General features: G+C 39.2%; 13 protein-coding genes across 19 annotated transcripts; 5 read left to right on the forward strand and 8 right to left on the reverse strand.

Moving 5' to 3' along the window:
• Positions 1-10,243: 10,243 nt before the first annotated feature.
• On the reverse strand, positions 10,244-10,822 carry LOC121749278 (protein BIG GRAIN 1-like D). The gene has a single exon (XM_042143865.1). It carries the CDS (start codon positions 10,820-10,822, stop codon positions 10,244-10,246), a length of 579 nt encoding a protein of 192 aa, XP_041999799.1.
• Positions 10,823-11,873: 1,051 nt separating this feature from the next.
• LOC121747357 (omega-amidase, chloroplastic-like) lies at positions 11,874-13,598 on the reverse strand. Its single transcript, XM_042141394.1, has 5 exons — positions 13,427-13,598; positions 13,212-13,287; positions 12,804-13,015; positions 12,544-12,637; positions 11,874-12,155 (listed from the first exon to the last, which is right to left on the reverse strand). The coding sequence occupies exons 3-5, from the start codon at positions 12,972-12,974 to the stop codon at positions 12,007-12,009; spliced, it is 414 nt and encodes a 137-aa protein (XP_041997328.1). The 5' UTR covers positions 12,975-13,015; positions 13,212-13,287; positions 13,427-13,598; the 3' UTR covers positions 11,874-12,006.
• A 4,096-nt stretch (positions 13,599-17,694) lies between these two features.
• Positions 17,695-21,340, reverse strand: LOC121747754 (protein Brevis radix-like 4). 2 transcript variants are annotated; one of them, XM_042141852.1, is made up of 4 exons: positions 20,870-21,340; positions 20,442-20,795; positions 18,006-18,434; positions 17,695-17,904 (listed from the first exon to the last, which is right to left on the reverse strand). In XM_042141852.1, the coding sequence occupies exons 1-4, from the start codon at positions 20,911-20,913 to the stop codon at positions 17,826-17,828; spliced, it is 906 nt and encodes a 301-aa protein (XP_041997786.1). In that variant the 5' UTR covers positions 20,914-21,340; the 3' UTR covers positions 17,695-17,825. The 2 variants fall into 2 exon arrangements, with proteins under 2 accessions (XP_041997786.1, XP_041997785.1); XM_042141851.1 differs by having other exon boundaries at positions 20,442-20,779; positions 20,870-21,337.
• Positions 21,341-23,635: 2,295 nt separating this feature from the next.
• Positions 23,636-29,120, forward strand: LOC121746540 (alpha/beta hydrolase domain-containing protein WAV2-like). The gene is made up of 8 exons (XM_042140422.1): positions 23,636-24,129; positions 25,335-25,370; positions 25,516-25,594; positions 25,872-25,926; positions 26,135-26,251; positions 26,955-27,119; positions 28,094-28,331; positions 28,829-29,120. The coding sequence occupies exons 1-8, from the start codon at positions 23,892-23,894 to the stop codon at positions 28,831-28,833; spliced, it is 933 nt and encodes a 310-aa protein (XP_041996356.1). The 5' UTR covers positions 23,636-23,891; the 3' UTR covers positions 28,834-29,120.
• A 1,861-nt stretch (positions 29,121-30,981) lies between these two features.
• On the forward strand, positions 30,982-35,638 carry LOC121746687 (PHD finger protein ALFIN-LIKE 3-like). Its single transcript, XM_042140601.1, has 5 exons — positions 30,982-31,246; positions 31,439-31,471; positions 32,194-32,422; positions 33,105-33,195; positions 35,166-35,638. The coding sequence occupies exons 1-5, from the start codon at positions 31,150-31,152 to the stop codon at positions 35,460-35,462; spliced, it is 747 nt and encodes a 248-aa protein (XP_041996535.1). The 5' UTR covers positions 30,982-31,149; the 3' UTR covers positions 35,463-35,638.
• Positions 35,639-36,786: 1,148 nt separating this feature from the next.
• LOC121748787 (protein PLASTID MOVEMENT IMPAIRED 1-RELATED 1-like) lies at positions 36,787-40,990 on the reverse strand. The gene is made up of 3 exons (XM_042143308.1): positions 40,856-40,990; positions 38,293-40,528; positions 36,787-38,184 (listed from the first exon to the last, which is right to left on the reverse strand). Exons 2-3 carry the CDS (start codon positions 40,512-40,514, stop codon positions 37,023-37,025), a joined length of 3,384 nt encoding a protein of 1,127 aa, XP_041999242.1. The 5' UTR covers positions 40,515-40,528; positions 40,856-40,990; the 3' UTR covers positions 36,787-37,022.
• An 11,080-nt stretch (positions 40,991-52,070) lies between these two features.
• LOC121747363 (replication protein A 32 kDa subunit A-like) lies at positions 52,071-54,815 on the forward strand. 2 transcript variants are annotated; one of them, XM_042141399.1, is made up of 10 exons: positions 52,071-52,262; positions 52,488-52,598; positions 52,685-52,782; positions 52,920-52,961; positions 53,053-53,130; positions 53,450-53,528; positions 53,652-53,744; positions 53,833-53,918; positions 54,458-54,526; positions 54,600-54,815. In XM_042141399.1, the coding sequence occupies exons 1-10, from the start codon at positions 52,161-52,163 to the stop codon at positions 54,682-54,684; spliced, it is 843 nt and encodes a 280-aa protein (XP_041997333.1). In that variant the 5' UTR covers positions 52,071-52,160; the 3' UTR covers positions 54,685-54,815. The 2 variants fall into 2 exon arrangements, with proteins under 2 accessions (XP_041997333.1, XP_041997334.1); XM_042141400.1 differs by having other exon boundaries at positions 53,655-53,744.
• A 6,741-nt stretch (positions 54,816-61,556) lies between these two features.
• LOC121748511 (glycerophosphocholine acyltransferase 1-like) lies at positions 61,557-64,299 on the forward strand. 5 transcript variants are annotated; one of them, XM_042142917.1, is made up of 6 exons: positions 61,557-61,932; positions 62,107-62,226; positions 62,516-62,573; positions 62,916-63,011; positions 63,563-63,783; positions 63,865-64,299. In XM_042142917.1, the coding sequence occupies exons 1-4, from the start codon at positions 61,843-61,845 to the stop codon at positions 62,963-62,965; spliced, it is 318 nt and encodes a 105-aa protein (XP_041998851.1). In that variant the 5' UTR covers positions 61,557-61,842; the 3' UTR covers positions 62,966-63,011; positions 63,563-63,783; positions 63,865-64,299. The 5 variants fall into 5 exon arrangements, with proteins under 5 accessions (XP_041998851.1, XP_041998848.1, XP_041998849.1 ...); XM_042142914.1 differs by having other exon boundaries at positions 61,558-61,932; positions 63,133-63,783; XM_042142915.1 differs by having other exon boundaries at positions 61,558-61,932; positions 63,546-63,783.
• A 464-nt stretch (positions 64,300-64,763) lies between these two features.
• Positions 64,764-80,925, reverse strand: LOC121749834 (myosin-17-like). Its single transcript, XM_042144488.1, has 39 exons — positions 80,489-80,925; positions 76,188-76,316; positions 74,825-74,968; positions 74,577-74,722; positions 74,320-74,476; positions 74,148-74,206; positions 73,841-74,000; positions 73,580-73,729; positions 73,326-73,462; positions 73,067-73,213; positions 72,861-72,962; positions 72,729-72,786; positions 72,530-72,631; positions 72,313-72,350; positions 72,009-72,135; positions 71,735-71,905; positions 70,820-70,951; positions 70,584-70,693; positions 70,397-70,457; positions 70,052-70,229; positions 69,413-69,618; positions 69,197-69,316; positions 69,014-69,112; positions 68,717-68,938; positions 68,361-68,500; positions 68,134-68,251; positions 68,011-68,061; positions 67,838-67,918; positions 67,550-67,720; positions 67,241-67,396; positions 66,937-67,143; positions 66,559-66,696; positions 66,399-66,469; positions 66,187-66,286; positions 66,053-66,109; positions 65,897-65,953; positions 65,716-65,796; positions 65,540-65,622; positions 64,764-65,340 (listed from the first exon to the last, which is right to left on the reverse strand). The coding sequence occupies exons 1-39, from the start codon at positions 80,489-80,491 to the stop codon at positions 65,226-65,228; spliced, it is 4,584 nt and encodes a 1,527-aa protein (XP_042000422.1). The 5' UTR covers positions 80,492-80,925; the 3' UTR covers positions 64,764-65,225.
• A 3,982-nt stretch (positions 80,926-84,907) lies between these two features.
• On the reverse strand, positions 84,908-85,339 carry LOC121749279 (protein RETICULATA-RELATED 3, chloroplastic-like). The gene has a single exon (XM_042143866.1). The coding sequence runs from the start codon at positions 85,337-85,339 to the stop codon at positions 84,908-84,910; it is 432 nt and encodes a 143-aa protein (XP_041999800.1).
• Positions 85,340-96,834: 11,495 nt separating this feature from the next.
• On the forward strand, positions 96,835-100,543 carry LOC121747033 (mitogen-activated protein kinase kinase 2-like). The gene is made up of 8 exons (XM_042141013.1): positions 96,835-97,121; positions 97,209-97,293; positions 97,658-97,792; positions 98,678-98,902; positions 98,986-99,168; positions 99,376-99,596; positions 100,071-100,116; positions 100,196-100,543. Exons 1-8 carry the CDS (start codon positions 97,051-97,053, stop codon positions 100,283-100,285), a joined length of 1,056 nt encoding a protein of 351 aa, XP_041996947.1. The 5' UTR covers positions 96,835-97,050; the 3' UTR covers positions 100,286-100,543.
• Positions 100,544-100,753: 210 nt separating this feature from the next.
• LOC121746671 (protein phosphatase 2C 50-like) lies at positions 100,754-103,995 on the reverse strand. The gene is made up of 5 exons (XM_042140587.1): positions 103,647-103,995; positions 102,196-103,079; positions 101,766-102,110; positions 101,558-101,663; positions 100,754-101,295 (listed from the first exon to the last, which is right to left on the reverse strand). Exons 2-5 carry the CDS (start codon positions 102,991-102,993, stop codon positions 100,961-100,963), a joined length of 1,584 nt encoding a protein of 527 aa, XP_041996521.1. The 5' UTR covers positions 102,994-103,079; positions 103,647-103,995; the 3' UTR covers positions 100,754-100,960.
• A 7,215-nt stretch (positions 103,996-111,210) lies between these two features.
• On the reverse strand, positions 111,211-112,809 carry LOC121746654 (protein ANTAGONIST OF LIKE HETEROCHROMATIN PROTEIN 1-like). Its single transcript, XM_042140566.1, has one exon. It carries the CDS (start codon positions 112,716-112,718, stop codon positions 111,300-111,302), a length of 1,419 nt encoding a protein of 472 aa, XP_041996500.1. The 5' UTR covers positions 112,719-112,809; the 3' UTR covers positions 111,211-111,299.
• Positions 112,810-141,993: the final 29,184 nt, after the last annotated feature.

Below are 141,993 nucleotides of genomic sequence, written 5' to 3' on the forward strand. Positions count from 1 at the left end.
TTTTCGTACTCGCCTTTATTCCTGTTGTATTTTACTATCTGCTCGGTATAGCTGCCGAACTAATATAGCTGCTTTGTACCCAAGGAGATGGAGATACTTCACTGGAAACGGCTGTACTCTTCGGCTTTGGACGAAGCTGAGAGAAGAGCTATAGCCGATCAGACGAAGAATGACGAGCTTCTGGCTCGTTTAGTGAAGCTGGAGGCCGATATCAAGGACTTAGAGTCCGATAAGAAAGATCTGGAGGCCGAGCTGAATACGGCCATTGCTGAGAGGACTGCGTATGAGGATTACATCCGTGTGCGCGGGGGAATGACCATATCAGTTCAGGAACGAGTTGACGAACTGTGGGAGGAGTATAATGTACTCCGGAGGAACAATGCGCTGGAGAGCTCGGCTTGCCAACAAGTCGTGAAATCATTGCGGCGCTGGGCTTCTCGGTACGACATTGTTCTTGCCCGGCGTCCCTCAATTGAGAGATTCCTCCGGCATATCGCGCCAACAGATGCTCGCACTCCAGATCAAACCTCTGGTTCCCTTGTTCAAAATCCTACTCCCAGCCAACAACGAACTCCGGAACAGCCGGAAACGTCAAGACGAGAACGGGCTCAGGAGCAACCGGAATCGTCAAGACGGGGACGGACTGAAATTCGCCGAGGAGTTGTGACTATGAGCGAGCAAGATCAGCAGATGCTTATTGCAGAGACTCTTCATCACCGAGGTGTTAGGACTTCTCGGGCTCGGGGAAGAGGCGTTGGGTCGAGGATAGCATCTCGTCGACCTGCTTATTCTTCATCTGCTCGGAACAACCGAACTCGGCTTCCAGAGGATTTTGCAGATAGGTGGCTTAACTTCAGCAACCCTGGACAGTAGAATAGTCCTTTGTAATAGCGTAACGCCATTTTGTAGGGTAGCGGAGTTGTATGCTGAACAAGATTTGATAAATGAAATTTTGTTTTCGCTTCTAACACTGTATTTACAGCTTAGCGAAAAAATTTCATCGTACTTGTCCTCGGTCTTATGAAGTAAATTTCTTTGACCGGACTTGGTCCTTGGTCTGATGAAATAAACATCTTTGGCCGGACTCGTCTTTGGTCTGATGAAATAAACATCTTCGACCGGACTCGTCTTTGGTCTGATGAAATAAACATCTTTGACCGGACTTGGTTTGTGTTCTAATTTGGCGATTTTTGTCGCCGGGATCGAACTTTCCCTTGTCCTAATTCGGCGAGTTTTATCGCGTGGATCGGACTTTCCCAGTTAACCGAAGTGGTCTTATGCAGTAAACCTCTTTGACTAGACATGGTCGTCCCCGGTCTTATGAGGTAAACTTCTTTGACCGAACTTGGTCGTCCTAATTCGGCGAGGTTTATCGCGTGGATCGGACTTTCCCTAATTGCAGTTCGTTTCAGACGAAGTGCTTATTAAGCTGAATTGCGGTCTTGTATCCTCCTTGGAAGCTTGGACTCACAATCGTTGGCTTATTGCAGTTCGTTTCAGACGGACTGCTTGTTAAGCTGAATTGTGGTCTTATATCCTCCTTAGAAGCTTGGACTCACAATAGTCTTTAATAATCGATCTAAAAAGGGGATCAGTCTTTAAAGAACGATATACCTTGGTACCATTTGTAAGAGACGACAAGCACATAGAGACAAAACACATAGGGAAAAAATGAAAAAGACGAAGGAAAAAAACTTTAAACCTTTTTTTTTTTTTTTAAAACGACAAGTAAAAGGTACAAGTAAAAAACAAACAAATAAAAACACATACCCCTATGACCGAACTAGACACGAGACGGACTGACCGGACTTTGTCTCTTACAAGTGGAACTTCTTGAGGTTGGAGACGTGCCATGTTCGGGGTACTTGTTCTCCTGACATGTGAGTCAATTTATAAGACCCTTTGCCGAGGACTTCGGACACCCGATATGGACCCTCCCATGTGGGTTCGAGTTTGCCCAGCTTTTCTGCTCGGCTTACTTCGTTGTTTCTCAAGACGAGATCTCCCACTTGAAATTGAAGCTTTTTCACCCTTTGGTTATAATACCGGGCTACTTGCTCCTTATACTTGGAGGCTTTTATGCACGCCAATTCTCTTCTTTCTTCGGCGAGATCTAGTTCTGCTCTCAGTCCGTCGTCATTCATTTCTGAGGAGAAATTTAGGGTTCGGGGACTGGGTACGCCGATCTCCACCGGAATTACGGCTTCAGTGCCGTACACCAGGCTATACGGAGTTTCACCGTTGGAGGTTTTGGGTGTAGTTCGGTAGGACCATAGGACTTGAGGGAGATTTTCTACCCATTGTCCTTTGGCTTGTTCTAACCGAGCTTTTAACCCTTTCACCAGAATCCGGTTCGTTACTTCCGTTTGTCCGTTTGCTTGGGGATGGGAGACCGAAGTGAACCGCTGTTGTATGTTCAGCTCTTGGCACCAATTCTTGAACGTCTTGTCGGTGAACTGAGTCCCATTATCCGAGATGAGGATGTGGGGTATGCCAAATCGGCACACTATGTTCTTCCAGACGAAGTCCAATGCCTTTGAGCTCGTTATCGTAGCTAATGGTTCAGCCTCCACCCACTTCGTGAAGTAGTCCACGGCAACGATAAGGAATTTCATTTGCCGAGGAGCTTGAGGAAGTGGTCCCACTATGTCTATGCCCCATTGCATGAAAGGCCAAGGGCTTTGCATAGTGTATAGATCGGTCTGCGGCATCCTTGGGACATTTGCATGAATTTGGCACTTCGTACACTTCTTGACGAGCTGCACTGCCTCTTGTACCATGGTTGGCCAATAATATCCCCATCTCAGAACTTTTTTAGCTAAAGCTCTGGCTCCGATGTGGCTACCGCACGATCCTTCATGAACTTCTCTGAGGATGTAGTCCGTCTCTTCTGGTCCTACGCACCGCAATAACGGCTGGAGGTAAGACTTTCTAAAGAGGACTCCTTCATGAAGTTCGTACCGAAGAGCTCGGCACGTGATCTTCCGAGCTTCTCTCTTATCCTCGGGCAATTGTCCTTGATCCAGATACTGCAAGATCGGCGTCATCCAGTTCGGCGAGCTGGATACAGAATGTACCTCGGCTTCATCAATGCTTCGATGCATTAATTCTTCCGCCTTTGAGCTCGGATCTGAGGCCAACTTACTTAAGGTATCTGCTCGGCTATTTTCCGCTCTGGGAATGCGGATTATCCGAAAATAGGAGAAACTTCGGCTGATGCTTTGCGCTTTGTCCAAATACTTCTTCATTCTCTCGTCACGGGCTTCACTTGTACCCAACATGTGATTTACTATGACTTGTGAATCACAATGGACTTTGAGAGATTTGACGAGTAGACTTTGCGCTAACTGGAGTCCGGCCAGGAGGGCTTCGTACTCGGCTTCATTATTAGTAGTGGGGAATAGGAAACGAAGTGAGTAGGTTACCTCGCGTCCGTCGGGAGCGACAAGTAAAATACCAGCTCCACTTCCCATCTTGTTTGAAGCTCCATCTACGAATCCGCTCCAGCAGTCCGGCGGCTCTACTTCGGATTCCAAGGGTTGTGCTAGTTCGGCATTGGCAGAATTCTTCTGTTCGGCAATAATAGGAATTGCTTGATCGAACTTCGCTTCTGCAAGAAAATCTGCCAAGGCTTGTCCCTTGATGGCTTTCCGAGGTAGATATTCAATTGTGTGCTCTCCCAACTCTATAGCCCACTTGGCGATTCTGCCCGATGCTTCTGGCTTGGTCAAAACTTGCCGAAGAGGTAGATCGGTTAAGACGCATACCTTGTGAGCATAGAAGTATGGCCGCAGTCTCCTTGCTGCATTTACTAACGCCAGAGCAATTTTTTCCAGAGGTTGATACCTTGTTTCTGGACCTCTTAATGCTCGGCTTGTAAAGTAGATGGGAAACTGCTTTAGGCCTTCTTCTCGTACAAGCACCGCGCTGATGGTTTGATCCGATGCCGCTAAGTATAAGAATAGTACTTCGGCTTCGGCTGGAGCAGAGAGAATAGGAAGCTCGGCTAGATAACTTTTGAGCTCGTCAAAGGCCTTTTTCTGCTCGGCTCCCCACTCGAACTTTGGTGCCTTTTTCAACACCTTGAAGAACGGCAGTTGCTTTTCGGCTGCTTGGGAAAGGAATCGACTCAGTGCGGCTAGACATCCGGTTAGCCTTTGCACGTCATGTATGGACTTCGGCATTGCCATGTTCTGAACGACTTGAACTTTTGAGGGGTTTGCCTTGAGTCCGTCTTTTGAAACCCAACAACCCAGAAACTTTCCCGAATCTACCAAAAAGGTACACTTTTGGGGATTAAGTTTGAGGTTGGCTTTCTTGAGCACGTTGAGAGTGGACTTGAGGTTGTGCTCGTACTCCGAGGTGCTTTTGCTCTTGACGACTATATCGTCAACATATACTTCGACTTCCTTTCCAATCAGGTGCCGAAAAAGCTTGTCTACCATCCTTTGATAAGTGGCTCCGGCATTCTTTAAACCGAATGGCATCTTTTTATAAGCGAAAATGCCGAAATCAGTAATGAAGGCCGTTTTTGAAGCGTCAATCTCATCCATTAAAACCTGATGGTATCCTTTGTATAGATCAAGAAAACAAAAAATTTCAAAGCCTATCAGAGCTTCTACTTTTTTATCTATGTTCGGAAGGGGATAGCAATCTTTGGGACAGTGCTTATTTAGATCGGTGAAATCTATGCACATCCGCCATCCTCCTTCCTTTTTCTTGATCATGACAGGATTGGCCACCCACGAAGGATACTTCACTTCGAATAACACATCCGCCTTCAATAATTGACGGACTTCGTCATGGATGACTTGACTTCGTTCTGCCGCAAAGAGTCTTTGCTTCTGTTTTATCGGCCGGACCGAAGGATCAATATTTAAACGATGAGTGATTACCTCGGGGGGCACTCCGGTCATGTCCAACGGAGACCATGCAAAGACGTCTTTGTACTCCTTGAGGAGCTGGATGGTTTTTTCCCGAAGTAGAGGCGTTCCCGCGAAGCCGATCTTAACCGTTCTGGATGGATCGTCTTCGTACAGCTGAACTGTCATCGAGTTCGGCTCCGGTATGACTTCGGTCATCGCCTCTGACTCCGGCTGCTGTGATTGCTATGCTTGGTGGTGCCGATCTGACTGCTCGGCACTTCTAAGCGCAATTTGCAGGCATTCCTTTGCTCTTTTTTGGTCACCTCGGATGACCGCTATCCCTCCTTTAGTAGGGATCTTGATGGTGAGGTGATAGGTGGAGCAAACGGCCCGAACTGTGTTGAGCCAGTCTCTTCCCAGGATGACGTTGTACGGGGACCGAGCTTTTACCACGAAAAACTCAATCATCGTACTGGAGCTAGTAGGCGCTTTCCCCACCGTGATCGGAAGGCTGATAATACCTTCAGGGCGGGTGTCCTCCTGGGCGAAGCTCTTCAGGGGAAGCGGAGCCGGGCTGAGCCGAGCTGGGTCCACTTCTAGTTTGTCGAAGCACTCTTTAAAAAGAATGCTGACTGACGCTCCTGTATCCACAAACACCCTGTGGATCAGTTTGTTTGCCACTCCGGCTTGGATGACAATGGCGTCTTGGTGAGGAGAGATGGCCGGGACGGGATCAGCATCCGAGAACGTAATCACTTCGTCCTGCTTCAGCCTTTTATGCGTTGGCTCCTCTCGATTGGAGCCCCTGCGCTCTGACTTCAGGGACGACTTGGTCTTCCCGGCAGGGAGAGCGTCAATAGTCAGGATTACTCCATCATATTGCGGCTCGTCATCGTCTTCGGGATCCGGCTGCCTTTTCGGATCCTGAGGAGCGCAGTTCGCACCTCTCTGCTTCTTATTCTTCTTTGACTGCTTGCTTTGGTATTTTTTCAATGTCCCTGCCCTCACAAGAACATCGATACCTGCAGCCAAGTTTCTGCACTCCTCGGTATCGTGACCGTGGTCTTGATGGTAGGAGCAGTAGTTATCCTGGGGTCGGCGCGCGGCAGATTTCGTCATCCGCTTTGGCTTTTCGAACAGGTCGGAGTGTAGTTCGAAAATTTCCGCTCTCGGCTTGTTCAGCGGTACGAACTGAGCGGGCGGCTTCTCGGGATTGAGACGGGGTCCCAATCTGTCTTGCACCGGAGTCCTTTGAATCCTTTCAAAAGGAGTTCGGCGAGGATGTCCCTGATCGCCAAAAGGAGTTCGGCGAGGATGTCCCTGATCGCTATGATCGGGCTTCCTCCTGTCTCCTCGGGACGATGAGCTGTCTAACGACCGTTTGCGACGGTCTGCCTCATCGGCCCGGGAGTACTGGTCCGCAATGTCCCACATTTCCTGAGCTGTCTGCGGACCGCACTCAACGAGCTTCCTGTAGAGAGCTCCGGGCAGGATTCCATTTTGGAATGCCGAGATGACAAGCAGATCGTTGAGATCGTCTACTTGCAGGCATTCCTTGTGGAATCTTGTCATAAAGTCGCTGATTTTTTCGTCGCGACCTTGACGAATGGAAAGCAGCTGAGCCGAAGTGATTCGGGCTTCCGCTTTCTGAAAGAACCTCCTGTGGAAGGCATCCATTAGATCTCGGTAAGATCTGATGCTGCCCTGGGGGAGGCTATCGAACCACCTTCTCGCGTTCCCGATGAGCAGCTCGGGAAACAGCTTGCACATGTGGACCTCGTTGAGACCCTGGTTCGCCATGTTATACTGATAGCGCCCCAAGAAATCGTGAGGGTCCACGAGCCCGTCGTAAGTCATCGACGGAGTTCGGTAGTTCTGCGGTAGGGGAGTTCGGGTGATGTCGTCCGAGAACGGAGTCTTCAGTGCTCCGTACACGGCGAATCCGATATCTCGTCGGTATGGAGGAGATTGAGTTCTCCTGTGATTCCGGTACCGAGGAAGAGCAGGAATATGTCGGGGTTGAGGATTCTTCTTCCTGGAAGACACGGCACTACTGCGGTAGTGACTTTCATGTCTGGATGAGGAAGGAGAATCCTCCGCTTTCGTCTTCGGCTCTTGGCTCTTTTGCAGGAAGGCTAAGAACTCATCCTGCTTCTCAGCCAAGAACAGCTTGACAGCCTCATTCAAATCAGGCTGCTGGGAAGACTCAGTGGGACGATTTTTGGAGCGGCCTGTTCCTTCGCCATGAGAACTGGTGGTGGATTTATCCCTAGGCTGTTTTCCAGACCTATGGGATGGATTGGCTTCCTCCTGGTTCTCACGGGCAGGAATACGGGTACTCTGCGATCTGGTATGCATTTTTTGGGTGGAAAAAAATGGATCAAAAATTCGCTTTATCACAAATTTTGTTCTCTGCTTCCCACAGACGGCGCCAGTGATGGATCCGCGAATTTTTGATGTTAGCAAATGCTGGTAGAGAATGAAAATACAGACACAAAGAATTTACGTGGTTCGATTTACTGAAGTAAATCTACGTCCACGGGAAAAAGGGAGGGCAAGATTGTATTGCTTGATCTGTTTTCTACAGCTTACAAATACAAACTTGCTATTTGCTATATGGTGTTTTATCTCTAGAGAGCTTAACCCCCTCATATCAGATCTAAGTTCCATTTATATCTTGGACTAAGATCGTGGCTTGCATCACCACCCTAAGTCGTGGATGTCGTGTAGGTCATGGCCTAAGATCGTGGATGTAGCGTAGGTCATGGCCTACGATCGTGGCCTGAGTTGACACCACGTGGTAGTGGGTGTGTTGGACATCCTGTATGGGTCCACTAACTCCTTGTTCGGTCGAATACTGAGACCGAACTGCTTTGGTTGCCGATCTGAGAGTAGAGCTTGATGCCGACCTGAGAGCAGAGCTTGATTGGTTGGCTTTTACCGAGCTGTAGGCTGAGGCCGAACTCTTTGGTAATGCCGAACTCATACTCCTGCTTTGGTTGCCGATCTGAGAGTAGAGCTTGATGCCGACCTGAGAGCAGAGCTTGATAGGTTGGCTTTTACCGAGCTGTAGGCTGAGGCCGAACTCTTTGGTAATGCCGAACTCATACTCTTCCTTGGGCTTTGGGCTGATGGGCCGTCATTGCTGTTGGGCTTGTTTAGTACGCACCCCATCAACTACTATATCTATATTTTATCAACCCAATTTTCTCAATTTACTAGTATATACCCCATACACAAGTCTACTATTTGTTGGGTCTATTTTTCTCAATCTTGAATAACTTTTTTGTAGTGACCATAAAATGCCTATGGGTTATTATCGAGTGATGCTTGGAGACTGAAAATTGTAATATTTGTGCCTTGATCTTTGTTCTTTATGAAAGCAAAATATCACACATACTCCACTGAGATATGGGATTAAAATGAAAGGTAGTATTTGTGTATAAATTTTTTTTGCTTTTATTAAATTCTGGTTTTGTAAGTTTCAAGATTAACCTATAATAATGATTTGGTCTGACTTTGCAATAATAAAAAAGTATTTGATTTAGTATTATATGTTGTTCAGTGCCTAAATTTGAGATCTGTTGGCTACAAACCCGTGGGATGGGTTTGTATCCAACAAAGTCGTTTAATAGTATATCACGTAATATGTTAACGTCGAAATCTTGATTGATTGTAAATATGAACAAATCAATAGTTTTATGGCAAATCAGAACAAATCAATAATTTTATTCGGAAATAAGAATAAATTAATAATTTGAAAATTTATTAGGAGATTTTAAAGCTGATATATGAAAGAGAATTTGATGAAAGTTTAGAAATTGATAAATAGATTACCCTGTAAAAATTCAAACATGAATCTAGAAAATGTAGTAGGAGGATTCAAATAAAATTATTGGCATCAAGTTTGAAACAGAGAATCAACTGTTACCCCACATTTTGTTGATGGAAAAAAGTTGTATTGCATGTGCCTAAAATGCCCATATTTCTACTAGGGAGATTCCTTAATGGGTTGGGTACACCCACTACCCATCTACTTATATTTCATGAAAATATCATTTTTATTTTGGTATGGGTATGTCACGTAAATTCTTTAATTTGGCCTTCTCGCTAACAGACAAATCTTCCAGCTATCAAAATATTCATCATTTTTTAAACCTCAACTGCATCATTAAATTTAAGTTTCACTTTATAAGCAATAATTGGTGTTGATTTTGTGGGCTTTTTCTTCTTATTTTTGTTGGGGAAATGGAAAATGGTGGAAAGCAAATCCAAGGTTGATGCAAAGATTGCTTTGTTTTTTAAACATGTCATTATTTATATAGTTTTTCAAAAAGCCTACGAAATAGCATCTTCATTAGTCACTATGATTATGCCTTGGTGGTTCATTGTGTGTTTGAACTCGTGTGCTTCTTCAATGATTTGTCCAATATAATAAAAAAATGTTATTGTTTGATGTGTAATTTATAGAGTGGATCGAGCATTTGTATATATTACTATCTGTTAGCTTATGAATTCAGTAACCATATAAACAAAATAAAAGGCCACATGGTTTTCAATAAATATGAAACTAATGTGAGTACCATGCTATAGAGATTGCACAAAATATATTGACTAATTTCAAGAAACTCATCAATTTTGTAATTAAATTGATCTAGTAACACAATAAAAATCTCTATACATACACATACACATACATTGATACATATAAAGGGCCATGATATATGCATAACTAAATTAAACATGATGGTGTGACAGGTGTCAAATTAATAAATTGATAGTATTAATTTTCGTATTCAATCGTGTGAATGAAACTGTTACAAATCCATAGTATTCAATATGTGTGAGCTGCTTTTCTTTGATAACATAGTCCCCTGCTACAATTGATTTTCTTGCAGACAACATCATATAAAGTCAATTTCTTTACAAGACTTGTGTGCTCTCTCTTCTAAACCTCTCAGTTGAAAAATGTGAAATAAAATCCATCACTCAGTTGTTATTTCCCACATTTAACGAAATTAATCACTTCCCTACTTTACAATAAATTAAAACACACCATGCTCACGTTGAAGAAAAAGCAGTAGCACATGATCATATTTTCTTGAATTCAAAGACAAAAATAATCACCCATCATTATACTTGTCCTTTTCCACTTTTATAGTATTATTTGATTTTAAATATATCACACACAATAACATACTACTACTACTTACTACACTTTTTCATGGGCATAAAAAATAATCAAGCAAAGAATGAATTCAATGGTAGCATGAGCCATGACATGACCTAATGAAGTTGTGGATAATTCATTGTAAGATCAAATTCCAAACAAAAATCCTTATTGCTAAAGAAAGCACTATTACATGGAAAAGTACTAGTTAGCATCCAATGCTGTGAAGACTGGTAGTCTCAAACACCGGCAAGTCATCGATGTTTTCGAGCTCGAACAAATCCGAGCTACCACAGCTCATATCATCCTCGGTACTCTCATAGCAATCGATGTTCTTCTTGATAAAATGGCTTCCAATCTTGGGCTTGTCCTGGTCGAGGAACCTAACCGACTTGGCGGGCCTCGACGAGGCGTTCTTGGTGAGGCAAGACCGCGACGTCGTTGTGGCTGCGTCCTTCATCGATCTGGACTTCCTCATGGAGGAGGAGGAGGAGGTCCATTCTTCGTCGTCGTCGTCAAGGCAGTGCCTTGATGATTTAAAGTTGCGGGGGCTGAAAATGGAGTTGAAGAAGTTGGAGATTTTTTTTCCGGCTGGTGAAATGGGCTTCTTGGGTTTGGGCTTGTTGATGGATGTTGTTGAGGCGGAGGAGGATTCGGTGGTGGAGTGGGATTGCATCCATTTCTCGATGTCGTCCTCTGCTTTGGTGGCGGTGGTGCGGCGGTGGTAGATGGCGTCGAGGAGGGAGGAGGAGAAGGAAGGGCCTTTGGGGTGGGTATAGATAGGCATGATGCATGTACAAATTGGAAAGGGAGTGTGTATTAATTTGAGAGGGATGGGGGAAAAGCCAAATGCTACGGCTTGGGTGATAATGGCTCGTACAAAATGCTTGTTATTACCTTTTGAAATGCTACTCTTTGTGGGGTTTCATTTCAAGGGAAGGGACAGACACACGCTTTTAACGCTAGCTACCTATACATTAAGTCGGGTCTATTCTACGGGAACTGCGTTTCTTATTCGAATCCTTTTGTGGTTCTCGTTGGAAGACCGGCAACGTCGCGCGGTAGCCGATGGACACACCAGATCACCAATGATAATATTTTCATAAAAATATTTTATATGTATAAATTGTTACGTACATTTAATCAAATTTTATATCAATATAATCTTTACAATTATAGTAACAAAAAATATTACTCTCTCCGTCCCAACTTATTTGTCACTCTTTTCCATTTCGGTAAGTCTCAACTTCATTGTCACACTTTATTTTTACCATAAATAATAAGTAAGTCTCACATTCCACTAACTCATTTCACTCACATTTTATTAATAAACCAATATAAACAAGTGGGTCACACATTCCACTAACTTTTCCGACCAACTTTTCTTAAAAACTCGTGTCCACTCCAAGAGTGACAATTAAGTTGGGACGGGGGAGTAGTATTTTTTTTAATTAACCATACAAGGTAAATTAAATTTTGTAAAGTAGTGATAGATATATATAGATCAAAAGATTATTTCCAGAATCGACAAAGCTGATAAGTGGATGGTGAGTTAGACCCACCTTAGAAGAGAACATATCCCATAATATTCAATATTTCAATTTTTTTCGACAAAATAAATGATGAGTTGATTAAACGTGTCGCGTTTCGATTCCCAAACGCAATGGAAAAGAGAGGCTGACTGGGTTTCCATGTGCATTGCAGAGACATCATGCTCCAAAAGCACTTGGCCCTATTTAGTACTCCCTCCGTTTCTTGTTAATAGAGATATTTTTTTTCAATTAGGTGCTTCAAGCCCATGAGAATAACAATGGTATTTTCAATTATTTTGAACCGTCTAAGTAGAACAAAAAAGACTAGATGATAGGTTAATCTACAGCATTAATTTGATAGATGAATAAGCGTTTTATCTTAAGCAGATCATAATGGAGACAACTTCTAGCAAATAGAAATAATAAGATTTCGTAAGAATCAGGTGGACCTCACAAATGTGAAGAAGCATCGGAAACTTGAAATGATGACCTCATAGTTACAAGGCACTGTACCTCTGGAAGCATATATTGCTGCTAGCTCTTGGAACTGAATGTCATAGCATATGCCTATACCAATACGTCCAACATCTACATAAACGAGACACTGGTTATACAAGCAAGATACTAACGTATGTGTTTCATACTGCAGATGCTGGAGTATACAACGTAATGTATAAACCTAAGTAAAGCAAAATCATATTGGACAACCAATCAAGTCAAAGTATCAAACTGTTCATTACTAATGAGCATTCAGATTTTCATCAAAGACATGGATATGCTCACATAATAAGGAGAACGACATCCCTATATATACATATAAACTTCCAAAGACACAAACAAAAACTGAAAGAATAAAATGAAAATCTTTAAAAGCACTATGTTCTTTACATGCTTCCAAGAACATTTATGGATTTTGAATTACATAATGGTATCATGAAGTTATTTAATTATTGTAGATTGAGAAGCTCTACAAAACCTGTGTCAATAACGGTGGGAGTCTCCCCTGCTATAAGAGTCTCTGATTCTTTGAAGGTCATTTTGCCAGAAATGTCAATGTCAAACACATGAATCTGTAAACAACGAGAGGACCATCAATCACCATTCACCCACCACACAAGGCTTTCCAACAATTTCAATGAGAAGTTGAGAGATCCCAATAATTTCAGTAAATTGCTTAAGGCTTTTGATCAAATGATTATGTGTTTCTGGAATTTACTAAGAAGAAAGGAGATGTACCTTCCTGTGCTTAGCTATAAGCTTTCCATCTGTATCAAAGACACAGCAAGTGTTATACAATCTGTCACCACTTCGTTCGGGAATGGAACCACCAACTATCGTGACCTTTAGGCTACGAGAAAGTTCAGATAGCATTGCAGTTGAAGGCGATGCATCACCACCGGTGCGCATACTGGAAAACTATCATTGGAATATGGACTATTCCATATTTCCTGACACCAAACGCAAGCAATGAAAAAAGAATTAGCATTTCAAGTCAATACTTGCTAGAAACCTGTTATCTACATAATTACTGAACTAATATCATAGTCACCAAACTCAGTTAAAGGTAAAGGTAATAGGAACTAGAATTGGTTGAAAACTAATTATGTGAAAGCAACAAAAATAATTGTAAGGTAGTAAATTTACAGGTGAGCACCCTTTGCTGCAGCATCCTCAATGACTTGACGAGCATGAGCAACGTTTTTTTCCTTATCACTAGTAACTGCTATAAGAAGGAAAATAATGTCAATTCATCCAATTAATAACTTTATACAGTATATGTATACAGCTAAGAACAAGGGCCACATTTGGGCAAAACTTGAGCAAATCATATAAATTGAAATTGAATGAAGATAAGTTGCCTTAGTAACGGGAGGAGTTGGCGACGGAATTGCAGTGGGAACTCTTGCTTCCTCTGCTGAGGCCATTACGGTGGTTGTAGCCGATGAAATTGGACAGATGGAATCAGTGAAAAACCACATCTAGCTATTCTGCAGAGCAATAAGTAACAGAAGAGTAGAGAGTGGAACTGGATCCTCTACGTGCTGTGCCACCCAAACGACGCCGCACCATGTGTTTACGTAGGTGTTTTTACTCTTTTGAATTTTTTTATATTTTGGTTTATGAGGGTATCCACAGTGGTGATAGCCCAGCAATAGCCCAGCCATAGCCCAGCCACAAACTCCTCCTGCCACATCATCAATACTAAAAATTCTCCTGCCACATCAGAAATAGCCCAGCCATAGCCTAGCCATATCATAAATAGCTCAACCACATCAATAGCCACATCACTAATAACACAATATACGGAATTTAATTTACGAGACATATACGGGAAACATTAATAATACTATTTTAATTTTAAAAAAATACAATAAATTAAAAAAGTACAATAAATTTAAAAAAGTACTAAAATTTTAAAAAAGTACATTAATAATAAAAATTACATTAAAAAAAGTACATTTTACAAAATTACATAAATAAAAAAAACTAACTCCGAGCAGTCCTCCGCGCCCATAACTCTTCAATTAAATCCTTTTGGAGTCGAATATGAGCTTCCGTTTGGCGCATGTCGGCATGTGCTTGGAGGAGGCCGGCTTCATCGTGAGGTACCCCACTCCGTGCGTTGGGGACGGCCACGCTGTGGCTTGGACCGGCTTGTCGCAGTGCCACATGTGGAGGTACTCGTCCCACATGTCTGCCGCGCCTCCGTAAGCCAATTGCCGGATTGCCGCAGTGCACTTTTGAATTGGTGTGTGGCCGGGTTTGCCAGCAGCATCGTGCCTGAAGCGGAAATACAGATATCGCTGCTCCAAGGCGTTAACAATACGCATAAACATGGCTCTGCTCATCCTAAAACGTCGCCTGAAAATGTTGGCGTTGAACCGCGGCTCCTCTGCGAAGTAGTCTTCGTATAGGCGCTGATGTGCAGCTACGTGATCACGATCAATCGCTTGTCGGCGATGGACAACTGGCCGAGGTCTAGGTACCGCCGGCTGCAAGGCTCTTTGCATCCATTGGTCTATCCCGCGGTTGGTATATGTCTCAAACGCTTCGGCCATTCGACGTTCGTACTCCTCAGCGTCCCCCCCACTACCTCCACTACCATCACCCGCGTTACTCATTTCTCGGTGTTGATCTTGTATAGAAATTAAGATAGAGAGAGTACTCGTTAATACAAGTGGTGCGAATGAAAATGAAGTGCAAATCGCGTATATATAGTGTCTCAAAAATTTTAAAAAAAAAACAAAAAAACCGCTGGGCGATCCCGACGCTGCAATGGCGACGAGCGGATCGCCCAGCGCATCGCCCGTCGACCGCCTAGCGCTAGGCGATTTTTAATTCCGAAAAACCGCTCGGCGGTTTTCGGAAGCTGCAATGGTTCGCCTAGCGCCGGCGCTCGGCTAGGCGGTGCGCTAAGCGCCATTGTGGATAGCCTGAATGATTTTATTAATATATTCTAGTTGGCAATAGTTGGTGATTCTTCATAAATAAAATTAATTATTAACGGTAGCCAGTTGAATACCATCTCCGGCTCACAAGAATATGCATTCTTTCTTTTTTAGTCCGTCTCATAAGAATATGTACTTTCTAATTTCACATTTTTTTTTCTCTCTAATGAGGTGAGACTCATTTTTCACTAACAATACGTTAATTATTTATTTTCTCTATATCTCTCTTACTTTACCAGTTGTACATTAAAACTCGTACTCAACCAATAGTGCATATTCTTATGGGATAGAGGGAGTACGGTACAAAAAGTACCAACTGTGGGGGAAAAACACAGCACCTTGTGCTGTGCTGTTAAACGACACAGTTTCGTAGCATTTGTTTTATCAATATTCATTGATATTTTCAATTTTTAATTAAATGCATTTTCCTTCTTTTTATCATTGTACATGTGACGTGTTTTGCTATACAGCCTCCATAAAATAAAATATAGTCTTAATTCTATGAATTGGAAGCATAATTTATTGAAGTGTCTTTTATTTTGCACTTTCCAAAAAAAATTTATTTTTCTTCTACAACTCTTTTTTGTAAAAGAAATATATATAGTCTAGTTGAAATATACAAAAATACTATACATAAATTTGAAATTTAATGTAGTACAAATAAACGTAGCCTTATAGGATTATACTATGTATGGGATTCAATCTACTACATTTCTTACATATACCATGAACTTAAATTGGTCAATTCATAGAATTATTAGCAACAAATGAACAAATCTGCCACTCTATTAGCATTTTACACCACTTTATCTGTAACAAAAGAATATAAACCCGCTCCATAGTACTATTATTAACATAATAACATGTATAACCAAAAAAGAGTTGTAAAAAAAGTTTTTTAGGAAACCTAATTTGCAATCATTTTTTGGTAATTAAATTTTTAACTAGCTGTTTAACAACTCCTTTTTAATAGAGAATAGAAGCTAGTTTAATAATGCTATAATTCAAAATATATATATATATATAATAATAATATATAAATATTTATTTCAACAAATAGTTCAATAAATTGACCAATTTAAATTCATGGTTAAAAAATATATGTAAGAAATAAAAGATTTGATCCCTTACAATCCTATATTTGTACCTAATTTCAAATTTTAGTTATATTTCAGCTAAACTATAGTATTTCTTTTACAAAAAAGAGCTGTAAAAGAAAAATAAAAAAAATTGAAACATGCAAAATAAAGAAACTTCAATAAATTATGCTTCCAATTCACATAACCTCTATATTTTACCTTATGGAGGCAGTATAGCAAAAACACGTGTCACATGTGCAATGAAAAAAAAATGAAAATGCCTTTAATTAAAAACTGAATATGTCAATGAATATTGATCAAACAAATGCTACGAAACTATGTCGTTTAACAGCACAGCACAAGGTGTTGTGTTTTCCCCCACAGTAGGGGATCCTCCCCCGTAGAGAGTGTGTTTGAATTTGGTTTAGCTCGAAAGAATCAATTAAAATAACAAAAATGATGCAATTTCAATTAAAATATGGCATGTTGTATATCTTCATATTCAGTCTCAAGTCAAGTTAAATTAATCTATTTAATTATTCCCCTCTTATATTAATAATCATCTATTGAATCTTGTATAAACATATACTACCAATCAAACTCATCGTCGATCATCCTTTATGCTAATGTCGTATGAGTCGCACGGCTATGCTTGCTTGTCACTTCACTGTATCTATCGCCTATGTCACATGGATCGCGCGCAGGGTGCTCTCAACTTCTTCCAAAATTCAATTAAACTCATTGAACTTATTAACGTATTAAATTATTAGAAATTATTCAAAATACACAAATTAATCATCTTAATCAATCAAAATAAGATAAAATAAACCTCAAATATCATGTACATTCTAAGTCTATCATTATGTAATCAATGAAAAAAAATTAGAAGCATTTTCAAATTGAATTGATATTTTCATCACCTCAAGTTTTGTAAAAAAAAGTTCAAGTAATTTCTTCTCCTTCGATAAAATTTGCTAAGCCACGATTCATTCATTTTATTTTGTTTATTTTACCTCTCTTATTCTTTCAGTAGAGTGAACTTCATAATTAGTCTATGAAAAATGAGTTATACACATTTTAGGTCTCTAAAAAATTAAAAAGTCATGTTGCAAAAATGTAGAAAATGAAAAATCACGTAAGAGGTGCCTCAACGGACCATTTTGCCATTGAGCCCCATAAAAGACTTAAAAGTCGTTTACCTAATATTATTAGTATTAGTTTTTTCACATACTCGTACCTCAGGCATATAATAGCTGCTGCAAAATTCTCCAAAGCTGGAACATTCAAGCACTACCTTTGTGTGACATATACTTACCATTCATATTAAAAATAAGAGAATATGATTTTTAATGTGAGATGAACAAAAATAGCAAAAATTGAAAATAATTAAAAAAAATTGGTAGTGGGACATGAAATGTTATAAAAAACAAAATACAACAAAGCATACCGATTCTTTCTAAAAAAAACCTTTAGGAATATAAATTCAAAATATTTCACACATCAGATAACTGTGTAACGGAAGAACTGAAATCCAGTAATTATATAGTACTACTGGTATAACTAATTTAATAGGAAGACAACTATTTACTTTCACCTTAATTTAGTGATGCACAGAAAATATCCATACATGTTAATTACCGTAGTATTCCATAGTTCCATATCAAACACAAGGTTCTTTTCATGTATATATATATATATATATATATAGCCACTTCTTTATCTCCAATGAATCATAAGTACTGCTCGTGTATTCTTGCTCTATTCTGCTCCCACCACACTCTAGCATGCGTCTCTCCGAATTTCTCCCGGCTGTAAACATTTTCCAAGTCCAAAATCAAGACCTAGTTTAGATACATATATATTTCATTCTTGCAAATTATTTAGACGAAGCAGATAATAATCAAACCGACCTGAACCGAACACGTCTGAGCTCTCGTCTACCATGAGGCAGAGCTCTGATGGTAATATACACGCCGGGCTCATCCTCTTCGACCCACTCCCTCTCCATATTGGCAGCATTGCTGATCGACATCTCTCCAGATCGATCAGCGTCGCTAGCCCTCATCGAGGAAGCTTCTATTTTAGCAGTGCCACTAACTGAGTGTTGCTCGAGTGAATCCGAGGAGGAGGAGGCCACGGCCCCTACTCCATTGGGGCACTCGCGGCCCGCAGGCGGCGTCACCGGGCTATGTTCGACAGATTCTATCTTTGAGGCCATGTCGTCTCCTGGGAGAGGAAACGCTTGCCGATTTAGCCTCTGCACGTTGTATAGCTCCGTCACCTTTTCGCAATTCTCCGTCCACCACCTTTGTGCTTGCCATTTGTTGAACATTTCTCGGCTATAGATTGTTAAAGGTTAATATTATTCCGAATTCTACTCATGATGCTGCAAATATGTATTGTGAAAGATTGATTGAGAAATTAAATGAGAGTGAATAATAGTCCAAATACTGTATAAAAACACTTTTGAAATTACAACTATGTCAAATACTAGATATGGATTTGATTCCAAGATTTGCCAACTTTAAAACGGGCAATTCAGTAGTCAAAAGCCTAGTTAAATGCATTATTCCAGCTAACAAACTTTAACCATAATTAATGGAGGCAATTGTTATTATGACAAGCCACTAAGTTGGACCTACCTAGATTGTTAACAAGTATTGCAGAGTATTGGACGACTGAATACCTAACATGGGACTTCATCACCTTAAAAATACTAGGACTTATTCGACTTATGGTGGAAAATAATTGGATGGACACAAAATGCCACCATATGAGGAAACAAATAAAATGATTAAATCTTGTCACGGGGAAATATCACAAGTCACGGCCCATTCATATATACTACCAAACCTCCTGTTCAAATGCATGTTTTCATCATAAACATAAACAGGGGATAAACATAATAAGGTGCTCCTGTATTTTCACACTATCTGTGGAGGTCAGTTTTCTCTTAATTTGACCATTAATCTTTCTACGACACAACACAAACCGTATTTGGAGGTGTGTACTGCATAAACTCTGCAGATGGTATATAAGAATTATAAGATCTCACCAAGCAAGTAATCTTATAGTACCTTAAGATTGAAATAGCTAATAGCAACATCAAATGCTGAACTCAACAACCAAATTTTGCCTTTTGGAACTGTGTCAAAGGGGGGTCCAGTTACCACTCTCATCTTGGAATTTCTATGATGATGGGATTAATTATTACTTCCAAATGTATGTAATGATGTTTCAACATCAAGGGGGGTCGACTAAATGTGAAAAGATTCAGTTTGTTTTCCAGCACCACCACCACCAAACTTTTATTCTAACACTACAGGACATTCTTCTAAAGAGCATACTAAAGTACCCTTTTTGAATGGTCTTAGCAAACATGATTCATCATCTGAAGCTTCTAATTAAATATTTAGGGATAAAACTACAGTTTCATATCCATAATTCACTTTGTTTTGAACAAAAATATTCCAAACTATACACAATTGTAGTGGAATACCTGAATTATTGATATTTTAACATTAATGTGAACATCATTGCATAATATCAACATCATGGCTTTGATGCTAGCTCATGTTTAATATTTTTGCTTTAAAATTCACTTGAGCAATCTCTGACAAACCATGCAATATTTTCTAGGATAGAAACTGAACTTTGAGACTTTTTTGATATTTTGTCAATTTGTGATAGTTCGGATATTTAAACATTACTACTACTATTATATACAGTTTGAGACTTTTTTTCCTATAGCTAGTCATAAAGCAGTGTACTCCCATGGGTCCTCTGCTTGAATCGGGGCAATAGAGCAATTTAGTCAATACCTAAAAACTATTGCTAATGATTTCAAATTATTGTCTCAATAATGCCAAATAACAAAGTGTCCCGTTCTCAATTTAAGCTCCTATGACTAATTTATCCCTTCTAAAAAATACTACACTATGATTAATCTATAATATATCCTATTTTAACAATTCATACGGAAATTAGGTTGAAAGGTAAAAGTTGATTTCATATTATCTAACCTAAAGTAGCATTCTAAATTTAATCGTACGACGCTTAATCTTTCATAGATGGAGACTTTTCACTCGATAATTTTCTATTTTCTCAAAAGAAACAAAAACATGCATATTTATACGAATCATGTAGTTGGTCCACCTAAGTAAATCATGTAAGTGGGCGTCAAATTGATACATGGACTAGGCATATATATTTAATAGTACTAAATGAAAACAAACAGAAACAGAAGAAATCGCATTTATTCATTAAAAAGCATGCAAAACACAATAATTAAATCTCCCCAACCAATCAAAACCCCACCAACGCGGCGTAAAATTACCCAAGGGTACCTGAATTTAATCTGCTTAAGATCATTTCCTCCACGTGGCAGGGACAGGAACGTAATTAGCACACCGGGTTCGACTTGAGCCACCCACTCCTTCCGCTCGCTCTCTTCCACGAACACGACCGGGTCGACTCGGCGCCCGCTCGCCGACGCCGGCGTCCCCTCGCCGCTGGAGATCCCCTTCAGCCGCGCCTCCAGCTGCCTCCTCCCCGCCCTCCGATACGACCAGCGGAACCTCTCCGAGTCGGACTCGCCGTTCCGCCGCTGGTGCGGCGCCGTTTGAGCGGCGCATGGCGCGCACTGGCGGTACGCGCCGGACGCCTTCAGCGCCATGTCCTTGATCTGCGGATCATCGCATCTGATTGCTAATTAAATCGAAAATTTGAGGGAGTGAAAATGTAAATTGAAGTTGAGCGGTTGGAATTGGATTACCTGAGAGGAGAGGCTTCTGATGGATTGTTTGGTCGGAGTAGCATTGGAGTTGTATTTTTCCGGCGGGGTAAGATCGACGGCCGACGACGCGTCCTTGCTGGATTGCTTGGAACGTGCAATGCATGTAAGCATATTTCTGTGTGTAAACTAAAAATACTTACAATGTTCTGCACTTAATTAAGTGAAAAATGAAAAAAAGGAGGAGGTAAAGTGAGAGAATTAATGAACTAGGACCTTGAAATCAAATGGAAAATGAGAGTTTAGAAGGTGAAGTGGAATGGGGCGGTGATCAGAGCGTATTAATGGCAATTGCGCCACCACACGGATTCCTGTTCATATTAATTGTATATGTCTATACACTATAGCACAAAACAGGACTAGAATAATGTCTATAACAATAAATATTATTTTTCTTGTTTTTACGTAAATAGAAATATTTTTTGAGTTGGTGGTGCAAAAACTGGAAAATATTAAAATACTAATTATGTCCATAAAAAAATTTCTTGTTTTTTTCATTTTAAATTAAAGTTTTTCTCTTTACAGTAAGTTTTTCCCTCTATTTTTTACTAATTATGCTTTAACCAATTTTTATATCATTTATTTTTTTAATTTAATTATTTTTATATTTAAATACTTGTAGTAATTTATTAAGACTATTTTTTATTAACAAAGGTGGCAAAAAGTTAGTGTACACAGGGTAGTGAAAAAAGGGTGAACTTGAAATTTGTTGCTATAACTTAGAGTATTGCTTTTGAATAAAGGCATAAAGCCTCCTAGGAGTATTTAACTAGCTTCAAAATTTTCACATGGGTGATTTTTTTTGAATTTTTTGACTTTTCAAAGTTAAGCATCCACAGTGGTGCGGATGTCTCAGCGGACATCCCGACGAACTTCCTAAAAACACCTTCTGCCACGTCATAAGGACCTTCTACTGCACTGTCACATCATAAGGACATCTCACTGCATAATTGTGGACATCCCCAAGGACATCCCGGCGGACATCCACAAAAAAAATAAAAAATTAGGACATCAGCCGGGACGTCCGTTGTGGCACCGCAATGGGGGATGTCCCGACGGACGTCCCGAAAAGCCGCGGATGTGCGGTGTCCACAGCCGACGTCCTCGTCCGCGTCCGCCCCTCCCTCGCCTAATGGCGGACGTCCCGCGCGGATGTCCGGCGGGACATCCTCCATTGTGGATGCTCTTAGAATAAGAAACTTGGCTTTCTTTATGAGATTCGAGTTAGAGTGGGTGACCAATTAATCAATTATTGAGGACTTATTTATCATACATGTAAGGGGTTGTTTTGGCAGCAACCAGATTCTCAAATCCTCTTCGTTTTATTTTTAATTTACTTTACATCATTCTATTAGTGTTTTTTATACTACTCCATTTAAATTATAAGGATTCTCACTCCGTATTCTCCGACTTATAAAATTGTAAAGGTACTGACTCCAAATTTATAGTATATAGTTTTTATTTTCCAAGAATTATAGATATCATGGTTATTGTGTGAGTTCGTTGATTTATTTTAAATCAACATAAATCATTCGAATAGAAAACTTATCGTATTTTGAATATGTTAGAATAGTCAATCTGAGCCATGATGTGACCATTGTTATAGAATAGGAAGCAGTAAACTATAATGACTCATTAATGGTTACCTTAATCAACTGTATAAGTTATTTTGACCTTAATTAAAACTATAGATTATAGGTGAGTACAACTTTATAGGTCCAACTCGCTATCTAGTCCTCGTAGTTCGGCTTGAAATAATTGGTCATTGTCTTCAATTCTAGCTAGTCTACTTGTTATATCAATAAAAATGACTGGTACTTAAAGAGATTTTTTTTCATATTTATAAAATAAAAGCACAAAATAAGGAAGGAAATGAAAATTTTGTGATGTAGGGTGAATATTCAAGTAGTCGGTTAATGGTTAATCGGCAATTGATCGAGTAAAACGGGTATTAACTAATCGATAGTCAAATTTTTTTTGCTTTCAATTCGATTCCAATTATATTTAAGAAAAAAATTGATTAACAATTACAACTGATAATCGAGCTGATAATAATAAACGACAAATCATGTCATAAAAAGCGTCATTGGTAGACCCATGGTTATGAAAGATATTTCAGCCGATACCTTATAGGAGTAAGTTATCGATAATGTAATAAGCACAATGGATTCAATAAGTTCGTGCAATGTTGGTCAATATGTACAAAAAAAGCGTTATCAAAAGACAAGTCGATAATGAGTGACAACTGATGACAAATACTTATAGAAAAACTTTTTTGACCAATTTGAGAAGATAAATTTAAATTTAAGTGATTCGTAATTCTTTTGTTTATTTCGATTTTGTTGTTTTTATAATTTAAACTATGGAGTACGATTTTAGGATTTAATTTTTAAATTTTTAATAATTTAATTTTTAAATTTTTAATAATTTAATTTTATGAATTTTAATTGAATAATGTTTGAAATTTAATCATTAAATATATTTCAATCGAAACAAATATGAAAATGGATAATTTTAAAAGTATTTCTAGTAAAAGATAATGCTACTTAATTTCTTCTATACGATCCATCGCTGATCGTATCTCTGTCCCATAATTCATAACCCTATGTAGGATTTTTTTTTTCGTTTTAATTTTCTAGGTCTAATATTTGAACCCTAATAACAATAATCAAAGTATAAAATGGAGAGTAAAAGTTTTTAAAACTTGATTACCAAAGCCACCATCCATTTTCTTAAACGATGTCGTTTAGATTACTTTGCTGAACCCAGAAATGCTAAAACGCAAGGGAAACTAGAAACTAGAAACTAGAAAATCCCCCATTTCGATCTCTCTAAAATCTAAATCTCTCAACACGCAAACATCAACCAGCAAAATTCAATTCCCTCTGCACATCGATCGACGATCCATGCTCCGGAATCAGACACACCCACGAAACCACTCAATCTTATTTACAAAGATAAAGTAGAGAGAGAGAGATCGAGGGGGAAGGGCGTGCGTCAATCCATGGTGTCGTTCGTGAGCGCGTTGCTCTATGGAGTTGGCGGAATCGTGGTGGCCGGCATGGCATTGCTCGTGGCTTTCCAGGAGAAGCTCGTCTACGTACCCGTGCTGCCTGGTCTCACTAAGTCCTACCCCATCACCCCTGCCCGTCTCCGCCTCTTATACGAGGATGTCTGGCTCACTTCATCAGACGGCGTCCGTCTCCACGCTTGGTTCATCAAGCTCTCCTCCGATTGTAAAGGTTTGTGTCTTTTTATTAGGTTATGTGTATGCTTTACTGTTTTAACGGTTGTTTGGAGTCGCGATTGTAGTCTAATCGCAATGAATCTTTTTTTCTTCTTCTGATAATTTGGCACTTGATTTTTAGGGTTTTGTGGTAGTGTGTAGACGAAGCTTCCAAAATTCTTTTTTTTTGGTTAGTGTGGTGGGGTGATGTGTAATTAAGATGCTTCCCACTGATTTTTATGAAAAGTAGTGGCTTGGAGTTGGAAACATGGATCCGAGGCTAATTATGATAAAATAAGAGAACTTTGGCAGGAATTAGGAAAATGATGCTGTAGAACTGCTACAAAAACTGTACAGTAGCTAGAATATTATGGAAATATTTTTTGTTATCATTTGAGAATCTCAAATTGAGATAAATGTTTGCAATGTGGGAAGATTAGTAAACTTATGGTTAAGTTTTCTTGAAAGCGTAAATATGGAACTATGGATAACATATTAGAGTATGGGTGATTACCATTCATTGTTTCATTATAGGGGCTGGTCAACTTCTTTGACATGTAGGTTTTATTTTCATTTGAACATAGTGGTAATTTGGTCTCAGTGCAAATATGTTAGGGGTGTGTTTGATACATAGGAAAAGTCAAGAAAAACCTTGATTTATGGGTTTATCAAATGTTTGATACATAAGAAAAGCCATTATGTTAGGGGTGTGTTTGATACATAAGAAAAGCCATTATGTTAGGGGTTTATCAAATGTTTGATACATAAGAAAAGCCATTTTTAAAACTTCGCTTCTCTATCTGACCTTTTCTCAGTTTACGTATCAAACGGATCATTATAAGTACTGCTAAACTGTGAGCAACGTATCAGCGGCATCTCTAACTAAACAAATACTTGCTTTCTCTTTGTGTCCTATAGTACCACATGTTTGGAAAACTATGGACATCATAAAACTGTATGTACATCTATCTGTTTCCCTCTGTATTCACACAAAGTAAAATAATAAAAAGGACCAAAGGAGAGCATATATTTGATGGTGCAATTATTGCTAAGAAGAGTGTGAGTCTTGAAGGAGATGCATCAATTATTAAATTACTACTCCACTCTTCTGAGCCTCCTTATTTCTGGCCTTCTATTTTATCATTTACATTTGTTTCTGAAACATAAGTTATTATTGATTGGACTGACTAACACTAAGACATGTTTTCATGACTTTTTCAGGTCCAACTATTCTTTTTTTCCAGGAAAATGCTGGCAGTATCTTTTTCGTTGTTCTTTTTGTGGGTGGCTATTGGTTATATAACAATGTCTGATGTGTAGAGGACTAGAGGTAGCTCCCAGTGTTTCCTATTTGGGAAGGAACTTGTGTATATTATGTTGGGCCTTGACTAGTTAATTACAGATATTGCTCACCGCCTTGAAATGGTTCGGATTATGTTACAGCAATTGCAATGCAATGTTTTCATGCTTTCATACAGAGGGTGAGCAGCTTTTCTATATCGCAGATTGAAACCAGAGTTTATTGTCCTTTTTATGTGTGTATTTGTATCTACTTGCATCTTTTTCGAGCTCCTGACTATTAAATACATGTATTCTGTATCATCTTCTTCTGATAATACTTCATCCTCGTCTAGTTCACCTCTTTCTTTTCCATTTCTGCCCTTTTTCCCATCCTAGTTTGATGGTATGCTTGGTACACTTAGCCTGTGCTTAGTTATCTAAACGAATTAGCTCATTTTTCTGCCTCGAAATTTTCAGTTATGGGGCTAGTGATGGGTTCCCTTCACAACAAGGTATCACTAAGGATGCTCAGGTTTGCCTTCTTGCTCCCGATCTTCTATATAAAAGTGTATTGCAGCCAATTCTCTAAGCTTTTAAATAGAGAAGGAGGATTATTGTATTCCTGCAGTGTCTTTTTGTGTATATACATGTATATTTTTAATTCTGTTATTTCATGTGGTGAGGTGTGGGAAGGATTGGATGCAACTTATGCTAATTCATGCCGTTTTCCAACTAAACAGGCTGCTTTGAACCATCTGGTTGAAAGAGTAGATATTGACACTTCCAGAATTGTTGTCTTTGGAAGGTCTCTTGGGGGAGCTGTTGGAACTGTGCTAGTTAGAAACAATCCAGACAAGGTAATATCATCCATTCATCCCTGCAGGCTGAGAACCACACTTCTTTTATATATCTTACCTTTTCTCTTCTCTCCCCCATGAGTTATTTACTTTAGCAAGGGAAAACCTTTATTTAATACAGTACCATTTTGTGCACAAACTTCTACTTTCAGAATTCAGATCAACAGATGTATCGAAGCGACAATTTTGTTTTTCCAACTAATGTCCAAAATAATATAGTACAGCTTTTGAAATAGACATAAGCTAATGTGAATGCGTAAGAGGGATATAGACATAATACAGCATGCCCCATTTTCTTGTTAATTTGCATTTACTCGCCATTTCCTAGTTTGTTCTGAATTTTCTGATGTATCATTGTAGAACCATGACCTACGTGACTCTGACACTCTAGTGTTACTATGTAGTATGTAGCAATGTTAGATTTAATGCGAGTAACAAAATTATGTGGTTATTGTTTCCCTTCGCTGACTTTCCCTTTAGGCCTAGCTGTTTTTTTTTGCCACGTCACCTTACAATGACATTGTAGACACTTGGTAAATATTTTAGGGCGACTGGTTGCTAAAATCTTCATCAAACTTTGATATCCATATAACTCTTGCGATTTAGCATTCTTCTTTTCGTTTTTTGTGTTTTGGCAATATGATGTAGTCTTTCATTCTTTGCTTGCCCCGCTCTGATATTATTTTTAACTGAAACATCACAGGTAGCTGCACTGATACTAGAAAATACTTTCACATCCATTTTGGACATGGCTGGAGTTCTCTTACCATTTCTGAAGTGGTTTATTGGAAAAGGTGGCTCCAAGGGTCCTAAAGTTCTTAATTTTCTTGTTCGTTCTCCCTGGAGCACTGTTGATGTTATTGGAGAGGTGAGCCTAAATGTTGTTGGAGTCTATTATTTGTTCTACTTGTGTGGGTGTCTTGCCAATGCCAAAATACTGGCAATCAGCTCCATGTGGCTTAAAGCTCAAAGGCTTAGTTTTTATGTTAGAATATGAGTCTTTAATAAATTCAATTGCTACCGAATGAATCAAAGATAAGTGATCAATTTTATACTTCGTGTTGTAACCAGCTGCTAGCATAATTATGAGAATGTAAAGTAACTAACTATTAGTATATAAATCTTTTCATTTCTTTGTTCACGTGTGGAAAGTCATGATTCCTATAATTCTATTTCAAACTGTCACATAGGGTGTACTGTCTTAGATGTATTGATAAGTATTACTTAACTTGTGCTTACTTTCATTTTATTTATCTATCTTTTTATTTTTTCTGTTTTGAATTACGACCTTAAGTTTTACTTTCAAATCAATCACTTCTGCGAAAGGTATTTTTAGTTGGCAGAAAGCTAGCATGACAAAGTAGTTAGTGGCTATTGCCATCCTAGCCTCCATTTCTTGGTTGGTCACTCTTCTGCTAATTTTTATTTTTGCCACTCTTATTTTCGTATTTACTGGTTGAAATAATAAGAAAAATGACAGATAAAGTGCAAATGACTTGAGTGTTAAGTTCTCATCCAAGAAAAGTATACTGAGCAGGATGCACGCCAGCTCTCTGGTAATTAAACTATACTACATTTTTTGAAAGGGATTAATCTATAATTAAATGCTAGTTGACAAATCAAAATGAAAATTATCAGAGAGGTAAGTGACTAGATTGAAAGTAGATGAAGGTAAGTATCAACAGCCGCTTGTGATATGTAATTATCCAGGTTTGATCTTGTCAAACATTCCTTTCCAGTAGTTATTTGCCATTATTTAATTTTGCCTCTTGTGCGAGAGAAATTATGTGTTCTAACTATGATAAAATTGTTCACTAACATATTATGTTTTTAACTGCACAGGTCAAACAACCAATCCTCCTCCTTTCTGGACTACAAGATGAAATGGTTCCCCCCGCTCACATGGAGATGCTATATGCTAAAGCAGCTGCCCGGAATCAGCAGTGTTCATTTGTAGAATTCCCTACGGGAATGCATATGGATACATGGTTGGCTGGTGGTGATCGATATTGGAGAACAATTCAGGAGTTCTTGGAAAAAACAGTGCCAGAAAAGAAGGATAGTGGCTCCTCTAAAGTGGGTAAGTTTTGGATTTATTTTGCCTCTGGATACCTGTCTGCTGCACTATACCCTCTATAGCTAGAATTAACTTCAACTTACCACATTAGGCTGGGATCCTGTTTGCTGCACTATACCCTTTATAGCTAGAATTAACTTCAACTTACCACATTACGTTTCCCAAACTTCACGCTGAGGCACCGTCTTTAGAGTAAGAATGACAACACATCTAGCAAATAAATTGCTAGTGTGGATACGAAGCCCTTTTTCATTATCCACCCGAATTTCTGTCATCAATCTTTAATTTTGGCACTTTAACTCCACCTTTAACCAGAAGAAGATCCAACTATGCTGTTCCCTCCAATTCTGCTTATGACTTTGATTCTTAACGTGTAGCTCTCTTTTTCTCAAGTGTATAATTCTTAGTATTTTATATCTCTTGTAGAGTTGGGTTTTTCTGACCAATTGTTGCCTCGTATTTTTTGTTATATTATCGTTTTTTTTTTCTGTTTCTTTCAGATTAATGCAAGGGTTTATGGTGGGATGTGGAGTTTTGTCCTGGGACTGGGGAGTGAACAGCTGTGCCCATTTATAAGTTACATTAAGCAAAAGCACTGTGGTTGAAGATGGCTGCTACTATTGGTGAGGCACAAATTTTGCAAGACAGTTTGGACGCTTTTTGGTGTATATGAGATGAACGTGGTTATAGTGCACCATTTCCTAATAAGAATAATTGTACTTGTATGAACAAGGAATTGGAGAAAATATTCTGATATTATTGCTAATTGGAATTGGCGACTTCTATTGTCAACTTGTTTGGACCTAATCGTAGTGCATCAATATATTCATTTGTTTAGAGAAAAAAAAAACTTAAATTCGGTGTTTGTTGTATTACTATTATCTTTGGAGCATTTGTTAGAGCATCTGCAACGGTGAGTGGACACCTGTCCGTCCGTGCCAGCGGCGCTGCACCGCCTGCTCGCCGCTGCGCTCTTGCCGCTGCTCGATGCATCGAGCACGTCCGTGCCAGCGAGCAGCTGACGTGACGCGTTCTGATTGACCAACGGCATTTCCGTTGGAAATTTATTTTTTTAAAATAAAAATAATACCAAAAATTAAATTAAAAAAATAATTCAGATTCTTAAAAATATGGCTGTTTTTTTTCCTGTTTTTCTGAAATTTTTTTGATTTTTTTTTAATTTTTTATTCCCAAAATCATTTATAAATACACACATTTATCATCCATTTTTAACATCAAATCATCTCTCATTCATCTCTCATTCATATTTTTTCATATAACTTATCTACATCTTCCTCTCTCACTCAAACCCTCTCAAATGGATTTCATCAATTTCATTGCGGAAGCGGAGCGCGAAGAAGAAGAAGAATACTATGAACAATATCGTGCCGCCTATGAAGCCTATGTCACCGCGAATACCCCCGCCCCTCCTCCTCGACCAACTAGATCAACTCGAAACAAGGAACACAATGCGCGATACCCGAGCCCACATTGAGCTACAAGAAGACCTAATCAAACACATTTGGGCGAAATTCGACCACGAGTAGTGGTTTTTTTAATTTTATGAATTTAATTATGTACTTTTTAATTTTTAGGATTTTAATTATGTACTTTTTAATTTTTAGGATTTTAATTATGTAATTTTTAATTTTTTTGTAATTTGTAATAGTATTCTGGATATTTTTAATGCATTTTAATTTTGTGGAAATGTTTTTATTTAAATTGAATAATAGAATGGGTCCAGAGCCTTTGTCCTAGCGGCAAGGAGCTTAGACATTATTGCATGAGGTGCCGAGTTCGAGCCCTCTTGACCATCAGTTGTAATTTCCTCCTATCTATAGTATAGGAGTTTATTTGTAATTTCCTCATTTATATAGGAGTTAAATTTTTTTTAAAAAAATAAAAATTGAACAATAGAATGGTGGGACTCTTGAGATTGTCCTTGCGGAAGAGCACGGATGTGAGTGTTGTGCTCTTGCTTAAGAGGAGGGGGAGTAAAAGTGGGTCCGGGCCCACATCCGTGCTCGTTGGCAAGAGCACGGATGAGGATGCTCTTAGTTAGGACATGCCGGTGCGCGTATTTATAGTTAGAGCTATCAAACTATGGGGTTGAATCATGACATATAATCCCCCATCCTATTTTAAATGGGGTATTTCTAGCGGTGAGATTTTATTTAGTGTTGTTTTGTGAGTTAAGCGGAGAAAATAAAGTAAGAGAGAAAAAGTAAAGATAGTGATCTTTCTATTTTTAAAAATCTGGCATTTAAAGTGAGACATTCCAAAAAAGAAAATAGTTCACTTAAAATAGGATGGAAGGAGTACTACAAGATGGCTTATTGTGTGCATAAATTGTTTTATGGTTTTATTAATAGTATTTCCATATTAACGTTTGTGGAAATGGTTATGTAACAAAATGTTATTAATATTGTACTAGTTGAAAAAACTGAGATGGAATTGACGAGATGAAAAATTGAGATACAATCATAGAATTGATAAATGTTACTGAGATAATTGAGTCGCATTCATTTTCAGGACATTTTAAAGCTCATTTTCTATTTTTTTTTAAAATAAGACTGTTTTATAGTACACAATACACTAAATAAAAGTTGAATAATTTCATAATTGAAAATTAATGGAGTTTAAATTTGGGAAAAGTGCGAATTGGCGTGAGGTTGATAGAGTGGATTTCAATTTTGGTGCCAAATCAGTACAGATAATGTCTCCCTCTCTTTTCTATTTAAAACCATAACCGACTCTTCTCTCTCTCTCTCCTTCAACCCTCCAATTCTTCAAACCATAACTAACAAACACTTCAGCTGTGATGGACGGATTTGGGCCCGACAATTATCGCACGGTGTGGGAGGTTTTTGGAGATTACAATGGTAGACGCATGGCCTTGATCAAAGCTCTCACCATTGGTAACTCTCTCTCTCCATCCTTTCTTTTTTTGATAAAAAAAGTTCACTATAATGCTCGTGTAATTTGATTTTCTTTATTCTTCTTGGAGTTAGGGTTCCTGTTTCTTGATTGTTGTGCATTCTGCTAAATTTGTTTTTATTTCTTTTTCTTCCTCCGTTTATTTATCTATCTATTCATTTTCTCTTTTTCAGATGCTAAGGAATTCATCCGACAGTGTGATCCTGGTGAGTTAGGTTAAAGTTTGTTTTAGTTTATCTATTTGCTTGATTTTTCGATCAGTTATATTACTCTTTAGAAAATTTTGGCACTTGTTCATATAAGAAAATTTTGGCATGTGTTATTTGATACTACTAAAGTCGCTTTATAGTATCATTATGGAGTTATCTGTTGCAATTTTGGGGTTCTTTGATTCTTGCAATTTTGGGGTTCTTTAATTGTATAGTATACTATACTATATACTTCAGCAGCATATAAATTAAACGTACTGATATTCCTGCTGACTGCTGCGGACTTAATCTTAGGATTCTTACATAGGAACGTGCAACTTGTTGACGAGGTATCTTTGATGTCCTATACCCGTTGTTGATGCTACGCCAAATTGTTTTCATATATCTATATATGGTGTGGGGTGGAACTTTTATGAATATGCTTTGTCTGCTCATGGATATCATATGTATACAGTATTACCCTTTGTATTGTTGTGTGGCAGTCATGCATGAAGATCTGACCATTAAATTTCTAGGCAACCCAAGAAGCAAAGTTGTTAGTGCAATTTTTTTCTTATATCCACTGCTATACATTTATCACCAACTTATATATGGGTCTTAGTCTGTAGTGAAGGATATTACTGTTTATTGCTATAATCAGCCGCTATTTAATCATTCGATAAACGAAAATTCTACCCATTAATGACGCTGCTTTTGTCAAATTAACGGACATTTTGCAGATAAGGCAAATCTGTGTCTTTTTGGATTACCCAATGGGCAATGGAAAATAGATCTGCCTCCTGAGAAGGTGCCTCCAGACCTTCCAGAACCTGCTTTAGGTATAAACTTTGCCAGAGATGGAATGCAAGAAAAGGACTGGTTAGCTTATGTTGCCATCCACAGTGATGCATGGCTACTTTCTCTTGCCTCCTACTTTGGTGCCAGATGTTATTTTGATAAAACTGACAGGTAGTGATTTTGTAAATTGTGAAGTTATTTGAATATTCATTCGCTTTAACTTTTTTTTATTTACTGTAAATCACTCCCTTATTCGTTTCCTTAAAATTCCATCTTATTGATCCCTGTTGGGGGTGGGGGATCTAAAGAAGGCTGAGAATTATAGAATTATAATGTTCTATTCTATTTGGAGTGATATCTAAAGAACAACTACATATAGTTTTGATTTATCGATGTAGATCAGGTGATCTCCCTTCCATATTGTGCAAAATTAAGATATAATTGTCCCAAATCCTTTGTTAATGTGTGCTTACTTTCTATCTAGTCTTTTGCTAATCTCCCATGTATTCAAGCATGATAATGCTAACCTTAAGTTAGCACTTTATAGTTGCCTATATGTTTCGAATAAGCTTTCCAACCCCGTGAGAAAAAGTAATAAGAATGCCATCAGACTTATGGTCCTAGTATTTTATGCTGAAGTTTCATTACCTAAACAAAGTTTTGGCTTGGTTGCCAACCCCTTTAATTTATTGTTCCTTACTAATAAAGATGAGCATATTGCAGTATAAAGTTAGTACTATTGTATCTTCTGGGATCTAACCCGCTAAATTTAGGTAAAGGCCATTTATACCTTTACTTAATTTCTTTGAACCTGCGATTACTGCTAGCTTCATTCTGTTTGTGTTGGATGCAGGAAATGTCTATTCGATATGATAAATGATCTCCCAACCGTTTTAGAAGTTGTGATACAATATGCAAAACATAAGCAGCAAGCAATATCACTGGTAAATGAAATCATCATATCTTTTTCTATTTATATCTTGGGTAATCATCATATCTTTTTCTATTGATATCTTGGGTCTTGCATCACTAAAACACTAATCCTATTCTATTATTTTGGAAGACATAAGTTATGAGTACATTTATACGAGTTTTAAAAATAAGGCTTTTGTGTTACACTCTGCTCATTCATAATGGGCTATATTTTGTCCAGTATAAAAAAATGTGAGCTATAAGCTATCAAAGAGATCTTCCACTTGCCTTGTGACCAAAGATATATTTTTCACATGATTATAACTGTCCATTCTTGTCTTCACTTTATTTTGGGAAATCATTATGTTACTTCCTCCTCCGTCCCATAAATTTTGTCACACTTTGACCGGACATGGGTTTTAGGAAATGTAATGGAAAGTGAGTTGAAAGAGTTAGTGGAATGTGGGTCCTATTTTTATATATTAGTTTTATACTAATAAAAATGTGAGTGGGAATGAGTTAGTGGAATATGGGTAAATGAAATGTGATCAATTTTGTGGGATGGACAGAAATGGAAAAATGTGACAAACTGGGAGTATTAAGGTAGAAGTAGTGATGAATAAAGCTCACCTCTTTTGTCACCCTTCCTCCTGGTCCTTCTAGTAGGCAGAATTTGAAGTTCTTTACCCAGTTTGGTCCCTCATCCTAAATATTGAAGTTACCATGTCCGGGAAGTTTAAACTGTAGCCTGATGGTTGTAATATACATACTAATAAACATATCATTTCATGATCTAACCAGCTAAATTACATAACCTATAGGTTTGAGGCTGAGCTATATCTCTGAATAAATATTTGAATTTATATAGCACATTGTTATGCACTTGAACCAAAACATGAGATAACATGCATCATCAGTGGGCATGAGTTCTAGTGTCATAACTCATCTCACTAAAATGTCTGCAAATTTTATCAATTAGTCTTGCTTTCAATCTGCTAAGGCAGGACCAAGCTGTTTGCTTTACATGCTGTTCTGGCTGGTTGATGTTAAAAAACAATTGATTTTCTATTGAGGTAACAAAAGAAAATCTGGAAATTTGATGATGCTATGATGGCTAATAGTTTAAGAATTGATGTTTCATGATGACTTTGTTTAGTTATTGGATATTGTTAGCATGTTTCTTTTTTTCAAAGGAAAGAAAGAATATCCCCTTGTTTTACATGATGGTTATGATGAGTTTGCTGTGCCCATGTTCATCTATAAGTTTGTACACAACACTCTCTGACTACAGAATCCAAAACTAGCGTGCATCCATTAGTTGAATTAAGACGCATCATAGTCACTGGACGATTTGCATGTTCTATAGAAGTTCTGCACTCTAACATGGATGAGGAAAAAAAACGAAGAAAACCATGAATTTTCCGTACGTAACATATTCACTGTGCCAAATGTAACATCTTTGTGAGGGTGAGATGTGATGCTGCTGACACTAAAACTATTACTCTCTGTGTGACTCCATCTATGAATAATAGTTCCATTTTTTTCATTTAGTCCCTGTCTATTTACGGAAACTTTCTAACTGTTTATTACCCTAGTATATCTACTGACTATGGAAACTTTCTAACGCTACTTCAACCACCAGCTCTTTCTCTCTAATAGTTTACCAATTGTGCATTAAAACTCGTGTCGTCCACTTTGGGGACTATTTTACATGGACGGAGGGTATTAAATTAAAGCTTAGGAGTTATTTCACTAATCATTAGGTAGTCGTTTTGGGATTTGACTGTGTTGTATTAATGACTTCATATACTGGCAGGTGGGTGATACAATGTATCAACAGTACATCCATGTTATGAATCTTGTGGTTATTTTCATGATCAATTCATTTTCCAAACTTCATGGATCCTCTTTTATTCATACAACTTCAGTCGCTGTGCTTTATTTCCTCTTCTGAAGCTATAAAAGTGATTTTTTTTTTTACTTTCTTTTCTGTAATTTACAGGAGAGAATGTCAGGGCACCAACCAAATGATGAGGCCAAGTATGAGGGATCGAATGAAGAGGACGAGGGATCGGATGAAGAGGATGAGGGATCGGACGAAGAGGATGAAGACGGATATGAGGAAACCACCTTGTGCGGATCATGTGGTGAATATTACACCTCCGATGAATTCTGGATTACCTGTGACCTATGCCAGATATGGTTCCATGGGAGGTGCGTCAATATCACATTTGCTGAGGCGGAGCACATTACTCAGTTCAAATGTCCAACCTGTACAGACAAGAGAGCCCGGCCTTGACGCCCGTCTTCCAATGCTAGTATAATTGGTCTTGGTTGTGTATGGGTTTAGCTTTTACCGTTCATTGCATAGCTTACTTTTAATAATCCTCTCTTAGCTACATATTTCAGTTAACCAGTAACATCTACAGTTGGAGATGTTATGCAGAAATTGAGAGAGATTCTACATTTGTTTTCTGCACATGTCTTCTAGAATCATAGTACTATATATATATGCTTTCACATTAACAGCCACAAAAAGGAAGGATGCAGAAATAGACATCCGAGACATGAAAATTGGGATATAAGCGAACGCATCATGTTCAAGAGAGAACGGAGATGAAGAGGTTAGAGGCAGCCTTACAAGGAGACGCAACTAAATCTGTTTGTTTTGACATGTTCCAACTAGGAATGGCAATTCTTCGGAATTCAGTGGCATCTAATTAAAGGGGAAAAAAGTAAAGTGGTACAATTTTAAACTCAAACCAACAGTTCTCTTCTCTTTTTGACATAGAGTCGCATGGGGTTTATACAGCTGTTCTCTTCTCTTTCAACAATTTTATGTTTCCAACTATATGACTGGTTGTACTTACAGTGACAAGCTGACAACTCATAAGGAAAATTGTTAGGAGTAAAAGGCTGTCGCTCGTCTAAATCAAGCACGAGAGGTGCTCGATCTTATAAACTCACTCACACAATCTGCTTGAATAAAATGCACCAAGGGATTACCCAACAAATCTGGAATGAAACTCTCGAATAATTATGAAGAAGGATTACATAACATGAATGGAAAGAAAAGAAAACAAAAATATAAATCCTCCGCAGAGGCCTACGGCACGCACAGCTACTGCCGTCCTAAACTGATCTCACTTCCAAGATGATTTCTCTCTCCTAAGAATCTCAATATTTATAGACGATTAATGCAGCTAAACAAATCAAATAACAAGCTTAACAAGATTGCCTATATCTTCTCCCATATCTTCTCTTGAACAAACTAACCAATCAGCTAGATTTGTGGAGCTATCCTGCTGGCACTCACTTGGCTAGACTATCCGTATCAAAAATCCAGGTAACTTACAAGAGAGGAGAGATGAGAAGAACTCAATTATGACGTTGAGCCAAAAAATGGAACTGCACAACTTGCCTGTTCAGATAATTAAAAGAGGCATGCATACAGCTAGAGAGTGTTGGCTGTTGAGCAGTTCACCAGTTCCACATAATTGCAGAGTTCCAGAATATATGAAAGAGGCACTGCATTCTCCATGGCACCTTAAAATTGAATCTTATGTTATGGTGTAAATGGCCTTTACAGCAATGCTAATCAATGTGTTACACTAAGTCAGGAATTTCGAAATGAGACGTTTAAGCCCGTCTCGATTTTGGCTATTTCATGTATTCACAGGATAATTTTTACACTGCCTTGTTCATAATAAATAAAACAAGTTAAGTTAAATGCAAACTTGGATAAACTAACCACACTACCACAGTCTAACCTACTTTTCCATATTAGTATCACGTGCACGATACATTTTAGCTAAAATCTATCTAAACATGTGAAAGATACTGCACCTTTATCTGAATGCTAGCGCAGTCTGATAGTCTCGTTGGGAAGTATAACATTAGGATTGCGAATATGTGGATTGAGTGCAGCAAGGTCCTTCCACTTTGCACCTGTTCCATGGACACGAGAAGAGATGCTCCATAGTGTATCTCCAGGCTGCACTGTTGTAGTAGATGAGGAAGAAGCAGGGCTTGAATTCTTTACAACAGCCTTTGACTTCATTAGTGGATGCTTGTTCTTCTTCCCCATTCCGTTTCCAAGCAACCAACGGGACCCAGACTGTTGTTGATTTTGGGAACCCCATAACTTCTTTTTACCCTGTTCCATTTTCAAACCTGCAACATGCACCTCGTTGATTTTATATTGAGGAATCAGCTCTTCTTCACGATTTATGCTTTCTGTTTGCGTTCCAGTAATGTTCTCATTTGTCGCAGTCCTCGACTCCTTTTCCTCTTCACTAGAGTTCCTTGCTAGAGGAACTGTTCTATAGATTTTAGGCCTCGGTGGGACAAACACTCTCTCCACTTGTATAAGAGCGAGCATTGGATTTCCCACAGGCTCATAGTTCCGCAACGGATCATGCAGCTGTACCATCAGTGCAACAGTGAAAATATTGCCCAACAAACCATACTTCCTACCTCTGCCTCGTCTCTTCTCCCCCTTTGATTTTCCACGAAACAAATCCAAAGAAGTAGCACGATGAGCTGCTAGCAATCTAGAGGTCCGCTCGGTGACAAGATCATCATCATCAATTTCACCAGAATCAAGTTTCATCCATTCATCAAGTGTAAGAGAAAGACTCATCAATCCGTCAACATTGTCACATTTGTCTTTAATATCCAGCAATTGCAATCCACCAGCCCCATCAAGTCCTATGGTTCCACTGATATCAACGCTCTTTCCCTTCAGGGCTGAAAGTTCACCAAAAGATTGTGTGCTAATATTTGAAGGCGCATCCTCATCTGTCATACCAGATTGTACTCTCAAGCCCTCAATAGAAAGAGCTTCAATCTTATCCATTGCAGATGGAGCGAGATCCTCTAAAGACACGTACTCTGTATCAGCACCCAGCAATGTAGAACCACACTTGCCTAACCCTTGGCCAGAGGATGTTCCTTCACCCCTCTTTTCCCCATTACATATATTTTGCATAATTTCAAATTCATCTTTAGATAAACCTTGCCTGTAACAGGAATGCATGTATCAATTAAACTATAAAGGAATCAAAACTTCTCAGGAAAACGAAATCACAAAAATGGCATATACTAATGCACATGCAGTAACTACAGACCTCTCCAAACCGGGTGCAGCTTCCCATGCTATTTGTTGAATTGTCTTGCCAGTTATATCTTCCAAAGGCATCAATTTGTTTGCTTGCATGGATAGCTTCTCAATTCCCATAGCAGCCAGACCCTGAAGTATGTCCATTACGCCAGACCCCATTTCTGCAGGGACAACCACTGGACTAGATGCCTGCATTATTAAGCTCCCTCCACCTTTTGCATTCCTGAAAAGGGCGGGATTCATTGAGCGCAAAAACCCTCCATTTTTAGTTTGCAGAAAGGGACCCAAACCTTCTGAAACAAGCTGCTGATCAAGATCCTTTGGAGGTAAGCCAACTGGGTTACGAAACCCATCAGATTTACTAGATGGAGAATGTTGAAATGCCTTCTCATTCATGCCCCAGTCACGCATTAAAGCTTCAGTTTCCAAATCCTCTAACCTTGAGGCTCTTCTACTGGATACATTTGACTCCATCTGAGATGTCTCCCGGAAATCTTCCAGTATTGATGACTGATAGAAGTCATTAGACATAGCTTCCCAGACAGACCCTGTTGGAACATCACTGACACTCTCCATTGGATCATCCTCAATATCAAAGTTGAGTATACCCCCATTGGCAAGAGCATCCCTCTCAAATTCCCTTAGAAGGCGTTCTCTTGGTGAGTCAGGCTCACTTGTAGAGCTCAAAAATGGACTGGACTCTACATTCAGCATTTTTAAGAAATCATTGGCTACTGAGTCAGTAATATCATCCATGTTAGGTGGTTTCTCCTTTAAGAAACTGTCTTCAAATGGAGCTTCACTTTCATCCTCCTGAGAATCTAGTTCCTCATTCATTAAATCCGAAGCGTAACTCAGTGCCATCTCCAGTTCTTTCATTAGTGATTCTTTGGACAGCACAGCATTCTCTTTCTTTGAAGAACTGCATGTTCTTATTGACTGCTCGTGCTTTCGGTAAACAGTGTCATTGGCGGAGGGATGAAGGATATCCTCCTTATTGAGGGTTACCTCCACAATGCCATCAGTTTCCGTAACCTCTCCAGAAGCCAGAACAACTTTACAAAGATCCTCTTCTGATCTCATGTGCTCCCTAGTGAACTCTTCTATCCCCTTCTCTGTGACAGCAAACTCACCAGTTTCCCACTGAGTTTCAGTATTTTTCTCATCAGCATCAGGAGGTTTAAATGAATTCACTTTACAGGAGTGAAGATGTGATGGAAATGGATCTGTGTCTAACTTATTTTCAACTGAAGCATTTGGCATCTCTTCATCCAGTTTCTGATAAAGTTCATTGACTGATTGATACAGTTCTGAAGTTGGCATCGGCAAGATTTCATGAAGCTCCTTTATATCTTCTTCAGACTGCTTTAAGGTATCCAGAGTAGCAGGAAGACTCCCCACTCTACGAAGGATTAGATCATTCTTGAGATGAGACTGATCCACAAAAGATTCTGTCATCGCCCTATTCTCTCGTAGGTTCAGGATGCCAGGAGTATTGTTTTTGCTTGAAGGTGCCCTATTATTTCCTACTACAATGTAGCCAAAACTGACATTCATTGTTGCACCTCCTGCTTTACCTGATAGCCTGAAACTAGTCGCCCACTTCCCTGAGCTCTTTTCATCTTCCAATTCCTCTAATGTTAGAGGTAGCAATCTTGTCAAATCTATATGACGCTTCCCCAAATCAAGCTCAGGGGCATTGTAAACAGAAGCATACAACAAGTAATTTTTTGCCTCATACTTGGCCAAATTCTTAGTAGTGCCCCTGGAAACATTTACAGAACAAGAATGAATAAGCTCCTCCTCAAAATTAGCTACCCCTTCATGAACTATATTCGGGGATGTCATCAGCTCACCATCCTGCCTCTTCCAATGCACAACGAGACAAACATCATCAAATAGGCTTGGTAGACCCTCAATCGAATGGACTAGGAGTGAGAAATGACAACTGAACCTTCGGTTTCGACCAGAGGTCCATGCCTTTAGGCCTTTCCAACTCCAAATTGAAGGCTTCTTTTCTTTCTCCTTAGCTTTCTCCGCCTTGATTTTATGCTCGGGCATAGGCGATTCTCTAACAGCCTCCGATCTATAAGCATCCGACGAGCTAGAAAGCCTATGCTGTTGTCTATCCGCAAACAAGGCTTTGCTTATGAGTTCAAGGTCATTTGCGAATCTTCCAGTTTGTGAAACCTCATCAATTTTCTTTCTGCCATCTGCTTTCGACAACATTGTCTCCTCACAACCTGAAATTAAGAAGGCGATTTTGAAGATTATGAACCTATTTTCAACACTGACATAAATCCATGATTGCATCCGCAATACAATCCGTTGAAAAAATAGGATAAAACATGAGAAAAAATCAAAATTCCCTAATTCAGATCGAAAAATGTATGTTGAGTAAGGAAATATATTAATGAAGTCGAGCGCATGAATTAATTCATAGGTTTCATTTCATCGTCAACGGATAAACGCATAAGTTACGAAAAGCATATCCCTCAACTTATTCCGCTTTTCACTACCAAAAAACATGAAGAGCGAAAGCAAATCAGAAGAGAATTGAGGAATCTTACCTCTTGCAGCTGAAGAAATTTGGGAGCCAAATCCAGCGCTCTCTCTCTCTCTCTCTCTCTCTCTCCCCTCTCTATTTTGGCGTGAGCATGCTCGATTCAAAGTTGAAATTATACGACAGCTTAGTGATTTTTCAAATTAAATATAAATATATCAAAATTATATTTATGGAATAATCCAACTAGAAAATATTATGATAAACGATTGGTGCTTCGTAGGTAGATAACAGTATGATTTTTAAGTTTAGTTAATAGTACTATTAAATATCTTACTAATTTAAATTTATTCATTGACAAAATTATTCATTTTCTGTCAATTACTGCCAATTAGTAGTACTATATTATTTTGAAATTGGAACAAAGAAAAGTTATATACTACTCCCTCCGTCCCAATTTAATTGTCACTCTTTTTCATTTCGGGTTCATCCTAACTTAATTGTCACACTTCATTTTTACTATAAAAATAGTAAATACGTCACACATTCCACTAACCCACTCCACTCACATTTTATTATAAAATCAATATAAAAACGTGGGTCATATGCCACTAACTTTTCCAACAAACTTTTCTTTACATATCTTAAAATCCGTGTTCACTCCAAGAATGACAATTAAGTTGGGACGAAGAGAGTACTATATTATTTTGAAATTAGAACAAAGAAAAGTTATTTTCCATTTATCAATATCATAGTGTGAGAAACATCACTCAAATATGGGGATTTTTTGAAAATCAAGTTCAAATTTCGTACCATAAACTATCATTGCTCTATTTGAAGTGATGGAGAATACATAATTTAATCACTCAAAAAAAAGAGTATACATAATTAAAAAAAATATATAATTAAGCCACAAATGAAATTAATAGGAGTAAGAAATAAAGCGCAAATTTTTATCGTGTGGATAAGTGGTAGGAGTATTAATAATTGAAGTAGGTAGGAATTGACTGTCAGCTTAGGATGACCAAGCTATTCTATTAGTGGTGGGTTAATAATAATGTTACACATATTATTAATTTCTAACAATCATAATATAGACAAATTATGCAACGCATGTCATGCTTTTGAATAACAGGCAATATAAAAGTATCCATTTTTGTCAGATATGGCCAGCCATATAAATACATAAATAAAATGTTGTAGATAATTTTTTTAATTTTATACATTAAGTGTATTATTTTTTGGTTTCAAACAAAATGCTTTGGATACAAATTAATTATTTTTTATTAAATTTAGCGGTCAAATATTTTTTTTTATCAAATTAATGATGTATTTATGAATCTAATTAGCTAGATTAACCTATCTAATTCAATATTAAAATTTATAAAAATTCTTTAAGAAAAATATTAAAAATCATAAAATATTTTTTTACATATAATAAAAATATTTAAAAAATTATCTAGAATAAAAATAAAATTGAATTGAAATTTATAAAATATTCACAAATGTAATTTTTATTATAGGTAAAAAAAATATACTAGGTAAGATATTTTATCAATTTTAATTTAATTTAATTTTTATAAAATATTTCATAAATTATACTCCCTCCGTCCCGGACTACTTGCACTTATTTCCTTTCTGGGCGTCCCAAGTTATTTGCACTATTTCCATTTTTAGTAAAAATTTTCACCTACAGCCGTAATATTTGACTTTGCTATACACTCATTCCTTAATCTCCGTGCCAAAAATGAAACGTGCGAGTAGTGCGGGACGGAGGGAGTAATTTTTACTATTGACTAATGTTATTTTTGCAATCAAAATGTCACCCACAAGTGTATGGGGTATAATAGGTTTTGGTTTTCTTAAACTAAAAGCAAAGAGTAAACACTCAACTAAAGACAATTAACTAAGTAAAGCAAGTAAAATATGGTTTTCACACAAATTGGGAAAGGATATGGAAATGGATCCGTTAGAATGGATCAAGGATGTCAACTATCTAAGGGTCGTGCTCATCTATTGGGCCTTAAGTGTGGTTAGGAAAGTCGGAAAGGTTGGTTAGACCCCCTCTCGGGTGCATCTAACACGTGGATCAATCTCTAGAGTAAGAGTCTCCTCCATACAATTCGAGATTGACTCCCTAAAACAACGGACTCGTGCCCTCTCTCTAGCTCATGCATCTCTCGATCACATGTAATGCACAGAGTTGTTGATTACAGTGACGGAACCACACAGTGTCAAGCCCCCGCGTCAGAGGGGGCTTAGCCGGCTACGCCTAGAAGAAGACAATTAGGCTTATTTATTTTGGGCCATTTAATTTATTGTTGGGCTCTTTTCAATGTTGGCCTTATAACTTAATAAACTAATAATGCTAGCTCTAAGCCCTTGACGCATTTAACCCAAATCCTCATAGATAGTTCACGCCTAGAGGCTAGAAATTTGCGAGACAATGCCCGCTACGCTTGCCGCCGCTGCCGGAGTTCTGCAGCCGCGCCTTTCGTCGATTTCGGATAAGAATTGATGGTCGATGGGTGATGTATCGGGCTGGGAAATCTAGCAAAGATTTTGGTTTCTACCTCAAGAGATAAAGCTTTCTCTTTGGTGTACAGTTTGATTGAGTTGACACTGATTCTGCCGGTTGCAACAGCTTCTGCCGAGAGAGTATTTTCTTCTATGAAACTTATCAAGATAGATTTGTGAAATAGAATGGGAGACGAATGAATGAATGATATCTTAGTTGTATACATCAAGAGGGGAATTTTTTAAAAGAGTGAACTACATAAAATGACTCTGACGTTTCCATTTGTTTCACTCCAGACCTCTGACTAAAAAACATATCGCCACATGCCTCTGACCTTTAACATAATCACAAATCAGATATTTGTAGCCATTTTTCGGACTAAAAGGCCCTTATGCCTTGAAGGGCATTTCAGTCAATTTGCGGCTTGTTGCAAGCCTACTCTGCTCTGATGCTGCACTTTTGCAGACAATAGGTTGCACCTTTGTCAACTCAAATTTGATGTTCCACATACTGCCGTGTTCATACCTCTATAGTTAGAGTGTTTGAATTAATTTCTCTTCTTCCTTCTCCCACTTCACTTCCTTCTCTCACTGTAATTCAACATTCAATTCATTCGTCGTTTGAACTCTACAGTATACTCTGTTGTAAGATCCCAATTTATGTAATTTATTCTCTCACACTGAAATTCGTCCGTCGCCTGGGGATTTTTATTGGGTCGTATTTGCAGCGGAATTTGGTTGTATTCGAAGTAGGATTTATGTTTGTTTGGCTGGGTCGAGGTTTGTTTTTGGGATTTCATTTCAAATTAAAGTTGATGTTTGGATTAATCGGTGTAATTCCCTCTACATTTTAAGGATATGAAACTACGTTCTATTCTCTCACCTCAATTCATCCATCCCCCCATTTTCTTTCGTCTGATGCGTGTACTAATTTGTCAATTCATTTTTCAATTCAATCTCTGTTGTAGCTGAGCTTGAGATCGCGATGTTTGTTGCACTCCGATCCATTTGGGTAGATTTTGTTGCTGAATTGGGGTGGATTTTGTAGCTGAAGCTGGCTGTATTCAATTTAGGGGTTATGTGTGTTCGGCTGTGGGGTGCAATTTTTTTGGGAAATTAATTTCATAAATAATGACATATAACTTTAATATGTTTGGGTTTGAATTTCCAATTCAGGCCGCTCTTGCAATGTCGTCTTCAAGTTCGGAATCGTTCGGGTCAAGTTTCAATTAGGATTGGCCTTGTCCACCGATTGTTCTCTGTAGTCACGATGTCGCGGCTGAGCTTGTGACATCTAGGACGACGGCTAATCCTGGTTGACGTTACTATCGGTGTCCATTCTGGAAGGAAGATGATTGCAGATTCTTCTGTTGGTTTGATGCGGGTCTATCGCCAAGCCAAGACACTTACTTTCAACGAATCAAGCTCGAACGAGATAGGTTTGAAGAACAACTTCGATGCAAGAGTATTGTGCATGGTGATCTTGAAGACAAATACCGCATGAAAAGTGACGAATGTGAAGATCTGAAGGGAAAATTGAGCATGAAGACTGAGGAGTGTGCAGGTCTTAATTTAGAAATTTTTAGAACCAAAAAAACGTCCTGAATGCTGAAAATTGTACTTCATCCGTCCCCGAATAAGAGTCGCTAATTTCTATTTTGGGTCGTCCCCCATTAAGAGTTACTCTTCATTTTTTACCATAAATGGTAGTAGGCCCCACATTCCACTAACTCACTCCACTCACATTTGATTATAAAACTAATATAAAAATATGGGTCCCACATTCCACTAACTTTTTCAACCAACTTTTCTCTAAATTTCTTAAAACTCATGCTCGGTCAAAGAGCGACTCCTACTAGGGGACGGAGGGAGTAATATTGTGTTTATGCTTTGTAATTATTTTCCTAAAGTAATGGTAACACTTTTTTTTCTTCAAGCAATAAGATGGGAATTTTGGTACTAAACATTTGAAGTGGATTGAAGTTCCACTGTAAGTATATCCCAACAATAAGTTTCACACAGCCGAATGGAGTTCCCGCATGCATAGGTTCATTAAAGTGTTCACTTTGAAGTTTTAGTTTTAGTTTATAATCACGAATGAAGTACGCATCTTCTGGTGAAAATACCACCATGCGTACAAAACTTTTGGTTGAATAACACACGACGTCCAAAACTTTCTGTGAAATACCACCATACGTACAAAGTTAACATATACAGTACAAGGGCCTTCTCATATAGCATATACCAAAAATCCATCATAATGTTGGATCCATAACATGGATCCATAACATGCATAGCAAATACAAGTGCATTCTCACGATGATCCATAACAATCACCGTAGGTAATATCTGAATAATGTTTGACAAAAAGGCTTCAAGCCACCATTGTTTACAAAACACAAACAAAAACCAACACCATTGTCTCCACTTTTAAGGTTTCCAAACTTGACAAGAGCGCGTATTCAACCCCGATCCCCTCGACGGCCATAGCGCTGCGGTTGAGTCCTGGTCCGGCATGTGCTAGGCCTTGGAACAGTGGTATTGGTCTACAACAAACAACAAACCAGTCAAATTGACTGGATTTTTAGGAAATGAAAAGTGAAAGCTTGATCTTGAATACTACCTCCTGACTTGACCGGGTAGACCGACGTGTGTTGGGCCTTGTAGCTGTAGGATTGGTCTACAACAAACAACAAACTAGTCAAATTGACTTGCAATGTTTATGAAATGAAAGAGATCTTGACTACTACCTCCTGGTTTGACTGCGGAGACCGACGTGTGCTAGGTCGTTCTCGCCGAGGTAGAGTGGTCTGTAACAAACAAACCATTAAAAAACATAATTAGCGGGTTGGGAAATCATATAATCATGATTAATAATAACAATACCTCTTCATTTTGAAACACGTTGGACGCCGCAGGCCTGTCACTACCGTCCGTTGTGGGTGGCGCACTGGTCTCACTGGGCTGTGAACTCTGTCCAACTTCGGTTCGGGCATCTACGCGGGGATCATTAGTGCATGTTCTTCGGTTATGCCCATCTTGTCCGCACCGACGACACCTGAGTACAAAGGTTCGTCGCAGAGACTCTGATCCATTCGCATGGTGACGAACCTGGGGTTCTTCACGCCTTAGTTTCTTTGGCCATCCACGTTGTCGCTTTGTCCTCGGGGGTGCCAGTTCAAATCCAACGTCAGAAGTCTTCGGCCAATTATTCATCCATTGATTGGGTAGATGACATTCTCGTACAGGAGCGTCATTGTGGACCGTAAATAATAGCGGGATACATAGTCTGCTACATCCTTCCCATTCTTGTTGATTGTAGCAATGGCGTGAGTGCATGGGATCCCAGTCAGCTGCCATAATCTGCAAGAGCAAGTAATGTCACGCATGTTCACTACATACTGGCCTGACAGTCCCGACACTTGGTACGAATCATCTCCGTTCCATGTTGATCTCCAAGAAGAAGCCCTCGTCAAATACTTATCCACGATCTCTTTGATAACGGGCGACAGTGTGTGATCGTATGTCTTGATCCATTGGCCTCTAATCTGTATCCTCTCCATCTGACTTGTCCGGATCTCCTCCAACATGGTGACAATGGCCAACTCGCAAGCAATTGCTATCTTCGAATTAAAGGTCTCGCATATATTGTTGAGGATAACATCACAACAAACATGCGGAGAGAAATAAGCCTTCACCCATTTTTCTTTAGGAGCAACGCCGAGTAGGTATTGATGTGCTTGGGGATATATAATCCGCACTGCATCCATTCGCTCCACATACTGTTCGGGGGTTGTACTCGACGCAAGCTCCCACAACATCTCCTTAAAATTCTCCCCGATGAATCTCTTCTTGAAGTTGTTGTATATGTGCTGCACACATAAGCGATGCTCGCTCTGTGGGAAATCCTCGAGGATGGCTTTTGCAAGACCCTACCAAATGTGGTTTCCCACAAATTAGTACAAGTATAAGCCATAACACAGACAAAAAATCTATAATCACACTCAAACTACTACTCTATAGGCCAAATCACAACTATAGTATTATTACTTCAAAAATCACAGTTGAAGTACACACATTTTACTGAAATCACATTACTCGTACCTTTTGCTGGTCAGACATGAAGACAAATCTTAGGGTATTCTCCTGTATGTGGAGGTCATCTGCCAGATAGCCGAGGAACCATTTCCACTGTTCGTAGCTCTCAACTCCATCACCGCCCACGCAATAGGCCACCAACCATTGTTTGGATCAATTCCCATGGCCATTATAAGTTGGCCTCTGTACATACCTAGCAAGAAACAGACATCCAAGAATATAATCGGACGGCAAAAACATATCCAACCTTTTTTCAACGGCCCGAGACAATTATAAAATCTCAAGAATCTCGGACCCACAACTTCAGGATCCCTGAAGTTCTCGTAGTGTATATGCACACTAGAGTCAGCGTGTGTCCGTTCCAATTCAGCTTTGTAGTCGAATAGTCTCCGATACTGTAGTTCTGCCTTGTCAAAAATACCTTCTAATGCACTGTCTCTTGCGCGGTACGCCTTCATCCTACCAACTTTGAGTCCGAACTCCTCATCAACGCACTGTCGTATAGCTGCCAACGGGATGTGGGGATTCGCTTTGATTTTCTCCATGTAACGCTCGACTAGCCACTTGGACGTCAGCCATCTCTGATCCAACACTTGAGAACATGTGTGAGCATGGTCTCTTTGCATATTCACTACCACAAAATCAGTATTGTTGTGGGCTTCGATCTTCCTTGCATAAACATACCACTCACATGACTTTCCCTTACAAATGGCACGAAGCCTTTTGCCATCATTCTTGGCTACATGTACACAGCGTATGGTCATTATCGCGTACTGGCGAATGACCTGATAGAAGAAATCTCGATCCTTAAAGAAATCACCAGGCTTCCGATTTGGCAGCTCATTTGTCAGCTTGAAGGGGGTGTACTTGATACCCTTTTTACGCAAGCCTTCCAAATCCTCTAGATCTTGGAGATCTTGTAGCTCATCAACTGCATCTGGCTCGCATAGAGGGTTTGTATATGACAAGTTCCCTTTCTCAACAATAGGGGAGAACTTTCGCTTTTTGTTGGACCCACCGCTGCCTTCACCGGGCTGCTGGCCAGACCCTTGTGCTTCGGTGTCTGGCTCCGCACTCCCTTGTTGTCCCACCCCCTCTGGGTGTTGTTGCTGACATAACGAATCGTAGTATGAGGTAAACATTTGTTCATCACGACACATGTTGGCCAACGAGATAAAATGGCCGACCTCATCACCATCATCATCGTCATTACTTCCCTCGTTATGAAGACGACATCCATCAGAAACATAATCGAACGACGGACAATAAACATCTTCCGCCACCTGATGGGGTTCATCTCCTACCACTGGTACGTGTTCTTCACAAGCTGGAGCTGACTCTTGCACTTGGGTGTCGGTGCCAGCGGCGGCCATGAACAATTCATGGGTAATGTCCTCAATGATTGGAAAGAAATCATTGTCTACCCGTATGTCTGGCTGTGGCTGACTACCACCGTCCAATACCGGTCGGTACACATCTTCATCTGCAAATGCTCCTGGCCCAACCGAATCTGGTTGGTGAACTACAGATTCGGACTCAGTCGCAGGTTCAGCGACATCGACAATCCGATTGGAATCGTCAACTAATGAAGATCTAACTACATCCTGCAAAGTGCAATATCACAAATGCAGGACTAAATTACAAACGAGAACTAAATCACAAATGAGGTACTAAATCAATATGTAAATCACACAAGTCATTACCTCTTGTACGTGTGCATGGGAGTCTCCACCTCCAGCTTCTGCTTCTCCAACATAGTCTACTACACATATTTCTGCTATAAATTCCACGTCAGGTATTGATACTTCTCCAATCTCACAGACCGGAGCTTCAGGGGATACGGCTTCAAATGCTTTCGCCAAATTTTGCCTGGCTACCTCCACGTCCCTCTTCCTCTGAGCACGATCATCTTCTAAACTTTTCGTAAGATATTCATCGAACTCTACATCCCTATCATACCAGCCAATCATTAAAGGCTCATGCCGTTGCCCTTGAAACTCACACCGTTGCCTCCTCTTCGGTCTAGGCTTTTGCCTTGGCACATTCGGTGTGGCTTTTTCAATCTATTCAATAATGACTCCTGGGGGTTTAGACGCCCTGAAACTAAGAAGCTCTTGCGCTTCATCCTTCATTTTTTTCAGTATGGCTTGAGCCCGGGTTATCTCCACAACGTAGATGTGAACTAACTTTGTCGTTGTAGACGCCACTTTGAAGAAATCCTTCAGATGTGTTTCCTCAACAATGGGCAACAACGGGCCTCCGATTAAAACCCATGCGCAGTCATGACTGTACTTTGGATCACAGTAATAGAACTCACATATCATCTTCCTATCATACTTCAGTTTTAATACCATGCTCGAGAGGTCTATGAGCTGGAATTTGTCTATGTTACAGAAATCGAAGTATGTCAAATGCCCACCAACATACTTTTTCGCATCTTTCGTAGAGAAGAATGAACCTCCATGATGGAAAGCAACTGAAAACTTTCCACGTGCATCCCCTATTAAGGAGGACAATAAACGCACAATAAAAAATCAAACCAAAACAGTAAAAAAAATTCACAACGAAATCAAATTTTGGAGCCTGAATCACAAAATCAATATCCGGATGATCAAAAATCCTAAATCACAAACCGAGGATTAAAAGTTAACTTACTATATTCATCCTCTGGGACGAAAAAATCCAGTTCAGGATCTCGGATATCCCAGGTTTCTTCTTCCACATCTATGACCACTTGTGCATGTCTCGATGGTGGTCGGCAGTGTGGTGGCGATGGCGGGGGTGTTGGTTTCCTTTTACGGCGTGACGACGATGCGCCTGAGGATCCACTGCGCTTCCGTTTAGGCGCCATTCATGCAAGATAGTTTTTCACCGGGGGGTGCAGATAGAATGAAGAGTGAAAACAATGTTTCGCAATGGTTAGAATTTTAGGCAGGGTGGGATAACAAGGTATTTTTGGTAGAATTTTAGGCGGGGTAGAGGAGAGAAGGCCGAAAATAAGGCATGTGAAATTTTTGAAACTTATTTGATAATTCACGCAGGGAGTCCTCGATACGTGGCGTATTCATGTAGAATGGTCGTCTGAACCGCCGCTGTAGCACCATCATAACTGCCACAGCTGACGTGCGGCCCGTCAAATCACGCAGGTTGGCAGGCAGCATGCAGGGCCGCCACTGCAGACGCATGGTGTTATGACAATAATGCCCTTTTAGAGCTGAAGGGCCTTTTAGTCCGAAAAAACCTCATTTGTGATTATGTTAAAGGTCTGAGGCATGTGGCGATATTTTTTTTAGTCAGGGGTCTGGAGTGAAACAAATGGAAACGTCAGGGTCATTTTATGTAGTTCACTCTTTTTAAAAAAATGGAAATGAGACTATTCTTCGGCGATTTCAAGAAACGGCGACTCGTCAAAAATAGTTACTATCATTTAGTGTGTCCAAAAAGTTGAATCGAAAATAGACATTACATGTAAAATTAAATATTTTAATATTATATATATATTTTTAAATTTCAGCCACGGCTTGTTTAATTTTCTGGTTCCGTCACTAGTTGATTACACATCTATCCTAATCATGCATTTCTCAATGACAACAGTTAGGCAAAAAGGATGTATATAATTGATAGCTAAACAATTAGATATTAAAAGCTCAAGAAGCAACAAAACCAACAAAATGAGATAGATAAGCATTAAATCATATATTCAATTCATATAATCCATTCAAACTTCACCAAATCTCTAATGGAAATTTAGTTACTCATGGTCAAAGACAAAACAAAAGGAAATACAAATGAAACAAAGGAAAACATGATGGAAATGGAAACTAGAACTCCCTATAGGTGGAATTGATGTTGGGGAGAGCCTTCTCCTTCAATCTCTTGAAGATAGAAGCCTCATTGCCTTCAATCCTCTTCAATCTCTCGATTTCTCTCTTAATTTTGCAGTGTAGGAGGTTAGGGTTCGAAAATGTGTGAGAACCCTTTTATACTCGGAGTGAAAAATGGGCATCAGTAGGTATCGCCCGGTCGGGCGATTTGTAAGTGTGAAAATGCCCGGCCGGGTGTTTTGGGAACATCGCTCTTCAGCCTTCAAACGCCCAACCGGACGTTTTGTCGATGAAAAACACCAGGCCGGGCAAACTTTCTGTTTCTCCTCTTAAAACGTCCGACCGGGTGAACTCTCTAGAATCAGTCCGTTCGCTCCGTTTTGCCCGTTTCAACCTGTTTTCACTTCAAAATTACGACAAACTCATTACTTCAACTAATTGTTGACTAAATTTGTGAAAACCTATAATAAACACCTTAATTCAACAAGAACATGAATTAATCACCTCTAAAACCATCCTAAACTATGAGTTTGTCAATAGTTTTTTTTATAAATTTAAATATTAAATTAATTAGATTAATGTGGCTAATCATATTCAAAATTAAGTCACTAATTGATCAAAACATATTTGACGATTAAATTTATCAGAAAATGTTAATTCCGGATCAAAACATATTATTTGTGACGAAAAAGGTTTTTTTAGTAAAAATGTAAGGAACCATTTTTAACATTAGTTTCATTAAAATCAATTCAATTTAAAGCATAAAATATTTTAAAATTTTTATACCTTTATATTTAATATACATCTTTTTGTTAACGTTAAATGAAAGTAGCCAAAATAAAAATGGAGATGGCGGGAACTGAATAATCCCCGTCTTCCTTCAACTTCAACCGCTATCATTCATCTAAATCCGCGCCGAATTACTGAAGATAAATGTACGGGAACAGCCAATTTGACGGCAACGCCGCCTTCTCCGGCGGCGGCTTTATGCCTTCTCAGGCTACCCCAACTGCCGACCCCTCCTCTCCGGCCAAGGTGCAGTTTCGCAAACGACAAAATTACCTTCTTCATTCTTTTTAATTGTTTGTTGCTACTTGATTATAAATACAATACTTGTTTCGTCTCTAAACCTTTTCTGTAAACCCTAAACTGCCAGTTTGGTAAGTGCAATTTGTAATTCATTTGCATTTTCGAGAATTTGTGTTCGCTTTAATTTTTTGTGAATAGTGTTTTTTTATTTTGTTCTATGGGTTTATGTAGAATCGTGAAGCACAAGGCTTACTTTCATTGACGGTAAAGCAAATAAGAGGAGCTTTTCAAGCGAGTGATGATAAGGCAAATTTTCTAGCCGATGGAGTTGATGTTAACAGCGTAGGTTATAACTACGAGAAACACTGAGAGCTATTATTTGAGTTAACCCCATTCGTTGAATTGATCTTTAATTATGTTGCATTTAGGTGAAATTGGTGGGATTGCTATTTGAGAAAACTGAGAGGGTGACTGATGTTTCTTTTGTACTTGATGATGGAACTGGTCGAATCGATTGCCATAGATGGTATGCATATTATTTCATTTTATTTTTGTCCTTTTTCGGATTATAGTGGTTGTGGTTCTCACCGTTGATGAGTTTTATCAAGTTAAAATGTCTATGATTTCAGTTTTGACTTGTTTGTGCATTTATGAACATTTTAGGGTACAAGAAGCTCTTGATACAAAGGAAATGGAGCTACTATCGTAATTCCTGTCCACAGAGATACATCTTCTTTCATGGCTTATAGTTTTCCCTACATTTTCTAACTTGTCTTTCTTTTCCAACTCAATGTAGAAATGGTACATACGTCAAAATTCATGGGCATTTGAAGGGCTTTCACGGGGTAAAACAATTGGTTGTTTACTCCGTGAGGTACGGGGTCTATTCAATCTGTTGTTGAGAATTTTCCTTTCGTATCATGCATCATTTACCTGATTCATGCAGAAAACATGCACCTCAGTCAGTCATTGTTAATGCATTATTATGTGATGCTTATCTTGCTTTTCTACTTCACTTGGCTTGCTAACAATCTAAATAAATATTGGCAGGAGTTATATTAGCTGGTTCAGCCATCATGTTAACAGAGTTGCTATTCAAATTGTGCATTTGAGTTTGTTTTTTGTATGCTTGTAGATTTTCCATCTATTTGTAAAAAGAAGTATCAATTATAATTATGTAATGCTACTATCAGGGGTATCACGGACTATAATGAGATTCCAAACCACTTTGCTGAGTGCATCTATGTCCATTCCTACAACACTAGAGCACGGGTATGATATAAACCAATTGGCAATCTTATTGTGTGATTTGTGATTTGGTATCAAACAAATAGTGCACTTCTTGTTTCATATTTAGGTTTCTTACCTTTTCTTCCCCGTATTTTCTCTCCGTAGAAGATCCAGGATGCTCCCCAAGCTACAGGTCAACTGCCAAATCCAGCTGTTAACACCCCTTCCAAGGGGTACCAACCTACCTCATCAAATAATGTAAGTGAAGGTTATATTCCGCAAGTAAAATTTTCAAATGGTTATGCTTCCCAATCACTTTTAATTGAGGGATTCGATCTACTTCCAGTCTCAGTTTCCTGTGCAACCTATTGTGGATGGAATGAAGGGCATTGATAAACTTGTCTTGAACTATATGCAGCTGCCATCATGCATGTAAGTTCTGTAAATTCTGATCCATCTGCATTATGTATTTTCCGAAAGACTCTCACATGCTTGAGGTCTCGAGATTTATAAAATCATTGAACCCTACCTTTCATAAGATATTTATGTGCCATAGCATTCTTAACAAAAATAATACAGGTGTTTAACGTTATAATACGTTTTAAATGACATTTTTTTTTCATGTAACAGTGTATAGGCAGAGGGATGCCACATAAGTTTCATTAGAAGTAGTATCACTGCTAGAGATGTACCCATGATTATGCTATCACAGAACAAAATTACTCGTTTATTAGAAAATCATAAAGTCTGGTAAAACAATTTTATTGGTTTAGATAATGATATTTTGAAACGTTTTCCACACTTTTTGGGATACCAAGCAACTAGTATTTGAAAACAATGTGATTTATACATATCAGTCATCAACATGAAAATATTGCCTGTTGGTAAGAAAGTACTTTTCAAGATTTGTACTTTTAGCAGAATGCATTTCTATTGATGGTTGCAATCTTTTATTCTTCTAATTGTTGCAGCGGCAAAGAAAATGGAGTCCATCGTGCTGAAATTGCCAAACATCTAAATGTTCCGGAGCATAAGATCATGTAAGTTCTCTCCCTCAATCACTAACTCTCTTGAGCACTATATTTATTCTTTGGTTTTCTGGCTTATTGGCAGAGAAGCTATTGCATCTTTGGACGCAGAAGGTTTAATTTATTCAACTATTGATGAGTTCCACTTTAGGTCCACTGTCAACGGTTGAAATTGGATATATATAGGAGCGATGAAATTTTTTGTGCTATATCTACAGTTATCAACCTTTTGCTATAAATGAATATGAGTTCATTTTCTTGTAGCAATGTAGTGAATTCAATTTAAATCTATGAAATGGAATTTTTGGGTTTCTTAGCATGTGTAATTTGATACGATGATTATTATTATTATTATTATTATTTAGTTAGTTAATTATGAATTTGCATATCTTTTTTATATCTTTTATCTTGCTCATTAAATTAGTATCCACTATTATAAATAGGGGACATTGTTAGTCATTTTGATCATTCAAGAAATATCAATTATCCATCTATTTTATTTTCTCTTACTCTCTTTCCTTTTAAACGTGCAAAACGCACAAAACCCTAATTTTGACGCCGGATTGATCGACGGGCAAAAGCTCCCGCGACGTTCGGCGCAAAATCTACGAGTTAAGGAACTTCCTCAACAATTGGTGCTTTCATTGAGAGCTCTTCCTCCGAATCGCTATCTACATATCGTACAGCTACACCGGATATCAACTCTGGCAGGCGGATTACCACCCATGGCAGCCCGTACCTCAACCCCTGCTCCATCCGATCAGAGCGTTAGATCAACAACCATCATATCCATATCCACAGGATGAGAGACTCCACCCACAACACCATCCCTACCAAGCCCGTCAACCCACTTCCTGGGACCCGCCATGGCTGCACTAGGAAACTGCGTGTCAGCAACCATTGTCCTACGAGACAGATTTGTACTCGCCACCACCGCCCTCTTGTTGGGACCCGCCAAGGTTGTGCACGCAGTAGGGATACCCTCAGCCTTATCAACCGCCTCAGCAGCCACACCACACCGCGCTCAGACAACCCACTAGCTGGGATCCACCTGTCTACTGGGAGACAACGGGACAACACCCTTTCCACGAGGTCTCGGCATACGATCGTCCGCTGTCCCCCAACCATAACTCAGGATGGAATCAGCCTGCGCCGTAGCCACCTTGTCCAACCACCACCACGGCACATCCGACTCTCGCACAACTTAACAGTTGTTGGAAGCGTGCTACAGGATGGAGTCTCGCCTTGTTGCAGCCGACCGACGCATCGACAACATGCTTCCTCCCGTGCTTCCTGAACATGCGCAGCCCTACGGCTCCCAAATTTTCGGGTTTGGGGACCTCGTTCAGCACCTTCCTCCATCAGGAAATAGCAAGGCTTCGCCGGGGTCGTCGGGTTTAGTCCCTTACGACTCATTGGCTCCGCCGTAGCAATCGAGTAAAACACCACCACCCTTTGAGCACTACTTCCACAATCTGTCGACGGCGTCAAAAGACTACCACCAGCAGCTTCCTCCTCCAAAAACCTATCAGCCGCCCCCACCGTCGGCTTTGATTCCTGATTGTGATCGAGTTGAGGAAGGCTTTGCTGATTTTGCCAAGAAGATTCTTGTTTCTTCTGTTGTTTTTGGTGGAGTCGAAAATGTAGAGAAGATAGAGAAGTCCAGTCCGGATTCCGCACGTAAAGAGAAACCGGTTCACGATTGCATCGAGATTCAGTGCGCGCGACAATTGAATGCTTCTCGATTCAAGATTCCCCAAGTCTAGATTGGTTTGGGTAGTTCCATTGTGGACAATGCATCACTGAAATTATTGAGTGATTCATCTCATGTCAGGGTTGTCGCAAGTATGAATCATCGATCAACATCGTTCGACGCCGATGCCCGGTTGATTCCTCCGCAAAATGACACTCTATGCTTGAGCATTCATGGACGCATTGATGCAGGGAGACGCTCAACTATTCGGTGTATGTTTGACCCAGGAGGATTCCTCGACACTCATCGTTGCTTCATGGTGCACACCTTGAGGAAAAGGTGAATTTCAACCGTGGGGGAGTTGATATGATTATTATTATTATTATTTAGTTAGTAAATTATAGATTTGCATATCTTTTTCATATCTTTTGTCTTGCTCATTAAGTTAGTATCCACTATTATAAATAGTGGACATGGTTAGTCATTTTGATCATTCAAGAAATATTAATTATGCTTCTATTTTATTTTCTCTTACTCTCTTTCCTTTTAAACGTGCAAAACCCTAATTTTGACGCCGGATTAATCGACGGGCAAAAGCTCCCGCGACGTTCGGCGCAAAATCTACGAGTTAAGGAACTTCATCCTTAACATAATTTCACTTGTATAAGAGTTGATGAAAAAAATGTTCAATAACATCTGCCTCCAGATTATGTTGAAAATTGTTGATAGATGGAAGATATTCGATTCATTTTGGAAGCGTTCTGAGCTGTAAGAATCACAAGAAGAAATCTGGTTAAGTGCAACCTTCAAATTTCTTTCTTTCACAAAATATATTGGTCCAATCATCTCTGCTGGAACTGAAATGTTCGTTTCTAATCATGGTGAAACAAACAAGGTAAAATTATTATTCTACTTGGCATTTCTTTTAAAGTCTCGAGTTTGAGGGATCATATTATTTCAAAAAAAACATACTCCCACCGTCCACGAAAAATATGACACATTGTAAATGGCATGAGTTTTAATGTGGAATTGGTAAAGTAAGAGAGAAGAGAAAAAAGTAAGAGAGAAGTAGTGTTTGGAATATATGGTCCATATTATTAGTAAGAGAGAAGGAAAAAATGTAGTAAGACAGAAATAATGTTAATGGAATGTGGGTCCATATTATTAGTAAAAGAGAAGGGAAAAAAGTAAGAGAGAAGTTATTGAAAACTTTCCTTTTATAAATATGTTCTATTTTTCATGGACTGAGACTGTAAAACAAAAAATAAATGCACTCACATGTTAAAATTTCATGCAAATGTCACCCAAGATAATTATTCTCCATTTATCCATATTCAAGTACAGAAAAGTACACATGCGTAAGGATTTACAATCATATTTTAGTTTTCCGCTCTTCTCGTCAATTTTGTAGATAATCCATTACATCTAATGATATATAATTTTCTTGATATATAAAGTTTAGGGGTGTCAAATCGTGCGTGTCGGGTCGTTATCATGTCGACACGATAACGACACGAACACGATAACAACAAACACGAACACGACCTGTTAAGAAAACCCCAAACACGAACACGAACACGACCCGCTACCCTCAGACACGAACACGACACGAACACGACACGAACCCATTAACGACACGAACCACTTCGGGTCAACACGATACGATAACAACACGTATTGGAAAGTGATTAAATATTTAAATGATTTAAATGAGATATGACCATATGAGACTATGAGTTTAATAAATATTAAAAATAAAAATAATAAGAATTAATAATATTAAAATATTATTTGTTAACGGATAACACGAACCTGACACGAACACGTATTGTTAACGGATAACACGAACCAGACACGAACACGACACGAAATTTTCGTGTTCTTAATGGGTCGACCCGATAAGGACACGAACCCAATAAGCTCTAACCCAAACCCATTAATTTTGTGTCGATTCGTGACGTGTTATCATGTTGTGTCAAAAATTGTCAGCCCTGATAAAGTTGGTGGATGGTGTATGTTTTTAAGGAAGATATACACTTTTGCTATGTTGCTTTGGGAAATGGGTATTTTAAATTTTCGTCACAAATGGGAAACTATATAAACCTTCTATGATATGGTAAAGAGATTTTTCTTTTTCTTGTACAAATAAAAAATAATTAATAACGATTCCTTATTTATCACCTTGATAACTCAAACCTTAAATCTATTAATTGAAAGAAAAACATGTATCAACTAAGTTACACTTTATCATCTACTCTTTCCGTTCCATTAAAAATGAAACATTTGTTTTACGGCACGGATTTTATGTAGGGTTGTTTTGTGAGTTAAGAGCATTCACATTCGTACTCTTGCCAACAAGCGCGAATGTGGGCCCGGACCCACTTTTTCTGTCTGCTCTTAGGCAAGAGCACAACACTCACATCCGTGCTATTCCGCAAGGACGAGCACAAAGGGTCCTACCATTCTATTATTCAATTTAAATAAAAACATTTCCACAAAATTAAAATACATTAAAAATACCCGGAATAATATTACAAAATACATTAAAAATTAAAAATTACATAATTAAAATCCTAAAAAATAAAAACTACATAATTAAAATCATAAAAATAAAAATTACATAATTAAACTCCTAATCAATAAAAAATACATAATTCAACTAAAAAAAAAACATTGCTCGTGGCCGAATTTCGCCCAAATGTGTTTGATTAGGTCTTCATGTAGCTCAACGTGGGTTCGGGTATCGCGCATTGTGTGTCTTGTTTCGATCCTCTCACCCACCGTCGTATGCACACCTCGGCGTGGGGGAGACCTCGCGCTTGAGCTTCCGGCTTCATCCTTGTCGTAAAAGCTAGCCGCCCTCGGTCCTTCGTCGGCTATAATCATGTTGTGTAAGATAATACACGTGCACATGATGTCGGCGATATTTTTCACGTACCACAGCCGAGACGAGGCCTTCACAATGTTGAATCGGGCTTGAAGGAGCCCAAAGGCTCTTTCGACGTCTTTCCCCGCGGACTCTTGACGCTGCGCAAAAAGAACCCGTCTCGGGTCTTGCGGGTTGCTGAGCGTCTTCACGAAAGTCGACCACCTTGGGTAGATACCATCGGCGAGATAGTAACCCATGTGGTATACATTTCCGTTGACGGTGAAGTCGATCGCCGGTGCTACACCATTCAACACATCATTGAAGAGGGGTGAAGAATAGAGCACATTCAAGTCGTTGTTGGATCCGGCAAAACCGAAATATGCATGCCAAATCCATATGCGGTAGTCGGCGACCACTTCAAGGATAAGTGTTGGGCCGCCGCCTTTGTGGCCGCTTAAGTGTTGCCCCCTCCAAGCAGTCGGGCAATTCTTCCACCTCCAATGCATGCAGTCAATGCTGCAAAGCATACCGGGAAAGCCATGGACTGTTCGTGAAGACGAAGCAACCGTTGGCAATCATCGGTGGTGGGTGCCCGAAGGAATTCATCACCGAAAGCTGAACGAACGCCCTCGCAAAAATTTTTAATACAAAGGATTCCAGTGGACTCACCGACATGCAAATACTCGTCAAAGAGGTCGGCCGTTTGCCCGGTAGCGAGTTGTCTAATGGCACACGTACACTTCTGCAACGCCGAGAGACTTTGCCGACCGGCTGCATCTGGACCTGTTTGGAAGTATTCAACACGGGCGGATAATGTGTTGACAATACGCATAAACAAGCGCTTTGACATGCGAAAACTGCCCCTAAAGTAATCTTCCGGAAACCGCGGCTGGTCGAAAAAATAGTCGGCAACGAGCCTTTCGTGGGCTCCCTCCCGGTCACGATGAATGTAGCGGCGAGTTGATCTAGTTGGTTGAGGAGGAGGGGCCGGGGTATTCGCTGCGACATATGCTTCATAAGCGGCACGATGTTGTTAGTAGTATTCTTGTTCTTCGCGCTCCGCTTTCGCAATGAGATGGGTGAAATCCATTTGAGGTTTTGAGTGAGAGATGAAGGTGTAGATAAGTTGTATGAAAAATATGAATGAGAAATGAATGAGAGATGATTTGATGTGAAAAATGGATTATAAATGTGTGTATTTATAAATGATTTTGGGGAAAAAAATAAAAAATAATAAAAAAAATACAGAAAACGACGGCCTTTTTTGGGATTGTGAAATTATTTTTTTTTGGTATTATTTTTATTTTAAAAAAATGATTTTCCAACGGATATGTCGTTGGCCAATCAGAACGTGCCACATCGCATGCTCGCTGGCACGGACGTGCTCGATGCATCGAGCAGCGTCGTGCCAGCGGCGGACAACGTCTCCGTGCCGCTGGCGCGGACGGACGGACGCGTCCCTGCTCGCCGATGTGGATGCTCTAATGGAAAGAGAATAAAGTAAGAGATATGAAAATTAGAGATGATGTTGTTTCATTTATAAGAAATGTTTCATTTTCAATTGAACAACTAAAAAAGAAAAATATTTTATTTTTAATTGGGTACAAAGGGACTATAATAAAAAGATGGTTATATATTCTCGAATAAAACTTTCTCCCAAGAAAATTATATAAAATGTACTCCATTTATGCATAGATGGCATATTTTATTACATAAATTATGCTATACAGACCTACAAAATAGTGATATAGGACAGTTACGACTTAAATGCATAACTACATACTCAAACACAGAGGTCACTATAAGATCATTTTAGTTTACTAAAGACATTTTAGTTGATAACATGGATTCGAAAACATGAAGTGAATCAAAACACGCAAAACGTTGTTATAGTAAACTTCATGTTTTCAAAATCCGTAATCTCATCCTTTTTTATGTAATGGTTGAGATTCGGTATGTATTGCTGAGAAATAAAAATACTACTCCCTCCGTCTCAACTAAGTTGAGTCGTATACTTTTTTGGGATGTCACAACTAAGTTGAGTCATTTCCCTTTTTGATAAAAAAATAAAATATTCAATCACTCTTATTTTATTCCATAATTTATTTTATCCTCTCTTTATTTCTCTTACTTTATTATTATCTCCTACTTTTTACCATAATTTCTTAATCTGCCCAAAAGTTTTGACTCAACTTAATTGGGATTGAAGAAGTACAAGACAATTGTTGATGGGTGGGATGGGATTAATAATTAGCCAAACTAATAATTGGAGACAACCAAGATAAGATGTCACAGGCTCGATCTTGATAAAAGGCTAATGAAACAAGAGAATGAGGAACGTATGATATTAGTATGGGCTGCCCGACAAGGAATCAATTGAGATTGGAAACTACGAAAATCCAATTAACTTGTCAAGCTACTGTCGATTGTGTGTTGTTATTGATGCTGATGAAGTAGAAAGCATGAAAATGAACTGAATTGTAATCCTATATCGGGCATACAAAGCCACCACTAATAATCTGCAAGTTAAATTAACCACAATTAGCACTTAATAATGACAACGTCAACAATCAACCATGAGATCACAGGGATTACCAATTTTATATGAATTTAATTAATCAGAAGAGAGAGGCCTTGATTTCCGCGTATATTTTAAACGTGAAGAAGCAAAACCCATGTCAAGATCTTGTTTTTTAATTCCCAAATATTGGATATAGAAGTTTCTTGAAACGGAAGAAGGAATCGTAGATAATTGATTTGAGGGGAATGGCGAGCGATGAAGATATCATGGAGGTCGATGATTCCCACGGAGGTTCTTACGGTAGTAAGGATCAACGGTTGAAAGATCGAAAAAAGGTAGTAGTAATATATTTTTTAAAAATCTAATACGCAATTATTTAATTGCATTCGCGTGCGTGGTCAGAAGATAAGTTTTTTTAATGAGATTAGGCGTTTTCCTGATTTGGAATTGGGTATATTTTATCATTCGATAGCGTGCTTGATTGTTTTTTTTTTTGATTTTGAGTGTAGAAAGTTGCTCAAACAAAGGAGATGCTGTCGAAGCAAGCAGTTCAGACAAAGGAGATCTTGTCGAAGCAAGCCGTCAAGATCGCTAAACAGGCTGAAGAGCATGAAAGCTTCATCAATAAGGTCACTTGGTTTAAATTTGTTGAGAAATGATTACTATATCAACTATTTAGCTGTTCAGTTTGTTAGACAAAATAATCATGAGATGGAGTCTAGGATTGACTATCGAGTGACTATGACTAATTATCACATGATTATCCATCTAATTTGAGTTGTGAGATTCAATCTCATGAACCAAATACAACACATATTTAATCCCAATATATAATCTTGCAAACCGAACAACCTCTATGTAGATTGTATTTGAAGATGCTTTTGTTAGTGTTTGATTTGATGTTGTGGTGCGGTATAGGTGACACACTTGCTTGGTGTTCTTGGCTTCGGAGGCTTCTGCTTCATCTTGGGTGCAAGTGAGTAGAAACTTCTCTTACATGGTGGTTTACTTTGATTAGGGCCACAGGATGTTCGATATCTCTATTGTTTGTTCTATGTCATTTTTGTCCCACTTCGATGGATTTATTACAGATACAAGAAATGGCATTATTATCTACTTGTAAGTTCTTACTCGTCTTTGTAGTTGATTTTTGTTATGATTCGGGTGCCTCGAGTTGTTAGTTGGAACTTTAGTTACTTGCTTGGAAAAAATACACATCGAGCTACTAGTTGCATATTCCTGTCTCGGTTTTTCGACTGCTAAAACCACAAAATAGAAGAGGGGAATTGGTGACTCATTTAAAATTTTTTGGGTGCAGGATTTTTGCTATTATGCCAATACGATATTCTTGGTCATGCCTCTGTGTGATCCCACAAATGAGAAACTTTTCATGGTTTGCTTCTCATTTGCAGAGGTAAGCAGTTGGCTTATGTTACTTCTGCCCAATGTTAATGACCTTGAGTCACTTTGTACCGGCATTTTACTGATATCTGTTAATGACCCTTGGCATGGGCACTAATCGTTTGGCGTTGTAGCTTAGTTTTCAATTCCATGTACAAGATTGTAAGCGTCTTTATACATCTGTTGCCAGGTACTAAGCTGTTTTCCTTTGTGAGATTATTCATACTGGCTCTGTTTGACTCTGGATCTAAAATATTTCTCCAACTTTGGCATTATGCCTTCGCTTCCTTGTCCTCCCTTGCTACAAGCTACGAGAAAAACACGAAAAATTTGATTGAATGCAATCTCTTTATCCATACTTGTTGAAATATCGACTTTCTCCCTTTATAAAATGATGAGAAAAAAAAAGATGGATTGCTACTTGCTAGTATACGTGTATGTAGTAATTCTCATAACCACAAGGCCTCTTTGTCACTGCATCATTTTGTTGCAAAACTACTCTGAGAAATTGGTACTTACTCAGTTTTCCTCCGACCATGTTTTTTAGCAAATGCGGTTTCCCAGGACTAGTTTTCTTCACGATCCGATGGTGGGACCCAGTGTTCTTCGAGGCGATGCATTTTGATGAGGATGCTCATAAAGGATCATGGCCCTATGCAGAGACGAAATCATACCTATGGACATGGCTTTTCTTTGTCCCTTTAGCAGCTTCTTTATTTTCTCATTGTAAATGTGCTTTGCGGACAGAGACTGCTGCGAGATCCAGAAGTGATGACCTCCTACAGGTTTCATTACTCTCACTCTTATTCGCATATATCATTCAGACCAAGACGATTCATATTTATACAATTCTTCTCTTGTAATAGGGGGAGCTGTCGAAAAAAGCACAAAAAGCAAACAACTTGTGGTGGCGCTTGAGCGGCTTGCTGGGAGATCAGAACCGGCTGTTTATGTTCATTCTGCTTCAGGTGGTGTTCACTGTGGCCACAACAGCGCTTACTGTCCCGATATTCCCGTCCTACGAATTACATGTGACGTTCCAACTGCTCACGGTATCCGCGACTATATGGAATGGGGGTAACTTTCTTCTAGAAATGATGCCCAGACAGGTGATTCTGAAGCAGAAAAGGAAGACAGAAATGGGGCCTGTCGTGGTCGAAACTTCAGTGAAATTGACCGATGGTTCGGAGGTAACATTATCTCAGTAGGTGTAAAATTTGAAGTGTTTGTAAATCTGGTCTTGTGGTATACTATGTGATCAGAAATTTATTTCGTTTCTATAGAATTTTCCCTTTTGTTTATTTTGTTTGTGCTAATCACACATAGATTTGGTCTCATCTGTAGCTTAGGTGGAAAAAAAGGAACAAAATTTAGCTCTCCTTTTTTGTTTGTTGTAGAATTACTCAAAAAAATTTAGTTGGAATCGACAGTTTTGTTTTATTGTTTAATGTTGGTTGGTTATGGATTAAGTGAAGATCCAAAGCAAAATCGACACAATTACATCAAGCATATATAACAAATTAAACTGAGAAAGTGGTTGAATAATATGCCAAGTCATTTTCACATCAAGATACTACAAGTACTCAAACGATGATAAAAAGATGCATAATTTATTGACCGTTAGATTACATGATCTCGTGGTCTAAATTTGGCCTTGGTTTTGCAATAATAATTATTTATACATGTGGAGTGTGATAACTTATTTCGTTGCAATTAAGTTATGCCTTCCAAAAAGCAAATGCAAGAAAGTAATAAAATGGAAGGGTAAGAGAAGAAAAATCCTTCTATTATAGAGAAAATTAAATTGAATAAATCTTACTTCAAACATATACAATTTCTTGTTGACAATCTAAATTTCAATAAAAGAAGAATTAATACCCTTCAGCCACTCTTCACACAACTATGTCTATCACTTTACAGCACACGAAAAAAACAAAATGAATCATGAAGAAACGCCAATGCATATGCTATAATTTACATATCATGGCAAACCTATTTAGGCCGTGTGGCCTTCCTAACAATGCCCCTCACGCCGACGAGGCACAAGGCCCGAAAATTGGAATTGACCCGGACAACAACCAATTACTGTTGGCCGAGCAAATTGTGTGATGAAAATATACAATGGAAATGACCACAATTACAATAGTAGTGTATGCACAAAGATTCACATGCTTTTTCTTGTATGGATTCAACTTCAATGGCGATGATAGCAAGATCATGATTCGGATCATTGAAGTAAAAATACGAATCCCGAGTTTTCACGGAGTAACGGGGGAGGTTCCACATCAGCCACATCTACTTGTGGCATGGTTTTGGAGAGGTCATCAACAGAGAAGGGAATGCTGCAAAAGGAGGTTAAAAATTAAAATACATAAATTTAATTATCAGGATACATCATCCAATATAATGGAGAAATGATTTACTAAGATTGATTTTTTTTTTACATTGTTGTTGCAGCTCACCTTATACAAAGATAGCTAACTGAAAAGGAATCACTCTTACTAGTAAAAGGGAGTGGAAACCAAGAAAAAGAAGACCTACCTCGAGTCGTCATCCAACAGAAAGGAACTGTTAACCGAATTCTGAGAGTCCTCTGTCATCATAACTCTTATACTTGAAATGACCTACAAAATGTGTAGGATATGACATAAGTCGACAGGAAAATGGAACCGAGAATGAGGTTGTGCAAAGACAGACTGGCTAAAGAAACTGCTTACATCTGCAGAAACACTATGAGTGCCATATTTATCATCCCAGTACATGGTGCTAATCCTGTATAGCTGTTGAATGCTTAGCACCTGTCAAAACAATGGAGACGTTTAAACACGAAAAATGAGTTTCTTAAGAAAGTCTATTGCAGTGGGGAAAGAAATAAAAGCAGGATGAAGGTCAACTCACGGGACAAAGTTCATTTGTAAGTTCATTCAAGGTCTTCTTGGGCTTTTGATGAATGACCTGAAATATGAGCCGATGAGGATCCAATTAGCAAACAATCAATACAAAACATGATAACTATGTTGGAATCAAGAGATGAATTGAATGTGAAATTCTCACCAAAAATCCAACTGCCTGTCTAATATGCTTCAGTTCATCCCAAGCAGAGCCTACATACTGGTCACCGTATATTTTGGTAAAAGCACAATATAAGGTGGTTGGTAACAAAAAATAATGATCAAAGGAGAGCTTACATCCTCGGTTGCATTATAGCACCATTGTTCTAGTTCAGCCAACCCTGATTTGACATACTCCCCATTGCTGAATGAGCAACATTCGCGCCGTAAAAGAAGGCTGAAAATATATGAAAAGAGAAGACATCAAACGACATTTCCTCCAATGCCAAATTCTAAATCCTAAAGGATAATACTGTACAGCATGTATTTTAAGATCACGGATGACATGCCTGTTGAATAATTGGACATTGATGAAAGAAAATATTTGAGTGAAAATCTTCCGGACCAGGATAGATGGAACCTATATTGTGTAACAGCAAGAACACGAGTATATATTAAAGAAAGAACAGATTTCAAATAACCCAAATTTAAGAAAAAATCGGAACTTACATAATTTGCTTTCATGATCTTCAAGTAATTGTTTAGATTTTTCACAATGCTCTGCCAATGAGCAATTAGTGCTTGTTGAGCAACAGCATTAGCTTGGGTACGGCCTTTAACTAAACTTGAACGAGATGTCCTGGGAGCCTGCGTAAAATAAAGAAAGTTTCTCACTCGGCATAAAATGAAATGATGTGTTATCAACCAAATGCCATACACATACTCTGAGACTAAAAGCTTAATTTTAACTTAATACATGTTCCGGACCAGGATAGAATCTCAATTATGGGGACAGCCGATACAAACACGAGAATAAAAATGGGGAGTGGTGGAGGAATCTAAAATTGGAATCCAAGTACCATTCTCAACAGGTATTGCTGGATTTACCTGGATACATAACCCAATCAAAGGGGAAATTTCTTTCTTTAAGTTGTCTCTGATCATTCCATATATTTTTTCCAGAAAAGCAGTAAGCTGCTGCTTGAACAACAAGGCGGGATACTTGGCTTCTACTTGCCTCACATCTTCTAGTCTACCAAGCATCCGACCATTCAGAAACGACAGTCCAGGAGTCTGAGGTGAGGTCCTCAATCCCTTCAAAAATCAATGTCAAGAATAACAGAGGCATAAAAACTCAAGTATGACCAGGTGATATTCAGAAGGCAGAGAAAATAACACAGGCACTACATACTTGTGACATCCTCCCAAAAAGAGAAGCTGATGATGACCTACGTCTGTGGGGGGTTAAGCTAGCTGCCCCACTTGCTTTGAGTGTATGTTGAAGCAGCATTAACAGAGTCGATGTATTACATAACCAGTAGGCTAGAACGACATTGTTATCAGGGACCTGCAGAGGAGTTCGAGAATCAGTAATTTTAGTGGTTGGAAAGACATCATTATATAGCTTCCTTGGCCAGACAACATGAAGACTTAAAGCAAATTAACGTGTCAAGTGATCATATAGTGAAGGCTATAAAGATGTCCATAACAATCTACCAACCTCTATGGATGAAGCTACAGACTGAATTATGCGGTCAAACACAGTTGTCCTCTCAACCTCAAACGACCTCCAGTGAAGAAGACTTTTGTAAATAAGACAAGCAGCGACAGGTTTGCCACCAGCGAAACCCAGATCTTGAGAAATACATTTTACCAGAAGGTCTTGATTTTCCTATGGAACACAGAAAACTAGATTAATAATTGATTGGGGTTAGAGGAAAAAGGTGTACGGAAACTTGCACCGCCATCATAACTTTAATTCGGATAAATACATTTGCAAGCTACTTACTTGCTGCTTTTCATTGAGAGATTTCTGCGGTTTTTCTTCAGATTCAGGTTCCTTTGGAGATGCAACAACAAGAGCTGTATCCTATCATAAGAAATAGAGAATACATATAAGAACCACAAAGTGCATAATTTTTACACTGTTACAATGAAAAATCACAGTGGTGACAGTCTTACATAATTAGGCTTCGTTTCTGCATTGTGAATATTTCCATTCTCCTGAGGTCTCTGTAACATTAACATGGAAATAAGAATGTATAAATTGAAATAAATATGACAATGAAATCAAATCAGCAGTACCTGAATGATAGCTGTCCTGGGTCTTGCAGGCATAGTTTTCCCTGTAGGTGACATGGTTAGGGCTTGTTGACGAAGTACTTGATTCTCCGACTCAAGGTTCGATAGCTTCTCTTCAAGTCTGATGTAAGATAGGAAACAATCACAAAATAAAAACAAGTCGCAAAGAACAAGTAGATATTGACCAAATGAATATCAGATAATTCCACATTTACTTTCAATAAATATACCTTTGTGTGGAATCTTGAAACTGATCCACTTTTCCAGCAGCCTCCTCTAACTTTTTAGCAAAATCCACTTTTTTGGATTCAGCTTCTGCACAGACCTTTTTAGCCTCTTCTGCAGCCTGTTTCTCCAAAAGCAGCAAAGCCTGCAGATAATAGTGAAATGGGTTGTAGAATTACTTCTTAGTCCATCATAAAAAGGTGACTGAGAATAGATTCTATTCTCAATAACCATTCAAAGTAGAAACCAGTTAATTAGATGCTGCTGCTAGCACTTCACTCTCTTTTCATAAGTTCCCTATTAGCATGTAAACAAAGATGTGATCAAAGCAAATGCTATTACTGTCCGCAATTATTCTTACCTTGAGACTTTCTACCTCGGCTGTTAATGCATCAATCTTTGCTGTGTCTTGGACCACAACTGGGGTTTCTTTAATGACTGGTGGTGCATCTTCGATTGCCTTGCGAGCTGCTTCCTGTTCTTTTATCACCCTAGCGTTTGCTTCTTCCACTTGTATTTGCATTGAATGTAATGCCTCCTGCAACTTAGTAATTTCTTGTGCTTTTGTTTCCTCCAACTCGGTCTACGTTCAACAAAATGTCAATCAAGTCAAGTAAATAAATAGTTAAGGACCACAAAAATTTTCAAAATGACTTACCCTTAATCGCTTCTCAAACTGCAAGCGCCAGGTAAGCTCCTCTACTTTTTTTTCTAGCTTGTCTTTTGCTTCTTTTAAGGCTCCTGTTTCCCTAGAAGCCTGTCCATAGACAAAATGTCATACAATGTGCAAGAAGATATCCGACTCTCGTAATGAAAATAGACAAAAAGGATAGATCAGAACCATTCGAAGCTTTCGGAGCTCTTTCCGAGCAACACGTTGCCTCCAACCACATTGTGTAACAATAGCAGCCTTTTGGAGACTTTTATAATACGAATATTCTCTGTAACCACGTGCATGAGCCTGCATATGAGCAGCAAAAGGATGTGTCAATAGTTACAATCTCCAGTTGCATTAATCCTCTGTTGGACTTTTGCAGTATGAAAGTGATATCATAACCTGAATTTTAATTGCAGCCTTGGTCTGTTTTCTGAATCTATGTTCGCCACGAGCGGTCATTGCCCTCATGCCAGTCTGCACTATGATAGCAGAATTCTGCAATGCTTTGTAAGATATCCGGGCAGTGTAGCATCTGAAGTTCTTCTGAATCTTAAGAGCAGCAGCTTCACGTCGCAATTGCTCATAGAAATTGCAAGCAGAAATAGCTAAACATTTACAAATAAAACAAACGTTATGTTTGAACAAGCAAACATCAGTTAATGGAATCATAAGCAAATGGGAGATGAAGTTCAAGGCACATGGAGAATCTTCTAAAACTCTATGGAGCCATACAGAGTATTCAAAAATTCAAGCAATGATTGTAGCACCACTGGTAAATTTCTCAAATTAGTCAACAAGCTATATCAACGCAGAATTTTCTGAATCTATAAGTAATAGAATCATCACAAACTTAGATCATGAAGTTAATATGTGCACACAGACAATGAGTCTGACCAGTGGACTTGTAAATGACACTTCCCCTGTAACTTAAAAAGATATGCATATTCTTTCCTTGTTTAGAGTTGATTTTCTTGGAATAAATAATAAAACCTGAAATCAAATATTTGGATATTCGGATGTGAAAAATATAGAGGTTACCTCGCCAACATGACTGTAATTGTATTGCAGCTCTCCTCAATACAACAAAATCTCTCCGAGCAATATAAGTACGAATTTGCCTTTGAATTGTTTTGGCTGCATTTCCAAGAACTTCGGCTCTTCTAGTATCTAGTTCAGCCATCTGACCAGCTCGAAGGAAGACCTTTGTCTTACCTAGCTGCAAATTCAAATTATAAATGCATAACACAAATATGAGACCTTGTATCATAGAATGTAAGTATGTGACAAAAGTCATAGCACGGTGATATTTTCAAGCCCAAAAGAGATAATTGTATGTATTTGACATTAATAAAGGGAAAGTTTAACCATTTTTTATGCAATTACCTGATACCCCTCTAATCTCATTTTATCCAAGATCATCTGACATGCATCCTTGTCAGGAATGCTGCACAGGTCAATATCATATTATCATGGACTTGTTCATAAGCAAAAACAAAGCAACTCATTAGCAGATAAGAAACAAGTGTTAGATTGAAAAAAAAAACAGTTTAAAGCATCATCAGAGACTTACTTCCCATCTAAAACTTCAGGAGCAAGAACACCAAACCGCAGAAGAAACTCATCAAACAAACGTCTGGTGGGGTATCCAGCACAACTGATTCTGATAGCTTCGAGAACACCCTGCATTGTACCGAATATTTTATTACAAGATCCTCCACGAAGAGAGAGCGATAATTCAAAACTCAAACAAAGCTTGTATGATCAAATGATGTTCCAAGCAAGATCAAGGTTTCCCAAAATACTTACACCACATCGCAGTTGCTGAATAATGTTTGCATTCTCAAAAATGGCAGGCTTCAGGACATTGTTTGGTTTCACACATCTGATGTAATGAGGTTCTGTTGAATTCAGTGTATCCATTAAAGATACAAGTTGCAGCTGCAGGCATAGATTTGGTTAATGCACCGTACAACCCACCAATTGTAAATAAGCTGAAAACTCACAATGCATTTTCCGGAGCCTTTAATGAATCTTAAGGAACAAACTCACAAAAAGATTTTTTTTAGCATCAATGTAAACAAACAAAACACACAACATACATCCAAATAATTGTAAGCATAAGCCAGACATCCACATATACCGTATCAACTATTCACCTCCAAATCCACAGTATTTTAACAACAATTATGCCCCTCCATATCTTCTGTTAATGTTTCTAGCCCAACAAATCAGAATCTCAATGCAACACCTATAACTTGTGGCAGAAACAATTCGAAAGAAAGTGAATCTACCAGCTCACAGCCACGAGGAACTTAAAGAACAACTACAAATTACTTAATCTTAACAATCGAAGTTATTCCAATGTGTCAAACTGAAAATCCATGTAAAGAGACTAAACCAGACACTTATAATCAGATTGTATCATTTCTTTTTACAACTCTCGACGGACAAATTTGAAGTGAAAAAGGGGGGAATTACAGAATGCCAAAGCAAACTATAAAATGGTTATGTTTACTCTTCTGTAGCTAAGATGTGTCAGAAATTTCTAGGGGTGGCTACAACCAAATAGATAATATGCTCCAACTATATGTTTATCTCACATCTTTGAAAGAAATAATCAGCATAAACATGTTTCCTAAAGATTCCACTCCACTACAAGTGCCTTAGATATTCCGTGGATGTATAAAAGGCTTTGTAAGAACTAGAGAAATTCGAGATAACCTTAAAGCGTGATCCTATTGATGAAAACTTGGAAGACTTCGATGATTCTTCTGGACTAGGAGGAAATAAACCGGCTGCAAAAGAGCATTTTGAAGCTGTTAATAAATCTTGATGTTCTGCCACCACATAATCTTTGTTCTTGTCCAGGAAAAGATCTGCCATGTATAACACCTACAATTTCAGAAGAGGTACAAGAACAAGATGTTATTTCACAAGTGTCTATTGCAATTGGTCGCTAGATAAGCTTATATTTGAAAAGGCAATGCATCATCACCTCTCCTGCATAGTGAGATATTGCAAAATTGGTACGCGAGAGTTTGGGTTTGATGAAGCGCTTATTTTTGGTAAAAGTCTGATACAACTTCTGAGCAAATGTTTCATGAGTAGATTTAGGAAACATGCTGCACACAAAAAGTAAAATATTAACAGCAAAATACATAGAAACAGAAGCTTAAATGATAAAAAAAAAGTGTAAGATAAAACCCAGCCACCTCAATGACAACAATTGATCCAACCCAAGTTACACAATAAACTTGAACATTAGGAAAGTAATGGACATAAACATTGAGAAGGCATACCATGCTTCATCTAGCAATGAAATTATTCCTCCTGGTTTCTGCACAAATAGAAGAAAATGATATATTACTGGCATGGACTAGTTTACAGAATATTATTCGGGAATCAAGGAAATCAATAACTAGAAGTATCTATGCCAAATAAGATAATAATCATAAATATTCATAAAAAGCAATAAAATATACGCAATCAAACAAATAGAATTTCAGAGCCTCACACCTTCTCAATTAGATCTAAAACATCTTGGTTATCAACAAACTCAATGTAGCTCCAGTTTATCTGTTCTTTCTCATAATCTTCTTGTTCCATCTTAAAGACGTGCTGAAACAAATAGGTGGATGCTTAAGACCTCCAATAAGTAGATGAGATAATTTTATTAGAAACAATTTTGATTTCAGAAAAAACTGAAAAAAAAAACCTGGTTAAAATGCTGCTGCAATTTTTCATTCGTATAATTGATACAAAACTGCTCAAAACTGGCACCATATAAAGAGTCAGAACAACACAAGTGAACTGTACAGTGCAAATGATATATACAGGTAAAGCTTGCCTGTTTTGCTTAAAACTTTCAAAACCATATATATCAAGAACTCCTATTATTGCTTTGGAGTTACGATCCTGCCCAATGGAGATATTTATTTTTTCCACAATCCTGTAAACAGTACAGAGCGAGAGTTCAATTCAAATATCTAAAATGCATGTTATATTACATATATTATACCAGTATATTTAGATCACTAAGTGCTTTTACTTTACCAGTCAAAAAGTCGAGAGTATACAGTCTTTGCCAAAGCATCTCGGCTACCCAATGCAGCTTCTGGATCAAGAGTTCTGGTGATAATTTCCTCAGGTGTCACCATAACTCGCTTAATAAGTGCATCTTCCAAGCTCTTTGGATCACACCTATTGAAAACAAGTTCAGCATATATAATTCACTTTAAAAGTCATGGGGAAAAAAGAATATAAACAGAGAGAAAAAAAGAAAGAAAGAAAGAAAGAAAAAGCATCTTCCTACTTGAGTAATTCAGCAGTCGTGTTGAGATGAAACCTCGACTTCTCATCCTTAACTACCGAAGAATCAATCTCCTTCCCCTTGGAAAACTCAATATTACCTAGATGAAGAATTGCAGCAACTATCCTGAATATTGCCTCCTAAAAAGACAAAATGCCATTAGAAATTTAGAACTTAATAAATTTTGACATTGAATATAAAATTGAGAAATGAAACTGGTGGGCACATTAATATAGTTTTTATTAGGGAGGTACAACCTGCTCGTCCTCACTTATTCCGACTATATCCATAGCCCTTCGAGTCGCAAGGTATTCTTCAGCATCACTTATTCCATCGAGTTTGTAACACTTAGATTGATTCAGATAGTGGAATGATTCTGGGCTTCCAAGCTTGTATTTCTCTCTTTCCTACAGAAAATGGATTCCATATTACAAAGATGGATGCAGCTCTAGCAACATATCATATAAGCTTTCAGAGAAATAAGGAACAAAACCACAAGAAAAAATGAGAAGAAGTACTTCAGGTGGTGATGCACAGAGAAGATAGAAGCAATGGTAGTTTCTTTCAGGATCTGAAATCTGGCAAACACGAGATCTCTCCAGCAAGTAAGTTCTAACAGCGGCTCCAGATATCCTCCCACTTTTGTCAAATTGGATCTCCACGAATTTACCAAAACGACTGTATGATGCAGCCCATTAAAATCAATGCCATGTAGTTAACTTTTTCAAACAAAATACAGGAAATGTGTTCAATTATGCAAGTAAGATCTTAAAATAAAGTATTCTCAAATATGTTTAGTTAGAGAAGCTCAGCAGAGTCACTCACCTTGAGTTATTGTTCCTGACAGTTTTGGCATTTCCAAATGCTTCAAGAACTGGGTTTGACTGAATTCATTACCAATAGAAAACCAATTCAGACAACATCTTAATCACCAGACTTTGTATAGAGATTCTGTTTTGAAGAAATATCGATTGTCAAGCTTAAGCTCCAAGCTTACCTCTAGAACTTGTTGTTCAACGGTTCGTCCTTCTACTCCAGACCGACCACCCAAATATGCAAGATATCTCATGAGCATCTTAGTTGTTTCAGTTTTACCAGCACCACTTTCTCCACTAACTAAAATGGAGTTGCTCTTTCCCTCATTGATCATTGCCCTGAGTGAATAATATAGCATGTAACATTTACCACACAGATCCCAAAAAAATACTAGGAGACGAGAATATAACTAAAATTATTCTGCATGTTTGTCAATACCTGTAAGCAACATCTGCAATTGCAAAAACATGAGGACTTAGCTCTCCAAGTGCTGCCCCTTTGTACTGCTCCATCATGTGAGTATCATACAGATGGGGTAATCTTTGGAAAGGGTTTATAGCAATCAGAATATTTCCAGTATAAGTCTGAAAAGTAAATGGACCACACAAGAGAACATTAAGAGAACTACTTTTGCACTTTTGCTAGATTATAGTTCTAAAATTATAAAGGTATAACATCAGGCTTACATATATTTCGTTTAGTTCATATCTTGTCGCCAGGTTTTGCAGGACCCCTGGTTCATGAAGATATGAAAGCTTAGTCATATCATCCACACCTCCAGGTGGTGCTTCAGTATCCTTCGGGAATACTTTAGAGATGTTTGCAACGACCTGCAAGGATTAGGATATTATATTTTCAGGTGACTTGGGGAAAACCTTGGAGCCATGACATTGTAAAACACTAGAACAGGAACTGTGGAAACTATAATAGAGCAGGCCTAGCCTGCCCATCATTCCACGAGCCCAACATTCTTTTTAAATACTATTAAAAAATATGAAAAATAAGGTTCAACCATTACCCAATATAACTGCAGATAAAGCATACAAGCACATAAACAAACATATTGGCTGATCCTAGAACATAAAATACACTAATAGTAAAAAGAAATAAACTTGCAAAAGCAACACATCCATCGGTTACGGAACAAGCACAATGGTAAATGAGAAACAGTATGAGCTTCTAAAGAAACACAATTTAAAATTGTGCCCGGAGTTGATGTTGAAGGGGAAGAACAACTTGAAATATTAGGAAAATGATCGTTCCAGGGTCATCAGCAGCTAGGTGTTTTTCAAGTACAGACATGTCAGTATCACAAACATCCGCTGCATGTATGTCCATAGGCTGGTGTAGATACCAAGAAGATGTTACAAGAACATTATGTTTTTCAAATTTAATTATAATCCAGCTTATGTTTATTTTTTTTGAGTTTTAGCTGCACTAGACAACTACCTCTAACTCAGACATCACAATAAAACAGCAACAGGAGAGTATTATGATCCAATTGACCACAGAACCAGGGACCAAGAGGCAACCCTAAGGAAACACGAGATAGCCAAATTGACTATAATCAATTTCACCAGACTCATGAATTAATACAAAAAATCAAGTTAGCAAGATCAGTTTGCATTGATGGGTTCATGTGAATTAGCTGCCACAGTAATTTGATCCATCAGTCAACTACTACTAGAAATAAAGTGAAGTGACTATTCATAAAGCATTCATCAGTTAGTTTTCAAGAACAAAATTTTCAAAATGGGGTTCAGTTTATATTCAGAATTGAAATTTTGAATCATCATCTACAGTAAAGAAACACGTATCAAGTGATATGTCACATGAGCAATAGTAGTTCAAAGTAAAAAAATAAATAAAAACATAAATCTAATTTGGCTGTGAACATTCAAAATAATATTTGAAGAAATCACTAATAGATACTAGAATGAAGCAAAGCAGATTAGTTGTCTCGAAAACCAAAAATTGGAGAAGATTTTGACCCATAACTAACAGAAGTAATAAATCACTATAAGCAAGGGAGAATGATTGAGTATATACCTGTTTCCCATTTTTAGTTTTCACATGAACATCTTGCCCGTTTATCCGGCTCACTTGTCCATCAACCCATGCCAAGGCAGGATCCTCAACCCATACATGAGAACCAACTGTGATGTTAACTGGTGATCCCTGCAAGAAAAGAAAGAAATTTGTTGGACAATTTGACTGAACAAGTATAACTCTCTGTATTACACCACATACACAGACTACAAGATTCAGGTTGAGTTCTCCCATTAGAGAGAAGAAAACAATTCTTAGAAGAGATATAAAAAAATACACTGGTGAAAATATTCATTCATGATATATAGCAATGCAAACTTACTATGGATCCTGAACTCTGCCCCTCAGTGGCTTAGTAGAAAATAATAGAGAAGGGGAGTTTAGTAACATAGGCTACATGGTTTTAATTGCAAGCCAAATACAGAAAGAAACCACATAGGCTACATAGTTTTAATTACACGCCAAATACAGAAAAAAAGCCACTTAGATAAGGGAGATTTTAGTAACATAGCTTTAATTACATTTAGCAATGCAAACTTACTATGTACTAACTAACGGAAACAAAAAAAAAACTATAACCTGTTACACTTCGTATGGACAGCAAAGATAGATTATTATTCCAAAATAGGTTCCACGATATTCTTCTACCGCTGGTTTTCTTGACAATGTCAGATAAGACCTCATATTTTGACTAAGATGTCTTATAAAATACTCCCTCCGTTCCATTTCACTTGGCCTTCATTCCTTTTTGAGGTTTCCCACATTACTTGGCATGTTTTTTTGGGTAATTACTTTACACTTCATTAAATATGTGGGCCACACACCTTTACACTACAATCTTACTCTTCTAAATGACCACACCAAAAAGAAATAGGTCAACTGAAGTGGGAAGGAGGGAGTATAAATTAAGGCATGATGGTGAAATTATGATAGTTTACTCCAAATTATGTTATTGTATGGTACAGTTATCTTCCGTTATAACTATCCAACTAGGAGTACAATCACAGGAGTATATTTCATTTATCATGTGTAATTTATAGGATTTAGATTTGCAAATTGTAATTTTTAATTTCAGATTTTTATCAACGTTTTACATAGATTTTCCAATATTCTTAATTCCCTTCGAGGCTTCGACAATATTTAGCCTAAAAATCATCAATGTATTAAAATTATAATTTATTATAGTTATATATGATAAATGAAATATGATCACAGGGTAGTGATAAAATGCAAACTCATATATTGTACAAACTCCAAACTATCATCCGGACCGTTAAAAAATATCAATAGATGACAAAATAGTAGGAATAGAAAATGTCAACACAATATCAACACAACATCAACCGTTGACACTATGTTGATATTTTCTGTTGCTACTATTTTGTCATCTGTTGACATTTTCTAATGGTCTAGATCATAGTTTGGAGTTTGTACAATATTTAGAGTTTGCATTTGATTACATTCCTATGTATATATTTCATTTATCATGTTTTATTTTTGTAGTTATAAGTTGTAATTTATAGGATTTAGATTTGGAAATTGTAATTTTTGATTTCAGATTTTTATCAACGTTTTATATAGTTTTTCCAATATTCTTAATTCCCTTCGAGGCTTCAACAATATTTAGCCTAAAAATCATCAATGTATTAAAATTATAGTTATATACTCCCTCCGTCCCGGGCTACTCGCACATTTGCTTTTCGGCAAGGAGATTAAGGAATGAGTGTATAGCAAAGTCAACAATTGCGGCTGTAGGTGATAATTTTTACTAAAAATGGAAAGAGTGCAAATAACTTGGGACGCCCAGAAAGGAAAATAGTGCAAGTAACACGGGACAGAGGGAGTATGATAAAAAAAATTCTCTTAGAGTACAGGAAAGGGGCCAGAGATTCGGCAAAGATATTGTGTTGCGCAGTTCCACCTCAAAAACAAAATTTATTGAGTTGGCAGAAAGTCAAATGTTATGGGGTATCTGAACTTCAGCCAAAACATTAGGGAAAATTTTTGCATCTTAGTTCTTTTACCTATTAGTAACAAATGAAAAGGATAGTATCAGATTATTTTTTTGAAAAAAATTATTAGTGGTTCAAAAAAGAATGTCAAAAGTCATGCATATTGCTACTTCTATATACTAGTACTTATAATAAAAATATCTCTTATTCTATGAATCTTACTCATATATGAAATGACTTGGCAATGGAAATACTAATTATAAATGAAAATTATGCAATTACTATATTGATTTTTATATTGAAGATGCATTTACATTGAAACATATTAGAGCATTCATAGTTCAATAGATGGCATAGGATTTTTTGTAGTAATTAGAACTGTAGTTGATCAAACTCCAAAAGATGTCGAAACAAATATATTTCCTATATTATTTTCTACATACAATAGGGGTGAAATGGAAATAACTTTGTTCTTAGTTAATAAATCTTTAAGTGCTAACAAAAATAAATTACCAATACACATGCCCAATACCAATTTATTAAAACAAGATGATTTTAATTTATATAGTACTACTATAAGATAGTAATATAACAAGGTCTAAAATATCAGCTAACAATGGTCCAAGAATTCCCTCAAGGCCACAAGTCATAATAGATCGATAAGTATCAGCTAAAGTGCAACAACCTCATATAACAAGTAGCAGATAGAGATCCATTTAAACAGGTTAAAATATAGTTTAAGTAACCAGATCACATCAGAGATACTGTTCTGCTATTTAGTGCTGAAAATGAGATGAGGATTTATTTAGCCCATTAACATATGCTATGGAATTTTTTCATTTTGTGTTTTTTGGTATCCTTATAATATACAGAAAGCAGCAATAGGTCTCACTAAGGAATCTCAATACAGAAACAAACCAAGAAATGTCCACACCAATTTCCAGAAAATAATTAATGTTGTGGCAAGCAAAAAACTCAGCAACATCGTGAAGCCTTGAAAGAAAAAGGTTTTAAATTACAAAGTGAAAATCCAGCAGCAATATGATGGATGGTGTGGAGAAAGTCAGAAAGGTCCAGCACATGCCGATAAGTAAAAGGTGGCCAAGGTTTGCCAAAATGGAAAAGAAGGTATTAACCTTCAAGACAAGAGCTCACAGAAGCAACAGTTAGTGAGCAAGTGCCGTAGGAATTCATGACAATCATCTGTGGGGTTGAGAGAAGAACTACAAAGATATAACGGGACTTGGTGAAGAGGAGTGATTGGTGGAAACTGGAAACAACTATAAATTTGTCAGAAACAGAGGGGTAAAGGAAATTTAAGGCCGAAGTGATTGGTGGAAGCTGACTCGGATTTCCTGGGAATCTGGAAACTTGATCTATGTTCAAGAAAAGCCACATATCAAGCTCAGTGCAGGGAGCAAATCTATGAGGATGGCTATGAACTGTAATAATTCAAGATTAATGTGTGGTTATAGGAGGAGAACGTCTTGAGATACACAAAGGCATTTTCAGGATTAAGAAAGGGACACAAGTCCAAACAAGAACAAACTCGCAAATCAATTGGATATACCTAAAGTCTAAAGTAAATAGGCCAGTATTACAACCCCATTCCAAGTTCCAATTCCATCATGGTCACTAAAAGGATAGGATTCTAGTTCATACTTTTGCGTAATTCAACCTTGATCTTCTTTTCTCTTCTCTCGAGTGACATTAAGATAGGAGGCTTCAATAAGAATGGATAAGCTACATCACAGGAAATCAAAATCCAAAGAAGCCTATCATTGCCTTGGGCTCACTAATTGCCACTTGTCAATTAACAGGTTGAGAGATGAGCATTGGCTAACTAGATTGGAACCGAGACACATCATGTTAAAATCCTTAGTGTTTGGGATGGGGGTCAATGAGCATTAAACGGCTCAATATTATTTTAAGCTCACATATACGGTAGCATTCATATGAACGATAAAAGACATGCATCGAAAGACGAAGCAACCGGCATTCCCCAATTTTTAGCATATGCCATTGGCAGCTCCTACGCCGCCTTCCAAGTTACAGGAAGTTGTTTCCTAACTAAAACATCCAATTCCAGTTTGAATAAATGGAAAATCATCAAATTGGTCAATTTCTGCTAATTGTTAGTAATTTACAAAAATTCCGTCCAACCTCACTAAGGATCAAACAATCTGCTTCCGCAAATACAGCAGAAAGCAATTATCTAAGTTCAGAAGCCAAAGTTACAAAAAAAACACACACAGACATTGCATGATCATTTCCAAATCAAACCAAAATTGCAGCTATGCTAAAACAATCAAAACGGCAGCAGAGAAGTCGTTTTACGAATGAACTTACCATTGACGAATCTGGTAAGACTCGATCTCCTGCTCCTCAGATCATCAACACAGAGCGAGACCGAGCCCTCAACTCAGTGGGTCAGGTCAGATCGGCGCCTCCAGAATCGCCCCACTTAACAAAAAGCAAAAGCAAAGTCTCCTTTTTTCCTCTTGATGATTAACTTGAGGAACTTCTCCCTCACTAACAATTCTCTCTTCCAAACATTTACACACCAAATCCAATCCAGGAGATATGATTAGTGGAATAAGATTAAAGTTTCTGAATAACAATTGGATCGTTGTTTCTCTCTCTAGAAATGTGCTGTCATGGGGAAGGGTACTGTTTCTGTAATTTAGAAGAATTTTTCGCTGTACATTCTTACTCTAGAATTAAATATATTCTGCGTAAAGGTAGTCAGCTCTCTCTCTCTCTCTCTCTCTCTCTCTCTCTCTCTCTCTCTACTGTACACAGGCAGCAGTGACGGGATTACAGGGCGCTTTACACCAAGTCCGACATTACGGGCTGTTACATATACAAAATTATGTTTTTTGCATTTGAGTTCATGAGAATAGTCATATTACCAGATTGACCCCTGTGTTATGTCTGAGGTAATTAATTATTGCTTTCAAATTTGATTGGGAGTAATTATCGTCATTGGCAGTCAAAATCTGTCAACTCATAATTTTGTGAAAGGCTAATTAGTTGTCAATGCATATTAAATGCGTAACTTAGGGTACTTATACATAAATTTTCCCATAATTATTTAAACTAGTGTACTAGAATGGAACTCTATGAAGTTAAAGGTCTCTATTTAAAATTTTTGAATAATGTTTTTGTAGGTCTCTTATGTGCCATTTATAAATTAATTACCCATAAACATATTTATCATGTTTTTTTAATCAAAGAACATATTTAACATGTTCGAGTTGAGCAATATGCATACTATAAAAATGTGAATTTGCATAGAAAATTTGAAAATCCATTGAAAAATAAAATATTTAGAGCATTCCCATCCGCGCTCTTGCCAAAGAGCACGGATGTGGACCCGAACCCACTTTTATTACTTTTTTACTCCATGCTCTTAGGCAAGAGCACAACACCCACATTCATGCTCTTCCGCAAGAACATGCTCAAGGGTCCAACCATTCTATTATTCAATTTAAATAGAAACATTTCCACAATATTAAAATGCATTAAAATATCCGGAATACTATTACAAATTACAAAAAAATTAAAAATTACATAATTAAAATACTAAAAATTTAAAATTACATAATTAAAATCTCGATCTGGGTTCGGGTGCCCACCCGTATCGCCCATCGGGGGTATCTTGGTCATCCACCGGGTAAGGTCGGTAGCCACCCGGAACTTGAGAACCTTGGGTTTGAGGAGGGGCCGAAAATTGCGTTTCTGGACTAGGAAATGGTTGTGAGCCAAACCATTCGTGGTTTCAACCGCGGGAGTCGGAGGGGTGATCGCCGGAGCCGGACATTTTTTTTTGTAAGTAAAAGTGAAAGATTGAGAATTGATAAGAGAAGATGAGAGAATTTAGATGAGAATTGTGTAGTGTGGTGTGAAATTTTTGGTGTGAAAGTGGGGGTATTTATATATGAAAATATGAATTTAGGGGAAAAAATTGAAAAATAAATTAAAAGTGGGGAGAAAAAAGATATAATTTATTCGGAAGTGGGAAAATATTTTTTATTTAATTCGATTTTTTAAATTAAATCTGATTTTTTTAAAAAAAAAGAAAAAATGAAATTGCCAACGACATTGCCGTTGGCCAATCAAGCGCCGCCACGTCAGCTGCTCAGCGGCACGAACGTACTCGATGCATCAAACAGTGTCGTGCCAGCGGCAAGAGCACAGCAGCTAGCAGGGGTTAGCAGTGCCAGCGGCACGGACGCCGTCCTTGCCAGCGAGCACCTCTGCGGATTCTCTTAGAATCGGGTGAGATGGTTGGGCGGCCGCTACCTTGATTTCAATTTTAATATGAGAAAATATTTTAGCATACAAATTTAATGAAATGTAGTCTTACTTTGCAAGTCTACAATTTTTTACATCGACTCTAAAATGTAAAATTAGTGTATTGACTGACTCGATGTAAAAATATTTTACCCGTTTCCAATATTTGCATTTAGCTTAAGAATCATCTAGATTATTGTTTCTTGTGTGGGTGACTAATAGACAGCTTTATCAATATTAATTTTATTATTAATATTTTCATAGCGATTGTTTTAGTTGTTATAAGAAAAAGAAAATATACTGTTACGAAATTACAGATGCTATAGCATTAGTTTTCTCGAAATTTTAATTTCTAAAGTAGTTGAACTTAAATGCATATGCCTTCTAAACGACGTATTTCCTCCGTCCCACATAAAATGTCATATGTTTCCATTATTTTTTCTATTCATTCCTCTTACTTTATGCATTTTCTTTCTCTATTATTTTACTAATTTTGCATTAAAACTCATGTCATTTTCAAAATCATACTTTTAGAAAACGGAGCAAGTATTTTTATTTGAATTATTTTTATTTCTTTTTGTAAATCATGCTTTAGTTTTATTCTCTTTGTTTGTATAAATCAGATCATAAGGGTATCCACTATGGTTCGGCGCGGCTATAGCCACGGGTTGGGGCGACGGCAGGGCGGATTATAGTGTATGCGACGTCCGCCCCGAGGCGGCCTAACTTTCCGGGATGGACGGTCATCAGGCGTAATCGGGGCGAGGACGCGCCGGTCCGGGGCGGAAGAGGCGAATAGGCGCGCCGGTGGACGGCGGTTTATTATTATTTTTTAATTCAATTTATCACATATAAATACACCTCATCCCATTCATTATTTTCACATCATTCCAACTCTTCATCACTCAAGTTTTCTCTCAGTAGAATTTGTGGACTGAAATGGACAATTTGTGGAATGACGAGTGGAATTCTCTGATTCAAGAGGTGCAACACCAGGCCACCCAGGAGGAAGCGGCGCGCGCGACGGAGGCGGCGGAGGCCGCTAGCCCTCATGCGATTACGCATCGGCGGACCATCCAACGAGACCACGCTGTTGCGCACCAGCGTCTAATGGTTGATTACTTTGTGGATAACCCCCGTTATCCACCCGAGATTTTCCGGCGGCGATTCAGAATGTCGCAACGACTCTTCAACCATATAGCAACGAATTTGGCGGAGCGTTACCAATGCTTCACCCTCCAGTGTGATGCCGCGGGCCGGATAGGGTTGTCTACGCAGCAGAAGTGCACATCAGCAATCCGGCAGCTTGCCTACGCCGGACCAGCCGATATGTTCGATGAATACCTACAGATGGGTGAGACAACTAGCCTAACGATCCTTAGGCAGTTTAGTAAAGGGATCCGGAAAATTTTCGGTGGGGAGTTCCTACGAAAGGCAACACCTGATGAGTGTCAGAGACAGTTGGATATGCACAGTTCGATCCACGGGTTCCCAGGAATGTTAGGAAGCATCGATTGCATGCATTGGGAGTAGAGGAACTGCCCGGTGGCCTGGAAAGGCCAGTTCACAACTGGATTCAAAAGCAAACATCCATCGATGATTCTGGAAGCCGTTGCTGACTACCGTTTGCGGATCTGGCATGCGTATTTCAGTGTGGCAGGTTCGAACAACGACATCAATGTTCTTCAGTCATCGCCGCTCTTCAACGAGGAGTGCCAGGGGGAGGGTCCAGAAATCAGCTTCGTAGCCAACGACACGCAGTACAGTATGAGATACTATTTGGCAGATGAGATATATCCGCGGTGGCCCGTATTCGTCAAGACAGTGAATATTTGATCCAACGTTTCGCTGATATGCGCAGAACCACATCACATACCACACTCCAGGCCTATTTGATTGAAGAAGTTTGGTCACGTAGGGGAGGCGGCGCAGTGTGAACACATTTGTGATTCGCACTAGATTAAATTTTCGTTGTATAATTTTTTCTGTACTTTAATAAGACGAAAATTTAGTGTTTAATTTTAATTTCTTCACGTATAGTCGTTTTCTTCTAATTACGCATAGTCCGATAAATTTAAATATAATTGAATTAACATAAATGAAAAAAGATTGGGGCTATTGGAAGTGTCCACCATAGTGTCGGAAACAAAATTTTGGGACTGCGAACAATAAATTTGGGGCTATGGATAAATTTTAGGGCGGGGCTATTGGAGTGTCCACCTTTATAGTGGATACTCTAATCCACATCGATCGATCATACAAGCAAAGCAGAGCAAATCAATCTAATCCAAAGCAGCCTTGCCGGGGCCTCTTCCTCCACAACCTGCGATCCCATCAACCTCGCCACCGTCACGAACGACATCCCCCCGAGCACGTTGTTGAAGCACCTCAACACCACCACCAACGACTTGAACACATTCATCGGCAGCTTCTTCGCCAGTATAAACTCCAACGCGGTCAGCACCTGATACCTCAAGTTGACCCCACAACGATGGTGGAGAACACGAAATCGAGCTCGTTCAGGCCGAAATTAGGGCGCGACGCCATGTCGCCGAGAATGCACGCGCTCACACCTACTAGCTCCTCCATCAGCACCTTGAAAGGGAACTGTGGATCGGCGACGACTCTCTCTCTCCATCCGGTTAAAAATGCTCCGATTGGTCCCAATCCGTTGTCGCGAGGAGAGTTTCCTTCGCCGCCGCCGTTGTCACCTCCTCCTCCTCCGCTGCTAATGCCGGCACCGCCGCCGCCTCCGGCGGCGTGCGGTGTACTTAATTTGGAATCGAGATTAGGGTTTGAGAATTTGAATTTTGTGCATTGGGGGAAATTGAGGGAATGTGAAGACGTGGAGGTGGTGATGAGGCAACGGTGGGTGGGAAGTGAAGAGCAGCAGAGCTGAGCCATCGCCGCTATCTCAAGCGGCGGAGATATGCTTCTCTCTCGAAGATTGATTGTTTGGGAAATATAATTGAGACGAAATGAATTTGGAAATGCAGCTAGAAACTGAGATAATTAAATGTCGATGAGAATTTGGATGCTCACAACATAAATGTATATCTAAATGAAAATTTGTGCTAATGGAGGTTTGGGTGAGAATTCTGCGAATTACAACAATGATATTGGGAACTGTAAACACCAATAGCAGAAAGAAGAGTGTCTCTCACACATATCTTAATATCAACATCTGCTTAATAAGACAAACACACAAATCCAGCTTCCAACATAAAATCCAGAAAAATATTTAAAGAACTATTAAAGGAGTTGATATTCCATTTGTGTTTGATGTGGGCTGAGGGATAATGATTTGTGGGCTTACTATTGGATAGATATTTGATTTTTGGGCTACTTAAAATAAATACCAATACTTTGTTCTTCGTGATGTCAAATTTGAATGATTCATATATTATGTACACATATCCTTTTTCTAAATATGATTTGTTCTTCCAATTAAATCTCAGCCCCACGATTTGATCATATGGTGGCTAAAAATGGTGCCACATATTATTAATTAAAATATTTAAAAAATCAAAAAAGGCTTTTGAGGAAGTGATATTTTAGTCCGTCATGGAAGTTTCCTTTAATTTCTCCCTCAAATGTCACGCATAATTCAAATATATTGATTCTGATTTTGTGTTCATGATTACACAATAATTTCTCTTTCTTCTCTCCCATAACTGACTCAATTTTCTACATTGAACACGCTAGGTGGTGTAGTTTCTCGTCTAAACCCGAATTCTGGCGGTGTCCCTTGATTCCTTTCGGTTTTTTCAACAATGGAAGAAAGTCATTTAATTAATTCGTTCATCGATTTCGAGAATTATTGATAAATTTTGATAGAAAGTTATTGTATTAGCCGTGTAATTGACATCTATGATTTTCTGTATTTGTTTGTGATTAGTTCATTCTTGTATTTAGTTTTATTTTGCATCAATTGTCGTTTTATTTTCATGAAATCATTTGACATTTACAGATTTTCGTGTATTTTTTCTTAAGTTACAGCTTGTAAATTTTCGACAAGTAATGTATTATATTAAGTGTATAATGTAGATTGTATTAATGTACGATTATAATTGTATAATGCATATGCCGTCTTTGAATAATGTAGATTACAGTGAGTTTAATGTGTGACAGAAGTTAAATTCATTCCCCAAGGGGTTTAGCAATCCATGGGGCTAGGGTATAGTACCGACTCACTAACAAAACCTTGACTACGGGAATGCAGTTAGAGCCATTCCCATAGGGTTTAGCAATCCATAGGGCTAGGGCATATTACTAACCCATTGATGCATTTTTTATTAGCACTAAATAAATCTGCAAGTATACAAAGTATATATAGTATAGCTAAAGGTCAGTACTGGATATCGAACACATGGAAAACAATCACAAATTGGCTACCTTCTACTAAGCTTCGTTCACTATTTGGAAAACCGAAAGTTTTGGAGATTTTGAAAACTAAAAACAGTTTGAAAGCAATAAAACAACTAATTGCAAATAATTAAAGAGGTAAAATATGAGAGATAAGAGAATTCCAGGGATGTGCGTTCACAGTTATGGTTATACAAATTCCAACTACAATACTCTAGCACAGTTTATACTTCGATAGAACGAGTCACATAAGTTTTGCCCATACGGCACAAGCGTAGATTACTAACACTAGGGTTGTCAATCCTAGATCCGTAACTCCTAAAAGCTCCTACGACCCTTATAAAGTCTTCCCTCTCAATTAACAATGTCGTTTTAAGGGAGGCTAATTGTAGTGTCTACTAAGTGGATCTAACTCGCCTACCTCCTCTCACGATTATGTAGCAAGTTATATTAAATCAGCACCGAATGTGTCACTCAAACGTGAAGTATTATGGAACAACTTAGGGAAGAAACGAAGTAAAAATAAAACGGATATTAAATAGAAAACGAAATTATATAACCAAGGTCGTTACCAACACATCCCTAGAATCCTATGAATTTAGTTACACATAATTGAATAATCTAAAAACATAAAATGAAGGGAAACCAAAAAGAATATAAGAACTAAAGCAATAAAACCCAAATGTTGAATCCTTGTAGCCTTGATCTTCTCTTGATTTCTTCTTCAACCTCTTGGACATTGAAGAACTCTCTCAAATTTATGTTCTAGAATTATATGGCAAAAAGAAGATCCTAATGAAGAGGTTTGAGGGGATATATATAGAGGAAATTTCGTGTAGCATGAAATAAGGTAAAAGGTGGCTAAATTTGGTAAATTTTGGGGAGAAAGTAGGTCAAATTCGTGCGCCGCATTTTCACAGCGGGTTGATGCACCTTGGCCAGCTGTCGCTACACATTGATCCGTAGCCTCTACCTCTTGGATAGAGGTCGCTACACTATGTTGCAGCGGTCGCTGTGAATAATCCCGTAGCTTCGGAAACTCTTCAAGCGGTCGCTGCGCACTCCCCAGCAGCCGCTAGGCGTGTTTTTCGTTTCAGCACAACTTTCTCAGGAGCGGACAGCTACTGGCTCAGCGGTAGTTGGGCACCAGCGGTCGCTGTGCGTGTTGCAGCGGACCGCTGGGCGTCTCGAATGCTCCAGATTTCCAACTTCGACTTTTTGCTGTCTTTTTAGGTTCAAATATGCACATTTCTCACAAAACACGTCAAAATACCAAAATAGAGAAAATATGCAAAATATGGACATGAATTATGATTTTGACATTAAAAAGGGACCAAATAAAGGCCTTAAAACAGTCAAAATCCGAGCGTATCACCCATACATCAAAATTCATTTTTAAATTATGTACGTGTTTCAGGGAATAATGTTCAGGCTAAGTAAAACTAAATAATGTACGCCAAGTGGCCTTTAATGTACATGTGTAATACTAAATGATGTACCTGTGTATTTATTTAATGTTTGGCGAGAGTTGAATTCATACCCTTTGGGTTCAGCAATCCATGGGGCTAGGTTGTAGTACCCACTCACAAACGAAACCATCACCAAGTGCAGAGAGTTTGAATCATTCCCCTTGGGTTTAGCAACGCATGAGGCTAGGTTATAGCACCACCACACGAATTAAATTTTATTTTTAATGCGTTTAAGATTTGGTACAGTAAATAATGTACCAATAGTATATAATAATGTGCACGGATCAGTGAATAATGTACAGATTGAAGAGAATAATGTTGAAAGAAACTTGAATTCATGCTCTTTAGGTTTAGCAATCCATGTGGCTAGGTTGTAGCACCCACTCACAAACGGAACCATCACAAAGGGCAGAGAGTTTGAATCATTCCCCTTGGGTTTAGCAACCCATGGGGCTAGGTTATAGCACCACCACATGAATTAAACTTTATTTTTTAAAACATTTAAGATTTGGTACAATAAATAATGTACCAATGATATCTAATAATGTGCACGGATCAGTGAATAATGTACAGATTGAAGACAATAATGTTGAAAAGAACTTGAATTCATGTCTTTTGAGTTTAGCAATCCATGTGGCTAGGTTGTAGTACCCACTCACAAACGAAACCATCACCAAGCGTAGGAAGTTTGATTCATTCCCCTAGGGTTTAGCAATCCATGGGGCTAGGGTATAACGCCACCGCATGAATTAAATTTCATTTTTAATGTGTTTATGATTTGGTACAGTAAATAATGTACTAATAGTGTCTAATAATGTACAGTAAATAATGTACTAATAGTATCTAATAATGTACATTCAGATCAATGAATAATGTACAGATTGAAGAGAATAATGTTGAAAGGAACTTGAATTCATGCCCTTTGGGTTTAGCAATCCATGGGTCAAAAGTATATAGTAATGTAAATTTATAACATAATAATAGTAGAGATAAAATTATAAAGTAGGATAACTCCAAAACAATGTAATACTGAACTGCTAAATAATGTATGTCTTAAAGCAAGTATAAAAAACAATACGTCTGAAAAACAAACTAAAAAATGTCAATATTTCCTCTTGCCTATGCATCTCCTTGTCATTCTCTATATCTTTCAGCATTGGAGAGTTTCTCGAATCATGGTGTCCCATCTGATCACAAACAAAATCAGAAAAGCATACATTAAAATATTATCCTCGTACATTACTTAATAAGAGAAATATACATGAAATAACTATAGTCGTACATTACAATTATAATGAATATAATGGGAATAACTCTGACTCTCTGCCCTTATTGAACGTTGTACTAATGGGTTGGTACTATATCTTAGCCCCATGGACTGCTAAACCCTTGGAGAATGGGTATAACTTCTGCACCTTAGGAAATGGATAGAACATCATAGTGAAGTAATGTACAAATAGATCTCCATACTGTAGCATTTCTATCAAAATAATGTACCGAAAAAATGTCCCATGACAACAACATCTAATGTACATCTTTGGCTAAATAATGTAGTAGAACACGATGTACATATCTAGCTACATGATGTAACAAAACATGATACATAGAAGCAGAATCAGTTAATGTATTGATCTATCTAAATGATTTAACAATGAAATAATGTACCAATTTGTGTGAATAATGTATATAGAGTTGTGATGTATGAGCATCAATTAAATAATGTAGCAAACCAAAATTGAAATCCATCACCAAACTAAAAACTGTAAATTGATAGAAGTGTTGATTTACAGAAAAAAAACTTAACAACAATGAACACGAAGTGTTGATTTACAGAGAAAACCTAACAGTAATAAACACGAAGAGCTGATTTACAGAAAACGTTGAAGCTTCATCACTTACCCGAAATCACCGGCTTTGGTTCAGTTTCCACCGGATCTGGACTGCCAAAGCAACCGTACAACGACGAAGAAGGCTGAAACGACATAGAAACGTAGAGTCGAAGGCTGAAACGACTAAGAAACGTAGAGTCGAAGGCTTTTCACGGAGAGAAACGTCGGGGAGAACTGTTTTTTTGGTCTCTTTCTGTAACATCCTTGACCAAAGTAGGTATCATTTTATATTTTATGTAGATTATTTTGTAAATAATACTATTGAATATAATATTTATTAGCAATGGTATTATATTAAAATTATATAGTTCAGTATAATTAAACTAAGTATGTATATTAAGAATGTATATACCAATTTAAATATTTAACTAATGAAAGTAACAAAACTATGTAGATATATACGTATATGTGTTTGTATAAGAAATGTTGTGTTAAAGTATTTATACATATGTAGCTTGAGTTTTTGATAAAAATATATATTTGATTACACATGTAAGAAAAGAAATAGGCGGAACTGGCCTTATCCGTCTCATACATTTGACGTGTGTGGTAAGGTGAAGATGAATCTTTTTATATGGGAGGGAGAATAATAAAAGAAAGGAGAAGAGCATCAAGAGAGTAAAGAGGGAAAAAATCGAGAGTTAGGAGGGAGAAGGAAATAAGAAAAAAAAATAGTGATCTTATGTTCGAAAGCTATTAATCAAGATTTGTATGTAGAAATGTTAGGAGGGAGAAGGAAATAAGAAAAAAAAATAGTGATCTTATGTTCGAAAGGTATAAATCAAGATTTGTATGTATAAATCATGTTTCTAATTTATATGTGTTTAGTGATTAATTGCTATGTGTATAAGTAAAGTGAATAAGTAGATTACATGCTCTGATTCTGATATGATATGTGTTTGATGGTGATGATATAGATATATACTTGGTGCAATGAATATATTTACGTTGTAATTGGAGTATTTAGTGGAATAAAATATGGATATGTGAGTGGTACAATGGATATATTTTATATATTGTATTGGAATCATATGGTGGAATACGAAATGGATATTTGATTGGTGTAATGGACATATTATTTTTATATAGCATTAGAATTATCTGCATCATTGGATTAAAGATGATATGTGACGGTTTTGCCCTGGATATGATATACAATGACAATAGACCTACGGGTCATATACAATGATAATAGACCTACGTGTCAAAGTAAAAGAGGAAAGATGGACCTTCGTGGAAAGGTCAATACAAAGAGGGGCCTTCGTGGAAATGTCAAATAAGTAAAAGGGACCTACGGGTCATATATAATGAAAATTTCGGGCAGATACCAAGCTTGATTTGTCACATAATAATAAATTAAATAGAGAGACATATGTATATGGATTGAAACTGTTTATGATATTTAATGTTTATGGTTATGTGTGTTGATTTATAATATTTTATAAATAAGATAACAAATGATGGATTTTGTAACTATAGTATTTGGATGGTGATGTAATCGATATGTCATTTATTTACTCTAATTATATTTGTTTATTATAAGTACATACATTAGAGGGGCTGGGGTGTGACACTTTTCGATGGCTAGGGTTTTGAATGAGAGTGGAATTGGGGGAGAAGATTTTGGAATGACAGAGAGATAGTGCGGAAGGGAATATCAATCGATTTCCCCAAAAATCGCGCTTAATTCGGACTTGCAGTTTTAAAACGTGTGATATTAATGATTTGTTTACATTTCTACCCCTATAATGTACCAATTCCAACTAATAATGTAACGCGGACCATGATCGCTTCTCAGTATCTAGTCTGTCCAACATCTTAATCTAATGGTTAATATTAAGTTGAAACTTAACACTATAAAGGCAATAGGACAATAATGTTCCCCTATGTATATATTCTTATATATTTATGTGAGAAAATTTATTAAAAGAAAATTGAAATGTGACATTTACGATAGACTGTAAGCTCTTAAAACTTCTATTTGAATAATAAAATAATTTATCTACTTTATATTTCACTCGTCTTCCATTTGTAGTCCATTTGGACTTGGACAACTTTAAGAATAGTATTAAAAAAAAGAGATAAATTTTTTTTATGGAAGATAAATCTCACTTTTAGATAATCAGTAGTACTTCATCCGTTCCATGTTAATAAAGACATTTTTTTTCAGCATATAATATAAGAATAGTGTGTTAAATGGATGGTGAATAAAGTAAGAGAGATGAAGAGAGAATAAGGTAACAGAGAGAATTACTTTTTACCAAAAATAGAAATGACTCAATTAACTGTTAGGTACTTAATTAATCTTAATTAGCTAGTGTTATTTTCATGGTTTTGGGAAATGTTTTAAAAACCGGATCGGTAAGCGAACCAGTGAAGCTACTGGTTCATGGTTCAACCGGTCGAGCCGATTTAGTCACTGGCCGAACCGTTTTACTGTTACAAATATATATAATTCAATATATAATGCAAAATATAGTGTCCAAATTAGTAAATGATAAAATATGATCAATAATGTATCACAAAACATTCAATCATACAAATAAGTAGTATATATACAAATACAAAACAATAAAATTTAATGAATATAATAAAATATATAAATTGTTAGTTAGTGTGGATAAAAATTTAATATTTTACATATAAAATAAATAAAGTTTATATTGATTCCTAAAAATGAAGTGGGGGAATAATATTATAACCAATACAAATTATTAATTAGTTTAAACAAAAATATACTTTAATCTCAATAGTTAAGCTACATAAATTAAATATAATACTATAATAATACATATTTAATAAATAATAAACTATAATAAATAAATATATCAAAAAAATTGAACCTTATAATGTAATGATAATAATAATAATAATAATAATATATTAGTAAATAGTAAAGTATAGATAAAATTTAAAAGATGATAATTATATGTATTATAATAAATAATTACATAAAAATATAAAATAAATGAATTATTAGTGTGAGCACGGGTTTTAAGAAATGTAAAGAAAAGTGAGTTGAATAAGTTAGTGAATTATGAGTCTCACTTATATATATTAGTTTTAAAATAAAATGTGAGTAGAATTGGTTGGTAGAATGTGTGGTCTACTTACTATTTATGGTAAAAGTGAAATGTGACTCTTATTGTGAGACGAACCGAAATGGCAAAATGTGACACTTATTGTGAGACGGAGGTAGTAATATTTTTAATCTTGTAATATTATCTTTTTCAAAAATTTAATTATGTAGTACTACAATTTTTTTTAAATCATACTTCATCCGTCCCACTTTAGGAGTTCCAGTCACTTTTCTGCACTCATTTTATAAAAATGTTAATAAATGGTTAAAGTGGAGAAATGATAAAGTAAGAGAGAGAATAATGTTGAGAAAATTATAAAACGAGTGCAGAAAAGTGACTGAGACTCCTAAAGTGGGATGAAAGGAGTATTTCTTATAAATTTTATATTCAATCAAATTCAAATATATAAAACTGATAAATAAATAAAGATTTAGAGATATGACAGTAAATAATGGAAGGAAATGAACCTTTCTAAAAGATAGTCGATGAGCAAAAGATAGTTGAGGTCCTTGAGAGCATCCACAATGGCGGCGAGCGGACCGGCTAGCCGATCTCCGGCGCTCGCCGGTTCGCTCGCCGAACCATTGTAACCGACGAGTGCCATTTCGGCGAAAAAATCAGCGAGCGCACGCCGATCCGCTCGCCGCCATTGCAGGCTCAGGACCGGTGAGCGATCGGTAAGCGAGTTTTTTTTTTAATTTTCGAAACACTATATATACGCGCTTTGCACGTCATTTTCATTCGGACCACTTGTTTTAACGAGTACTCTATCTATCTTAATTTATGTACAAGATCAACAACGTGAAATGGAGAACAACAACGAAGGTACTCCAATGACGAGCGGGTCTCAAACTCCCCCGTACCCGTGGGAGGTGGATGGGGTCCGATGCATGCGTGACGATTTGAAGACCGGGGGGGGGTACCGGTGGCGGCGACGGTGGCGACGGGGACGACGGAGACGAGGAGTGAAACGGAGGTCGGTTTTTTTTTAAATAATGTATTTTTTTAAAATTAATGTATTTTTTAATGTACTTTTTTAATTTAAATAATATTATTGAATTTTCCCTTATCTGTGTCGTAAATTTAATTCTGTATTTTGTGTGATTGTCAATTATTTGTTTTATATAATTAGGAGTGATGTGGCTAGGCTATTGCTAGGCTATTTGCTTGTCCTGATGATGTGGCAGGAGGATTTTTAGTGCTGATGATGTGGCAGGAGGAGTTTGTGGCTGAGCTATGGCTGGGCTATGGTTGGGCGAAAGCCATTGTGGATGCTCTGAGAATGATGCCCAAACATATTCTTATTGCATTGCAGCTCCCCGAAAACTCACGACATCCCTAAAACCCGCCCCACTTGAGGCTGAATAGCCGGCTGCCTGGCTGTCTCGTGGCTTAGAGCATCCACAATGGCAATAGCCTAGCCATAGGTCAGCCATAACCTAGCCACAAACTCCTCCTGCCACATCATCAGCACTAAAAACTCCCCCTGCCACATCATCAGGACAAGCAACTAGACAAGCAATAGGCTAGCCATAGGCTAGCCACAATAAACAAAATTATAAAAATAACAATCACACAAAATACGGAATTCAGCTTACGACACAGATATGAGAAAATGTAATAATTTTATTTAAATTAAATAAAGGTACATTAAAAAAATTACATAATTAAAAAAAAACTCACTCTGTGCAGTCCTCCGCGCCCACAACTCTTCAATTAAATCCTTTTGGAGTCGAATATGAGCTTCCACTTGGCGCATGTCGGCATGTGCTTGGAGGCGGCCGGCTTCATCGTGAGGTACCCCAGTTCGTACGTTGGGGGCGGCCACGCCGTGGCTTGGATCGGCTTCATTATCGTCGTTGGCCCAACTAGTCAATTGTACACCTTCATCTTCGACAATCATGTTGTGCATGATAATACGAGTGTACATTATATCAGCAATGCAGTCGACGTGCCACAAACGCGTTGGACCCCTAATTGTCGCCTATCGAGACTGGAGCACACCAAATGCGTGCTCCACGTCCTTGCGCGCCGACTCCTGGCGTTCCGCAAAGTAGGCCTTCCTCTCATCTGATGCGCATCTGATCGTCTTCACAAAGACGGGCCACCTAGGGTATATCACATCCGCAAAGTAGTAGCTCATATCATGCTGGTTTCCGTTGGCGATAAAACTGATGGCCGGACCGACGCCGTGGCACTGCTCGTTGAAAAGAGGCGACGAGTTGAGGACGTTGAGGTCGTTGTTCGACCCGGTTACCCCAAAATATGCATGCCAAATCTACAGCCGGTAATCAGCTACGACCTCAAGGATCATCGTGGGATTCTTTCCCTTGTAGCCGGTCGTGTAGAACCCTTTCCAGGCAGTGGGGCAGTTCTTCCACTCCAACATACCCGGGAACCCATGTCTGCATACCCGGGAACCCATACCCGGGAACCCATGCTTCTCCCCGTGCATACCCATGCTTCCTAACATACCCGGGAACCCATGCTTCTCCCCGTGCATCTGCATCAGCTCCTGACAGTCTTCGGGGGTAGGGCTTCGAAGGTACTATTCACGGAATATTTCAACCACGCCCTGACAGAAATACTTCATACATTCAAGGGCAGACATCTCACCGATGTGGAGGTACTCGTCCCACATGTCTGCCGCGCCTCTGTAGGCCAACTGCCTGATTGCCGCAATGCACTTTTGAATAGGTGTATGACCGGTCTACCAGCCGCATCGTGCCTGAAGCAGAAATACATATATCGACGCTCCAAAGCGTCAACAATACGCATAAACAGGGCCCTGCTCATCCCTAACATGCCGCCTAAAAAGGTTGGCGTTAAACCGCGCCTCCGGTGAGAAGTAGTCTTCATATAGCCGTTGATGTGCAGCTACGTGATCCCGCTAAATCACTGCTCGGCGGTGGACAACGGGTCGAGGTCGAGGTACCTCCGGCTGCAAGACCCTATCAGCCGGTTTATCTCATGGGACGTATAGGCCTCCAACTCTTCGTTCATTTGCCGTTCGTACTCCTCAGCATCCCCACCACTACCACCACTACTACCACCCGCGTTACTCATTTCGCGTTGTTGATCTTGTACAGAAATTAAGATAGAGAGAAAACTCGTTAAAACAAGTGGTGCGAATGAAAATGACGTGCAAATCGCGTATATATAGTGTTTCGAAAATTAAATAAAAAATAAAAAATCGTCTGGCCGATCGCTCGTCGATCGGGAGCCTGTAATGGCGGCCAGCCGATCGGCGAGCGCCCGGGAATCGGCGTGCGCTCGCCGTTTTTCTCGCCGATTTGGCGCTCGCCGTTTTTCTTGCCGATTTGGCGCTCGCCTGCTGCAATGGTTCGGCGAGCGGACCGGCCAGTGCCGGGAATCGGCTAGCCGGTCCGTTCGCCGCCATTGTGGATGCTCTTATGCTAATAGTTGAGGCTGGAATTTGAAAGTTGAAAAAAGATTTGTGGCTTAATTTTGAGATCAACTCTAAAAGTTGATCGTAATCCATCCATATAATCATTTCCAAAATAGAAACCGAATGGAAGGAAGGAAACAAATTACAGTTGGCCTCGTGTATTAAAAGAGAAGAAGAAAAGTAGGTAGAAAATGTTGGAGTGGAGACTGGTCTGTGTTCAATTTCAACTGAAAGTGAGGAGCTTTCCTCTCTCTTTCTCTACCCCCAATTGATCATTCTTTTTATCCACTTTTCTTTAAACAATTCACTTCACTTGCAGAGAGTGATACACTTACCTAACCTCAATTTTCGTCAATTTATTTTGCATCACACCTTTCGCCTTCCTGCGAAAGATTACCAGATAATGAAGAAAGGGTCGTTGGCACCTAACCTCAAGCTCTCCGTCCCCCCTCCCGATGACATCTCTAAATTTCTGTATTAGTACTTCCTTTTCCTTTCAATTTTCTTTTTTCCTATCGTTTATTCATTTCAATTGATTTGGATTTCGTTGAGTTTGTGCAGGACTGGGTCGGGAACGTTCAAGGACGGCGATCTCTTGGTTAACAGGGACGGAGTTCGGGTTGTTTCCAATAGTGAAGTGGAAGTTGTAAGTGGATCGATTTCATTTTGCTCACTTGTATCCAGCAATGTCATGTTTCCTTACCCTTGTTGGTTGAGTTTGTTTTGATACTATATATTAGGGGTTAAAATTTGAGGGGTTTTCTTTTCGAGCCTCGATTTTGTGTGTTTGGCATTTGGCAAAAGAATTGTGTTTACTTGCTGGTTTAAACTAGGGAAGATTCTTCTTCCATTTGAGAGAGTTTAGATATCATATTCTGATGAGCTCGAGTATGAAGATAGAGAACTTTTAGTTTACAAGATATGAGAATGCTAGATTTGATACAAGTATATGAACTGGTTTGCATCCATGGAAACTTGCACTTAATTTCCGCGCTTACTTTGCGTTTCAGCCAACCTTGATACAGCCGACGGATAACCAGTTGAGCTTAGCCGACTTTGATGCAGTGCAAGTCATTGGTAAGGGAAATGGGGGCGTTGTGCGTTTGGTGCAACACAAATGGACGGCACAGTTTTTTGCGCTTAAGGTATTGAAGGACTTCAAATTTTTGTCATACTCCATAATATATGCAAAGTGATATGTTAAGTTTTATGTTGTTCTTGTTTGATTGACAGTTACAGAGAAGGCATTTGAAAGTAACCTTATAGATACTAGCCTATCATAAGTTATCGAATTTGAATTTGATACTTACCTATCTGAAAGCATTGTTGTGTGTCTACTTGTTTCCAACTCTAACCTAAATCTCTAAGACATAATCATAGTTTATGGTGGAATACTGGAATATGTCAATGCAACACATGTGCATCAAGGTTATCATAAGTTCTTCTGAAGTAATTTGCACCTCACTATAATTCAAGAGAACCAAACCTTGTTGAAGTAATTTGCTGGCCAAGGTGTACTGGAATAACTGGATGGATGCAAATTCAATCCCCTTTCCAAGAGCTTTCAAATGAATCCGTGGATGGTGTTGTGAATTGATAGTGTGGAAAGTTTATTTACTTTTAAAATGTGGAATCAATGTATTTTATAAATTGATACTCCATACTGAAAGTATTGTTTTGTTCTCTACATTATCCAATTTGAGGCCTCTCTACATCTGTAGCTTCGAACTGCTGTCTCATTTCTTTCAATTTCTAGATGTGATAAACTTACTTCAAGAAAACACACACGTATAAGTTTATATCTATTGTATTAATGTTGTCACCTTAAGTTTTTGTTACGCTGACTATATAGGTCATGTCCTTGAGTTATGAAGAATTTATCACCAAGAGAAAAAAAAGCTTATTTTTGGGAATGTAATTTTACTAAACAACAGACTTCGTTTTCCTTTGACTAAGTTTGCAAATAATATGTGACAGAGATGCATGACAACCACTGGCATCAATCTTCTTAATTTCTTGAATGACATCAGGTTATTCAAATGAATATCGAGGAGTCTGCTCGCAAGCACATTGCTCAAGAGCTCAAAATTAATCAGTCATCTCAATGCCCATATGTCGTGATTTGCTATCAATCATTTTATGATAATGGTGCAATCTCCATCATCTTGGAGTATATGGATGGAGGGTCTCTTGCAGATTTCCTTAAGAAAGTCAGTAAAATCCCAGAGCCTTATCTGGCTGCAATTTGCAAACAGGTACTCGCTATTGCACGTGTACACACACTGTGTTCTCTATTTCTAATACTTGTTATATTAAACTCCCCGTCATGCCATTATAGGTACTCAAAGGTCTCTGGTATCTTCATCACGAAATACATATCATCCACAGGGACTTGAAACCTTCAAATTTGCTGATAAACCACAGAGGTGATTGCAAGATCACCGACTTTGGAGTCAGTACAATACTTGCCAACACGTTGGGTCAAGCTAATACTTTCGTTGGTACTTACAACTACATGTCTGTGAGTACTCTTCCCTTTACATTAATTAACAATATCCACCAACATCATTGTCTTTCATGCTAATATCTTTCCTGTGATTATAAATATAAACGTGCTAACAAATTTACTCACCATCTCCGAATGTGTGCTCTTATCACTCTTATGTTGTATTTTCAATGCATAACCAAATTTTGTTCTGAACTCTCTATTTTTGTTCTGTGTGCTTAGCCAGAGAGAATCATCGGAGATACTTATAGCTATAAAAGTGACATCTGGAGCCTGGGTTTGGTTCTCCTCGAGTGTGCAACAGGAGAATTTCCATATTCCGCACCTCAGGCAGAGGGATGGATCAATGTCTACGAGCTAATGGAAACCATTGTCGATAAGCCTGTGCCTCGTCCATCTCCAGATCTATTTTCTCCGGAGTTCTGTTCATTTATTTCTGCATGGTAATACACTGAATCTAATACTTGTTGCTAAAATTTCCCCCAGACTTGAAGTGTACTAAAAATGGTTTTAATACCATGGTGATTTATAATTTCACTTCACTCGTTGGAGTCACATTTCACTGTCAAGTAAAGTCAAAATTTGATGTTTTCAGATGATATAATGCAAAAATAATTGTGAAAGCTTTATGTGAATCAGATGTTTGGAAAACTATCAATAGTATTTCCCTATATAAAATCATTCTCTTACTTTGATGTTAAGGACATACATTCTGGAAACTTGTCTGGTCCTTCACTTGCTCGAATTTCTCATTAAGTGTGATTCCATGCTTCTGTAGAAATTAATTTAACTTTTTATTTCAACATTCTCTTACTCATTTATTGAATTCTTGAATTATCATCATCCAGTACCTGCTTACATACTTCTATAGTAACTTAGCCCTCCTAACTGATCTTGTATAAAACTTGGATTCTCAGTGTGCAAAAGGATCCTGAAGATAGGCTATCAGCGAACGAACTCATGGTATATCTCATCACCCTCTTGGTTAAACTCAGTTTATGGACCTCCTGATAACTAACTGATTGTGTTTTCTGAAACTCAGGCACACCCTTTCATCACTAAGTACGACAATCATGATGTTAATCTTGCGGCGTACTTCACCAGTGCAGGACCTTCACTGGCCACACTTTAATTCAAGGTTCAGTGTATAGCAGCATTACTGCACATTATGGCCAGCAGCTGGGAAGGCCAGATGAGGCACTCCCATTTCAGGACTGCTTCTGAAATCACTATTTGTGCATCGTTACTAAGAAAGAGTTCACCAGTCTTGTAATTTTGTATGTTAGTGAAATTTCATGTGCTCTCAAGGGGGTAGGTTGACGCTGTTTTATGTGCGAGTATGTTGTAAGTTGTAACCTTTATATAAATGAACCCCATTTTGTGATTTTCAGTTCGAAGGCAATCCCATCTTGACTTTGCTACAAAAAAGACAAATTATTTACCCAGTTTGGCATTATGTGAACAGGTTTAGATGGCTATTTATATTAGGAATTCAACCCTAATCCAACTTTAATGAAGATTCAGCCAAATTTGTAATTCATCAAGAATTTAGTTAGTAGTATTAGTGTTTATCTCCATTTGGAACAACTAACAATCAACAGAATGAAAAAGAGTCACAATTGCTTTAGCAGAGTATAATGGTTTATATGTACAACAGCATGCTTCCTTGGTTAAACATAACATCTTAAAATGCTTTTCTAGAGAGCCTACTACTACATTGCAGGAATTTGTCGACTACTCAATGCGCAAACTTCCAGCGAAGCAAAAATTTCAGTGGTTCACTAGACGGGACGATGAGTTCCATGAGTCACGTTTTCTTTTTGAACTTCCTTTGAGCTTTCAAATCCACCACTATCACAGAGATGTTGTCTGCACCTCCCCTTTTGAAAGCAAGCTTCGAGAGGTACTCTGCTGCCTCTTGTGCAGCAGGGTCGCTCCCTGTACCTCGCTCGTTGGTGAGTGTCATTCCGTTTCTCTTGTGCCAGACCAGTATCCTCTTTCGGGCCAGATCACATGCCTCCTCATTCGTCATCACATCCCACAAACCATCACTAGCTATGATAAGGCACTCGTCCTCTTTTGTGCGAGGAACAAACATTACTTCTGGATCGGCAATCACATATGGCCTCAGGTATCGATCACCTACACACGAGGAGATGCTGCAATGTTAATAGAGTTGAACAGACTTATACATTTGATGAGTTAATTAGCTAATAAGAAAGGGATCTTTAAACAAATCATAAGAACATACGGAACAGACAAATATGATTTGTTTAAAGAATTGCAATGTAACTAAGATGATCAACCTAACATTGTTAACCATCCCAACTGAGCTTCAAGCCTTACATCAGTTGTTATATTGGATCACATGATAGAGTTTAGGAAAAGTTGAAGATTGGCATACCAATGGATCTCGACACTGCAAGGACACCTGAAACGCGATATCCATCCCAATTGATGACCTTGCCTCCGGCAGCTTCTATCCTTGAGCACTCGTCTTCTCTATTTGGCTGAAAACCAGAATCAGAGCATCACATTAGATCAATCATGGTCTTTCTGACAATGCATGAATATCTGCAAGATAATATTTAGTCCAACAAATCAAGAGCTACCTTATGATCTATGGATAATGGCATGGGCACCTTCCCGCGGTTCAACACTGCCCTCGAATCACCACAGTTTGCAACAATGATATGCGTGGAACAAACAATAGCAACAGCAGCAGTGGACCCAACGGATTCTGGGGCGAAAGGCTCATGAAGGTCAGAAGCAATGTCACCGTCAGTTCTGGGGAACCCTCCGACTTCATTGTCCAATCTATGAAAGCACTTCTGAAAGATCTTGAGCCATTTCTCCTTCAAGTTATGCTCACCATTTTCAACCTTCAAATTTTCCTTAGCCGCACCAATCTCATCGGCTAACGCTAGAGGCATATGCTCTCTGCAGTAGTTAGCTACCTATACACCAAAAAGTTCTATGGTTACATGACATGCTAAACTAATAAATGGGAAATCCGAAACAGACATCATTTTGAATCTTTACCTGGCAACCTCCATGGCCATCATAGACTCCATATACATGGCCAGCTAGGTCTTTATGTATGGAGCTAAAAAGTGGGGCGTCGCTCAACATCTGAGAAGGAATGTTTAGGAATCGCGGTAATGCTACGGCTGCATCTTCCATTTCTGCCCTTCTCCCACAAATAGATGTTAGGCCCCAAAGAGGTGGTAAATTGAAAGCAACATTTGGCTTATTTATCTTCAATTTTCCAGTAACCTCAATGAGTGAAGTTGAGTAGGTCCTTTTAGGTTCTCTAATCCCGACAGCCTCACCGGTCTCCTCCAAAGAAATTAGATCATCAACTATCTCAGACGCTACAGTTGCTACCCACGACTCCGATCTCTTGATGCTCTGAGACGTATTGATCTTCCTATCTATGCAATCCTCATTGCAAATGCCATTAGGGCAATCAGTCACACGTTGAGAATTGAGAAACGGATGGCCCATTGGATCATTATCTTCCTTGAGCCCATGGTTAATGGTGCTGCTAAAAATCATGCTCTGCCTACTCCTACTATCCTGATCTTTACCATCCTTGGATTTATCCAAGTTCGAGTCTACCCTAACCAGAACTCCATTGTGTGGAACAATACATCGAGAATGCCTATTCTCGGAGGTGAGAGAGATGGAAGGCAGCTTGGTCATGGGTGATTCAAGAAACAGATTTTTCGAAGTGTTTTCTATCAGGTTAATCCCAGCAATGTCGACGCACGTTGCAAACAACGATTCTTCACCTATCCGATTAAGTGGAAGGGCAATGAGGTGAGAAATCTCATCCATCAATTCTTGGACAATTAGCTAAATTTGAATACCACTGTTCAACAACGCTCTCTACTGTATCTCAACATCCGTGATGAAGCTAAACCCTAATCAAAATAAGGATTTTGAAATCAGAAAGTAGAGATTTCCACAACTCATATAATGCAGAAAATTTTGCAGAGAATCAACATCCACAATGAAACTAAATCCAATCAAAATTACCTTTTGAATAGAAATCAGAAAAGCAGAGATTTTGCAACTCATATAATGCAGAAAAATATCTAGAGAGTCTCAGCATCCATAAACCATAATGAAGTTAAATCCAAATCAAAAGGGAGATTTTGAAGAAAGAGAGATTTTTCCAAGTTGCCATAGTTCATAATGCAGAAATCAATTATATGCAAGCAATAATGGAACATGCATCAGAATTAAAATGGGAATCAATGTGCCAAAATACAATTGTCAGCAACCACTAGGCATCTTACTCATCTCTATTCTTATATTCCTCTTTATCTACAACAATTTCAACCATATAAACTCAAGAGATGACATAATCAGTTGACTTTACACATGAGGTTCTGATTCTCCACACCAAAACAGAATAAGATTGCATTAAAATCACTCTCTCTCTCTCTCACACACACACACACACAAATTCTTGAACACATCCATACCTTACAAGGCTGAAGAAGGCACCCTTGAAAAATAAATGTAGATCTGTTTGTTCCGTGTTGCAAGAATGAATTTTGAAATACTAAAAAGAGGGAAAATCCCATAAAAATGCAATCTTTAGGGTCTCCAAGTGTTAAAAATCAAAGCTTTGATCACCAGATGTCACCCCAGAGACACAAGTCCACAGTCAAAATTTCTGAAATGCCACCTATCACATTCCCCCTCAGAAAAGTCAGTCCCTTAAAAGCATCACATGCATCATCTCTTCCAAAAAAACACACACACAGAGAAGAAAAGATGAGAGGGGGAGAGATTACGTGTCCCGAGAAAAGATGGTAAAGAAAGACTATATTGATATGGAATAAATAAACAATTAGTCAATCATACAAGGAAGGTAGTTGCTTACCGTCTCAAATCAAATCAGCAGTGACAACTCATGCGTACAAAAAGCTTCTTTTACCCTTAATTCTTGATAAACAATTAATAAAACAATAATTAAAAATAGTCGTAGAGAGAGAAATCAGAATTATGTGTCGAATCCAAGGTGGAACTCCCAAATTTGATCCCATGTTGTCAGTGAAAAGGTATTCACAATTGTAGAGTGGGGTCCACCTATAGGGGACATGTGTGATGTGTCCAACCATCATACGTTCAATGCTTCCTTTCGGTTCAACTAATTTCCATCTTTTTTTATTGTTATTCTTCTCAATAGTTTACCCTTTGAAATCTGTGGATTGTCTGCCAATCAGATGCTTCCACGCACCGACCATCACTTTTTGTTATTTTACGATTTTCTTCAATATATTCTTGGGAAGTACTCCCTCCGTCCCACATAATTTGGGACACTTTGACCGGACACGGGTTTTAAGAAATGTAATGAAAAATGAGTTGAAAAAGTTAGTGGAATGTGGGTCCTACATTTATATATTAGTTTTATAATTAAATGTTTTTTTTAATAAAACCGCCCTTTGTGGGCGGGGAGTTTTATAATTAAATGTGAGTAGGAATGAGTTAGTGGAATGTGGGGTCCACTACCAAAAATGGTAAAAGTGAAATCAGTCAAATTAAGTGGGACGGCCTAAAATGGAAAACTGAGTCAAATTATGTGGGACGGAGGGAGTAATACTAATTCGAAGTGGAAAATGTGTTCCTTTTCACGTTTGAGTTTAATATAAAGTGTATTAAAGCGTACAACAAATCTATGTAACTAAATTTTGTATAACCAAAAACTAATTTATTTGAAAATAAATAAATTTATTTATGCATTTAATTAAAATATATGGATGCACATATAATATATGTAAAGTGCATAATATTGTGGTCATATATTTATTATTTGTGTATAATTTTTTTATTTTTTGGAATCATAAATGTAATTAATGCATACTTTAATTCAAATTTTAAAAACAATAGAAAAGAAATTTAAATATAAAAATAAAAAATGAGGTTAAAGGCTTAATAAGTCTTTGTAACTTGTCCACTTACTACCTCTATTATTTTAATATATAATTAATATATCAAATTATTAATATAATCTTATTTTGGTTATACAAAATTTGATTATTTACCATCACTCTAAAGCGTGTTGATTTTTTCTTCCAAAGGGGTGACTTTTTTGTTCAAAAATAAATGTGAATTTAGATTTATGATAAACATATGGTTAAAAAAACAGAACAAGTTTTTTTGAGAATGATAAATGGTAGTGGTGTTAAAAAAATATGGAAATATAACGTTTTCCTATGGCTATCAATTGTGGTTGGTTTCGGGAAAAAAATTAATATTAAAAGAAAGATAGAGGGGCACAAAATATGAGAATTAAAAATTCGTTTATGCCATTATGGGATAACTGATTAATTTCGTTCATGAAATAATGAAATAAACTGAGTTTTCAAAACAAATATGCCCATTAAGATTAGATATTACACTATTTATATTAGAATAAATTACTCTATAATTAAAACTTGTTTGCATTTTGAATTTTGGGAAAATCTCATATAGTACAACACAAAGTTTTACCTTTTTTATCAATAATAGTATATCAGTTATCACACTCTTAAATTTCAATAAATAGCTACTTATACAAGATTTTCACATGCTCCAAATAGACTAAAGGTCATTTGTGGTCCTAAACATATGACGATTTTACGATTTTGATCTAAAATATTATCTTTTGAATTATTGCATCCTGAATAAATGAAAACAGACCGGATTTAGTCCATTTTGGATGGAGCCGTCAAAATTTTAACGGTCAATGACAATTAAGTGAATTTTGACTGGATTAATAACTTTTAATTAGAATATTTAGGACCACAAATGACCTTTAGTCTTTTTATAACAGAACAATAACAAATGTTAGGTTATAGTATTAAAAGAAAATTGAGGGGTATCCTATTTCATATTCTAATTGAAAGTTGTTAATCCAGTCAGAATTCACTTAATTGTCTTTGACCGTAAAAAATTTGACGGCTCCATCTAAAATGGATTAAATCCGGACTGTTTTCATTTGTTCAGGATGCAATAATTCAATAGATAATGTTTTGGACAAAAATTGTAAAATCATCATATATTTAGGACCACAAATGGCCTTTAGTCCTCAGAATATAATATCATAAAACATAACTTTCAAGATCGATAAGATTCACAGGACACATTGAATTTGATTTTGGAAATATACATATATCATGCCACATTAAATTCTGAGTGCCACTTGAATTTTTTTTATATACATCTCAATTCATGTATATATCATAATGCTAGCTTGAGGTTGAGGTTATATAAATTTTCATCTAGTAGTAAGGTTCATAAATCTGCTAAAATATCATTTCTAGAAAAGCATACTACTCCTAGTAAAAATAGAATATTTATTTAGCTTATATAATGGGAAAGAAAATATCTGAATTGTCCCCTCAACTAACCTTCATCTCTCTCTATCTCAAGAAAAGCTTTCAATCCATATAAAACACTAAATTTATGCTAAAGATTCAATGCTGAAGAAATACAGCAACGCATGTGCATGTTTATATTGATAATTTTATTTATGCACTCTAATTAATTTAAGATTTAGGGACAATCAAACTAAATTAGATATCAAGTAATGTCACAATTTGGTTAGATGACCTTAACAAGCAATTGAAGATAGATATTTACCTGATTAATACCAACCAAATACAAAATTAATAATGCTCGATTTACACACCAATTTAATGTAAAAAAAGCTATGCCGAATGAGGTTAATTTGTCGGGCATTTATTATGTACATAAATTTGGTGATCTACATTTCAACACGTGGCATGCATGACAGACTAACACGTGGCGTAATTGTTTGCGTTGTCGCTTCCAAAGATATAAGATCTTTATTTCAGACATAACTATTGATTAATTTTATTTTATACGTTTCTTAGGTCAAAGCTGTATTACGAATAGTCTATTGATTAGAGTTTGATAAAATAATCCTGTATGGGGATTACAAAAAGGATTAATAGGCATTTATTATCTTCCTGAAAGATAACGTATACTATTAATCTCATAATCTTGTTTAATCTGTTTGCATGATTATTGTCATATAATATTCGTTACCATTCCTTAGCTTTAAAAAAAAACCACTCTTTTGAAAAGAGAAAAATCAAATTTTAAATAATGAAAAATGGTGTGATCAAAAAAATTTTGAAACAAAACTTGGTCATATTAAAGTTATAAATTAAAATAAGCCGTATCCTACCTTAACAAATTATTAAATACTCAATACCTTTCAATTTTGGAAAAAAATAGTAGTATAAAATATAAATATATTGATTATATTCACTAGACGTACATACTTATTAGTACTTACAATCATAATTTATTTATGATATATTAGTGTCTCTTTCAATAGGATGGAATGATCTCTTTCCAATTTATATACATATATAAATTGTAGTAATTTTATTTATTGAAGATGCTGCATAATTTTAAGATTTGATGTTAATTTTAAAATAAATTTGTATTATCATGAAGTGAAAATGTTTTTAAACTGAAAATTAAAAACACAATTATAATCTCTATAATATTGGTGGAAAAATGTTGTTATGTAAAATTATTTATGCACTATCTTTAACTATTAATTTATTGTAAAAAGGTTATTATGTAAAACCATTTGAAGGTTATCACAAGAACTCAACGTGACAATCAAAGGAACTAAGGTTTGAGAAAAAAAAATAAAACTAATATTGTATTTCTTGATTCGCATGTGTAGATATCCATACAATGCTTTTTATAATTAACTAGATAATATGCGGTTCGACTTTCTTTAATTAGTACTATTTCAGAAGAAATAATAAAGAAAACCCGGAAATCATAACTAAATAAATGACTAAAAAATAAAGACTACATATATATAGTCTTGGAGATAACGTAGTAGGGCTACGGTGCACATTGGGCAGTTCCGAACCGTCAAGGTGCCGGTGCTGGAGGTTTCCGGCTGACGAGCCAGTAGGTTGGTCCCGTCCCGGACATCAAAACTCATAGTCCCACGCATATCATCATTTCTTCAAATTCTCACACATTTCATGCCTACCTTAAATTTATAGTACTACAAAAACAAGACAAAAGATTTAAATGGATGTCAAATAAAACTTGTCTATTCTACTAAACATTAATTTACCATTATATTTATTATAGTTTTCAGTTAAAATATTGTATTAGAGTTGTTCCTATATCATATTATATCATCGTAATGGTTTAGTTTAACAAAAACGGCAGTTGATAAAAACTGAGATTATAAAATTAATGACATGTAGAGTAGAACTAATAAATTGAATTAACAGGTGTGTGACCGTATGAGCAGAATGGTTTTTTGGGCCTGCGAGAAATTCTATTAGGTCCAAAATATTATGGGCATGAACTAATCACAACACATTTGAATGAAAACTGAATTTGAAGTGTGCCTACATATAAAATTATGCAAGTATATGGAATACAAGTACTATATTTGATAAGAATGAAACTGAATTTGATTAATACAGTACTCCGTCTGTCCCAAAAAAATATGCACCATTTCCTTTTTAAGCCACCCCACAAGAATATGCACTTTCTAATTTTTGAAACTTTTTTCTCTCTAATGAGATGGAATTCATTCTCTACTAACAATACTTTAATTACATTTTCTCTCTTCCTCTATCTTACTTTACCAATTTACATTAAAACTAGGGATGCTTATTCGGTTGGTTCTGGTTCTAACCGAACCGGTTGACCGGTTAACCGGTTTTAAATTTTCATAAATCCTAGAACCGAAACCGGACAGTTCCGGTTTGGAACCGGTCGGTTAAGAATTGGTCGATTCCGGTTCCGAACCGGAACCGATATGTAATTTTAATCCGAATTTATTTATAATTTTAAATAGCTCAATACTAAAAAAATAATAATCCAACATATAGAAACATAACAAATAATTACTAAAATTCAAATAAATACACAAAAAATACAAACCAATAATACAATAATATTCATATATGGATAAGAGTGATGCCAAGTGTAGTAGGTCAGACTAGTTTATGTTAGCAATTTTTTAAAAATGAGTTTTAAAATTGAATTCCATTTTCCCTTTTTTTTGGCTAAACTAATATTCAATAGAATTTCCAATACTAATTGATCTTGTTGTGACTTTTTGATTTATAACGAAACAGTTAATAAATTATTTACGAATAGGTTAAAATCGTATGTTAAATGAATTGTTACATAAATTTGTTATAAAGTTAAATTTCTATCATATGAAATAATATTGTATCTTTATAAGTTCATTTGGAAATTAAAGACAAACTTATGATGTCCTACTCATTGTAGTTAGTTCATCAAAAATGGATTGGGGAAATAATTGTAGATTCAAAGTATCACGGTTTAAACATTTTAAATACTTCAGAAAACAAAGCTCGCAAATCTAACACTGTTTAAATATAAAAATCACTCAATGTTTCAAATTATTTTACTTTATTTCAAAATTAATTCAATTAAATTAGATTTATTAGTATATTAAATTATAAAAAAATAAAATTGAATTATAATCCGGTTCCCGGTTAGGAACTGGAACCTGTTTTATTTTAAAAGTTGGAATCGGTACCGGAACCGGAACCGATTTTTCCGGTTCCGGTTCCGGTTCCTCAATTAACCAGTCGGTTTCCGGTTCCGACTCTAGTTAACCGAGAACTGGAGAACCGTTTAAGCACCCATAATTAAAACACATGTTGTACTCAAAGTGCTTATTATTTGGGGACGGAGGGAGTATAATATAGTAAATGTCGATTATGTATAATTCTTTTTACTTCAATTATGTAAAATTTATTATTTTGGCAAAAGTGTAATATTTTTCGTTAATTTGTAAATCAAATTAATTGGTACCACTATATAAAAAAAAACACCAGAAAAAGTGGATGTAATTCATAAGTAGTGTATTTGAAGTGTTTCCCAATGCTCAAAAGTTATAAGTATGAACTTATGTTTCTTAAAAAATGATTATAAGATTTATGAATAATGCAAGTGAAGTACTTCTTAGAGCTCAATGCCTTAACATAAAAGTGTTTGATTTTTTTGTAAAAAAAACATGACTCAATTATGTTGAAATGTCAAAAAAAGAATACGAATCACTTAATATTGCACGGAAATGCCATAACGAGGGCAGAAGATAACTAATGCCATAAATCTTTCCTGAAAATTTAGATGAAAAACTTCAGAGTTTTGTTGCTAAAACGCAACAGACTTAAGTTAATAAAACCATATAATCCACTTCAATGCCAACCTTAATTTATGTAGAATGTTCCTTCAAATACGTTATTATCATTTCAATTGGAGTCGAGATTCTATCTTACTCATTGTTAATTGAATTTCCACTTCATCATGATTACTTAGTATTTGAACCGAATAGCAGCCCACTATCTATGACCCCAACTAAGTTGATCAAATGAATCTAGTCAATAAATTAACATGTAGTACTCCCCTATTCAGGAGTCATTTTGTCATTTTAGTATGTTCCATATGAGACATTTTTCTTTTTGATAATAGTCAACACATTTCTTCTAACTTAAATACTTTATTTTCTCTTCATCTCTCTTTGCTACTCTTTAATTCTATCTTTATTAACTCACTTCACACAAAATAAAATCATTGCATTAACTATTATAGTAGTAGATCCTCATTTCAAATATTACTATGAAATCTTAATCTCGTGAAACAATGCAGTACATGAGTAAATCAGGAATGACCACCTAACGATTGAATACTTTGCATAAAAAAATTCATTTTATCTGAGTAACAAGAAGAAAGGAATTTGAAAACAGAGAATAATCTCTTGCATCTTCCGAAATTGCGTCCGCGCCATTCATTTGAACTTTGAAGAATGGCCAGCCTACACTATTGAACCAATCACAAATCAACAAAATAAAATGAAACATTCAATCTTGCTGACACATAACATTTCCAATTTATATCCTAAATAGGCAAAGAGTTAGGTGTGGGGTTCCAAATCACAGTCTCTAGATTAGGTTAGGTCTCCCTCAGTTGTGAAGAATTATTGTTACCAAACTAATTAACCCAAGTTGCTAGGTGAGTAAATTTTGTGTTGTGTATTGATTGACAATTTATCATTTGAATGTACAACAAAAAAAAAAAGAAGCAGCAAAACTCAACAACTACAAGAGGAAAGCAGTTGCAGCAGCCTCATGATGCAAGAGCTTGTGCGCAATCTGATCTCTGGTGTGCAACGCATAGACGGACCTCACGCTATTCTCGATCGCCATCTCATCGTCAAACAGCTCGAACTTCAGCTCCTGACTCAACCCCTCACCCCTCATCTCGCAAATGTTATGCAAAACGCAGCAAGCCCCAAGCACAACCGGCAGATCCTGCAGCTTCATCTCCGTCCTCTTCCGCAGGCAGCTCCACCGCCCCTTGAGCCGCATGAAAGACTCGCTCGCCACCCACTGCACCTCCCCCATCTTCTCGTTGTACGCGTGCTGCGCCCACGTCAGGTTCTGGTGGCTATACGGCACCAGCACCCACTCTGTCAGCGGCAAGCTGCTATTCCCCGCGATCCACGTGTTCTTCAAAGCTCCCCTGCTCGCGCGCTGCGACAGGGACGACTTTTCGAGGACCTGATCGTCGCTCATTGAGCCGGGATACCCGATGGAGATGTCGGTTAGGACGCCCTTCTGATCGACAACGCCTTGAACCGTTACGGAATATGATGTTTTCTGGTTCCGCTCGGTGTGGCGCTTGTTGAAGTACGCTGCGGCTCTTTCTTTCGGGGCGATGATGGGAATGTGGGTGGTGTAGATGGAGCCGCCGATGTTGGGGATGCCGGAGAAGAGCTCGAATTCGGTTTTGATTTGGTGCATTCTTTTCTCGTCGGGCCATTGGATGAATTTAGGCATGAGGAAGGTTCTGATGGCGGTGCAGACCTCGAGGACTAATTTGTGGCAGGTGGAGATGCCGAGGCCGAACCGCTTCGAGACCTCGCGCAGGGCCTCGCCGGTGGCGAGGCGCCAGATGCAGACGGCGACACGCTGGCGGACGGGGATGGCGGAGCGGAGCATTGTGTCCTTTTTGTTGACGGCGGGCTCGAGCTCGTGGCAGATCATGTCGAAGGTAGCTTTGCTCATTCGGAAATCCTTTTTGAACTCTTCCTCGGGGTAATTAGGGCTGTCCACCTGCTCCCACCATTCCTTCGACCGGCTCTTCACCCAGAGGCGGCGGCCGGAGGCGACGCTCGAATCGTCGGAGATGGGGCTGGATTCGGCGCGGGGGCGCTTGGGCTGTGGGGAGGCTCTGGAGGGAGAGGAATTGGGGGTTGTTGATTGGTTGTAATTAGAAGTGGAATTCATCATGAATGAGCTCTGCTGTGGTGGGGCTGATGAGAAATAGGCGTTTTCGGAGGGTTTATCTTCGGCGGCGACGGCGTCAAACGCGAGCAGATTGGTTAGGACGTCTTCGAGTGACGAATCGTTGTCGAATCTGGGGCGCTTCTTTGCGTTGGAGAAGGAGATGAAGCTTGGGTCCGAATCTGGGGCGAAAGCGTAGTCGTCGAGATGTAGGAATGATGAGATTTCCATTAGAGTTGCAGTGATCGGAAGATGTTCGATGAAATGCTAATATCAGAGAGAAGATGAGAGAGGAGAAGAGAGAATGCGTTGGGAATGAGGAGAGGAAATGAAAATGGTGTATAAATATATTTGGGGGAAAATCAACGCGGCTAGAGACTGAGAGTGAGAGACGCGGTGAGGAAGATTCGAGGATGGGTGATTTGGACTCACGCTTTTGATTTTAATATTTTATTCAATTTTATAGTGTACGCGTTTGGGGGCGCGTTTTGCTATTTTAAGAAGTGGGGAGGAAACTATGACATTCTAATTATCCGCCTGCTGCACATGAAATTATGATCAAATAATGTCAATTTATTTATTATCAAAAGTTTAAGATTCTTTATTAGGCTACTACACTCCTTTTGCTAAATTATCACTTAATCATATTTAATTTTCTAATTGTCTTTTTCTTTTCTACTAAAACCGTGGAATCAAATTTATTAAAGTGATCAGAGGGGTGACGTCGGAAAGTAGTCCACTTCTGGAAGTTTACTTCCCCTTTAATAAATCTAATGATTTCGCTTTTCATGAGATTTTATAATTTAAATTTAATAAACAAGAGTTAATAATATTTATTCCAACCTATTAATATTATAGTAGTTACAGTAATTGAAAATTTGCTTTAAAGATGGAAGTTAAAATTGTATTTGGTAGACGTAGTTCTTGTAGTTTTAATTCACCACCTATTGTCTATTCTGCCTATTGCAATAAGTAACTGAATGAGTAAGAGTATTAAGTACTCCTAAGATAGGAATGTCCTCATATTTTAATCCCCCACCAAACTATTATTTAATCTTTGTTAATTGTTAAGTCATCTTAGATGAGTCAAACAAACTAATTACAATCGATACTATTAAATAATGGAGTCAAGTCGTGTACAACGTGTTAAATGAAATTTTCAAAAAAAGTAAATAAATGAAATACTACTTATTTATCAAAACTATCTATCAGCATGATTAAGCTTGAAGCATGTGATGTTAATGTGTATATAATCTGAAAAAAAGGAAATTTCATTGAGCTTGACCTTTAATACAGAGTACGTATTATAATTTGACACTTCAATTATTCAAGATTTACTGCACGTGTGCGATTCGACTACCAAGTAGTACTAGTACATTCTTTATAGAATAATGAAATAATCTGGGTTCAAATTTTAAATTTGTTTACATTCTTTATAGAATAATGAAATTGAATTCTAAAATAAAAGGAAAATAGGGTAACTTCCCAATAGTTTTGAATGTTTTATAACTAGTTTCCTTTGGTATTATTCCATTCTTTTGAAGAGAATAGAGGTGTTTATTTTTATGCTAACATTAAGATATAAATATTTTATGTGGAGAGAAATAATGTAAAAGAGAATAAAATAATAAAGATTATAAAAATTTGTAGTAAAAAATAAAGTAAGAGACTAAATATGTTAGTTTGGGCCAAAAATTGACATGATTATACATTGTTAGAACATTAAAAATAAGAATACAACTCTACTAGACGAGGGTTTTACTTTTTTGTTTTTCATCTATAGCGTCTAATATTTTAAGTTAATTTCAGAATTTTGCAACACTACGATTTATGTCTTCAATTTTGTATCCCTATCCCTAGGTAGGGAGTTTGATGCGTGTATTTGATTGTAAAGTTAGATGTAAACTAATACATGCAATATATAAAATTCAGTCTTATTTCATTTCTAATAATATCCCGTTTCCTATTTGTGTTGTCCCAAGTTAGTCGATCATTTCATTTTTTCGTAAAAACTTTATTTTTTCCCTTCTTAACTTTCTCTTCACCTCTCTTACTTTCTTCAATCTTTTACTTTACTCTCCACTTTAATCTTTTACACATCAATTTTTTCTTAAATCTACTTCAACTACCTTAGGATAGAGGGAATATTAATTTTAATCTTGATCACCCACTACTAAGATCCAACGGACCACGATTGGTCTTAGTTAAAAACATTAAGGAGTGATTCTTATTCTAAAGTACCCTTATTTGGGTTTCTATTATAGATATGTACAACATTTTCAAATTGCATATACAGTATAAAGAAGTAGCACTCCCCCGGTCTCTGTTAGAAGTCTCATTTTCTACGGACCGGGTTTTAACTTTTAAGAAATTGTTTGAATTTGTAAATAAAAGTGGTAGAAAAAGTTAGTAAAACGTAAGTCCTACTTTTATATACTCCCTCTGTTTTTTAAAAATAGTAGCTATTTCCATTTTGGGTCATTTCTTAAAAATAGAAACTTTAGAATCTTTCTATTTTAGGACATGGACCCCATAATCTACTAACTCTACTTTCACTATATTTTCTCTTCCTCTCTCTTACTTTACTACTTTTTTTCATCTCTCTTACTTTACTAATTATGCGTTAAACCACTCGTTGTTTCAAATGTTTCTATTTTTTGAATACGGAGGGAGTATTAATTTTATAATAAACTGTCGGTGGAATGTGGTGTCCACTTTTCAAAAATAGTAAAAGTGAAATAATTTAAATGATGAAGTATTATTAAATTCTAGTATGTCTCGTAAGATTTTTAAAATAGAAAGTTAATCACGAAATTTTATTTTTTCTTAATTGTCTCATCCGCATAAAATATAATGTATTTTAGTGATGCCCGAAACGACGTTATTTCGTTAAAATAAGTATTTTTTTCACTTTCCTATATTTCAAATAAAATTAATATTTGTTGCGTCCCAAGTAATCTCTTTAATTTTACCTCAAACACTATGCTATCTACCAACCAACAATATGGATTGAAAAGAAAGAGAAGTGAGGATGAAGGTGTTTTTTAGCAATAGCTAGTGCGTTATCGAACGGCGCTACTTTGTCAATATAAATATTTTCCGACTAATGAACAGTCATGATTTCGCCGAAATTAAGAAAGAAGAGAGAATGACAAATTTTTCAGACTTTGTGATTTATATTTTTGTTTTTCTTAAAAGGGTGAGATCAACTAGAATTTAATCAAATTTAGTGATTTGTTCAAAAAATGTTATCAGACGGCGTCATTTTGGGTACATATTTTGATTAACACATCAAATGTTAATTTCACTCAAATTAAAAATATATGGGATAGTTGCGAATTTTCCGAACTCTGTGATTTATTGTTCCACTTTTTAAATGTATGAGATCGATCAAAATTTGACAAAATTTCATAATTTATTTTGTAATAAATTAATTTAATCAAGATTCAAGCATAGATGAAGTTAAATTGGTAATTCTTCATATCACTTTCATTTCGGCATCTCGCATGAGGCAATCTACACGACAAAAAGTGCATGTGACCTTGATAACACTCCCTTAAAGCTTTAAATAATAAGTGAAATACAAAACCTTGATAAATGTAGTTAATTAAATTTAGCGATAGTGATGGATGGAATGTTTTAGACTTTTAGCAAAGAGGAGACTGTACCATATAGTATAAATTTCTCATCTCGGCATTTAGGGATAAATATAAATACGAAGTACATATAAATGTGCTTACAACAATTAAAATAATGTGTATTTCATATTTTCTAATATAAATATAAATATTTTTGTATACATACTAACAGAGAAAATATGTCACTACAAATCCGTGCTTGCTAAATGATGGGGTACGAACTAAACCCTAATGGCAAGCCCAATAACAGTGACGGCCCATCAGCCCAGAGCCCAAGAAAGAGTATCTGTTCGGCACCAAAGAGTTCGGCACGACCAAAGAGTTCGGACTCAGCCTACAGCTCGGTAAAAGCCGACCAGTCAAGCTCTCCTCTCAGATCGGCAAGAGCTGATCGGTAAAGTCCAGCAGTTCGGTCTCAGCATTCGACCGAACTAGGAGTTAGTGGACTCATGAAAGGCCTCCACGACCTCCACTATACCCACGATCTATTTAGTGGTACGAAGCAGTTATTGAGCAGTTATTGCTCACCCACGATCTTGTTAGTGGGGCTGCAAACCACGATCCTAGTTCAATGTATAAATAGGACTTAGATCAGATAGACAGGGTTAAGCTCTCTAGAGATAAAATACCATATAGCAAGTCTGTGTTGTAAGCTGTAATCCCAGATCAAGCAATACAATCTTGCCCTCCCTTCTTCCCGTGGACGTAGATTTACTTCAGTAAATCGAACCACGTAAATTCTTTGTGTCGTAGTCTTTATTCTCTACCAGCATTTACTAACATCAGAAATTCGCGGATCCATCACTACCAAGGTATATCGTTCTTTAAAGACTGATCCCCTTTTTAGATCGATTATTAAAGACTATTGTGAGTCCAAGCTTCTAAGGAGGATATAAGACCACAATTCAGCTTAACAAGCAGTCCGTCTGAAACGAACTGCAATAAGCCAACGATTGTGAGTCCAAGCTTCCAAGGAGGATACAAGACCGCAATTCAGCTTAACAAGCACTTCGTCTGAAACGAACTGCAATAAGCCAACGATTGTGAGTCCAAGCTTCAGGAAGATACAAGACCACAATTCGGCTTAAGAAATAAGCACTTCGTCTGAAACGAACTGCAATAAGGGAAAGTCCGATCCACGCGATAAACCTCGCCGAATTAGGACGACCAAGTTCGGTCAAAGAAGTTTACCTCACAAGACCGGGGACGACCATGTCTAGTCAAAGAGGTTTACTGCATAAGACCACTTCGGTTAACAGGGAAAGTCCGATCCACGCGATAAAACTCGCCGAATTAGGACAAGGGAAAGTTCGATCCCGGCGACAAAAATCGCCAAATTAGAACACAAACCAAGTCCGGTCAAAGAAGCTTACTTCAAAGTCCAAATACGAGTCCGATCAAAGAAGCTCACTTCATAAGACCGATGACGAGCACGATGAAATTGTTTCGCAGAGCTGTAAGTAAGCAGTGATAAAAGCGAAAGGAAAAAATTTCATTTATTAAATCTCGTTCGGCAGACAATTCAGCTCCCCTACGAGAAGGCATTACGCCATTACAAAGGACTATTCTACTGTCCTCGGTTGCTAAAGTTAAGCCACCTATCTGCAAAATCCTCTGGAAGCCGAGTTCGGTTGTTCCGAGCAGATGAAGAATAAGCAGGTCGACGAGATGCTATCCTCGACCCAACACCTCTTCCGCGAGCCCCAGAAGCTCTAACCCCTCGGCGATGAAGAGTCTCTGCAATAAGCATCTGCTGATCTTGCTCGCTCATAGTCACAACTCCTCGGCGAATTTCAGTCCGTCCCTGTCTTGACGATTCCGGTTGCTCCTGAGCCCGTTCTCGTCTTGACGTTTCCGGCTGTTCCGGAGTTCGTTGTTGACTGGGAGTAGGATTTTGAACAAGGGAACCAGAGGCTTGATCTGGAGTACGAGCATCTGTTGGCGGGAAATGCCTAAGGAATCTCCCGATTGAGGGACGCCGGGAAAGAACGATGTCGTACCGAGAAGCCCAGCGCCGCAATGATTTCACAACTTGTTGGCAAGCCGAGCTCTCCAGCGCATTGTTCCTCCGGAGTACATGATATTCCTCCCACAGTTCGTCAACTCGACTCTGAACATCTGATATGGTCACTCCCCCGCGCACACGGATGTAATCCTCGTACGCAGTCCTCTCAGCAATGGTCGTATTCAGCTCGGCCTCCAGATCCTTCTTATCGGACTCTAAGTCCTTATTATCGGCCTCCAGCTTCACTAAACGAGCCAGAAGCTCGTCATTCTTCGTCTGATCGGCTATAGCTCTTTTCTCAGCTTCGTCTAAAGCCGAAGAGTACAGCCGTTTCCAGTGAAGTATCTCCATCTCCTTGAGTACAAAGCAGCTATATTAGTTCGGCAGCTGTACCGAGCAGATAGTAAAATACAACAGGAATAAAGGCGAGTACGAAAAGCTATACGAAGACAAGTGTAGAGAATTTTTCATTCACAAGGAAAATTTTTACACTAGGAGGGCTTCAAGGCCATTTTACAAGGAAGAAACTAGACTAAGAGAAGGGAGACGAAATCATACTCCGCCAGCTTCGTCTCCGGCTCCTTGGTCTGGTTCAGCTTCTTTCTCCTGAGCTACCTCAGCCTCGGCCTCGCATCCTGCCGGCCTCGCCTCCGCCTCCTGATCGGCTTCCTTCTCCGGATGCCCGGCCCGCTCGACTTCGGCCTCCAGCTCCAGCGACTCGGCCTCACCCTCTCCGTTGTAAGTCGAAGCGGGTGAAACGGGTCCCACGGAGGCAAAGATAGCCTCCAGGTTCTCGTCCCGATCAGCTCGACAACTCCGGACTCGGTCTGCAGAAAGCAGGACCGAGGATGAAGCGAGCTCCTCAAGGAGCGGCAGATTCTGAAGCCGAGCTGCTATCTCTCGGCTGTACAGAGGCAGCACGACGTCGGCCCCCTGCTCGCCCTTATCGGTAATTAGCCTTACCAGACTACCGACAAAGGCCGAGAACTGGCTGCTCAAAAAGAGTTTCTCCGTGTAAACACGGAGAGCCTCCCCCTGGGCAGCCACGGCGGCAGCCTCCTTCTGAGCCTCCCGGTGCTTCGTCTGCTCTTGCAGGATGATGAGCTGGTTTTTGGCTGACCGGGCTTCATCCTGAGCCGAGATCCTAGCAGCTCGGGCCCTCTCAAATTTGGCCTCAGCCTGTTCGGCCAGACTACGAGCAAGATGCAACTTCTTCTGCATCTCCTCGTAGTCGTGGGATGCTTTGGAGAGCTCCACGGAGACGAGCTTGGCTCTCTGAAGATGAACAAGGAAAAAACTCAACAGAATGGCCATCAAAAAATGTGGAAAAGAAGCCAAGTCAGAAAGCTTACCTCCACAAAATTCGTCGGCCATTGAAAAGGCTCAGGGACGTGTTCCGGGATGTCTGCAACCACCTCGGAGATGACCAGGTCTTTCCCCGGCACTCTTGGGGACTCATGAAATTTCCCCTTCCCTTTAGCCGAACACGACTCCGGCACTTTCGGATCCGAAGAAGAGGTTTTTTGCCTCTTTGGATTCTTCTCGGCTTCAGACGCCGAGCGAGGGGCTCTCTGCCTCTCCGGCTCCACAAGCTCGGAGGACTTTCGGATAGCCTTATTCAGCATGTACACTGCCAAAAAGCAAGAAAGCAAAGTCAGATTTTCTTCGTTAAAGCAGTAGAGCATAAAGATAAAGAGAAATCCTCACCCTCGGCCTCTTCGTCCGAAGACGAGATGTCGAACACGACGTCGCCCTTGACGAGCTCAGACTCCGTGTATTGTTTCCTAACTATGGGAATCTTGTTGAGCTCGCCATCGAGCTCGTCCAACGGTTCAGGCCGAGGATGACGGATAACGGACTTCGGCCCTCTCCAGGGAAAACTAGGAGCCGCGGTCCTATCATAGTAGAAGAAGCGGTTTTGCCACTTCGGCCACTTCGTTTTACAAAAGGCCCTAAAGGGCTGTACAGGGATCAAGTAAAACCAAGACCCCCTCCTCTTAAATTGAAAGAATTTAAGGATCGCCTTCAAAGACAAATCCCTTCCTAACTTACGGAGTTCGGCAGCGAAGGCCGACAAGTGCCTCCAAGAGTTCGGAGTCACCTGGCCTAAAGGAAGCTGAAAAAAATCTAGTAAATCTATAAAGGCAGAAGGGAGGGGGAAACGAAGCCCGCATTCTAAGCTGGCCTCGTACACGGTGGCGTAACCCTCCGGCGGGGAGTCAGCCCTATGATCACCGTCAGGTACCACCGCCTTCCCCCCAGGAAAAAAGTATTTTTCGGGTAGGGATATCACAGTATCCTTACTCAAAATACTATGGAAATACTCTACGGTCTTCTCCCCGGACTCTTTCCGGCCAGAAGACCCCTTACCGCCTCTCCTACCGCTACCCGACTCCGAAGAAGAAGAAGAAGACATTTTTCTTACTTTTTGAACGTGAAGAAAGTCTGAAGAAGCTCTTGAAAGCGGAAGAAAATTTCTCGAGAAAGAGAGAGTATAGAAGACGCAACAGCAAAAGTGTTCAAATGAGGAAGAAAGAGCATATTTATCAGATTCGGGAAAGATTTCGAAATCGTTGCGCTGTTTCGAATCCCACCTTTTCAGGATTCAACGGCCGGATTTTACTGTCGCATTTAATGCAGGCACGCGCAAGGCACATCCCCTGACGTCAGCCTCCCCCTTACCGTTATCCAGAATGCCGAAGTGACTCACCTCGCCGAAGTGATTCACTTCGCTTTTCGGGGGGGGTAGTGATGGGGTACGAACTAAACCCTAATGGCAAGCCCAATAACAGTGACGGCCCATCAGCCCAGAGCCCAAGAAAGAGTATCTGTTCGGCACCAAAGAGTTCGGCACGACCAAAGAGTTCGGACTCAGCCTACAGCTCGGTAAAAGCCGACCAGTCAAGCTCTCCTCTCAGATCGGCAAGAGCTGATCGGTAAAGTCCAGCAGTTCGGTCTCAGCATTCGACCGAACTAGGAGTTAGTGGACTCATGAAAGGCCTCCACGACCTCCACTATACCCACGATCTATTTAGTGGTACGAAGCAGTTATTGAGCAGTTATTGCTCACCCACGATCTTGTTAGTGGGGCTGCAAACCACGATCCTAGTTCAATGTATAAATAGGACTTAGATCAGATAGACAGGGTTAAGCTCTCTAGAGATAAAATACCATATAGCAAGTCTGTGTTGTAAGCTGTAATCCCAGATCAAGCAATACAATCTTGCCCTCCCTTCTTCCCGTGGACGTAGATTTACTTCAGTAAATCGAACCACGTAAATTCTTTGTATCGTAGTCTTTATTCTCTACCAGCATTTACTAACATCAGAAATTCGCGGATCCATCACTAAACATGACAAATGCTTGTTAAACATAATTATCCGAGCATGTACAGATTTTTAGTAGTCTCAAGTATCATGGTCATCGATAATTCTTCGAGCGCTCATCAAGTACATGGTCACAAAATTTTCAACATGTTCTTATACTGTATTACTACTATTTGTAATTAAAATAATTTTTATTACTGAACAATAGGTGCTCGGACAATGTTTAGTAATTTAATTCAATAATATATCCACAAACAGGGTTGTATTATATACCAAACTAGTTTTAAACACTAAACGCCAAACACATCATTATATAATAATGCAGAGTTCATTACAACTTTATTTGTAGTTCATTATAGGGAATTATGAGATTTAAAAACAATGACATCATTGATGGTTTGGCGAATTTTTGATGGTGATGAATGCAGGAAAATGCAGATCACGACACAGAGATTTACGTGGTTCGATTTACTGAGGTAAATCTACGTCCACGGGAAGAAAAGAGGGCAGAGTTGTATTGCTTGATCTGTTTTCTACAGCTTACAATACAGACTTGCTATTTGATATTTTATCTCTAGAGAGCTTAACCCTTTTCTATCTGATCTAAGTTCTATTTATACATTGAACTAAGATCGTGGCTTGCATCACCACTAATGATGGTTGTGGATGTCGTGGAGGTCATGGAGATCCTGCATGGGTCCACTACCTCTTTGTTTGGTCCGCTTATCCCGCATGAGATCCTGCATGATTTGACACCACTAAATAGATCGTGTAGTGGTCATGAGATCCTGCATGGGTCCACTATCTCCCAGTTCGGTCGAATACTGAGACCGAACTGCTGAATTATTGCCGAGCAGCTTTTACCGATCTGAGAGTAGAGCTTGATTGGTCGGCTTTTACCGAGCTGTAGGCTGGGGCCGAACTCTTTGGTAATGCCGAACTGATTGGTCGGCTTTTACCGAGCTGTAGGCTGGGGCCGAACTCTTTGGTAATGCCGAACTGATACTCTTCCTTGGGCTTTGGGCTGATGGGCTGTCATTGCTATTGGGCTTGTTTAGTCCGTACTCCATCACTACTCCCCCCGAAAAGCGAAGTGAATCACTTCGGCGAAGCGAGTCACTTCGGCATTCTGGATAAAGGTACGGGGGAGGCTGACGTTAGAGGACGTGCCTTGCGCGTGACTGCATTAAATGCGACAGTAAAATCCGGCCGTTAAATCCTGAAAAGGTGGGATTCGAAACGGTGCGATGATTTTGAAATCTTCTCCGAATCTGATAAATACGCCCTTTCTTCATCCTTTGAATACTTTTGCTATTGCTTCTTCTGCACTCTGTCTCTTTTGCGTAAAAATTTCCTTCCGCTTTCAAGAATTTCTTCAGAATTTCTTCAGATTTTGCAAAGAGTAAGAACCATGTCTTCTTCTTCTTCTTCTGAGTTAGGTAGCGGTAGGAAAGGGGGCAAGGGGTCTTCTAGCCGGAAAGAGTCCGGGGAGAAGACTGTAGAATACTTTCACAGCGTCTTGAGTAAGGACACCGTGATATCTCTACACGAAAAATATCTTCTTCCCGGGGGGAAGGCGGTGGTTCCCGACGATGATCATAGGGCTAACGACCCGCCGGAGGGTTATGCCACCGTTTACGAAGCCTGCTTAGAATGCGGGCTTCGTTTCCCTCTTCCCCCACCTTTTGTAGAGCTTCTTGATTTTTTTCAACTCCCTTTAGGTCAGGTGACTCCGAATTCTTGGAGGCACTTGTCGGCTTTTGCTGCCGAACTCCGTAGGCTAGATAAGGATCTGTCTCTGCGGGCAATCCTTAATTTTTTCCAGTTTAAAAGGAAGGGATCTTGGTTTTACTTGATCCCCTTACAGCCTTTTAGGGCCTTCTGCAAAACTAAGTGGCCGAAATGGCAAAACCGTTTCTTTTTTTATAATAGGACTTCGGCTCCGGGCTTTCCTTGGAGAGGGCCGAAGTCCGTGATTCCCCATCCTCGGTTAGAATCGTTGGCCGAGCTCGAGGGCGGGCTCAATAAGATTCCTATGATTAGGAAACAATACTCGGAAACTGAGCTCGTCAAGGGCGACCTCGTGTTCAATATCTCGTCTTCGGACGAAGAGACTGAGGGTGAGGATTTCTTTTTTATGCCTTACTGCTTTAGCGGCGAAAACTAACCTTGTTTCCTTGTTTTTCGGTAGTGAACATATTGAATAAGCTGAGCCGCAAATCTTCGGAGTCCAAGGAGCCGGAGAGGCCGAAAACCACCAGCTCGGCGTCTGATGCCGAGAGGACTCCGAAAAGGCAAAAAAACCTCTTCGGATCCGAAGAAGCCGGAGTCGACTTCGGCAAAGGGGAAGGGGAAGGCCCAGAAGCCCCCAAGAGCGTCGGAGAGAGACATCGTCATGGGGCCCCCTTCGGAAAATGTCTGTGAGCCTTTTGCATGGCCCACGGACTTCGCCGAGGTGAATTGTCTTCTTGATTCTTTGGCTTTGCTTCTTTCCTGTATTTTTGGTGCCCTCTGTTGACTTTTTTCTTTATCCATTTTCAGAGGAACGATATGCTCTCCAAGCTCGTCGCCGTTGAACTCTCCAAAGCGTCCAACGACTATGCTGAGATGCAGAGGAAGTTGGCGGCTGCTTGTCACCGGGCCGAGCAGGCTGAGGCAAACTTTGAGAAAGCCAGAGCTGCTAGGATTTCGGCCCAGGATGAAGCTCAGTTTGCCAAAAACCAGCTCGTCATCCAGCGAGAGCAGACGAAACGGAGGGATGCTGCCGCCGTGGTTGCCCAAGGGGAGGTTCTCCGTGCTTTCACGGAGAAACTCTTTCTGAGCAACCAATTTTCAGCCTTTGTCGGTGATCTGCTGAAACTGATGACCGATAAAGCCGAGCAGGGTCCCGAAGTCATCCTGCCGCTGTACGGCCGAGAGATAGCAGCTCGGCTTCAGAGTCTGCCGGTGCTTGAGGAGCTTGCTTCGTCGTCGGTCCTGCTTTCTGCAGACCAAGTTCGTAGTTGCCGAGCTGACCGCGATGAGAACATGGAGGCTATCTTTGCCTCCATAGGGTCAGTTTCACCCGCTCCAATTTTCCATGGAGAGGGTGAGACCGAGCAGCATGAGCGGCAGACCGGCGATGAGCAGGCCGAGCAGGAGGCGCAGCAGATCGGCTACGGTGGCGCCGAGCAGGCTGGGGAGAGCAGGGAGGCCGAGGCTGAAGCTGAAGCAGACAAGGAGAAGGAAGCTGAACCTCACCGAGAAGGCGGAGACGAAGCTGGCGGAGTATGATTTCGTCTCCCTTCTCTTAGTTTAGTTTCTTCCTTCTTGTAAAACGGCCTTGAAGCCCTTTGTGTAGAAAAATTTTTTTCTTATGAATGAAAAAATTCTTCTTTCTGCTCTTGTGTCTTCGTATAGCCTTTCGTACTCTCTTTTACTCCTGTTGTGGTTTACTACCTGCTCAGTAATCTGAAATGCCGAACTGACATAGCTGTTCTATATTCTGAACTCTTAAGGAGCTGGAGGTACTTCACTGGAAGCGGCTGTACTCTTCGGCTTTAGACGAAGCTGAGAAAAGAGCCATAGCTGACCAGGTGAAGAATGACGAACTCTTGGCTCGTTCAGTGAAGCTGGAGGCCGACAATAAGGACTTAGAGTCCGAAAAGAAGGATCTGGAGGCCGAGCTGAACACTGCCGTCGCTGAGAGGACTGCGTATGAGGATTTCATCTGCAGGCGTGGGGGAATGACCATCTCTGAAGTTCAGGAACGAGTTGACGAACTGTGGGAGGAATATCATGTACTCCGGAGGAACAATGCGCTGGAGAGCTCGGCTTGCCAACAAGTCGTGAAATCATTGCGGCGCTGGGCTTCTCGGTACGACATAGTTCTTTCCCGGCGTCCCTCAATTGAGAGATTCCTCAGGCATTTCCCGCCAACAGATGCTAGTACTCCAGCTCAAACCTCTGATTCACTTGCTCAAAACCCTTCTCCAAGTCAGCAACGAACTCAGGGACAACCAGAGACGTCAAGTCGAGGACGGACTGAAGTTCGCAGAGGAGCTGTGGTTATGAGTGAGCAAGATCGGCAAATGCTTCGTGAAGAGACTCTTCGCCGCCGAGGTGCTAGGGCTTCCCGGGCTCAGAGAAGAGGTGGCAGGTCGATTAGAGCATCTCGTCGACCTGCTTATTCTGCAGCTGCCTGGAACGCCTGAACTCAGCTTCACGAGGATTTTGTGAATAGATGGCTCAACTTTAGCAACCCTGGACAGTAGAATAGTCCTTTGTAATAGCGTAACGCCATCTCGTAGGGTAGCGGAGTTGTGTGCCGAACAAGATTTGAAAAATGAAATTTTGTTTTCGCTTCTAACACTGTGTATTTACAGCTTAGCGAAAAAATTTCATCGTACTTGTCCTCGGTCTTATGAAGTAAACTTCTTTGACCGGACTTGGTCCTTGGTCTTATGAAATAAACTTCCTTGACCGGACTCGTCTTTGGTCTGATGAAATAAACATCTTTGACCGGACTCGTCTTTGGTCTGATGAAATAAACATCTTTGACCGGACTCGTCTTTGGTCTGATGAAATAAATTTCTTTGACCGGACTAAGCTTGTGTCTTAATTTGGCGAGTTTTATCGCTTGGATCAGACTTTCCCTTGTCCTAATTCGGCGAGTTTTATCGCGTGGATCGGACTATCCATTTGTTGCAGTTCGTTTCAGACGAATTGCTTGTTTTTTAAGCCGAATTGTGGTCTTGTATCTTCTTCAGAAGCTTGGACTCACAATCGTTGGCTTATTGTTGCAGTTCGTTTCAGACGAACTGCTTGTTTCTTAAGCCGAATTGTGGTCTTGTATCCTCTTTAGAAGCTTGGACTCACAATCGTAGGCTTATATATGTTCTAAAAAGGGGATCAGCCTTCGAAGAACAAGATACCTCAGCAACATTTGTAAGAGACGACACGCACATAGACAAAACACACCTAGACAAATAAAAAGCACATAGAGACAAAAACGCACATAGCCTTAGGACCGAACTAGACACAAGACTGACAGACCGGACTGTCTCTTACAAATGGAACTTTTTGAGGTTGGAAACGTACCATGTTCGGGGTACTTGTGCTCCTGACACGTGAGTCAATTTGTAAGACCCTTTGCCGAGGACTTCTGACACCCGATATGGACCTTCCCATGTGGGTTCGAGTTCGCCCAGCTTTTCTGCTCGGCTTACTTCGTTGTTTCTCAAGACGAGATCTCCCACTTGAAATTGCAGCTTTTTCACCCTTTGGTTATAATACCGGGCTACTTGCTCCTTGTACTTGGCTGCTTTTATGCAGGCCAATTCTCTTCTTTCCTCGGCCAGATCTAGTTCGGCTCTCAGTCCGTCATCATTCATTTCTGAGGAGAAATTTAGAGTTCGGGGACTGGGTACGCCGATCTCAACCGGAATCACGGCTTCAGTGCCGTACACCATCGAGTTCGGCTCCGGTGTGACTTCGGTCATTTCGCCTGCCTCTGACTCCGGCTGCTGTGATTGCTATGCTTGATGGTGCCGATCTGATAGCTCGGCACTTTTAAGCGCAATCTGCAAACACTCTTGCTCTTTTTTGATCACCTCGGATGACCGCTATCCCTCCTTTAGTGGGGAAGGAGTTCGGCGAGGAAGCCTCTGATCGCTATGATCGGGCTTCTTTTTGTCTTCTCTAGATGAGCTGTCTAAAGACCGTTTTCGACGGTCTGCCTCATCGGCACGAGAAAACTGGTCCGCAATGTCCCACATCTCTTGAGCTGTTTGCGGATTGCATTCCACGAGCTTTATGTAGAGAGCTCCGGGCAGGATTCCATTTTGGAATGCCGAAATGACAAGTAGATCATTGAGATCATCTACTTGTAGGCATTCCTTGTGGAATCTTGCCATAAAGTCGATGATCTTTTCGTCACGACCTTGACGTATAGAAAGCAGCTGAGCCGAAGTGATTCGGGCTTCCGCTTTCTGAAAGAACCTCCTGTGGAAGGCATCCATTAGATATCGGTAAGATCTAATGCTTCTTTGGGGGAGGCTATCGAACCACCTTCTTGCGTTCCCGATAAGCAGCTCGGGAAACAGCTTGCACATATGGACCTCATTGAGACCCTGGTTCGCCATATTATACTGATAGCGTCCCAGGAAGTCATGAGGATCCACCAACCCGTCATAAGTCATCGACGGAGTTCGGTAGTTCTGTGGAAGGAGAGTTCGGGTGATATCGTCCGAGAACGGAGTCTTCAATGCTCCGTACATGGCGAACCCGACATCTCTTCGGTATGGAGGAGATGGAGATCTCCTGTGATTTCGGCACCGAGGAGGGACAGGAACATGTCGGGGTGGAGGATTCTTCTTCCTGGAAGACACGGCACTACTGCGGTAGTGACTTTCATGTCTGGAGGAGGAGGGAGAATCCACCGTTTTCGTCTTCGGCTGTTGGCTCTTTTGCAGGAAGGCTAAGAACTCATCCTGCTTCTCAGCCAAGAACAGCTTGACAGCCTCATTCAAATCAGGCTGCTGGGAAGACTCGGTGTGTGGACCTTTTGAGCGGCTTGTTCCTTCATCGTGAAAACTGGAAGTAGATGTCTCCCGAGGCTGTTTTCCGGACCTGCGGGCTGGACTAGCTTCCTCATGGTTTTCACGAACGGTATTACGGGTAGTGTGTGATCTGGTATGCATTTTTTTAGGGTGGAAAAAGGGTCAAAAATTCGCTTTATCACAAATTTGGTTCTTCGTTTCCCACAGACGGCGCCAGTGATGGTTTGGCGAATTTTTGATGGTGATGAATGCTGGAAAATACAGATCACGACACAGATTTACGTGGTTCGATTTACTGAGGTAAATCTACGTCCACGGGAAGAAAAGAGGGCAGAGTTGTATTGCTTGATCTGTTTTCTACAGCTTACAATACAGACTTGCTATTTGATATTTGATCTCTAGAGAACTTAAAACCAGTCTATCTGATCTAAGTTCTATTTATACCTTGAACTAAGATCGTGGCTTGCATCACCACTAATGATGGTTGTGGATGTCGTGGAGGTCATGGAGATCCTGCATGGGTCCACTACCTCTTTGTTTGGTCCGCTTATCCCGCATGAGATCCTGCATGATTTGATACCACTAAATAGATCGTGTAGTGGTCATGAGATCCTGCATGGGTCCACTATCTCCCAGTTCGGTCGAATACTGAGACCGAACTGCTGAACTATTGCCGAGCAGCTTTTGCCGATCTGAGAGTAGAGCTTGATTGGTCGGCTTTTACCGAGCTGTAGGCTGGGGCCGAACTCTTTGGTAATGCCGAACTGATTGGTCGGCTTTTACCGAGCTGTAGGCTGGGGCCGAACTCTTTGGTAATGCCGAACTGATACTCTTCCTTGGGCTTTGGGCTGATGGGCTGTCATTGCTATTGGGCTTGTTTAGTCCGTACTCCATCAATCATCATGCATAATTTAGAAATCTGAAGTTCATTATATGTTTGTTATTAGTTCATTATAATGAACTCCATGTTATCATATAATGATGTTGTTCGGTGATGATTGGCGAATTTTTGATGGTAATAAATGCAGGTAATAAATATAGATCACGACACAGAAAGTTACGTGGTTCGATTTACTGAGGTAAATCTACGTCCACGGGAAGAAAGGAGGGCAAATTTGTATTGCTTGATCTGGATTACAGCTTACAATACTGACTTGCTATATGAGATTCGATATCTAGAGAGCTTAACCCTTGTCTATCTGATCTAAGTTCTATTTATACATTTGAACCAAGATCGTGGCTTGCAGGTTGACAACTGCTTCATACCACTAGATAGATCGTGGGTGTAGTGGAGGTCGTGGAGGTCCTGCATGGGTCCACTATCTCCTTGTTCGGTCGAATACTGAGACCGAACTGCTGAACTTTGCCGATCAGCTTTTGCCGATCTGAGAGTAGAGCTTGATTGGTTCTTTTGCCGATCTGAGAGTAGAGCTTGATTGGTTGGCTTTTACCGAGCTGTAGGCTGCGACCGAACTCTTTGGTTGTGCCGAACCGAACTGAACTCTTTGGTCGTGCCGAACTGATACTCTTTCTTGGGTTTTGGGCTAATGGGCCGTCACTGCTATTGGGCTCGCCATTAGGGTTTAGTTGTTTAGTTCGTACCCCATCACTACCCCCCCGAAAAGCGAAGTGAATCACTTCGGCATTTTGGATGAGTGTAAGGGGGAGGCTGACGTCAGGGGACGTGCCATGCGCGTGTCTGCATTAAATGCGATAGCAAATCCGGCCGTTGAATCCAGAAAAAGGGGGATTTGAAACGGCGCTACGGATTTGAAATGCCTCTGTGAATCTGATAAATATTACCATTTTCCATCATTGGAACACTTTTGCTATTGTTTCTTCTGCATTCTCTCTCTTTTGCGCAAAATTTCCTTCCGCTCCTTCAAGAATTTCTTCAGAACTTCTTCAGACTTTCAAAGAGTAAGAATCATGTCTTCTTCTTCTTCTTCTGAGTCAGGTAGCGGTAGGAAAGGGGGTAAGGGATCTTCTAGCCGGAAAGAGTCCGGGGAGAAGACCGTAGAATACTTTCACAGCATCTTGAGTAAGGACACTGTGATATCCCTACACGGAAAATATCTTCTTCCCGGGGGGAAGGTGGTGATTCCCGACGACGATCATAGGGCTAACTCGCCGCCGGAGGGTTATGCCACCGTTTACGAAGCCTGCTTAGAATGCGGGCTTCGTTTCCCTCTTCCCCCACCTTTTGTAGAGCTTCTTGATTTTTTCCAACTCCCTTTAGGTCAGGTGACTCCGAATTCTTGGAGGCACTTATCGGCCTTTGCTGCCGAACTGCGTAGGCTAGATAAGGATCTGTCTCTGAGGGCAATCCTTAATTTCTTCCAGTTTAAGAGGAAGGGATCTTGGTTTTACTTGATCCCTTTACAGCCCATTAGAGCCTTTTGTAAAACCAAATGGCCGAAATGGCAAAATCGTTTCTTTTTTTACAATAGGACAGCGGCTTCGGACTTTTCCTGGAGAGGGCCGAAGTCCGTTATTCCTCATCCTCGGGTAGAACCGTTGGACGAGCTCGAGGCCGAGCTCAATAAGATTCCCATGATTAGGAAGCAGTACTTGGAGTCTGAGCTCGTCAAGGGCGACTTCGTGTTCGACTCCTCGTCTTCGGACGACGAGACTGAGGGTGAGGATTTCTTTTTTATGCATTACTGCCTTGACAACGAAAACTAACCTTGTTTTCTTGCTTTTTGACAGTGAACTTGCTAAACAAGCTCGGTCGCAAATCCTCCGAATCTAAGGAACCGGAGAGGCCGAAAACCACCAGCTCGGCGTCTGATGCCGAGAAGAATCCGAAGAGGCAAAAGACCTCTTCGGATCCAAAGAAGCCGGAGTCGACTTCGGCAAAGGGGAAGGCGAAGCTTCAGAAGCCCCCAAGAGAACCAGAGAAAGACGTGGTCTTGGCGCCTCCTTCGGAACATATCTGTGAGCCCTTTTTATGGCCCACGGACTTCGCCGAGGTGAATTCTCTTCTTGATTTTCTGGCCTTGCTTTTTTCCTGTATTTTTTGTGGCCCCTCGGTTGACTTTTTCCTTTTTCCATTTTCAGAGGAACGATATGCTCAGCAAGCTCGTCGCAGTTGAACTCTCTAAAGCGTCCAGCGACTATGCTGAGATGCAGAGGAAGTTGACTGCTGCTCGTCACCAGGCCGAACAGGCTAGGGCAGACTTTGAGAAGGCAAGGGCTGCTAGGATCTCGGCTCAGGATGAGGCATAGCGGGCAAAAAACGAGCTCATTATCCAGAGAGAGCAGTCGAAACAGAGGGAGGCTGCTGCCGTGGTTGCCCAAGGGGAGGCTCTCCGTGCTTTCGCGGAGAAACTCTTTTTGAGCAATCAATTTTCGGCCTTTGTCGGTGATCTGCTGAAACTGATGACCGATAATGCTGAGCAGGGACCCGAAGTCGTCCTGCCGCTGTATGGCCGAGAAATTGCATCTCGTCTCCAGAGTCTGCCGCTCCTTGACGAGCTCGCGTCTTCCTCGGTCCTGCTTTCTGCTGACCGAGTCCGTAATTGCCGAGCTGACCGGGACGAGAACATGGAGGCCATCTTTGCCTCCTTGGGACCTGTTTCACCCGCTCCAATTTTCCAAGGAGAGGGTGAGCAGGAAAACGAGGCCGGCAAGGAGACCGAGCAGCCGGATCGGCAGACCGGCGACGGGCAGGCCGAGCAGGAGGTGCAGCAGATCGGCTATGGGGGCGCCGAGCAGGCTGGGGGGAGTAGGGAGGCTGAGGCTGAAGCCGAGGTGGACAAGGAGGGAGAAGCTGAAATCCGGAGGGGAGCCGGAGATGAAACTGGCGGAGTATGATTTCATCTCCCTTCTCTTAGTTTAGTTTCTTTCTTCCTTCTTGTAAAATGGCCTTGAAGCCCTCCTTGTGTAAAAATTTTTTTTTCTTATGAATGAAAAAATTCTTTCTACACTCGTGTCTTCGTATGGCTTTTCTTGATCTCTTTTACTCCTGTTGTGGTTTACTGCCTGCTCGGTAAGCTGAAATGCCGAACTGACCTAGCTGCTTTGTATTCTTTAACTCTAAGGAGCTGGAGGTACCTCACTGGAAGCGGCTATACTCTTCGGCTTTAAACGAAGCTGAGAAAAAAGCCATAGAGGACCAGATGAAGTATGACGAACTCTTGGCTCGTTCAGTGGAGCTGGAGTCCGACAATAAGGACTTAGAGTCCATAAGGAAGGATCTGGAGGCCGAGCTGGATATTGTCGTCGCTGAGAGGACTGCATATGAGGATTTCATCTGCGGACGCGGGGGAATGAGCATATCTGAAGTTCAGAATCAAGTTGATGAACTGTGGGAGGAGCTTCATGTACTCCGGAGGAACAATGCGCTGGAGAGCTCGGCTTGCCAACAAGTCGTGAAATCATTGCGGCGCTGGGCTTCTCGGTACGACATCATTCTTTCCCGGCGTCCTTCAATCGAGAGATTCCTTAGGCATTTCCCGCCAACAGATGCTCACACTCCAGCTCAAACCTCTGATCCACTTGCTCAAAATCCTACTCCAAATCAGCAACGAACTCAGGAGCAACCGGAAACGTCAAGACGAGAACGGACTCAGGAGCAACCGGAAACGTCAAGACAAGGACGGACTGAAGTTCGTAGAGGAGCTGTGATTATGAGTGAGCAAGATCAACAAATGCTTCGTGAAGAGACTCTTCGCCGCCGAGGTGCCAGAACTTCCCGGACTCAGGGAAGAGGCGGTAGGTCGATCAGAGCATCTCGTCGACCTGCTTATTCTTCAGCTGCCCGGAACGCCCGAACTCGGCTTCACGAGGATTTTTTGAATAGGTGGCTCAACTTTAGCAACCGTGGACAGTAGAATAGTCCTTTGTAATAGCGTAACGCCTTCTCGTATGGCAGCGGAGTTGTATGCCGAACAAGACTTAATAAATGAAATTTTTTTCATTTCGCTTCTATCACTGCGTACTTACAGTTCAGCGATTTTATTTCGCTTCTATCACTGCGTACTTACAGTTCAGCGATTTTTTATTTCATTTATTGTACTCGTCCTCGGTCTTATGAAGTAAACTTCTTTGACCGGACTCGTCCTCGGTCTTATGAAGTAAACTTCTTTGACCGGACTCGTCTTTGGTCTTATGAAGTGAACTTCTTTGACCGGACTCGTCCTTGGTCTTATGAAGTAAACTTCCTTGACCGGACTTAGTCCTCGGTCTTATGAAATAAACTTCTTTGACCGGACTTGGTTTGTGTCCTAATTTGGCGAGTTTTATCGCTTGGATCGGACTTTCCCTTTGTTAACCGAAGTGGTCTTATGAAGTAAAATCTTCTTTGACCGGACTTGGTTTGTGTCCTAATTTGGCGAGTTTTATCGCTCGGATCGGACTTTCCCTTTGTCCTAATTTGGCGAGTTTTATCGCTCGGATTGGACTTTCCCTTTTTGCAGTTCGTTTCAGACGAACTGCTTGTTTCTTAAGCTGAATTGTGGAGTCTTGTATCTTCCTGAGAAGCTTGGACTCACAATTGTCTTTAATACATGTTCTAAAAAGGGGATCAGCCTTTAAAGAACAAGATACCTCAGTAACATTTGTAAGAGACGACACGCACATAGAGAGACAACGCACATAAAGACAAATAAAAAAGACGAAAAAGGTTTTAAACTTTTATAAAACGACAAGCATGAAAAACAAGTAAAAAACAAAGAAAGCACATACCCCTAGGACCGAACTAGACACAAGACTGACTGACCGGACTGTCTCTTACAAATGGAACTTCTTGAGGTTGGAAATGTGCCATGTTCGGGGTACTTGTTCTCCTGACATGTGAGTCAATTTATAAGACCCTTTGCCGAGGACTTCTGACACCCGATATGGACCTTCCCATGTGGGTTCGAGTTTGCCCAGCTTTTCTGCTCGGCTTACTTCATTGTTTCTCAAGACGAGATCTCCCACTTGAAATTGCAGCTTTTTCACCCTTTGGTTATAATACCGGGCTACTTGCTCCTTGTACTTGGCTGCTTTTATGCAGGCCAATTCTCTTCTTTCTTCGGCAAGATCTAGTTCGGCTCTCAGTCCGTCCTCATTCAGTTCTGCTGAGAAATTAAGAGTTCGGGGACTGGGTATGCCGATCTCAACCGGAATCACGGCTTCAGTGCCGTACACCAGACTGTACGGAGTTTCACCGTTTGAGGTTTTTGGTGTAGTTCGGTAAGACCATAGGACTTGAGGAAGATTTTCTACCCATTGTCCTTTGGCTTGTTCTAACCGAGCTTTTAAACCTTTCACCAGAATACGGTTTGTTACTTCCGTTTGTCCGTTTGCTTGTGGGCGAGAGACCGAAGTGAACCGCTGTTGAATATTCAGCTCTTGGCACCAATTCTTGAATGTCTTGTCGGTGAACTGAGTCCCATTATCCGAAATGAGGATATGGGGTATGCCAAATCGGCAAACTATGTTCTTCCAGACAAAATCCAATGCCTTCGAGCTCGTTATCGTAGCTAATGGTTCAGCCTCCACCCACTTCGTGAAGTAATCCACGGCAACGATAAGGAATTTCATTTGCCGAGGAGCTTGTGGTAGTGGTCCTACTATGTCTATGCCCCATTGCATAAAAGGCCAAGGGCTTTGCATAGCACATAGATCGGTCTGCGGCATCCTTGGGATATTTGCATGGATTTGGCACTTCGTACATGTCTTGACGAGCTGCACTGCTTCTTGTACCAAAGTTGGCCAATAATATCCCCATCTCAGAACTTTTTTAGCTAAAGCTCTAGCTCCGATGTGGCTACCGCAAGATCCTTCATGAACTTCTCTAAGGATGTAGTCCGTCTCTTCTGGTCCTACACATCGCAATAACGGTTGAAGGTAGGACTTTCTGTATAGGACTCCTTCATGAAGTTCATACCGAAGTGCTCGGCATGTGATTTTCCGAGCTTCTCTCTTATCCTCGGGCAGTTGTCCTTGATCTAGATACTGTAAGATCGGCGTCATCCAGTTCGGCGAGCTGGTTACTGAATGTACCTCAGCTTCATCAATGCTTCGGTGTAGTAATTCCTCCACCTTTGAGCTCGGATATGAGGCCAACTTACTTAAAGTATCTGCTCGGCTGTTTTCCGCTCTGGGAATGCGGATTATCCGAAAATAAGAGAAACTTCGGCTAATGCTTTGCGCTTTGTCCAAGTATTTTTTCATCCTCTCATCTCGGGCTTCACTTGTACCCAGCATGTGATTCACTATGACTTGTGAATCACAATGGATTTTGAGAGATTTGACAAATAGACTTTGCGCTAATTGAAGTCCGGCAAGGAGGGCTTCGTATTCGGCTTCGTTATTAGTAGTTGGGAATAAGAACCGAAGTGAATAAGTTACCTCGTGTCCGTCGGGAGCGATAAGTAGAATACCAGCTCCACTTCCCGTCTTATTCGAAGCTCCATCTACGAATCCACTCCAGCAGTCCGGCGGCTCTACTTCGGATTCCTGGGGCTGTGTTAGTTCGTCATTGGCAGGATTTTTCTGTTCGGCAATAACAGGGATTGCTTGATCGAACTTTGCCTCTGCAAGAAAATCTGCCAAGGCTTGTCCCTTGATGGCTTTCCGAGGTAGATATTCTATTGAGTGTTCTCCCAGCTCTATGGCCCACTTGGCAATTCTGCCTGATGCTTCAGGCTTAGTCAAAACTTGCCGAAGTGGAAGATCGGTTAAGACGCATACCTTGTGAGCATAGAAATATGGCCGCAGTCTCCTTGCTGCATTTACTAATGCCAGAGCAATTTTTTCCAGAGGTTGATACCTTGTTTCTGGACCTCTTAATGCTCGGCTTGTAAAGTAGATGGGAAGCTGCTTTAGGCCTTCTTCTCGTACAAGCACCGCGCTAATGGTTTGATCTGATGCCGCTAAGTATAAGAATATCACTTCGGCATCTGTTGGAGCAGAGAGAATAGGAAGCTCGGCTAAATAACTTTTGAGCTCGTCAAAAGCCTTTTTATGCTCGACTCCCCACTCAAACTTTGGTGCCTTCTTCAACACATTTGAAGAACGGCATTTGCTTTTCGGCTGCTTGGGAAAGGAATCTATTCAGTGCGGCTAGACATCCAGTTAGCCTTTGCACATCATGTATGGACTTCGGCGTTGCCATGTTCTGAACAACTTGAACTTTTAGCGGATTTGCCTTGAGTCCTTCCTTTGAAACCCAACAACCTAGAAACTTTCCCGAATCTACCAAAAAGGTACATTTTTGGGGATTGAGTTTGAGGTTGGCTTTTCGGAGCAAGTCGAGAGTGGACTTGAGATTGTCTTCGTACTCCGAAGTGCTTCTGCTTTTAACGACTATGTCGTCAACATACACTTCAACCTCTTTTCCGATTAGGTGCCGAAATAGCTTGTCAACCATCCTTTGATATGTGGCTCCGGCATTCTTTAAACCGAATGGCATCTTTTTGTAAGCAAAAATGCCGAAGTCAGTAATGAAAGCCGTTTTTGAAGCATCACTCTCATCCATTAAAACTTGGTGATATCCTTTGTATAAATCAAGAAAACAAAAAATTTCGAAGCCTATCAAAGCTTCTACTTTTTTATCTATGTTCGGAAGGGGATAGCAATCTTTAGGACAGTGCTTGTTTAGATCGGTAAAATCTATGCACATCCGCCATCCTCCCTCTTTTTTCTTGATCATCACAGGGTTGGCCACCCAAGAAGGATATTTCACTTCAAATAACACATCCGCTTTCAGTAATTGGCGGACTTCGTCATGGATGACTTGACTTCTTTCTGCCGCAAAGAGATGCTTCTGTTTTATAGGCCGGACTGAAGAATCAATATTTAACCGATGTGTAATTACCTCGGGGGGCACTCCGGTCATGTCCAACGGCGACCACGCAAAGACGTCTTTGTACTCTTTGAGGAGCTGGATGGTCTTTTCCCGGAGTAGAGGTGTTCCCGCGAAACCGATCTTCACCGTTCTGGATGGATCATCTTCATATAACCGAACTTCCATCGAGTTCGGCTCCGGTGTGACTTCGGTCATTTCGCCTGCCTCTGACTCCGGCTGCTGTGATTGCTATGCTTGATGGTGCCGATCTGATTGCTCGGCACTTTTAAGCGCAATCTGCAAACACTCTTTTGCTCTCTTTTGATCACCTCGGATGACCGCTATCCCTCCTTTAGTGGGGATCTTGATGGTGAGGTGATAAGTAGAGCAAATGGCCCGAACTGTGTTGAGCCAGTCTCTTCCCAGTATAATGTTGTACGGGGACCGAGCTTTTACCACAAAGAACTCGATCATCGTACTGGAGCTTGTAGGCGCTCTTCCCACCGTAATCGGAAGGCTGATAATACCTTCAGGGCGGGTGTCCTCCTGGGCGAAACTTTTCAGAGGAAGCGGAGCCGGACTGAGCCGAGCTGGATCCACTTCCAGTTTATCGAAACATTCTTTAAAAAGAATGCTAACTGACGCTCCTGTATCCACGAACACTCTGTGGATCAGTTTGTTTGCCACTCCGGCTTGAATGACAATGGCGTCTTGATGAGGAGAGATGGCCGGGACGGGATCGGCATCTGAAAATGTAATCACTTCGTCCTGCTTCAGCCTTTTATGCGTTGGCTCCTCTCGATTGAAGCCTCTGCGCTCTGACTTCAGGGACGATTTAGTCTTCCCGGCTGGGAGAGCGTCAATAGTCTGGATTACTCCATCATATTGCGGCTCGTCATCGTCTTCGGGATCCTGTTGCCTTTTCGGATCCTGAGGAGCGCAGTTCGCACCTCTCTGCTTCTTGTTCTTTTTCGGCTGCTTGCTTTGGTATTTTTTTAACGTCCCTGCTTTCACAAGAACATCAATACCTGCAGCCAAATGTCGGCACTCCTCGGTATCGTGACCGTGGTCTTGATGGAAGGAGCAATAATTATCCTGACTTCGGCGCGCGACCGATTTCGTCATCCGCTTTGGCTTTTCGAACATATCGGAATGCAGTTCGAAAATTTCCGCTCTCGACTTGTTCAATGGTACGAACTGAGCGGGCGGTTTCTCAAGATCGAGACGTGGTCCCAATCTGCCTTGTACCGGTGCCCTTTGAATTCTTTCAAAAGGAGTTCGGCGAGGAAGCCTCTGATCGCTATGATCGGGCTTCTTTTTGTCTCCTCTAGATGAGCTGTCTAAAGACCGTTTTCGACGGTCTGCCTCATCGGCACGAGAAAACTGGTCCGCAATGTCCCACATCTCTTGAGCTGTTTGCGGACTGCATTCAACGAGCTTCCTGTAGAGAGCTCCTGGCAGTATTCCATTTTGGAATGCCGAAATGACAAGTAGATCATTGAGATCATCTACTTGTAGGCATTCCTTGTGGAACCTCGTCATGAAGTCGCTAATTTTTTCATCGCGACCTTGACGAATAGAAAGCAGCTGAGCCGAAGTGATTCGGGCTTCCGCTTTCTGGAAGAATCTCCTATGAAAAGCATCCATTAGATCTCTGTAAGATCTAATGCTGCCTTGAGGGAGGCTATCAAACCACCTCCTTGCGTTCCCGATGAGCAGCTCGGGAAACAGCTTACACATGTGAACCTCATTGAGACCTTGGTTCGCCATATTATACTGATAGCGTCCCAAGAAATCATGAGGATCCACTAACCCGTCATAAGTCATTGACGGAGTTCGGTAATTCTGCGGCAACGGAGTTCGGGTGATATCATCCGAGAATGGAGTCTTCAGCGCTCCATACATGGCGAACCCGACATCTCTTCGGTATGGTGGAGATGGAGTTCTCCTGTGATTCCGGTAACGAGGAGGAAGAGGAACATGTCGGTGGTGAGGATTCTTTCTCCGGGGAGATGCGACACTACTGCGGTAGTGACTTTCATGTCTGGATGGAGAGGGAGAATCCGCCGTTTTCGTCTCCGGCTTTTGGCCTGTTTGCAGGAATGTTAAGAATTCATCCTGCTTCTCGGCCAAAAATAACTTGACAGCCTCGTTCAAATCGGGCTGCTGGGAAGACTCGGTGCGACGACTTCTGGAGTGGCTTGTTCCTTCACCGTGAGGACTGGAGACAGATTTCTCACGAGGCTGTTTTCCAGACCGACGGGCTGGACTAGCTTCCTCATGGTTATCACGGACGGAAGCACGGGTATTATGTGATCTGGTATGCATTTTTTTGGTGGAAGAGGATCAAAAACTCGCTTTTATCACAGATTTGGTTCTCTGGTTCCCACAGACGGCGCCAGTGATGATTGGCGAATTTTTGATGGTAATAAATGCAGGTAATAAATATAGATCACGACACAGAAAGTTACGTGGTTCGATTTACTGAGGTAAATCTACGTCCACGGGAAGAAAGGAGGGCAAATTTGTATTGCTTGATCTGGATTACAGCTTACAATACTGACTTGCTATATGAGATTCGATATCTAGAGAGCTTAACCCTTGTCTATCTGATCTAAGTTCTATTTATACATTTGAACCAAGATCGTGGCTTGCAGGTTGACAACTGCTTCATACCACTAGATAGATCGTGGGTGTAGTGGAGGTCGTGGAGGTCCTGCATGGGTCCACTATCTCCTTGTTCGGTCGAATACTGAGACCGAACTGCTGAACTTTGCCGATCAGCTTTTGCCGATCTGAGAGTAGAGCTTGATTGGTTCTTTTGCCGATCTGAGAGTAGAGCTTGATTGGTTGGCTTTTACCGAGCTGTAGGCTGCGACCGAACTCTTTGGTTGTGCCGAACCGAACTGAACTCTTTGGTCGTGCCGAACTGATACTCTTTCTTGGGTTTTGGGCTAATGGGCCGTCACTGCTATTGGGCTCGCCATTAGGGTTTAGTTGTTTAGTTCGTACCCCATCATTCGGCGTTTAAGGTTTAAGAGTGGTTCGATATTGATCACAATGCTCCACAAATAAATACTTTTATGCTTGGTAGAAAAAACACTAAATTGAGCACATATTCCTCGATATGTTTACTACTAATATTTAACAAATTAATATTACTTCCAAGCACATATGTCACACCCAACCCAATCTGACGTAACTACTTATAATAAATAAACTTAAAATTTTAAAATAAATAATCTCCACGTCAAGTAAATGAAACGCACATATTCTATAAGTTCAAAAACTAACATTTATCAGGTACATATTTCAAAATATTCTAAAAGGTAGTGGGACCTTCTCACCACTCTATATACTTTACATTTATCTACATGCAAAAATGATAAGGAGGAGAAGGTTGTCAAAACGTGTCAGCCGCCGAACATGATAGCAAATGCAGTTCCTACGACCCACGTCAACCAAAAACGTCACTGATAACTTATTCCTGAAAAATATTAGTGGTTTATATGAGCCACAACTCAGTATATATAAACCTTGTCTTTAATTTCACATCGCAAAAGTCAAACACATTCTTTTACCAACATATATAACCATAAGCAATAAATATCATAAATAATTTCATATCCATATGCATATGTCTCTCTAGTCTTCTTTATTACTATGTGAAAAATCAAGCCTAGTATTTGTCCGGGATTTCTATTGTGTACTACCTGCATGTCCCTTTTTAATTATTTGACCTTTCCACGAAGGTCCCTCTTTGATTTGACCTTTCCAAGAAGACCTCTCTTTACATATTTTCTCTGACCCGTAGGTCCATTATCATTGTATATGACCCGTAGGTCTATTTCCATTACCATTGATATCAGACACGGGGCAAGACTGTCACATATCCTCTTTAATCCAATGATTCAAGATATTCTAATGACATATAAAAAAAACATATTCATTGCACCACTCACATATCCAGTACACTAATCAGATATTCATACTATATTCCATAAAATAATTCCAACATAATATGTAAACATATTCATACTTAGTTTCACACCATATGATTCAATTATTCATTCCAATTCAACACATAGCAATCAACCACATAACACATACATAACCTATGTAATTAAAAGTATTCCTATAAAACTAACGATATGGTTTATAAATACCTTAAGATATATATAACTAAAATTTCGATTCTGCTTTGCGATCTCCTAACTCTTATTTCTTTTCTTCTTCTAATTTTTCTCTCGTCTTCCTCTACTAACTATTATCATTCTCTTTTCCTTTCTTTTTTTTTCTCCCCAATCTACGTGTACATAGATTAAAATAAATAATAACTTAAGGCTACTGATTAAAATAAATAGTAACATGCATGCTATATAGTTTTTTTTTTTTACATTTGTCATATAATATCAGTGGCACTATCAATTACTGACCACGTACATACTAACATATTTGTATTTTCAAACTATGCTACTACTATTATATAATATTATATTAGTTTAGGATCACTATCATTTTCTATTTAATATATATATATATATATATATATATATATACACTAGTACTACATGGTACACATGCACACACATTTACATAACTAATATATATATATATAGATATAGATATACTAATTTATATAATAAAATAATATATACACATCCCTTTTAACAATTCCCGTAAATCAAAACTATCCCTATATTCGACTATATTGAGTCGTCATAACAATAAATATATTCTCTATGACACACTTAATATCTATGTAGTAAAAATGACAATTTAATATGCAATGACAATATAATATGATAATATGTAAAATAATGCATGTTTCGGGTTAGGGATGTCACAATTATTCCCCTCTTTAAGAATTTTGTCCGAAAAATTCATTTCTTTAAAATTTGACATGCTCAATAAAATTTCTAACCCATAAACAGATGTGGGTAGTTTTTCTCATCTTTTCCTCTGTTTCCCAAGTCGCCTCTTCGACTTTGTGATTTTGCCAAATAACTTTTACCATTGGAATATCTTTTCTTCGCAATTGTTTTATCTGGCGGTCCACTATATTGACAGGTTCTTCTATATAACTCAAGTTTTCAGAAATTTGTATATCAAGATCTTTCAGAACACGTTAAGGATCAGATCGATAACGTCGAAGCATACTAACGTGGAAAACATTATGAATCAGTGCTAATTCCGGAGGTAGTGCTAACCTGTATGCC

This window comes from Salvia splendens, chromosome 9 (assembly GCF_004379255.2).
Source record: "Salvia splendens isolate huo1 chromosome 9, SspV2, whole genome shotgun sequence".
In the NCBI taxonomy this organism is placed as follows: domain Eukaryota; kingdom Viridiplantae; phylum Streptophyta; class Magnoliopsida; order Lamiales; family Lamiaceae; genus Salvia; species Salvia splendens.

Coding starts and splice junctions, on each gene's coding strand:
- LOC121748787 (XM_042143308.1), bottom strand. CDS start 40,514: ATGTTGTCGAAAGCAGATGGCAGAAAGAAAATTGATGAGGTTTCACAA. Junction 38,185..38,292: donor GCTGCACCCGGTTTGGAGAG/GTCTGTAGTTAC, acceptor TTCCTGTTACAG/GCAAGGTTTATCTAAAGATG.
- LOC121748511 (XM_042142912.1), top strand. CDS start 62,929: ATGCCAATACGATATTCTTGGTCATGCCTCTGTGTGATCCCACAAATG. Junction 63,012..63,545: donor TTTGCTTCTCATTTGCAGAG/GTAAGCAGTTGG, acceptor CATGTTTTTTAG/CAAATGCGGTTTCCCAGGAC. Junction 63,784..63,864: donor GAAGTGATGACCTCCTACAG/GTTTCATTACTC, acceptor CTCTTGTAATAG/GGGGAGCTGTCGAAAAAAGC.
- LOC121746671 (XM_042140587.1), bottom strand. CDS start 102,993: ATGGATGAGATTTCTCACCTCATTGCCCTTCCACTTAATCGGATAGGT. Junction 101,664..101,765: donor CATTATCCATAGATCATAAG/GTAGCTCTTGAT, acceptor TCTGGTTTTCAG/CCAAATAGAGAAGACGAGTG. Junction 101,296..101,557: donor TGCAGTGTCGAGATCCATTG/GTATGCCAATCT, acceptor CCTCGTGTGTAG/GTGATCGATACCTGAGGCCA.
- LOC121747754 (XM_042141851.1), bottom strand. CDS start 21,001: ATGCTTACATGCATTGCACGTTCCAAGCAATCCAGCAAGGACGCGTCG. Junction 20,780..20,869: donor TCAGAAGCCTCTCCTCTCAG/GTAATCCAATTC, acceptor GATGATCCGCAG/ATCAAGGACATGGCGCTGAA. Junction 17,905..18,005: donor CTCAGACGTGTTCGGTTCAG/GTCGGTTTGATT, acceptor AAATGTTTACAG/CCGGGAGAAATTCGGAGAGA.
- LOC121749278 (XM_042143865.1), bottom strand. CDS start 10,822: ATGCCTATCTATACCCACCCCAAAGGCCCTTCCTTCTCCTCCTCCCTC.
- LOC121749279 (XM_042143866.1), bottom strand. CDS start 85,339: ATGGCTCAGCTCTGCTGCTCTTCACTTCCCACCCACCGTTGCCTCATC.
- LOC121746540 (XM_042140422.1), top strand. CDS start 23,892: ATGGTGTCGTTCGTGAGCGCGTTGCTCTATGGAGTTGGCGGAATCGTG. Junction 25,371..25,515: donor TTTCCAGGAAAATGCTGGCA/GTATCTTTTTCG, acceptor AGTTAATTACAG/ATATTGCTCACCGCCTTGAA. Junction 25,595..25,871: donor TTCATGCTTTCATACAGAGG/GTGAGCAGCTTT, acceptor CGAAATTTTCAG/TTATGGGGCTAGTGATGGGT.
- LOC121746654 (XM_042140566.1), bottom strand. CDS start 112,718: ATGGAAATCTCATCATTCCTACATCTCGACGACTACGCTTTCGCCCCA.
- LOC121747363 (XM_042141399.1), top strand. CDS start 52,161: ATGTACGGGAACAGCCAATTTGACGGCAACGCCGCCTTCTCCGGCGGC. Junction 52,783..52,919: donor CGAATCGATTGCCATAGATG/GTATGCATATTA, acceptor TGAACATTTTAG/GGTACAAGAAGCTCTTGATA. Junction 53,529..53,651: donor CCTACAACACTAGAGCACGG/GTATGATATAAA, acceptor TTCTCTCCGTAG/AAGATCCAGGATGCTCCCCA.
- LOC121746687 (XM_042140601.1), top strand. CDS start 31,150: ATGGACGGATTTGGGCCCGACAATTATCGCACGGTGTGGGAGGTTTTT. Junction 31,247..31,438: donor GATCAAAGCTCTCACCATTG/GTAACTCTCTCT, acceptor TCTCTTTTTCAG/ATGCTAAGGAATTCATCCGA. Junction 31,472..32,193: donor CATCCGACAGTGTGATCCTG/GTGAGTTAGGTT, acceptor GACATTTTGCAG/ATAAGGCAAATCTGTGTCTT.
- LOC121747033 (XM_042141013.1), top strand. CDS start 97,051: ATGAAGAAAGGGTCGTTGGCACCTAACCTCAAGCTCTCCGTCCCCCCT. Junction 99,169..99,375: donor GTACTTACAACTACATGTCT/GTGAGTACTCTT, acceptor CTGTGTGCTTAG/CCAGAGAGAATCATCGGAGA. Junction 100,117..100,195: donor TATCAGCGAACGAACTCATG/GTATATCTCATC, acceptor TCTGAAACTCAG/GCACACCCTTTCATCACTAA.
- LOC121749834 (XM_042144488.1), bottom strand. Junction 72,963..73,066: donor TACTCTCGACTTTTTGACTG/GTAAAGTAAAAG, acceptor TACTGTTTACAG/GATTGTGGAAAAAATAAATA. Junction 70,230..70,396: donor TGAGATTAGAGGGGTATCAG/GTAATTGCATAA, acceptor TTGAATTTGCAG/CTAGGTAAGACAAAGGTCTT.
- LOC121747357 (XM_042141394.1), bottom strand. CDS start 12,974: ATGCGCACCGGTGGTGATGCATCGCCTTCAACTGCAATGCTATCTGAA. Junction 12,638..12,803: donor TTATAGCTAAGCACAGGAAG/GTACATCTCCTT, acceptor CGTTGTTTACAG/ATTCATGTGTTTGACATTGA. Junction 12,156..12,543: donor TCCCACCGTTATTGACACAG/GTTTTGTAGAGC, acceptor TCGTTTATGTAG/ATGTTGGACGTATTGGTATA.